The 143,414-nt window shown below is 43.2% G+C and overlaps 4 protein-coding genes across 12 annotated transcripts; 2 read left to right on the top strand and 2 right to left on the bottom strand.

Moving 5' to 3' along the window:
* The first annotated feature begins 12,157 nt into the window (after window positions 1–12,157).
* FTH1 (ferritin heavy chain 1) lies at window positions 12,158–16,533 on the top strand. Its single transcript, XM_048486318.1, has 4 exons — window positions 12,158–12,433; window positions 14,577–14,723; window positions 15,587–15,712; window positions 16,225–16,533. The coding sequence occupies exons 1-4, from the start codon at window positions 12,323–12,325 to the stop codon at window positions 16,387–16,389; spliced, it is 549 nt and encodes a 182-aa protein (XP_048342275.1). The 5' UTR covers window positions 12,158–12,322; the 3' UTR covers window positions 16,390–16,533.
* A 4,386-nt stretch (window positions 16,534–20,919) lies between these two features.
* Window positions 20,920–49,203, bottom strand: LOC125427419 (bestrophin-1-like). The gene is made up of 10 exons (XM_048486783.1): window positions 49,118–49,203; window positions 45,228–45,387; window positions 42,321–42,415; window positions 40,999–41,232; window positions 30,067–30,221; window positions 28,074–28,151; window positions 26,553–26,705; window positions 25,816–25,896; window positions 24,911–25,062; window positions 20,920–22,677 (listed from the first exon to the last, which is right to left on the bottom strand). The coding sequence occupies exons 2-10, from the start codon at window positions 45,377–45,379 to the stop codon at window positions 21,489–21,491; spliced, it is 2,289 nt and encodes a 762-aa protein (XP_048342740.1). The 5' UTR covers window positions 45,380–45,387; window positions 49,118–49,203; the 3' UTR covers window positions 20,920–21,488.
* A 31,405-nt stretch (window positions 49,204–80,608) lies between these two features.
* Window positions 80,609–122,585, top strand: RAB3IL1 (RAB3A interacting protein like 1). 9 transcript variants are annotated; one of them, XM_048485486.1, is made up of 12 exons: window positions 80,610–80,859; window positions 94,295–94,532; window positions 100,451–100,546; window positions 102,286–102,363; window positions 107,014–107,229; window positions 108,656–108,730; window positions 112,656–112,784; window positions 112,912–113,024; window positions 117,115–117,138; window positions 117,604–117,703; window positions 118,538–118,604; window positions 120,503–122,585. In XM_048485486.1, exons 1-12 carry the CDS (start codon window positions 80,852–80,854, stop codon window positions 120,583–120,585), a joined length of 1,227 nt encoding a protein of 408 aa, XP_048341443.1. In that variant the 5' UTR covers window positions 80,610–80,851; the 3' UTR covers window positions 120,586–122,585. The 9 variants fall into 9 exon arrangements, 8 of the variants coding, with proteins under 8 accessions (XP_048341442.1, XP_048341447.1, XP_048341443.1 ...); XM_048485484.1 differs by having other exon boundaries at window positions 108,605–108,730; XR_007243575.1 differs by lacking the exons at window positions 118,538–118,604; window positions 120,503–122,585 and adding an exon at window positions 109,837–109,853 and having other exon boundaries at window positions 80,609–80,859; window positions 108,605–108,730.
* A 3,740-nt stretch (window positions 122,586–126,325) lies between these two features.
* LOC125426778 (thyroid peroxidase-like) lies at window positions 126,326–140,867 on the bottom strand. The gene is made up of 14 exons (XM_048485493.1): window positions 140,757–140,867; window positions 140,536–140,668; window positions 139,303–139,432; window positions 138,974–139,180; window positions 138,493–138,853; window positions 137,693–137,853; window positions 134,717–134,975; window positions 133,763–133,933; window positions 133,410–133,647; window positions 131,116–131,327; window positions 129,713–129,877; window positions 128,315–128,446; window positions 127,314–127,410; window positions 126,326–126,806 (listed from the first exon to the last, which is right to left on the bottom strand). Exons 1-14 carry the CDS (start codon window positions 140,824–140,826, stop codon window positions 126,722–126,724), a joined length of 2,421 nt encoding a protein of 806 aa, XP_048341450.1. The 5' UTR covers window positions 140,827–140,867; the 3' UTR covers window positions 126,326–126,721.
* Window positions 140,868–143,414: the final 2,547 nt, after the last annotated feature.

Raw genomic sequence — 143,414 nt, 5'->3', positions numbered from 1 at the left:
GTAGTTACACAACATACCATTAATAACACATAAATCACACCCTCCTCACCTCAAGATTCCGGATGAGTTAGTGACAAACACAAATAAGCATACATTCTGGTAAATACAAATACTCTAGCTGAAATTCTTAATATGCCCTGTTTTAAAAAAGCTGGGCCCAGCATAGCAACTTCATTTTTAAAAAACGCTACAGGAAACTCTTGTGGGCTATTCCAATGTCTTGAAGTTTTCTTTGAGCTTATGTGTATATCAAAACCAATGTGAGTTGTAGGCTTAAGGAGCCATTGTCCATGTGGTGGGGAGTACTGTCAAGTGGCAGGTGGTTTATGGTGACCCCATAAAATTGTCAACATAAGAGATTAACAGAGGCGGTTCTCTGTTGCCTGCCTCTTCATAATGACCCTGGTGTTTCTTGGTGGTCTCCCATCCAAATGTTGACTAGGGCCAGCCCTGTGTAGCTTCTGAGATCTGATGGAATTAGGCTAACCTGGATTAGCCAAGTCAGGGCTAATGCCCAAACAGTGGCTGTTTTAAATAACAAGATCAATTGTGTTTGTTCAGAAATATTAAATAAATCAAGAAAAGATATGATAAATGACTAATTCAGTATTCATAGAACAAAGAGACAAGCAGACAGACAGACATAGGTATACTTGAACAACCACTTCCTCTCAAAGCCCCATTATGCATAGAAGGCTTACCTCGGGGCTCTTCACTGTGCAGTGGACTTGAAGTGGGGTCTCCACTGGCGTAATGCCCATTGGGCAAGGTGGGCAGCTGCCCAGGGCATCACCTTGTGGGGGGCATCAAAATGCTGGGTTCGTTTTTGGGTATTTTAGTGGTTTTCCATTTTTGCCCTGCGAGGGGTGCAGTTTTCCTTTTTGGTTAGAGAGGGCACCAAAATTTCTGTGTATCATCAGGAAGATTGTCCCATTCTACCCCCCAAGTTGATGATGAGGGTTTGGTTCAGGGAGTCCAAAGTTGTTGGACTCCCCAAGGTGCCCCTATCCCCATTGCTCCAAATGGTTTCTAATAGGAGAGATAGCTGCTACAGCTCTTGAGGGTCCATAACTTTGGCCCCCCTGAACCAGATCAGACCAAACTTAGGGGGGGGAAATCATTAGGGCAGTCCTCTGATGAGACTCCTGAAAGTTTGAGACTGTGCTATTAGAAATGTTTCATTAGCCCACAGCCTGTAACTCTCTATTGAATAACCCAGTGCAGAAGTAACTTCATCAGAGAATAAGTTTCTTTGGGTAATTTCTAGGATGTTCCTGCAAGGGGTGCATTTTTGGATGTACTAGCACCTGAAAATTTCAGGGGTATCATCTGGGAGATGATGGCACTCTGCAAAGTTTAGTTTCAGAATGGTTCAGAGTTAGTAAAGCATATTCCCTCAAGGGGTAGCCCCCAACTCCTTAGCAAAGAATGGGAATGGTGCTAACCCCTTTGAGGGTCCATAACTTTGGACCTCCTAAATGAAACTGCACCAAAATTGAGAGGCCAAAATTAAGGCGACAGTTTCTAGATGATACCGTGGTACCCCCCAATCTTTGGTGCTGATACATCCAAAAAATACATTCCGTGCAGTGAACGTTCAAGAGCCTAGTCTAAGAATCTTTGTTCGTGCATTGAGTTTTCACTGCATTGCATGTCCATGAGGGGCTGCAATTTAGGGGGGGGGACACTCTGGAAGACACACCCTTAAAAGAGCTTTCAGGTTCTGATTGTGGGATCGCTGCCCTGATGATACCCCCCAGGTTTGGTGCAGTTTGGTTCAGGGGTTATGGACCCTCAAAACTGTAGCCCCCATCTCCTATTAGCTCCCATTGGAAACAATGGGGGATAGGGGCACCCCCTTTGGGAGTCCATAACTTTGGACTCCTTGAACCAAACTCACCAAACTTGGGGAGTAGCATAATGACAGTCTCCTGATGATATGCTGAAATTATGGTGCTGATATGTCTAAAATACTTCATGGTGGCACCCAAATGTCCTGGTGCAAAAAAATTTAATTTACCTGGTAGAGTGGCCTTGAGGAGTATTCATCTCCAGTTTTGCCTAGGGCTGGGCAGCTTCTGCCCAGGGCTGCCTCATTACACCCTTGGGGGTCTCCTTGTGTTTCTCTGTTTATACACAAAGAGGCAGCACACAACCTGTAGCACAGTTAGTCTGCTGAACTCTGCTGGCTCTCAGTTCCTGGTTCTCTTAACTCCACCCATCAAATCAACCTTAAAAGCACTGATCTCTCCCTTTCCACTCCCCGCACACACTCTCTCTCTGCTGCAGCCATGGTAGGGAAGAGAGAGGCTTGTTTTAAAATAAAGGCTGGTTTGAAATCAAGTTTTCAAAAGCCCTCCCAATCATCAGGGAGGGTGGAAATAGAGAGGGGATGATGGGGTGGAGCCAAAAAGGTACCCTGCTTGTACCAATCCCTTGGAAAAGCCCTCTCTGTTATTATTACATTTTGATATATGCATTTAGAGAAGTAGGAAGGACCCAGCATCATGGGAAAGGGTGGGAAAGAGAGGAAAAGCATGGACGGCGGGTGAAGTTAGGTAGGCTGGCTGTGGGCAGAGAGAAGATGTTGGGGCAAAGCTGTGTTCACTGGCAAATCTGCTCTGGCGGTGAAGCAAATTAAAGTCATGCTAAAAGTGGTCTTGCTTGCGATGGAGAGAATGGAAAGTGAAAGCGATGCTCCAGAAAATATGTCCATACAAGAAATCTTGCTGTTGACGGACATACACCCCCATTGTGTCACAGGCACGCTGTGCATAATTGGCCAAAAATTCACACACATTTTCCTTCTTGCATTGCCTCCTGGTGTAATAAGAGACGCAGAATGGAGATGATCAGTTTTAATACACCTTCACTTCAAAAAGGTTATGTAGCACTTCCAAGTATGCCCTACTGCTTTTTGTTTTCTCAACTTTTTTCACTCCTGGTCCTCACTGCCAAATAGCTTCCTTCTGGCAGCAGTTACCTCATAAGGCTGCAGTTCTTGGCTGCAAAGTCTGCTGTCCAATAGAGTTGCCAGCTGGTCAGAGAAAAATGTCCTGTTCCTACAACAGAAGTTTAATATACAGAAACGGGCAACTTAAGCTTTCCATAGCATGGAGGTAAATAACATCACTTGGTTATTTGCAGCAGATCAAACTGATAGTAAAGGGACAGAAAGAGGAACCAGTTTAACAGTTGGCAAACGTAGGTGTGTTTAATACCATTTTAGTCTCTTCACACCTCTTTCAAGGGGTTCCTCCTCCCTGTACCATCTTTTCCTCTCCATCAGCTCCTGAACTGAGCCTTTCCTCACGTATCATTCACTCCGCAGCATTCCATCATCTCCCTAGCAACCAGAACTTCTTAGTAGCCTTCCTCACCTTATCTATATCCTTTTCAACAAAAATAACTAAGTAGAATGGTAATTTCATCCGCCACGTGCTAGACTGTCTTTGCTTTAGAACATTCTGTTTGGGTTCTCGTGCCTACCTAGTTCTGTTAGATAAGCACTAACACCCAAGCGGAATGTTCTAAAACAAAGACAGTCTAGCATTGGTGGATGAAATTACAATCCTACTTAGTTCTTTTTGCTGAAAAAGGTATAGCCGTTCCCCCATAAAGTTCACTACATTAGCTTCTCGCCATTTACTCCACTTCTTGTGGATCACTACTTCATGCACTACATAAAAGGCTGAGGTACACCAAGTTGTTGTACGCATCAACATGTTGTATGAACCAGTAGGTGAAGACTAAAAGCTAACTCCAGTGGCGTAGGTGCCACAGGGACATGTGGGGACATGTACCCTGGTGCCACGGGGCCTTGTGGGGACATGTGCCAATTAGTCAAATGGGGGGGCAGACTATGCCACTGAGCCTGGGAGCAGGAAGTAGCGCAGCCATGGTTGGAGCACCCCAGTGCTTTTTTTGAAAGCTGAGAGAGACCTTGGCTTAAAAAAAGAAAAGCGCTGAGGCTGCAGGCTGGTGGCTGGAGCGCCCCTCCCTCTCTGAGAGGCAGGGGAGCTCCAGTCTTGGCACTTTTTTTTAAAGCCAAGAGAGACCTCGGCTTTAAAAAAAGTGCCAAGGGAGGGAGGCAGGGAGGGGCTTTCCCCTGGCCAGGAGTCTGGCTGGGCTGCAGCCCACCCCCAGCAACTCCCCAGCCAGTCCCTGGGCCAGGGAGAGAAGCAGGGAGGGGATTTCCCCTGGCTGGGAGTCTGGCTGGGCTGCAACCTGCCCCCAGCAGCTCCGGGAGGGAGGCAAGAAGGGACTTTCCTGGGGCCGGGAGTCTGGCTGGGCTGCTGCCGTGCCAAGGAGGTAAGTGTGGCATGGGGGCCCATGAAGGGGGGGGGCGGAGAACTTGGAGTCCGCCCCGTGCTCCATTTTCACCAGCTACGTCTCTGGCTAACTCTCAAGCAGAAAATCAAATCTGACATTTTGTTCTATCCAGAATAAGTTGGGGGAATAGCAGGAAACACAGGAATAGCAAGGAAATGTATATTTGGAGACTCACAGTCAAAGAAGACGTAGAAGGTGTGGGATTCCACAGGTGTCTGCCCATGTGTTGGTGGAAGAGGGGAGGGTTTTTTTACCCAAACAAAATCAGTGACAGAAGACAAACACCTTCTACTTCCCTCTCCTTATCTTGTGGTGCTCAGCTGTTTTTTAAAATTATTTTTTTCAAACTTGATTTTGCACTTGATTATAGAAAAGGAATCATGTACAAGATATAAAAAGAATCTGAGGAAGTGCTTAGATAGATGTTGACTATTTTTCTGATTTGTGTATGAAATGAAATCATGTCATGTTTCATGGAAATCTGATATTTTAGCTTTACTTTTGACTACTCTAAGTTGATGTGCAAGTTTTTCTACCACTGCTATTTGTCACAGTTCAGAATACCAAGAATGTAATGTTAAAAGTTCTGCAGTTTCCTAACATTTTACAATTATCCTTCAGGCTGCCATCAACATAAACACTATTAAACCCTTGGGTGCCCCTTTTCCATTTTGTTTCCATTGGATTGTTTACAGAGCCAATGCTGGATAGATGATTTGATGTGTAATGTTTGCCATTTCTAGAAATATTTTTCCCCAAACTGTGACACTACAGAGAATGACCACAACATATAACTCTTTCTGGTTGCAGTTTCTCCAACATATTATATTATTTGTATTATTTATTCTTGCAAGATGCACTGGAGTAATATACCATTGGTGTAGAAGTTTTAAAGAATTCTCCCAGAGGACTGTTGATGGAGTTTTTCTTGTCTGAGTCATCTAGAATTTATTCCATACATTTTGTCTGATTTTTATCTCAGTATCATCTTCCCATAACGTTTTCAGTCCATTTGACATATTTATGTCTATTACAATTAAATGACAAACAAAATCAATGAGAGGATACAGAGTCCTCCCCTTTCCTCTCCTTATCTTCTGGTGCTCAGCTGTTTGAAGGATTCTTCTCCCAACCTGGCTCCAGTATTGGAAGTGAGCCACTCTGGCAGAAAAATGCTTAAAGCAGGGTTTCTCAATGGTTCATTTTAATAAACAGAGCAATCATATTTATTTTAAAAATGGCCTCTCACAAAACCACAGGAAGTAGCAGATATTGCCTTACTAGCCTACCTTTCTACTCCCTCTCTCTGCACATCTCTCTCTACAGCCCCCTCCTCAGTTATTCAGGAAGACTCTTCCTCTCTCTGTGCTTCTTGGGATCCAGCTGGGATCAGAGATCTGTCCTGTCCTCCAGACCTGAAGCTGTCACCTTCCTGTTACTTGCCTGCATATTTGTCTTCCAAGCTGAGGGGAGGGCATCATGGCTGGTATTCTGGCCAGTTTAATTTGAAAGTGCTGCTGTCTTGCAGAAGTAGAGATCCTCCCTGAGTTATACAGGCCACCCAATGAAGTCAGCATGGATGCCATGGTGAGTGTAGCACCTTGGCCTGATTACCTCTCCCCTGGGGAGACAGTGTCCAAGCCATGTACCCTGGGGGAGGGGACTGGCTCAGGTGCCTGAGAGTCTGAGAACCAGTGGCATAAAATTACAGAGTGCAAGAGACAGAGAGGGACCAGGATTTAGTTCCCCCTGCCTGACACTTCTTTTTTCTTTAAACAATATCCCACTCCCACCGCATTTTACACAAGAATGAATGGAACACAAGAACATTTAAAAAATCCACGCTGGATCAGATCAATGATACATCTAGTCTCTCCAGTTCCTCTGCAGGTCCAATGGAAGAAGAGTTTTGATTTATACCCCACCTTTCTCTCCTGTAAGAAGACTCAAGATGGCTTACAAGTTTCTTTCCCTTCATCTCCTCACTACAGGCACCTTGTAAGGTTGATGGGGCTGAGAGAGTTCTGAAGAACTGTGACTAGCCCAAGGTCACTCAGCAGGAAACACATCTGGTTCACCAGATAAAAGTCTGCCGTTCATGTGGAGGAGAGAGGAATCAAACCTGGTTCTCCAGATTAGAATCCACCTACTCTTAACCACTACACCAGCAGGGCATAGAGGCCGAGGTTTTCTTCTGATGCTGCCTCCTGGCACTGGGATTCAGAAGTTGATTGCCTGATCAAGAAGGTTCCTTTTAGTCATCATGGCTAGTATCTACGGATAGAGGTCTCCTCCATGAATCTGTCTAATCTTCTTTCAAAGCTACCTGTGCCTGTAGCCATCATTACTTTCTCTGGCAGCAAATTCCATATTTTAATGTGTAAAGGGGTATTTCCTTTTGTCCATCCTGAATCTACTGCCCATCGGCTTCATTGGATGCCCTCAAGCTCTAGAATGTTGAGAGAGGAAATAAAAGTTTTCTTTGTTAACTTTCTCTACCCCAAGTATACTTCTACAAACTATAATGTCCGCCTTAATTATCTCTTTTCTAACTTAAAAACTCCCAGACTCTTCAGCCTTTTCCTCTTTTGTACTTTTTTCAGCTCTGCAACATTTTGAGATATGGCGACCAGAACTATAGGCAGTATTCCAAATGAAGCCACACCTCGTGTCAAGAATGCTTGACATGTGAATAAATATGTATGCATCTCTCAGCCACAGCTAATTTGTCCCTTACTTAAGTGAGAGGTCAGCCTTGCCAGCAGCATCCCTGCTTCTGAGCAGCAGAAATGCCCCACTTGATCATCAAGTAAATAAGGGTTTTGGAAACAATGGACCTACGTCTAACAAATGACACAATATCTTCGTCATCTCTGAAAGGCTTGGAACTATATATAGACTTCTGCTTTTAGCAGAAGCCAGCAAAAACATCTCCATTCCCCATAACAAATAGGGTCACTAGCAAGTGTCACCTTTCCTAATCTTGGTATGTCAATGTTGCAAATTCTTACTGGCACACAATAAGACATGTTGCATGTTGCAAATTCTTACTGGCACACAGTTCTGCGTCATATAAGATGAATCACTAACCACAGAAGATAGTTAGTGTTGGGGTTCCACTCCCAATTGACCTCTAACTGCTTAATACATAAGCCCCAGCAGACTTGGGACTCTACTATGATTTGTCTTAACAACAAAGTCCAGCTTATGCTGTTCTAACTCCTAAGTGCTCTGTAAGAAGATCTTATAGAGACGTTTTTCAGTTTGTTTTCCTTCATTGTTTCCAGTGCTACCTTTACAGTGCCTCACGTCATACTGCAGTCTTACATTTGAAAGAAGCAACTCCCATGTTTGCCGGCTGGTGCTTCTTGGCTGATGAATGACATCAGTTTTAGAACTAGGTGCTAGAGAAAAACAACAATTATGCGCAATATGTACAGCTACCCTCCAAATAAACACATAATGGGCTCAGATCCATAAGGCGTTTTGCTTTAAGCCCTTCAATATTAGCTAAAATGCAGTTACTCATCCTAGAGATTTCAGCCAAAGATTCACTGGAATCATATGAAATTTTGCATCTCACCTCAACAGTTGCTTTGAACTCTCTCATTCAAGATCGCCCTGGACTCCAAAACATTTTTGCTTACCTCTTCCTGCCAAACAAAAGTAGTGGCAAAAGACCTCAAAGATTAGAGAACAGAAAAGAAGAGGTCAAGGGGCAATTGCTGTAATAGCCATGCAGGATCACACCAAAGGTCCCATATGTGGAAATCCTGTTTCACCACAATGGCAACCAGCTTATATGGCTATCAAATGGGATTAAGTATATTCCTGGGTAAGAGATCTAGCAAAAACTGTTAGCCAGGAAAACTAACTAGGTGTCAGATCCCCAAAAACAGAAACAACTTCATGTACAGAGGTTTATTCATGATCGGGAGGACAGCTTGGAAAAGCCGGCTTTTCCCACGCAGTAGACAGTAATATGTTTCCATCTTACCCCCCACATGAGAACAGTGCTGAGAAAATATGCAGACAATGAGATAGCAAGAACTGTACCCGCTGAGCATGGCCTTGACCAGCACCTGGTGGTACTAGTACTAGGCAGCCCAACCCCCACCCACACTAAAGCACAAAGCAGCCCAAAAAGCACCCCTTCTACCAGGCATCCCGACACTAGGACCCCGAGGGCTGGATTCTTTTGAATACCTGTTGCAAGGCAGCCAAGGAAAGGAACTGCGATTCAAGGTTTGCTTGTGAATTTCTGCAATGCATCTGTTCAGTCACCATAGGAAACAGGAGGCTGAACTAGATGGACCTTTGCTCCAGTCAAACAGGACTTTTAAAAATCTTATCTTCAATCAGTCTAGAATGTATGAAGTAACCGATTAGATCATCACACTGAAATACTAATAGCTCACTCGTAATGCCAGTGCTGGTGTGATGCTGACAAAATTGCCCAGTATCCTGTGTTCTCCCAGCAGTCGGTGTCCTCACCCACAACAAAACAAGGGAAATAACAGTGGATCCATAGAACACTCTGCTTTATGACAGGCTGTGGCATGCCCATTAGGATGGTAGTGGTGGTGGTGGTATTAAATCTCCTCTTGTAAATACATAATATTTTGATAATCAGATACACAGGGAAGGACACGTGACCACTCTAACCAGATCATCCAGTGCTCTCCACAACTCAGGTCCTGGGTGGGGATTATTATGCCCTGAACAGCAGCTTCTTGCAAGGCAAAAGGGGATAACAGCAAAGGAACATACATCAGAACATTCACAAAAGACCTTCCTGTTATTCCTCACACTTTCCCTCAGTAGTAGGATGCACCCTCCCACCGAACCCAATTACAGGACCTCAGTACTACATTAAACCCCAGCCAGGATGCTCAGAGTTTGAATGTTAGGGCATGCTGCATGGGGCTCCATCTCCCAGCCTCCTGACAAGCATAGTTAAATCATGCAATGTTGCACTTTAGTTGTAGGAAAAGCATTAATAAAAGCCTCCAGGAATGACCCTGAAACGTTCCCCATGACGCTGGTATGGGCATTTGCAACACAGGCCTGCCACAGGAACTAGCTTCCAAGTTTGGCTGCTGTGCAACCACACAACAGCCGAATGCTGAGGTAAGTGGATCAATGCCAGTTTCCGTGCCACTTAATATGGTGCAGTGGGCAGAGATGTCAGCGTAGGGCTTCCACCACATCCAATGTGGTTTCAGCCCCGACTCTGGATTGCACAGTAAAATGATTAGAGGGTTGGAGCACCTTCCAGGTGAAGAAAGGCTGAAGAGACTTTTCAGTTTCAAAAACAGATGACTAAGAGGGAACTTGATAGAATTTTATACAATTATGCACAGGGTAAAAAGAGTTGACAAAGGCCATTTACGCACTTGTGATCTCCTTTGCATTGAGTGTACGTTCCCTTCAGTTTTGATTCTTGGTTACACACATGTTTCCTCTCTTGGGAACTCACTGAGATCTCAGATCAGAGAATCCCTGAGGTTTTCAAAACAAAGTTTGAGTATTTCTGCCCTTGCACAGGTAAAGCTTTCTTTGGGTTTTCTCTTTCCTCCCTGCCTTTTCCCATCCAAACAACAGCAGTTTCTCCTACTCTTCAGGTCACCATTTCAAAATGACCAGAAAGACTTTATTTTTAAAAAATTTAATGCTGAAATTCTATTGCTTGAAATTGATATGAAATTAACACATGGTCTAGCAAAGTAAGGCTAGTTAGATCAAAGATCGCAAAAAAAAAAAAGGCAACAGGCAACCTCTCAAAATGGAGATTGCACGGAAAGAACAAGGAAGTGCTGTGTGGGCATAATGGTAGATCGGCTTGGCTAGGGACTCTTCCCAAGGGGAAATCCCTATGTAAACAAAAAATTGTGGGCAAACAGTGAAGCAAACAGCAACAGGGTAAGTACTGTGTGCATAAATGGCTAAAGATAACTCTCCCCAAATAGAACAACTGGAGGGCAACCAATGAAGCTGGTTAGCATTAGATAAAAGGAAATACTTATTTACACAAGGAATTATTCAAATCTGCCAGATGATGTAGTGATGGCTGCTGGTACTGATGGCTTTAAAAGAGGATTAGACAGATTCATGGTGAAGAGGTCTATCAGTGGCTACTAACTGTGTTGATTGAAAAGAACCTCCATGTTCAGAGGCAGTAAACCTCTGAATACATATGCCAGGAGGTGACATCAGGGGAAGGCCTTGGCCTCTATGTCCTGTTGTTGGACTTCCAGAGGAACTGGTTGGCCACTGTGTGCAAAAGGATGCTAGACTAAATGGGCTCGTCTTATAAGTCTGATGGTGATGACAGCACTGCAGAGGAATGCTCAAGGGTGTTCCTCCTATGCAGGTGCCTGCTTGGCCAATGATTAAGGCACATTTAGGGTGTGGGAATTGTGGGTTCAAGGTCAACTTCTCTCATGTTTTGCTGGTGACTTTTCTATGTTGTGACGTGGGGGCATGGTGTCAAGTCAGGACTGCATTGGTGGATGCTGGTTGGCTGAATGCATTTGTGCCACTCGGAGGGATGTCACTGCCCACCGCTCCATGAATGTTGCCAGAGTTGCTAGGGATCCTTGCATGCTTGCTATGGGTCAGTGCTGGGCAAGGGAGCTAATGTTATCCCACACTCCACACAGAATGTCCATAGAAAACCAACCAGGAGCACTGCTACTAGAAAGCCAACACAATGCAGTGCTTATGAAGAGTGGACTCTAATCTGGAGAATTGGGTTTAATTTCCCAGTACTCCACATGAAGCCTGCTGGATGACTTTGGGCAAGTCACAGTTCTCTCATAACTATCTCAGTCCCACCTACTTCACAAGATGTCTGTTATGAGGAAAGAAACAGAAGGAGTTTATAAAGAGTTATAGTTGAGAAAAGGTGGGTATAAATCCAAACTCATCTTGTTCAGGCAGCTGGTCACCAGTGCCTCAGAGTTGATGTCATCAACTGGAGTAACTCTACAAAGGTTCACACTGTAAAGCAGGGTGCCTAAGGCTATCATGTAAATTTATGGCAGAAGCTTTAGTAGCTCAATCTCTTAAACAATCTTGTTCACAGAGGCATAGGTCCCATGTTATTCAATAAGGCTTACTTCCAGGTAAATGTGCACAGGCTGTATAAGCAACAGATTGCACTGGCTCATCAGGCTGAAGGGAAAATATAGCTGTGTATGCCAGCATTTTTTCACTCTCTAGGCAGCAGTTTCTACTTGAGTCACTTGTAACATAGAATTACTTGATGCAGCACTCTGATCTCTTAATTATGCAGGGTTGTTTGGAGCCTAACTTTAGCCAGTGTAGGAGTATGCAAGCTTTTGAAATCAAAAGTTGGCCAATGTGAACAAAACTGAAAAGTCCTAGCTTTTTTTTTACATCCTTTTCCAAAGCCTCTTGACATCTTTTCAAACGGAATGTCCATTTTAGATTTTCTCATCGTTCAGAAGGCGTGTGCTTGTTATATAGTCAATGGGAAGAAACGCGCTCTTTCTCTACTGTCAAAACAGAAACGCCAGAATTTCCTCATCTTCGAAAATCGCTTCTCCTATGTCCAGAGGCTTTCCTGTGCTTGCAATACAAATGACACGCCAGCCTTAACCCCTTCAGTTCCAGCCTTCCCCAACGCTGACTGAAGCACCTCAGCTCTAGAAAAGCAGCCGAGTCATACTCACTACGTACTACCCCTTTGCGAGGGGCGGGGCCAACCCCCCTTCTTCCGCAGCCTTTCGCCTGCCGATTCCAAGGTCCGGCGCGATAGTGGGCGTGGTTTCTCGTTGCTGGTTATGACGTAACCTCGAACTATATACAGGCGGCACGTAATGCTCCCGCCTTTAGAACGACCAGCGAGACCGAGCTTGGAGGTTCCTGCTTCAACAGTGATTGGACGGAACTCCCCCTTCTCGGCTCCGCCGCCTCCGCCCGATAGCCCCGCCGCCGCCGCCACCACCCTCACTGCCACGCTGCCATGGCTTCCTCTCCTTCCCAGGTGCGCCAGAACTACCATCAGGACTGCGAAGCGGCCATCAACCGGCAGATCAACTTGGAGCTTTACGCTTCCTACGTGTACCTCAGCATGGTGAGCGCCTACTCCCGACTCGGGAGGGCGGGAGGGGTGGCGCGGGTCTTTGCAGTGGCGCTGCTGGAGAAAGACGTGTAATCGCAGGCAGAGCCGCCGCCGCCGCAGCTTCCTCCGTTGTTTATGTGCCTGCCTGCTTCCTTGGCGTGTCCTTGAGGCCTGCTTACTGTGGGCGGCGCCTGCCTTCTGGATTTGCTCCCTGCAGGCGTGAAGGGAAAAAGCAGTCCCCAGGTGCCAGGATCGGGGTAAACACACGCGCTTTTTAAATCCCTTCGGGCTTTTCCTGGTTCTTGTCCCAGAGTAGCTTCCTCTTCTTTACCGCTGCCGGGGTTAGCTGAGTTATCCATAGGGGAGAAAAAGAATGGCGACAAAAGGAGCCTCGCTGGATCGACACAGGCGGTCACCGAAACCTGCATTTCCTTGCGATGGCTGCCTCAGCAATGAAGGAGGGCTGTCGGCCGGTTTTTAGGGTCGCCCTTTACCAATCCTGAATCTCGGAATAGGGAGACGCGGGGCTTAATGTGCTCCCCCTTCAAATACTGACTGCCCCTTTGGCCCCTCTGCAACTTGGAGCCTCTGCTGAGCCGCTGCGCCACAGACGAAGATCTCTCCTTAGCGGGTCCCCGCGCCTTGTGATGTAACCAACGGGCTCCCATGAAACTGCCATGGCGCGTGGGAGGTTTGGGCCACCACGAGCCAGAATGCCGTTCAAATTTGTGAAATAAGCTGAATTTGGGTGCAAAGTCTCCAGAGCTGGTCTCTGGTAAAGTGTAACTGCGCTTCCATTGACCTTGGCTCTGAGATAATACTTTTGTCTACGCTGGCATTACTAAAGTCTTTTGGTTGGAGAGTCAGAAGTCTTGATGAAATAGATCTTTTTAATTTGTCTTGTTTGGAGCCAGTCAATAATTTTGGGGTGGGGTTGGACTATAGGCAGCTGGCGTTGTCCATAGACTTATCAGCTTGGAGCGAAGGGTGTGAGGGCAGGCACCTTCTGGCTCTTTCAAGAATGTGGAAAAGGTTGCTGAAAATCTTTCACCTGTGTACAGATATTTCTTGGAGCCTGCAGCCAGGGTGTTTTGTGAGATTAATGTTTAACATACATTTTTTCCAAAGCGAAGCACCAAACTGCTCATTGCAGTAGTATCAACTTATTTAAGGCGGTAGTCTGAATTTCTGTTAAAAATGGTGATTCTGAGTGTTAGTCCACATTGAATGGCCTTTTTTAGAACTCAGCCCATTTACTTAAAATATGCATGGTTAAAATTTACACTAGGGTTTGAGAGCTGGTTGTGTGCCTTTAGATGCCTTTCAAATCTGTTCTGGAGCATTGATTTCTATATCCTGGGTCCCTTCCGCACACGCAGAATAATGCGTTTTCAAACCACTTTCACAACTGTTTGCAAGTGGATTTTGCCATTCCGCACAGCTTCAAAGAGCACTGAAAGCAGTTTAAAAGTGCATTATTCTGCATGTGCGGAATGAGCCCTGGATTTGAAGGAAGGTGCTTATACAACAAGCTATAAAAAACCCTGAATTTCATAGCTGCAAAACAAATTATATTATTGAAACTGCTAGGGGGGATTTTGCTGCCAGTGACCTCTGGTTCCTAAGGAATTAATTTCCCACATCATGTTAACCTTGGCTACTGTCTCCAACTTTTTTCTTAACTTCACAAAGCTTAAAGTGTGCACTACCTGGGACTGAGCTAGAATGGAGAAATTACTGTGTAGTGTTGGTGATAGTTTAATGGTTAAATGGGGGGAAGTATGTCTCAGATACTCAAACCTCATTGCCATTATGACTCTTCAAACCAGATTTTATAATCCCAGTGTTGTCTTCTCATACTAGCAAATGTGTTACTGAAATTCCCAAGCCAACGTGACCTGTGTGTAAATGTCACCTTTTAAAAAAACAAAACCCAACTGCATTGCTGTGAGGTCTGGGGGAAGTGGATTGTAGTGAAGTATCTGTACTGTATTGTGAACCTGAGTACAGCCAGGCTTGATAAAGATCAGTTAGTCAAATCTGTAGCTGCAAGCATCTGTTTATACATTTCATGATAAATTTAGGAACAGTCAGCTGAGTGCTAATGGCTAAAATAAAGACTCCTGTAATTCAAGAATTTGGATTTTTCCCTCAGTCCTACTACTTTGACCGTGATGATGTGGCTCTGAAGAACTTTGCCAAATACTTCTTACACCAGTCCCATGAGGAGCGCGAGCATGCAGAGAAACTTATGAAACTGCAGAACCAGAGGGGTGGTCGCATTTTCCTACAGGACATCAAGGTCAGTTATATTAGAGAAACTGAAGAGTTAAGGTTATAGAGTGCAGCTGTATTCTGGGTGGGACCTGCTGTGTGTGTGGTTTTGTTTTACAGTTGTATGCTGCCTTTCCTCCTAATGTGATTTATGGTTGTACCTCTTGTATATATGAACTTCTATGTTGGGAGAAGTGGGTCTTGCTAGAGCCTCCCTTGTCATAAAGTAGTCATATGCATACAAGGACCTCTTATAATATGAAGAACATTCACACTCGCCACACCTATGGTATAGTTGAGCAGCAACCATGTGCCTTAACCTCAAGGCAGTGGCTTTCACACTGTGATCTGGGAGGTGAGGTCTTTTCTCCAATGACAGCAGTGTGGGTCACAAGTTCCAGCCACTGCCGCTCTAGAACTGTGCACAATGAAAAGTGTTTGAGATAGACCTTGTTTGCACAGTGCCACTGTGAGACCCAGTGGGCTTGTGTGTGTGTGGTAGAAGTGTGTGTGGTAGAAGTGTTCCTAAACCACCTTGTCCTACCTTGAAAGGGTTTCCTTAAAGTAGAGAGCTCAGAAATCATGAGGCTGGGTTGGTCTCTGAGTGCAAAATACTAGGGTTTCCAGAATTGTGGTGCAATTAAAATGCAATTTGAGAATCTAGTTGTCATGGAAACTAGCTTGTACTGATTCAATAGTGACTTTGCGTATAAACTGAGACACTTGCCTTGACCTCATTGTTTCCTATGTGATACTAAGCAAGTGTCTTAGATCTGATTAAAAAAATTGAATACCTTAGAGTGTAGAGGTCTTTTGTGACGGGTGTACTGTGGTGTCGGGAATATCTTCTTGAATCTCCAGGGTGAAAATTGGTATTTTTGCTTTTGTTAGAAACCAGATCGTGATGATTGGGAGAGTGGGCTGACTGCAATGGAATGTGCTTTGCACTTGGAGAAGAATGTGAACCAGTCTCTGTTGGAACTGCATAAACTGGCAACTGACAAAAATGATCCTCATGTAAGTTGCAACTAATGAGAATGCTATGCTCAGATAGAAATCAGTAGAACAGACGGACTGCTTTGCACCATGTTCCATCCAAATACTAACCAGGTTTAATCCTCCTTAGCTTCCAAGATCTGACAAGATTGGGCTACCCAGTTGTCAGGGTAACTAGTTCAAACAGCAGGATGCATTTTTATTGCTGCAGAACTTGGACCACCTCATTATATAGCTCTACAGCATGACTTACCTGTAGGCCTGGAGGTCAATGATAATATCCTTGCACTTCCTTAACTGCTCCCATTAATGAAGTTTGTAAAGCCTTAGAAACCATATTTGGTGGTGGTGGTGGTGGGGGGGTGTTGAGGAAGGAAGGGGAATACAACGGAGTTGAAATCACAGACTAATGATGTCACAGTGTCTTTTTGTGTCATATTCTTGCATGGGACCCAGAGGGCTGCTTGGTTTTCTGTGGAGCTGGATGTGTGTGCTTCTGTTTAACCTATACCATTCTTTTTTTTTTCTTGTAGTTATGTGATTTCATTGAAACACACTATCTGGATGAGCAGGTCAAATCTATCAAGGAGCTGGGTGATCATGTGACCAATCTGCGCAAGATGGGGGCACCAAAATCTGGAATGGCAGAGTACTTGTTTGACAAGCACACCTTGGGAGAAAGTGACAATGAGAACTAGAGGCCTGCCATTTATGCCTCACTGGAACTGGAGCTTTTTGTTTGACCATGCATGTTTCCTTGGTTTATCCCTAACACTTTCCATGACTGTAAAAAAAATCAAAATTTTGTTGTATCTAATGCCCAATAAACTGACTTGGTTCCAGTTGGTTTCAGATGTGCTGTTATGTGTAGGGAATTTACAAGCCAGTGAAGCATATCAAGAGCAGTAAAGTATTTCTGCTAAAGTTACTACAGCTTGTAGGTCTCCATTGCTCTGCAGTAACTGAGCTGGGGGCATGGTCTAGTGCAGGGGTCTGCAACCTGCGGCTCTGAAGCCGCATGCAGCTCTTTCAGTCTTCTACTGCAGCTCTGCGTGGCTTGGAGGTTGGAGGGTAGTGTGGGGGTGTCCCTCCTGCCCTCCAGATCAGTTCTGAAAGGAAAGGTGAGTGGAGGGGCCGAACCAGAGGCGGCTCCGTGCATGAGGGCACCATTTTTTGCGTCTCCTCCACTCACCTCTCCTTCCAGCGCTGCTCTGGAGGGACATGACCATGCTGCCCTCTGACCCCTGGAGGTTGGAGGGTAGTGTGGGCATGTCCCTCCAGAGCAGCCACCACCCCCCTCTGCCATCCCCGTAGCCGGCCTTTCCCCTCTGCCCCATGGAACAGGTGGCTGCCTGTTCCGTTGGGCAGAGGGGGTTTTCCTGCCTGGCACTGCTGTCTCCCACAGCGCAAGAGGCAGCGGCACCGGGCAGGCCATGGGCACCATCCCCTCTGCCCCATGGAGCAGGCGGGCAGAGGGGGTTTCCCTGCCCGGCGTCTCCACCTCCCAGCGCTGGAAGGAAAGGTGAGGGAGGGGCTGAACCAGAGGCTGTCCGGCTTTGTAGATGATCGGGGCCGTGGAAAACGGGTCCAAATGGCTCTTTGGGTGGTAAAGACCCCTGGTCTAGTGCAGTGATGGTGAACCTATGGCACGGGTGCCAGAGGTGGCACTCAGAGCCCTTTCTGTGGGCACGCACAAACAGAGTGCCCTCCCCCCCCCACATCTAGGCTGGCCTGGGCTGCTGGGCTCAATTATTAGCATTAAACTTAAGACCTAGTTTTGGGGAAGCAGTGTAGGTAACCCTGTTAAGCGCTGTTAAGCCCCACTGATTTTCATGCAAAGAACAAAAGCACAATCCTTTACCTGGGAGTAAGCTCGGTTGCTAGCAATGGGGCTTGCTTCTGAGTAAACCCTCCTAGGGTCGTGATTCACCCATTGGAAGAGATGCACGGTTGATTCAAAGCCACTGACTCCACCAAGCTTACTCCTGAGTAACGCACCCCTCGGAGCCAACTGTTTTTTCTAAACTAAAACCTCAGTATTCGGGTTTAATTGCCGTGTTGGCACTTTGCAATAAATAAGTGGGTTTTGGGTTGCAATTTGGGCACTTGGTCTCAAAAAGGTTCGCCATCACTGGTCTAGTGCATACTCAACAGTTCCCCCCACTTTTTGCCACTTGCAGGGAGCAAGGAGTTGGTAAAGCTACATTTTGAACTTTCTATGTTCAGGCTTGTTCATTGCAAATGCACAGAACTGTGTTTTCCTCATTGAGTGAAATGCTCAGATGCCATCCTAACTCAATGAACCTGCTATAATAGGATTTGTTCTTTAAGTTATCGCAGGATGTAGGTAAATTTGCTCTGTAACAGGGCTCCAAGATTCTTCTTGCTGGAATAGCTGGAGTTGGTTACACTTCTAGAATTTTTTTTTTTAAAAAAACAGCTACATATATGCATGAAGTTGTCAGATCATTGGCTTATTAAAGTGTACTCAGGTGGGCCATGGCTTTCCAGAATCTCAGTTCAAGGTCTCCCACATCTATTACTACCAGATCATCTCAACTGGAGTTGCTGGCAATGAACCTGAGACCTTCTGTCAGGAAAACACTCCACTAGGGAGCTGGATGGCTCCCCATGGTAAACATGGCTTGTCATTAGTGTTTTGATACAGTTCCTATCATGTTGCTTTAGACTGGCAATCTAAGCTTGTGCAGAGCTGAATCTCTTCTGAGGTTACTGTAGAAATCAGTGTACTAATGACTTCTACATCTTTCCAATTACATGCCAGTTTTGATGACATTTCATGCAAAGTTTTGCTAATCTTTAACATATTTTGTGTACATCCTGAGGTAATTAAGCATGTAGGTGTCAGCAATGTTAAGCACCCACATGGCTGCCAGTTCAGTTAGAAGTCACGCTTTGGGAACCCCAACACTATAACTTACTAGGAATATACAAGCATCCTATGATCTTGTAAAACATGCCAATGTTATTACTTCAGCACATCTTGACTTTTTCTAAAGAGTCCTGCAATGTGGTTGGATAATTGCCTGATGGCATAGCTGCTAATTAATTGTACAATCATTTGTTAGATGTTTGCGATAGACTGAAATCTGCTAAAAATAAGACCTGCAGCACACTTTGGCCCCTTCTGCACATGCAGAATAATGCACTCTGAATCCACTTTCACAATTATTTGCCAGTGGATTTTGCTATTCTGCACAGTAATATCTAGCTACAAAGTGGATTGAAAGTGCATTTTTTGCATGTGTGGAAAGGGCCTGATTCTTACAGTGAACAGAAGAGCTAGAAAAGAAGTTTTTCCTCTAAAATCATGTGAAATCTCTGATTGTGAGGAATGTATACAGTCTTGTGTCATGCTTGTAAACCAGTTTCATGGATGGAAATCCTACCATCAATTGTAGTCAAAATAGTAAGTTATGCATATAGTGGAGTTATTTAGTGCTAATCTTATTCTAATCTAAAAAAATGCAGATTATTTTTATGAAGGGAATTTCCTCCTTGTTATGTAGACATCTAGCCAGGTGGCAACAGAGAAGTGAGAATAGCCACAGTTCTCATATGATATCATGTGAGGTTTCCAGTATGAAAAAGCAAGTGTTTGGTTACAGATGTTGTCCCCAAATTGTAACAGTACTTTTCATATCCATTTCAATGTAATTTTGGCGTCAAAAACTTTTCCGGGGCAGGTATAGTTTACTGAGTCTTATCAGTTGCTCAAGCTATTATGGCAAGTATAAGTAGCCCATTTGATTTTATTTGGTAAAACAGGGTGGTGTCATTGTTTTTGCTGATACTATTTCTGTAATTAGGAAGTGAAACATTTTTCTCATGGGTGGTTTCATTTGTCATCTGCTTTTTAGGAGTGGATTACTGTTTAATGTGCATGAGAACCTAAAAAAGTATGACATGATTTTCTTTTTTAATCACTTAGTGGAGGGTTAGAAATACAATATCTGCTGTTCTAGTGTAAGAAAGCTGTTCAGATCTTTTGTGCTATGCAGTGCAATCCTATGCAGAGTTACTCTAGTAGTCCAACCCCATTGAAATGAATGGGTTTTGTCTGGAATAATTCTCCTTAGATTGTTCTGATAGCTCACCCAAACTGTAAACTCTTGTTGTTTTGGAGATTATTAACCTCTGAGTTTTCATTTATTTAACTTAATTTATGCCCTGCCATTATCCCCAAAGGGTACTAAAAGTGGCTTCCATTGTTCTGCTGTGTACTCTGTTTATTTTCTAAAGGCAGTTACACTTGTAGAGCAGAGTTTCTCAAACATTTATTTACTTCATCTGTATCACCTTTCTTCCCAATGGGATCTCAAAGCAGTTTCATCAGTCTCTTCTCCATTTTATTCACACCTAGAGCTCAGGGTTTTTTTCCCCTTCATATTACAATTGGAGGCATGCTTCACTCTTAAACTTCAGAAGAGGTTGAGAAAAATACGCTTGTAAGCTCCTAGGGCAGTGGTGGCGAACCTTTGGCACTCCAGATGTTATGGACTACAATTCCCATCAGCCCCTGCCAGCATGACCAATTGGTCATGCTGGCAGGGGCTGATGGGAATTGTAGTCCATAACATCTGGAGTGCCAAAGGTTTGCCACCACGGTCCTAGGGCAACGGACAGGCATCCTTGCTGCAGGACAGCCCAGTCAAAGTTGCCTGCTATAGTTCTGCCCTCCTGTTACCCAGTAAGCCTTTTAGCTGAGGGATTAGAGTGCTTTTGGGAGCAATAATGTGTCTGTGATCCCTCCCCATATTTTGGCAGCAGATAGGAATTAATACTACGTGGGTCATCCTGGCTCTGCTGGGCAGCGAATGGTGAACTAACCCAACCTGCTGGCGTTTTTGAGGCACATTTCATCTAGTCCTGGAGCACATGGCATGGGAATTGTTGCCATAGAGCCTCTGTACTGTAGATATTTAAGACTGATGTGCCTTTGAAATGGATAAAACTTCCACAAGCATGTTACCATAATTTGTAAACTGATTCAGGCAAGTCTTTTCCAATTAGAGCCAGCATGGTATAGTGCAGGTGCACTCTAATCTGGAGAACCGGGTTTGATTCACTGCTCTGCCACTTGAGCTGTGGAGGCCTATCTGGTGAACCAGATTAGCTTGTGCACTCCAACACATGCCAGCTGGGTGACCTTGGGCTAGTCACGGTTCTTTGGAGCTCTCTCAGCCCCACCCACCTCACAGGGTGTTTGTTGGGGGGGGGGAAGGAGATTGTACACCCCTTTGAGTCTACTTACAGGAGAGAAAGGAGGGATATAAATCCAAACTCTTCTTCAATGTGTGATAGTCTTCTGTAATCATTGTATGGGAGTTGCCCAGTATTGCTACAAAGAAATCGGCTCTCCAGATTGGTATATATCCAATGAATTTTACCTGCTGATTGCCCTAGTACAAGTGCTCACCAAGTAAATGTTACAAGTGGGAAAGGAATCACTGATTGTAGCATTAGTCATGTAAAACTGACACTTAATCTACAGCTGAAACTGGTTCCAGTGTTAGTGACATGATTCCATTCTTTGGGGCTTTCAAGCAGTCCAACAAACAAGTCTTAACTGCTTACTGGCATGGCAGCTATTTTCCTAGTTTGTAACAGACACATCAGACACTCAACCTAAGGGGCTAAAGTTCTCAATTGTTCTTCAGCTCCCAGTACCTGGTTCTGGTGCCTTTTTGACACAATTTATTAAAAGGCTGATCACCAATGAAACTTGGTTAAAGAACAATGACACCATCCTAAAGAACCTGTAAGGCCATTCCATTTAGTTGTCTTTGTCTATCTTCCCTTCATCAGCTGTGTTTTCGTTGGTTTCCATGATCACCTCCATTAATCCCACAAGGTCTCCCTCTGCTAGAGAGATGCCAGAGTCATTGGGGGAGGAGCTGGCTACCTTTCTCTGATCTTTAGTGAGATGAGCATTGGTGCCTCCACTTCCTATGTCTTTTGCATGCCCAGAAACCATTGCAGGATCTTGCTCAGGAACTCCAGGAGTGTCATCTGAGTTAGGTTCCATGGCAGCTTTTGCTTTGTTCATATGGGATCTCTCAAGCACTGGAGATGTCAAAGGTGTGAATGAAAAAAAGGTAGGGCCATTGCTGCTAGGGGTCCTGGTGCTATCAATATGAAGGGAGGTAGGGTGATCTGGGTTTGGAGTTGTTGTGTTATCTCGAGTCAGCCATGGATGATGGTATGCTTTTAGACTGTTCTTGCTGTTAGCTTGCCATTCAGGGTCTGGGGACTCAGGAAAGAAATGAAAACTGGGACTTCCTGAGTCCCCTGAGGATAGGGCACCTGGGCTTCCAAGAGGAACAACATCCTTGAATTTATGGCTTGTGGGTATTTCCTCCTTTTCTACCGTCACTGTTAGTGAGTCTGGTATGTGGCTTTTTTCTGCTGGCCATGCAGAGGTTTCTTTAGGTCCTGAACCAAGAGAGGACTGACTTCTATCCTTATCACTAGCCTTACAAGGGGACTGGCTGGCAGAGTTGTCCTTCAAAGAACAGGCAACAATACTGGAGAGGGCAGGAGGCTTTTTGCGGCCTAGACGTCTGGATGGGAAGATCATTGGAATGGAGCTGATAGGTGTTTGGGGAGCACTGTAGAAACCAGGCCTCTCATAGAACGGAGTAGACATGAAGGCATCAAATTCTCTTAGTTTGCTATCTTCATTTTCCCATTGATTCTGTGAGTTGAAACCTGGATGAAACCTTTGTGGATTAATGCTAGTAGGGCTCCCAGATTTCCCATCTGGATATGCATAATAAGGGGAAGGAGGCATATTTTCATTCCTCCGACTCATCAGGTTCATTCTTGATGATGCTCTGGTGAAACTGGGGGATTGGACACTCAAAAAGCGGCTTATGTGCCCCAGCAATGGTGTGGAGTGGTTTGCTTCCTCGTTCTCTTTAATCTTTTCCAGGGGTTGGAATTCCATCTCCTCTTTCTGCATGCTGGAAAAGAGAGAAAGGCAGTTACAACAAATGAGTGAGGAGAAGACTCATAGCTGATATGTCTATAGAACAAAGAAATTTTATTCCATTTTTATTCCACCCTCTATGAAACTTAGATCAGCATGCCTTCTACTCCCCTCTTTTATCCTCAAAATCAACCTTTAAAGTAGACTGATAATTTCCCAGATAGCTTCACTGGAATATAAGTGCAGCAAAACTGGATTAGACGAGCAGTCTAGTTCAGCATCTTGCTTCACCCAAGAGCAAACCAGATGTTCTGGAAGGCCTACAACCAAGATAACTTCTTTCAGTGCCCACACTGAGGGGGCCAACCATTCTGCTTTTCCTCCCCATTTAGCACCACAATTTACCACAGATAATGAAAAACTAGCCTAATTATTCAGTGAAAAAATGCTTACTTACTACAGATACCACCCCACACACACATAGCGAGGCTCCTTTGCACATGGGCTCTCCTTTCTCAGCCCCTCTCCTCCCTGCACACACTCAGACAAACTTCCTTAACTTTTCAAAAGACTTCTTTCTCAGATTCCCCCCTCTCCCCATGCACACAGACAAGCTCCCCTAATTTTGCAAATGGGTTCTCCTTTCTCAGATCTGCCACCCCCTGCCGACACACACAGTTTCCCCTGACTTTGCAAACAGGCTCTTCTGGCACAGCTTGATAGAGTTTGTCCCGTGTTCCTAGGCAGGAAGTTCTTCAAAATTCACAACAGGGACCTAGTCCTGCTAGGGAGAAGCACACTGTGGTGGGGAGGAGGGGAGCATGCCTTCCTCCTGCACTTTCTCCCCCTTGCAAGGCTTGTCACTGTCAGGGAGAAGCACACCATGGGGAGAGGAAGGGAGTATGACTTCCTACATCAAGGGCTGCTGGGAAGTGTAGTCCTTGCCCCTCCAGAAAGAACTGGAATCTGGCTCCTCCCTGATGGCTGAAAACTATGCTTCCCAGGAGCTCTAGCTTTTTCTAATTTGTCATCAGGAACACGCTGCTCAATTATATAGCAAAATTCCAAAAAAACCTCTATAAAGGTATTGCAGTAGTGTTTATTCTTCTTGCAGTTCTTTCCAAAAATTCCCAATGTGGAATTTCCCCCTTTCACTGCTGCCGCCAACATTTTCATTGAACCATGCCCCACAATCTCAAGATCTGTTTCCGAGTCAGTCATTGCTAGAACTGACCTCATAGTACAGAGAGGCAGTGCATTGCTATCTGCCACTTCATTGTTAGCTAAGTGTTTATAGCAGACCTTTCTGTCTATTTCCATGTCCCACATCAAGAAAAGCTGAATTCTGTGACAAGTCTCTTTAGACATGATTTAAGAGTTCAAGAGTGACAGGGGGTAGAAAATGTTGACAGAGAGAAATTTTTCTCTCTTTCTCACAATACTAGAACCAGGGGGCATACATTGAAAATGCTGGGGGGAAGAATTAGGACTAATAAAAGGAAACACTTCTTCACGCAACGTGTGATTGGTGTTTGGAATATGCTGCCACAGGAGGTGGTTATGGCCACTAACCTGGATAGCTTTAAAAGGGGCTTGGACAGATTTATGGAGGAGAAGTCAATCTATGGCTACCAATCTTGATCCTCCTTGATCTCAGATTGCAAATGCCTTAAAAGACCAGGTGCTCAGGAGCAGCAGCAGCAGAAGGCCATTGCTTTCACATCCTGCACGTGAGCTCCCAAAGGCACCTGGTGGGCCACTGCGAGTAGCAGAATGCTGGACTAGATGGACTCTGGTCTGATCCAGCAGGCTAGTTCTTATGTCCTTAAGAGATACCTCATGGACTACACAATTGTGTGTACAGATACCACTTATTTGGCAGCAAGTGCCTTGATTACCAAAGCAATTATACTAATTTTATTGTCTACAGACCATTTAGGGATCATTTGAGTGCTGAAGAGAAGGGTGGGGCTTGGTACCACAAACAATTTAGCCATGAGATTTGGATGACTAAGGTTATATAAGAAGCCATAATAACAGCTTCATAGTAAATCAAAACAACAAAAACATGGGGAGATGAAGCTCAGCAAAAAATGTCTGCACTTCAGAGAATGGAAATTTTTATAAACTGCTAAAGCCTTGCGGAACTTTAAATATAAAGAATGTATATTGTGGGATGGATGTTCATTGGGAAAACTTATTTAATCAGATGCTTAAATCAGATACTTTGTTAGATTGCCAGTGTTATTTTAGGCAACTTCACTTGCCTGATGTCAAAGGTTGAACCGAGAAAAGATGGCCGCTTATATTCTGCAGTTGCTGCTGTGTAGGGTGGCTGTGGGTCTGATTCATTCCAGTATGGATCTTTCTGCAGAGCAGGCAAATCTTGGTGCATTTCATCCACAGCCATAAGAGAGACCTGTCATGAGAGGATATGTATGTCAGACACAATGGGATAAAAACTGCAATTATATTTTCCTGTTCTGCCCTTATGTTTCTATATTGGATAGAAACAGAAGTTTCTAGTAACTGGGGAAGTGTTGCAGTGGAAGTGTTGCAGTCCACAATTTAAACATTGAAAGTAATGCTGTTTCAGGGTGGGAGAGAATCCACCCCCAAACAGCATCACTTTCAATGTTGTTTTAACTGGGGACCCCAGATTCTCCCTTAAACACCATTGAAAGTGATGCTGTTTTTTTTGGTGGGGGGGGGGGATTCCAGCATCACAGTGGCTGCCCATGCCCCCCCCCCCGCAAAACTCAGATTCTGCACTGGACTCCATTTTCCCTAGCTATGCCTCTGCCTGGAGGGGAGGGCAGAAGGGTCTGCTGGCTGCTGGCTGGGAGCCCAGCTGGTGGGGGGGCAGGTGAGTCTGCCGCCCCTGGCCCCGGAGAGCTGCTTTTATAAGCACTGAGGCCGGGGGCAGGGCATGGGGAGGTGTGGCCATGCCCCCAGGGGATGGTGGGGGTGTGGCCCCGCCCCCAAACCTGTCCCATAAAAAATCTATACCTACGTCACTGATCCCAGCTTAAGTTTGTTATTTCATACTATACTCTGCTCATGGCACCAGATGAACAGTGGAGGGCTGCCACAGTTTTTGATGGTTCTAAGTGGATGGTGATGCTACCTAGGAAGTGTAAGAAAGATCTTCTGGTAAAGGCCTCCAACTCACTTGCAGATTCCTATCAATGAGCCAGTTGGTTTCAAAGTCATCATCATCTTCCCCAAATGGATTGATGAGCTGTTCAGCTACCTGTAAAATTATTGGAAAAGATCATAGATATAGCAGTGCAATCCTATGCAGTTACTCTAGTAGTCCAACCCCATTGAAATGAATGGGTTTAGACTGGAACAATTCTCCTTAGATTGTACTGATAGCTCACCCAAACTGTAAATTCTTGTTGTTCTGGAGGTTATTAACCACTTATAACCCACTTATTTATGGCAAAGTGCCAACGTGGCAATTTAACCTGAATAACCCCCTTGAGCAGGGGCCAGCTTGCTGTAGCCTCCAGCAAGTCCCACATGTGCCGCTCTGCGCCTCTCTAGCATCTCCGCTGCCTCTCCCCAGGCAGCAGCCACTTGGAGCACAGGCACCAGGACCGCCAGCTGAGTCCTCCCTGCTCGCTGAGGTGCATGCAGATCAAGTCCAGCGGCCCAAGCCAGCCTAGATGTGGGGGGGGGGCGATTTCCCCCCCGCACATGATGAACTCTCTGTGCGCGTGCCCACAGAGAGGGCTCTGAGTGCCACCTCTGGCACCCGTGCCATAGGTTCGCCACTACTGAGCTATACATATTGCTTGAAATGAACATAATAATTTAATTTTGGTGACTCAAAAACCCATTTCCCATGATCTGCATGAGTGAACAGAAATTCCTGGTGATTAACATTCATTCTGTCAGACAGACCTTTAGCCATCCAGCATAGAAGAAAAACTGTAGGAAGGTGAAGATGGGAACAAAAAGGTCAGTCTCATGGCCAGGATATGCCTTTGTTGGGTCCAGAAACTGCCGGCCAATCAGACAAGCCAAGAAGAAGCTGTAAACAGCCACAGTTACCACCTGGGAGAAAGAAGCATTGTTAGGGCCTTTCAAGACACTGCTGTTTTCTTGGAATGGAAAGAACCATACAGCAATACTGGAATCACAGATTACATTTGATCCCCTTTCCTCTGAAGGTTCAGTCAGATTCTTTGTTACTGGACTGCACACTTTATACAGTTAAAAACAAACAAAATCCTGCTGAGCTTTCTTTCTGTTATGAGAAGATGGAGATATTGTTTGAGCTAGTTAATACAAGTAAAACACTGAGGCCTGCTTCATGCCTGCAATGAGTGCAACAGGGGCAATGAATTACCAGAATGGGAGAATGAATTGCAACAGTTCACTCTGCAGGGGGAATGTTAAAAATGTCCATCAAACAAGAAAAACAGCACAGTAAGCAACATATTTTCTTCTTCCTGTGCTAGTTCTAGGAAGTTTTTTTTAATGCAAAGGAGTAGTTGGGGCTGAACCTCATCACTTCCATTCTGCTACCTAATTTTCCTGCATGTGCAAACCAGACTTAAAGCAGAGGTCACTTGCAGCACAATCTAGACATCCTGGGAGAGTTGCAGCAGCTGGGGATGGTGTGCCAATGGCAGAGCCGCGCTGCCTCCAAAGGGGCTCCAGGCAGCACAGGAAGGGTGGAAATTCAAAATCCTTCATGCTACCCACCAGAGAAACAGATTTGTCACTGTTTTGGGTGGTGTAAGTCTGATGGCCACACTGGGGGATGTTCCCGGCACAAAAATCCAGTGGAAGCCAATTAAAATTAACTCCTGATTCTTTGGTATTTTAAAAAAGTTCTTTGGTATTTTTAAAAAGTTCTTTGGTATTTTTAAAAAGTTCTGCATGTGTTTTACTCCCTCTAGTGGTCCATTTGATATAGCAGAGGATTAAATAGTTAAATGAAATTTCCCTTCTGATTTAAGCAGCCGTTTTTTATTCTTGATAAAATCAGGTGTGATATTGAATTGGCCACTAGAGGGAGAAAAATACATTTGGGAACACCCCCTCCCCCAAATGAAACAGGAATTTGGAGAGGAGGAAAAAATGAATGCAGAAAAGCCATATGTCAGGTAAATTGTAACAGGTGTATTTATGTGATTAAAAATGGATTCTGTGGGGAGGTTATATTAGGAATGAGTGGATTTATGCATGAAAGAATAATGAGGAACATGTAGGCAGGGTATACATTTTTAGATATCATGTTTGTCACAAAAATGAATAGAAGATAAAGTACTTTAAGCCAGCATCCCACTGAATTCCAGTGGGTGACAACTATACAGTGCTCTCTAGATTACAGTTTTTATTCATTTCCTCCCATTGTTCTAAAAATACTGAAATAATTCTGGTTGCAGTGATAGAGGGGTTTATCAAGGTCCTCACCTGAGTATACACCAGAGGAATGCTGATCCAGTCATACCCGTAGAGTCGCCCACATTGACTGCGTAAAGTGTTCATTTCCTGGCAGAAAAAAAAGAAGAATTATAGACTGAAAAGACTACAGGGTCTCTATCACTGTTTATGAGAATACCTACTTTTACCTCTCTGGGTTCCTTCATTCATTATTTTAGCCTCAGTCTTACTGTACTTGTGTTACTGGTGTTGTCTTTTTTCAGTTCCGTTATTACTTTCAGTATTTCTTGAATAGTAATAGGTTGATTCAGTATATCCCTATATTACAATGTGAACTTCTTGGTATGTATTCCTTTTATATACTCCTCCATTCCATCCTCTGTTGTAAAATCTTTTCTGTATAATTCAAAAATGAGCATACTATTCCTGTATCTCCTTTTCTACATGTGAATTTAAATCTCCCTTCGAATTGGACTTCTTTCAGTTGCTTTTCTAAGATAATGTGCCAATATGCCATTGTTTGCATGTTAACAATGTCTTTGTTTTTAAAATCTTAGTTTCTTCTATATTTCTTCAGTTTCAGGCAGATCTAATTAGCCCTTTATTGCTTAATCTCAATTAGAGTTGCTCTGTGAAGGCATTTGTTTATGCTATTCCTTCAACACTTGCCCATGTGCCATGGAGAGAAACACATCTTGCTATGACATGCCTCTGAATATGCCAGCCATAGATAAGGGCAAAGGTTTACTGATTGTCCAGATCATTGCAGCTGTACAGCTAATTCTAAAAAATTCTCCTATGTCCTTTTTATGTTTCTTTAATTTTTGTTGTAAAAAATTATCGATTGCCACCTTCCCCTTCTGCTTCTGTTTTGTTGCCAAGTTACTACTACTGGATTGTGATCGCCAACAGTTTTTGGTTGTATATTATTACTCTCTAGACTGATAATGAAGGTTTTGGCTACCCAGCACATATCTATCCTTAAATGTTATTGATGTCTATTAGAAAAAAAAGATATAATCTCTAATATTTGGATTTTTAATCCTCAATGCATCTTCTAATTGAAACATTTCCATATAAGTTCCCTTTTGGGGAAGTATACCTTTTTTTGAGTTTTTGGATCTGTCTTTTTGGGGGTGGGGATGGGGGGAGGGAAATTACCCCATTCATGGTACCAAAGATCATTATTCTTGAAAATCTAGTATGAATTTTAAAAGTTTTCATTAAAAATTTTTTCTTGCATGATTTGGGGCATAAATCATAGTTAATGTCTACAGATCTTGCTTTCTCGGGGCCTGATTTTCAGCATGACATATGTTTCTTCTGAATCTCTTAATTCCTTCCTAACATTTATATGTAAGTTGTTTTATATAAACCACAACTCCTTTCTTTTTATTGTTTGCTGATTCCACATAGACTTTGCCCAATTCTTATTTAAAATATGTCCTTGTTTTTTTTTCTTTATATAAGTTTCTTGAATACATAGTACATGTGCACTTTGCTTTTTTAATTGTTAAAATATTCTTATTTGCTTGGAGGGGGAATTTAGGTTGTTTGTATTATCAATTCAATCTTCATTTTGTCCATTTCACTGGAGTGCTGCAGCTTGGTCTAATTTGTCTTTTTTATCTGATGCTCCTTTGTTTTTCCTTCCTCTTTTTGATCTCAGTGAATTCTCTTTTGATTTAGGTAGAGATTTTCTATCAAGTTCTTTTACAGATTCTTTGAACATGTCCTCAGCTGATAATTGTTCTGCAAGTTGTTTTTTTGCTCTGCTGTCATGATTATTCTTTTACTCTTAGGTAATGCAACATCTAAGGTGAACAGAATTCTTCAGAGATACCTTTTTTTTGCTTTGTAGAAATCAAAATCTTTCCTTTTCTCAACAGACTGGTAGTCAAGATATAATCTACTTAGAGTTGGAAGAACAACATCAATTACTTTGCCTTTTCAGCAGTCTGCTTCATACTAAATTACCACCCTATCTAGTCCTTGGATAAGTTGAAGCATATTTTGTACTCACGTTCAAGATGCCTTGTAGCAGCACGCTGTCACGGATCCGGCCATCGTTGCGTGCCTTCACTGCCAGATTTGAGAACCACACACAGGGGATCCAGAATTTGTTATGGAGTGAGGTCAGGCTGTCATATTTTTTGTGCTCTTCTGGAGTCATCAGCCCTATACATATGGTGGTGAAAAGAAAGGCAATTCTATCCTCCCAATTATTATTTTTTTGGCAGAAAATTATAAATTTAGTAGGCCCCAAAACAATTTGTTTGAACCTTAAAATAATAGTGTTTGAATTCTGCATGTGAAATTCCTGGGTTTGTAACCTATCCATGACAAGCAGAGACTGAATTTTATTATTCAAAACAATATGAGGGGAACACAGAGGTCATCTGATGCATTTGATAAGATATGTGGGGAGGGGATCATGAAAACGTCCCTGAAAGAAGGGTGGAATAAACACACAGGCACTTAATATGTTTTCTTGTAAAAGAAAAGTCTGGACAGAGTGTGGGTAGGTGGCTGCAGCACAAGTAAAGAGCATGGGCACCTCTATAGGAGGCCTGTGTATTACTTAGAACGAAACAAATGTGTTTACTCTGCATTATGTGGAATGCTATCACCCACATAAATTATGCAGACTTAAATATCATTTTTGCTGTTTTTTCCATCATGACCTCTGATGTTGATGTCTATGCCAGGGACAAGGAATAGGCTGCCAACTGAAGGTCCACTTAAACTTAAAGTCCACACCCACACATTGGGCAAAACTGTTCACACTGTAGTGAAAACTGTGTTCAGTGTATGGGAAAAGCTCCTAACATAAGAACATAAGAACAAGCCAGCTGGATCAGACCAAAGTCCATCTAGTCCAGCTCTCTGCTACTCGCAGTGGCCCACCAGGTGCCTTTGGGAGCTCACATGCAGGATGTGAACGCAATGGCCTTCTGCGGCTGTTGCTCCCGATCACCTGGTCTGTTAAGGCATTTGCAATCTCAGATCAAAGAGGATCAAGATTGGTAGCCATAAATCGACTTCTCCTCCATAAATCTGTCCAAGCCCTTTTTAAAGCTATCCATGTTAGTGGCCAGCCCCACCTCCTGATGCAGCATATTCCAAACACCAAATCACACGATTGCGTGAAGAAGTGTTTTTACTTTTATTAGTCCTAATTCTTCCCCCCAGCATTTTCAATGGATGCCCCCTGGTTCTAGTATTGAGAGAAAAAGAGAAAAATTTCTCTCTGTCAACATTTTCTACCCCATGCATAATTTTATAGACTTCAATCGCATATCCCCTCAGCGCCTTCTCTCCAAACTAAAGAGTCCCAAACGCTGCAGCCTCTCCCCATCGGGAAGGCGTGCTCCAGTCCCTCAATCATCCTTGTTGCCCCTTCTCTCTGCACTTTTTTCTATCTCCTCAATATCCTTTTGAGATGCGGCGACCAGAACTGGACACAGTACTCCCAAGTCACCGGTCGCACCACTGCTTTATATAAGGGCATGACAATCTTTTGCAGTTTTTATTCTCAACTCCTTTCCTAATGATCCCCAGCATAGAGTTTGCCTTTTTCACAGCTGCCATGCACTGAGCTTTGACATTCCCATGGAACTATCAACTAAGACGCCCTAAATCCCTTTCACTGGTCTGTGACTGATAAGCACTGACCCCCTGTGAAGCCGTGTATGTGAAGTTTGGATTTTTTTTTGCCCCTATGTGCATCACTTTACATTTTGCTACATTGAACTGCATTTGCCATTTCTGGAGCCCACTCACCCTAATTTATCAAGGTCCGCTTGGAGCTCTTCCAGCAATCCTTTTGTGGTTCTCACCTGCACGCTTCACATAATTTGGTATCGGCATCTGCAGAACTTGGCCACCATGCTACCTGTACCCCTACTCTGTGTCATTTTATGAGATAGGTTTAAAGAGCACTGGTCCCAAAAGCCGGATCCTTGGGGACACCCACTCCCGACATCTCTCCTTTGTGAGAACTTCCCATTTACACCCACTCTTTGTTTCCTAGGTTTCTCAACCAGTTTTTTAATCCCATAGGAGGACTTCCCCTCTTATTCCCTTCTTCATTACTGAGTTTTTTCTCAACAGTCTCTGGTGAGGAACTTTTGTCAAAAGCCCTTTGGAAATCCAAGTAGAACAATGTCCACCGGTTCCACCCCTGTCCCACATGCCTGTTTACACCCTCAAAGAACTCTAGTAGAGGTTTGTAAGACAGGATTTGCTCTCTTGCAAAAAGCCATGCTGGGACTCTTTCTCAGCAGGTCTTGCTTTTCTTCTACATGTTTTATAATTTTATCTTTACTGATAGATTCTACTAATTTACCAGGAACAGATGTCAACCTGACTTGGCCTGTAATTTCCGGGTCCCCCCTAGATCCTTTCTTAAAGATTGGTGTGACATTGGCCATCTTCCAGTCTTCAGGGATGGAGCCTGATTTCAGGGATAAGTTGCATATTAAAGTGAGAAGATCAGCAATTTCATGCTTGAGCTCTTTAAGAACTCTTGGGTGAATGCCATCTGGGCCAGGGGATTTGGTAACATTTAGTTTATCAATGGCTGCCAGAACTTCTTCCTTGTCTACCACTGTCTTTGCTAGTTCCTCGGATTCGCCTCCTAAGAAGCTTGGTTCAGGTGCAGGAATGTTCCTCACCTCCCTTGGGTGAAGACAGATGCAAAGAATTCATTCAGCTTCTCTGCAATCTCCCTGCCATCTTTTAGCACACCCTTTTTTACTACTTTTACACCCTTTTTAACTACTTTTTTACCTCCTACTTTTCTACAAAACTTCAGATCCGTGAAACAAACCCTACGGGAGAAAAATAATTTCATTGTTCTGTGGTTTAATATTTTTTGCAAGTTAGTCCAACCTTATTGCACATGAGAGAATTCACACTGAACAGAAACCTTTCAAGTGTTATGAATGTGGGAAAACATTTTCATCAGTCTAGAAACCTTAGACCACATGCAAACATTCATGTTAGGGAGAATCAATGTATTTGCTCGAAATATGGGATATATTTTGGAAGTTCTATGGAACTGAAAAGACTATGAAAAGTTCCATACTGGGAACTCCTATTAATGCTTAGCATACTAAGGAGTTTCTCTGATGGCTCAAATATCATTGCACATGAGAGAACGCTATGTTTGAAAATATTGTAAATAAAATTTGGCCCAGTTTCAAACTCTAACCTGCACTGTGAAGCATTTACTGATGTTTAAAGAGGCTGGCTTTAAAGAACAAAAACAAAGGAAATATGTTGGATTGTGGTAGCTTTAATAAGGGAATAGGATTGAAGTCTGTTGAGGTGTATTGCATACTCTGTGTTGGGAAATTCCTGGAGACTTGATGGAATAGCCTGTGGAAGATAGAGATTGGGAACGGGCTTTTGTGGGGTGCAATTCCTTATAGTCTACCCACCAAAGCAGCCATTTTCTCCAGGAAAACGAATGTCTGCAGTCTCGGGATCAGTTATACCAGGAGACCTCCAGGCCCCTCCAGGAAGTTGGCAACCCTGTTTATTTATGTATCACATTCCTTCTACTACACTGTTTTCTGCCACTGCAACCCATGTAAAGTTTCAGCTGCCTATTTCCATACATTAAGCCTCTATTAAAGAGACAGAACATTTTTCTCCAAGCCAGTTCACAACCCATTACTGAAATGTCTCTCTGACAAGTAGGAATTCTCCTGGATTCTTTTTCCACCAGACTTCTGAGATTTTGCTAGGCATTGTCTAGACACAGTGAAGCTTAGCTTTGCTACCATATGTACTAGAAATTTATTTAAAAGGAAAAGAGTTTCTTGGGCAGCAGACTTATGTGACTAAAGCTAAATTCTGTATATACAAACAGTTGCACATAAGCTACTCCTCAATCAGAATCAGCTATAATAGTAATCATGCCTGAATGTGTATTTTTGGCACAGTGTTTGATGACAGGGGTAGGGCATGCAGTCTACTCAGAGGCAATTTTAGCCCCACACTTACCCACCCTAGTCCATGTCCCTTGTACATCACAGCACAGAGTTACTGCTACCAACAAATACTCTTTGATTGTGCTTTTGTAAAAAGTCTTGGCATCACATAAAGTCATTCTTATCTCAAAGGCTGTCCAACCCCAAAGCAATAACAGATTTGTGGAAGACAGTTAACGTTGCTTTATTAATGAGATTCAGTGATAAAGCACATGGCTCTGAGAAGTTTCCAAGGTCAACCCTAGAATGCCTCAAAGGGATCTGCAGTCAAAAGAGACAGATGCTTATATGTGTCCTTCTGTGGAGTAAATAGCAGCTTTGTGTGTTGGGGGGGAGGGGATGATGATTGGAAAATGACATGAGGGATGTGAGGAAAAGCCCTCCACCCTACAATTCATCATAAAATTTCAATGGGCCTTTCCCCACTTACCGTAAGCCCCGCGCTACTTGAGGAGAGTAGCGCGGGGTTCCTCCTCCCTCCCCACGGCAGGGGCGGCCACAGCGCAGCCGCCCCGACACTGCCGCTGTTGCGCCCCCTTAGCGCGCGGCATTCCAGGCGCTCTTCTGAACGGCGCCTTTTGACGACCCCGCACAGAGCGCGGGGTCGTGGGGATGCCTGGGCGCGCGCCTGGGATGCCGCGCGCTGAGAGCAGCGCGCGGCATAGGGGGGATGGAAGGGAGTGGGGAAAGGCCCAATAACTGGGGCTAAAAAAGGTTTAATTTTGGTGAAAGACAGGAGACAAGTCTTTTGTCTCCCAAGCACAGAGCACAAAATATTTACTATCTAACAACTGAGCTCAAATGGCACACCTAAGAACACAGCCTGGAAAGGTATACACTGGTTTCAGAGGGTAGCTTTTTTATTCTGCAGTAGAACAGCTAGATTCGAGTCCAGTAGCACCTTGGAGATCAACAAGATTTTGGGGGTATGATCTTTCGAGACTCAAAGCTCTCTTTGTCAGATACAAATGCTGGAATGTGTCTCTTCCTTTTGGGTCAAGAAGAAAGGTATGACCAAAGATAGGGGATGGGGTCCCCAAAGAGAGATTATAAATTGTACACACCAAAGAACTGTCCCTCCTTCTCTCCTTGCCTCCTAAAAGGCGCATCAACTTGTCATGCCATGAAAAGCTAGCCTTTACACCAGGACTTCATCTTGAATATGTGATGAGGGACAATGAGGAGGAGCCCCCAAACGGGTGAACAGAGGTTCTGGAAGAATGTTAAATGGCTGTAACATCAAGAGCTAATGGCCTATCCTAGCAACAACACTGTTAAGGTATGTCTGGAGTTAGGGTTAGAAGACTCTGTTTCATCTTTTCTTTATAAGACAGCACACTGTGACATTTATTTATTGATTTTTATTGGTTTTATTGAATTCTTATCATCTGAATGCTTGATCGCTATGCACAGACCACACCTGCTTCAGTCACACTTTCCAAAGAGCAGTAAAAAGGAAGGTCCAAGGATCAATATGTCATTACCAAAGTGCAAATTTGTGCAGATGGGATAGATTATCCTAGCTTTAGATAGTATGAGAAAAACTGGAAATGAAGCAAATACTAGGAGCCTTCAAATGACAGTGTGGTAAAGATTGCTAGAAGTATTAATCTTTCTAGCAAGAGATACTTTTCAGAAATTAGCTCATTGCTGTGGCTAATGCCCAGAGAGAAGCCAGGAACCTTTCTGGAAAAAGAGGGGAAGACCTGCAATGGCCATGGCCAGGGAACTCTCTGAGCTCCTGGAACTTGATGGATTGAGGGTTGCAAGTCCATTTCCTCACAACGGGGAAGGTTAAAGTCCTGTGCCACAGTGCTCATATGATTCACTCTCTCCCCTCTCATCATTGCTGCTATTTATCTCTTAAAGACCAGAAAAAAATCTGTCCACCGATCTCCCAAGAGCTATGTTTAATTGGACCCTCAGCAGTGGCGTAACTAGGCAAACTGGAGCCCTGGGCAAAACCTGAGTTTGATGCCCCCCCCAGGCGCGTGCCCAATGCAATGTGCACCCCCCCCGTAGCTACACCCAGTGGCGTATCCAGGCAAATGAGTTTGGCGCCCCCCAGGGGCAGCCACCCTTCCCCACTGTGACCAAGCAATGATTTTTTACACCAGGTTGTTTCAAAGTCACCATCACATTATAGAACATGCCCCAACTCACAAATCTGAGCACAGCAATAAGCCATGCCACAACAGCAGAAATAATTTTTGAAAACATTTTCAAAATGCTTTCAAAATGTTTTATTACTGCTATGAAAACATTTTATGGTGTTGTATCCAGTCCCCCCAATTGGGGGAAACAGCATCACTTTCAATGTTTCAAAGAAGAATCTGGGCTCCCTAAACAAGTGATGCTGGAATCTACCCCCAAACAGCATCATTTTTTTTAAGCGTTGTTTAAACTGAGGCTGATTTCTCCTTTTTTAAATCCACCTTAAAGGGAGAATCCGGGGTTCCCAGTTTAAACAACATTGACAGTGATGCTATTTTTGGGGTTGATTCTTACACAGAAACTGTAATCAACCACTTTCAATGTTTAAACTGGAGGACCTGAGATGCTCCCTTTAAATCCATCTCAAAGGCGGGGGGAAATTTGGGAGGTGCCTGCTGTCATGGGTGCAACTGTTAAGCTAGCAGCACCAAACTTTCAGGGTATCTTTAGGAGACTTCTCCTAGTAATTACCACCCAGGTTTGGTGAAGTTTGAGTTCAGGGAGTCCAAAGTGCCATGGACCCCTCAAAGGGTGTAGCCCCCCATCTTCTGTTAGCTCCCATTGGAAACAATGGATGATGTGGCACCCCCTTTGGGAGTCCATAGCTTTGGACCCCCTGGACCAAACTTCACAAAACCTGGGTGGTATCAGTAAAAGATTCTCCTGATGATACCTCCCAGGTTTGGTGAAGTTTGGTTCTGGGGGTCCAAAGTTATCGACCCTCAAAGGTGTAGCCTCATCTCCTATTGGCTCCCATTGGAAACAATGGGGGATGGGACACCCCCTTTGGGAGCCCATAACTTTGGACTCCCAGAATCAAACCTCACCAAACCTGGGTGATAGCATCAGGAGTGTCTCCTGAAACATCCCTGAAAGTTTGGTGCTGCTAGCCTAACAACTGAGCCCTCTGCAGGCCAAAAATGGAAAAACACTGAAAATACAAAAAATCCCACAAACGAACCTGCAGTTTTGCGCCCCCCCACAGGGCTGCGCCCAGGGCAACTGCCCACTTTGCCCAATGGGAGGAACGCCTCTGACCCTCAGCATCAAGTTTGGGAAAGGACCTTTTACTTGAAGGACCTTTTTACTGCTGTCAGTTATCAAAACTGGGCTAGAAGGCCCAGTGGTCTTATTTTACAGGAGTCTTGATGCCCTGTGCCTAAATCTCTGTGCTGGTATTTTTGTCTTTAAGCTCATTGCAAGTATGTAAGCAGTTGGTATCACAAATGTTTGAACTGTACCACTAGGCATCCTTGTTAACTGTGTCTGACAATCTGGAGTTCAGTTAAGCTTGAAATCAGATGAAACAGCTTCACTGTCATTTCAAAAGTATGTGGGCTAAGGCAATAGCCGGGGGTCAGGATTTTACAGAGGCAGGCTGTTAGCCCGGTTAATAAATGTTTACTCAGAAGTAAGTTCATCTGAGTTTAAAAGGGCTTAATTTCCTGGCAAGTCTGCTTAGGTTGACAGTTTCAAGAGATCTTTAATAAATGGGTTACTGCCAATGTAATTACTCAGATGGAGCAAAACAGCATTAATAAGTGCCCATCTTTTTGGTTTAGGATGACTAACTATTTCCGAGAGACATATGAAGGGCCTACCTCATATAATTATAGAGATCTCCATGGAAACCTAATTACTCTATGAACCACCATACATTGAAAAGGCTTTACAAACATGAACAAGGCATATGGAGTTATCTAAAACCCCTAAACTTCTGCTGATGATCTGTTCCTCTCCATTAGGTTTTGTTTACACTGCAAACTGACTTTTTGTCTATCTGTTGTGCTTTATTCACCTGAAGAAAAGCAGAATGCATGAATTATGAATAGTTCAGTCAGATTGTTAGTATTTTGGGGCTTCATGCGTCTTATCAAGTGAGTTCTATGCACTGCTTTTTATGGTGCCATGTAATTCTGTTTGTGCTATGATAGTCTAAGAATGAAGGCCAATATGGTGTAGTGTTTAAAAGTGGAGTACTCTAATTCCCTCTCCTCCACATGAAGCCTGCTGGGTGACCTTGGGCCAGTCACAGTTCTCACAGAACTCTCTCTGCCCATGCAAAGGCAAGCTGCAAATGCAAGCAATGGCAAACCTCCTCTGAATCTCTCTTGGGGTCCTTATGGGGTCAGCTGTGACTTGATAGCAAAATCACACATCACACAGTCAAAAATGGACCATGCCTTTTGTTTATTCCAGACAATTAAGGTAGAACATAGACTCACTGCTTTGTAGATGTATACCATGACTATTTGTAGTAAATAGGTTTTGCATTAACAAGAAAAGTACATGTGCATGCCCTTGAGAGAGCAAACCCTCTCTCAAACTATTTTAACCTTTCTTAAAAATGATTGTTCATCTCCCAGCCTCAGCCACTCCTGTTCAACTTGATGGTTTGAACTAGACCCCAGAGGGAAGAAAGCAAAAGCAGATTTCCTGTTCAATAGTTAGCTACTTGGTCCTCTTTGTTGTTGAACATCCCCCCCGTTGAATAACTTCAATTAATTTTGGATTGCTGTCATTATAATGGTATTGAATTTGACTACAGAATTGCTAGTGCTTGTGATTGGTTGCTGTCTGGCAAAGATTTGCTAGTTTTCAGCTGTTGCTTTTTACCACAGAGCCACCCATCATAGGAGATTCCTTTTTTTTTTCAAAATTAAGTTTGACAGACTTTACAGAAAAAAAAATGAATTATGCCCAAAGTAGAATACAAAATGGCCACTAGATAGAGTTACTGTATTAGAAAGGATACTGGAATAAGGTATTTTGTACTTTTCTCATTTGTTGTCCTCACAATTGTATTTTTAGAAGAACTGAGGTGGATTTTTAGTAATGTGGAATTTATACAAACTTTGGGGGGATATCTGCTTGTTAAAGCCACACAATAGGTAACCTTTTTTGAAATGCTATTGGTTTACTGAGAATAGCACAGAGTTTAACTAGGAGGTTCAAAGATTCTGAGGTGGGATTGGAGATACTGAAGCCAGATATGGACAAGAGCCGGTTGGTCTTGGCTTCCTGTTCCTGTCCTGCAAGCCAACAGGAAGAAATGGTCAGTGCTCATGGTATCCCTCCCAATCCTCCACTGACAAGCCAGGTTGGAAAATAGCAGTGACTTGGTGAAGCTGTGCAAATTTGAGTTACAAAGGAGAGGTGGCTGCATTACTCACCCAGGAACCAGGATCCGTGCAGTGAATTCTGCCCTACCATTGTATAGCAGAAGGTGGAGCTGTGGATTCACATTCCAGTATGGGAGCACTTGCCTAATAAATGCCTTAAGTGTTTAACAACAGAAAGGCAACTCTCCACCACAGGCTGTAACATCTCTTGGTGTCCATATATTGCCCTCTATTTCATATGATGCAGTAGGGCTACGTGGAAGTACTTGTGCTGCACAACTATGGGTAGCCAGGAATGGGTCCCTGCAACATGCATCTGAAAGGCAACTAGAATTAAGTAGCATTGCTCTTTGCCTGGCTTTTCCACTATCAGCTTCTCAGCGTTATCGTTTTCCTAAAAGTCGACACAGCAGGCTAGTCGCATCTTGTTGGATAAAGAATTCTGCTTCATCTAGGACAGCGCAACTCAGTGTTTCCATTATGGTGTTTTTACTCTTTTGGACAAGTCTGAGAATTATTTTGCCAGCTGCCTCTTTTGCAGCATCTGCGTTTTAGAAGAGGCGAATACTGGTGGATCGCAAAGGGTATGAGTAATCCAGTATGTATCTCCCAAATAAATGCATAAGCTTCTGACCCACCAAATAAGTGCACCTTGCTCATTAGGGTTTGAATAAACATCCCATTTTATTTTCCTGCCTACAAAAAGTTGTGTGTTGTGAAACATCACATGGGGCCACCATAAGCTTCATATGTGAAAGATCTGAGGTTCAGACCTTGCTATTTCCAGTCAACGAACAGAAGGTGTTGGGAAAGACTCACGTCTGTCTAAAGACCTTGAAAACTGCTTCTGGGAAGATAAGAGAACACTGAACTACCAGACTATTAACTGTGGGCTTCCATCTTTTTTCAGCCTATTTCTACTGTATATTTTTAGCCTAAGGACTGTTTTACAGGTACCATTTTAGGCTGCTGAATTTGTGTTACCTTTTTATGGCATGTTTTAATACTGATAATTTGCTGCTGTTAGTTTTTATGATTTCACTGTATTGATTGTACTTTGTGAGCAGTGTCGGTCAAGTGTCTAAGGAAGCATAATATAGATTTTCTAAATAAAAAAGTTGAGAAATGCTATTAGGCAGCTTCCTTCCTTTATAATGGTTGGCTGGCCACCAAGCATGGCTGGTGAGCTGCACTTCATTTGATAGGTTTCAAGAGTGGACACAGCTATCACCAGCGTAGGTAGCTGAATCCTTAGACTTCATAGACACCCCCACCCAAATATCTTGGCCTCTCAATAAGCTTTGAAGATTCCTCAACTCATTGGTGACACTTAGGAGTATGTCTATTTCAAATATGTTTTGTCCTAGCTATTCACCACTTGGGTAGCCAGCTCCAGGTTGAAAAATACCTAGAGATTTTGGGGGTGGAACATGAGGAGGGCAGGGTTTGGGGAGAGGAGGGACTTCACTAGGGCATAATACTATACAGTCCACCTCCCAAAGTGACCATTTTCTCCTGATGAACTGATCTCTGTTACCCAGAAATCAATTGTAATGGCAGAAGATCTCCAGCTAAGACTTAGAGATTGGCAGCCCCATTCATCACTGTTGTGGCTCATACCTGCTGTCACAACATGTTCTATGCTTGGAAATCTCTTGAACACAGCGGTGCTGACAGAGCGCAAGATCAGCACACTCAGCAGATTGATGTAGCGTACCAAGGTGCGCCGCAAGAGGCGGCCATACTCATCCTTCCCTTCCACATTACTTGAGATCAGGTTCATAATTCGGTCAGGCCAAGGGATGCTCTCATATTGTCCCCACCAGCGAGACACCACCAAGGTAACATAAAAGCCTAGGGTGGAAATTGCATGTTAGTCTTAACAAGGTTGAAAAGTATATAATTGTCTCTCTTACACATGCATACACTTTCTTAAATTATTTATTTTGAGTGTATTTCTCTGCTGCCCCTCTAGCTCAAAGCTATTCAGGGCAGCTAATACAATGTAACATCCTAACAATTAAAATAACCAATCCCAATCCCTAAAACAACCCAAACTCAGCAAATTAAAACAACTAACAGAAGTGTAAAGTAATAAACTCATCTCAACCACAGAGAACGCACGCACTCACACACACAAACCTAGCCACAACAAGATTTACACAAAAGGTTAGTAAAATACACATTAAGGCCTCAGATTAAGAGGGACCTCTATACATAATTTTTTAAAAACTAAATTTCAATGTCAATAAATACCCTCTTTTTTGATAATGTTATGAGGCATTTTAAACTGGCCATAACTTTGGGCTTCATCGTGCCTTAATCCAGCCTTGAAAACACCAGAGAAATAACAAAAAATTCATATGTGATTAATTATTTTTAAATAATGAAGTTAGGAAAGGCATAATGTGGGTGATACAGTTGGGTCAAGATAGCGTTTTATGAAAGTTTGTGTTCCCTTGGAACATTTTTTGTGACATAAGGTTACCCTTTAATTTGATGTGAGACAGGACCTTAGATTAGTGTTTTAGTTGGTATTTTTATTTATTTGTGTAAAATATTTATATTCCATCTTTCAAAAGCAAGATCTTCAGGACAACAGTATGAAAAGATCATATAAAACTAAGTTAATAATGAAGCTAGTATTGTAGCCAAATAAGCAGCACACTTAAATAGGAAGGGCCTTTGTACCACAAATGTAGCAACGCCTTCCAGAATAAAAAATTTGCAGTCTGCCATCTAAAGGCCAACAGAGATGTGACAGAACAAACCTTCCAAGTACAGAAATTCCATTCTTTTGATGCTACTACAGAGAGGACCCTGCCATGTACATTTACCCATTGCAGCTCGATTGATAGGGAAACATGCACTGGAGCCTTCATGGAAGATTTTAAAAGAACACATAAATTTTCATACAGTTTCACATTTTCATCATTCCTTACCTAGCACAAAAGATACCGGGATTAGTTCAGCATAGTTATTGCAGTATAGAGCCAGTTTCTCAAACATCTGCCTTTGGCTCTCACTCAGAATAAACCTGGAATAAAAGGGAGATATTCCCAGTTTCTAAACTGTAAGAAAGATTTCTCAATGATTTCTCAGTGATCTTCTCAATGACCAAAAATACTGGACGCTTGGCTGCCTACAAGGGTCATTCTGCAAAGTCAGGTGTGTGTTTTTGCCCATTTATTCTATTTGTTGTGTACGGTCTGCATGTCTTCTCTAAGGCTCCTTCTGCACATGCAGAATAATGCACTTTCAATCCACTTTCACAATTGTTTGTAAGTGGATTTTGTTATTTCGCACAGTAAAATCCAGCTGCAAAGTGGATTGAAAGTGGATTGAAAGTGCATTATTCTACATGGGCAGAAGGGACCTTAGATATAGCATTTTTTGTTGTTATGGATCACTCATTTTCTGGGCACAGATTGTTTGTGGATGGCATATAAACTGAGCTCTTACTTGCCTGTGCTGTTTGCCATTTTGATTTTTTAAAAGATGTGTTGGGTTCTGTTTGCTGCTATACAAGTCCCATGTAAGATTGCGCATATAGTTTCTTTTAAAAGCAAGGAAGTGCTCACCCCAACAATGCGTACAATTTTGCAGACATTTTGTCTTCATTTTTAAGGTTTTAAAAAGCTATTTGGATGATGAGTTTCCTTTATTTTACTTCTTGTGTGTATGTGTGTGTAGGGATTCTAGGATAATTCATATGTAAAGACTATTGCTGAGGAAAGAGAAGGAACTGTTCTAGTTCTTCTAAAATACATTGGGCTAGACCCAAAGTACTTGTGAGATAGCTTCCACTCATCATAATTCCAGAGGTGTAGCTACCTTAGGAAAATTACAGAGCAGTCAGGTAGCATATTAAAGGCTAACAATGTTCATTTCACCAAAAGCCTTTGTGAATCAAATCTCACTGCCTCACATACACAGAATTGTATAGATTTACATTATTTATAGTGCCCCCTTCTCACTGAAATTTAAGGCGGATTGCAGATTTTTTTTAAAAAATGGAATCTTACAGAATAAGACATCCAACAGACAATGCAATGGATTAGAATTACAGAATGAGAAGACAATGCAACCCAAAAGCTGCCTAGGTTAAGCATAGTGAAATTACAAAGGCAGAATGACATCTGAAGACTTGGTTAAAAACTTAGTGGGGGGTGTTACAAAGTAGAATATCCAGTCAAAGGAAAAATAAGTGCACCTGAAGCAGGCGTGAGGGATGCCCATCGGACAACAACAGAGTTGAATAAACATCAAATTTGATGCAGGATGAAATGAGATAGTGAAGCAAATGAACAAGTGTAAGGGGCAGGATAGCTATTGGCATCTATAGTAAATTAGTCATCCAAATACACTTTTAAGACAGGGAGTCAATGGGCCTTTCCCCACTTACCTTAAGCCCCGCGCTACTCTCCTCAAGTAGCGCGGGGTCCCCCGGCACTCCCCATTACAGGGGCGGCGACAGAGCAGCCGCCCCGACGCTGCCGCTGTCGCACGCCCTCAGCGCTCGGCATCCCAGAGCGCGGGGTCGTGGGGACGCCCGGGCGCGCGCCACAAATAGGGGGGATTGTGGTGAGTGGGGAAACGCCCCTAGAATCCTCCCAGTAGTTATACTCAAGTTAGTATTTTGCACCATCAGCTAAGTCAGTGAGTTCTGAAACTATGTTGTTAGCTTTACAGCATACTGTTTTAATGTTTCTAAAATTTGCTAGCATCTGTGCAAGCTGGAAAGTAAGTCTTTGAATTTTTACTACTTGCTTTTCTTTGACATTTTGTCTACTGAAATGTTCTAAAATTGACAATGATTGCTTTTTGGGAAAACTTCCTATACCTTTAGATACTAAAAATAGGTAGAGGACTTATACCGTCAGATGGGCTCACAAGTTTCCTTACTGTTGGGGTTCTTTGGAATAGATGAGCTGTTGCAGGCTCCCTCTCCCATTGAAATTGAATTTATTTACAGAGGAATAAGGGACAGAGCATAGTTGCTAAGCAGGCCAGCCAGAGGGTGGTCACCTAGGAAAGCCTGGGTTCAAGTGTGCACAAATATGAGTGTGCACACACACACTTACACACAAAATCCAGATCTTTATACTGAGCCACCTAGGGCCAATGTCTCTTGCAGGGCAACTAGATATGCCTGGATTCAGGGCTGCTAGCTGGATAATTTCTCCCTCCCACAGCTTTACTTGGGTTGCCACCAGGCCTGGAGAACAATGTCCAGTTCCTTTAATGAAGACTTAATGTGTGGAAATAGGCAGCTAAAGTTTTTCATGGCATGGAGGAAAATAAACAGTTTCTCATTTAGCCTCTGTTTTTCTCCAGATCTAGTTGCAAACCTAACCTTTACTTGTTCTTGCTTTCTGAACTGAAAACTTAGGGAAAATGGGGTTTGCATGTTTATTTAAAAACACATGTATGCTTTAAAAAGAAAAGAAAAACCACCAGGCATACTAAGACATCAACACATCATGATTGTTTAACTATTAATTTCCTGTGATTCAGGCAACTATATTGCTTATTGATGTCCATGTGGGGGAGGGGGAAGCACAAATATTAGTGGGAAACATTTTTGAAGAGGCTTTTACTATCTCTTGTTGCCCAGAGATGCCATTCTTGAAAATAGGTACATTTAGTCAGAGAAGGGGGTAGAAGTACAACTCTCCTGCTCGCCTTCAACAGTAAACCTTAGCCTTCATCTATTATATTTGGGTGGGGTATTCAGCTGTTATCACTGAACAGTCACTTGTGGAAAGATGGTGTGCAAAATGTGATAGGACTTTAATGATTATACAGAAAGGCCTTAAAAATAGATGCCAGGCTGAGGAGATGCTCACCTGTAGACAATGCTGATGCCGAAGTAGAAAGAGATAAAGATTAAGAATTCGCAATAGAGGAGTTTGTAGATGCTCCCTTTCCATCGGAGCAGGAGCTGTGAGAAGGTCCCTAGGTGAGCATCAGCTACACGGTAGGTGTATGTCACTGTCATCACAAGTCCTGCTAGAAACAAACAGCATGATAAGGATCGAGTTGCTCTTAAGGAGACAGGGGACCTGTATAGAGCAGAACTAGAGCCAGACCTTGGTAGCTTGTGGAACAAAAGAACTCAGAAGAAACTATAGAAGTACTATTCAGGAAAAAAAAAACAGTTTAAAAAGACCCCAGGAGGCTTCCATACTATGGACACAAACACAGTCTGCTCCAGAAAATGAAGAAAATCCAGATTATAAATGCACAGATAAACAACTTCTGAGCATTGACAAATGAACTCTTGAACAGTAACACTTTAGTATGTTTTGCACTACTTCAGAATTCCAAATCTGCTATTATTGTGGATAGAACACAGAACAAACACATGAGAAGAGTATAGCCAGGGAAGAGGATTTCAGAATAATTTTGGAGACAAATGTAATAACAGGCAAGATTGGAATTGGGAGAAGGAAAGTTCAAAGCACAGCAAGAAGAAGGAATGGGAGGGGGGGGGGGGCGGGTGAGATGCCATAAATGTAATTTGTTAAATATTGTAACTCTGGTTTGGGCTGCTGCCCAGGAGATATTTGAAACATTAAAAAGAACATGAAAGCAGTGCTGATCCTCAGAAGGGCCTTGTCTCCATGTTACACAAAATCATCAACAATTGTGTTCTTATACAGTGTGACTGGGAGGGGTGATGCCACAGGGAGGAGGAGTAAGGCACAGCAGGAGATGAGAGACTTTCTACCTTCTCTATGCTTTATGATGCAGGGAATACTCCCCTAAGAATGGAATGTCCCAGGAGCAAGCATTGTGGCTGAAACACAATAGAACACCGGGGCATGTTTCGGATCATGTAGGTTTAATAATGTCTGTATAAGGTGAATTTCCTGGCTCAGTCATGTAACTGCCTGGGGTTGCTCAACATGATACATAGTCCTCACAATATCCTGATTTTTTGCACTGTGTTTCTGTCTGTGTGTTTGCTAAAGGAAGCTTATTCCAATGCATACATTCCTTGTTTAGCTGCTTCTATATTGCTACTTCTTATCTCCCCATTCCTGCTATTCTCACTCTCTGGCCCTTTCCTCACTTACCTTAAGCCCCGCGCTACTCTCCTCAAGTAGCGTGGGCTCCCGGGGCACTCCCCACTACAGGGGCGCCAACAACGCAGCCGCCCCGACGCTGCCACTCTTGTGCCCCCTCAGCGTGCGGCATCCCTGGCGCTCCTCAAAATGGGCGCCTTTTGATGACCGCACGGGGTTGTGGGGATGCTGCGCGCTGAGAGTAGCCCGCAGCAAAGGGCAGCAAAGGTAAGTGGGGAAACGCCCTCTGTTTTTTAAATCTCTACTCTCGGTTGACTCTGTATGCTGCCCTATTTTTTCCTTTTCTCTTCTCTAGCTGGTGGACTGTGTTGGGGGAAAGGGTAGTTGCAGGGTTACATGAGATTGGGTTCCTATGTACAAAACAACCTAAATTTTTATAGGAAAGTGTAAATAAAACACCCCACTGCTACCCCCTGCCCTCAAATTGCCTAATGAACACTGAGCAGCAGAATGTTGACGCAGCTGAATTAAGAAAATAACTAACAAGTGTGGGGAGGGGAAACTTATGTTTCCCTGGAGGGAGAGATACTTGCTGTGAGGTGGACATACCCAGATCGCAATTCACGTTCGTCTCTGCCAGCTCTGTCTAGAATGCTTCAAAAAGCTCTAATGGTTTAAAAGAGCAGGGGGATTGAAGGAAAAGTGTTTCTCCCAGCCAGATTGAATCACCACCTGCAATAACTCTTTTAAACTGTTTTGGAGCTATGGTTGCCTGGTCATTCCCTCTTCTCCTTGGCCATAGGTGGGGGATGGGAAGGTAGGGTTGCCAGATCCAAGTTGGGAAACTCCTGGAGGTTTGGAGATGGAGCTTGGGAAAACAGGGACCTCAGTGGCGGTACAATGCCATAGAGTCCACCCTCCAAACAGCCACTTGCTCCAAGGGAACTAATCTCTGTGGTCTGAGATATGCTGTAATTTCAGGGTATTCCCTGGTGGCTGGCATCCCTAGCTGGAACCCCTAATAATTTACTGGGTTGGAATGGGAGATAAAATCAGCCCCCACTTCCATACAGCAAAGGGAGGGAGAGGTCAAAACCACACCCTCCTCCTTCTCTAAAAGCTCAAAGCACTTTCCTGCTCACCTATTGCTGGGCAGTTGCACTACAGAGTGAGGCTGCTGAGGTTCAGATCAAGCTGAGCTGAAAACGACTTATCTAACCCTGGGGTTCAGAAGTATTGCATGAAAGAATGTCTTAATCATTTATTTCCCCTCCACACGACACATCCACACACACACACACTCACAGAGGGACTGTCTGTGGGCCCCAACTTGTCCAGTGTTAAGACAGAAGGCAATGAAATTAACAGTGGTGGTAGAGCCTGGAGGAGGCTTGTGTTTGCGTGCAAATAAAAGTTAACCTGTTTAATAACCTGCCAGGGCAGGACACTTCTTTTTTCATCACACACATTATACCTGTCAGTTTCTATATACCGACAAACTGTGACAAAGGCTGAACTGGGGAACTGTGGGTTAACTCTTCCTCAGCAGTGCAACAGATATTAGAAATGCACACATGCACACCACGTGAAGGCATCATTAAGTTCTTTATCATGGAAACAACTTTTGTTTTTGTTTTGTTTTTGTTTTTTCACAGCACCTGTTTTCACTGCACCTGTTTTCACAGCAATATTTTTCTTATTTATTTTATGTTTCCCTTCCCTTTAAGGCTTCCAACATTTAAAATCAACTGAAATGCAGAATACATCTTTACCAAACATGGAAAACTATTCAGTCCTATGTAAATAATACCTATCATTTCTTTTACATTTTCTTGTTCCTTTCCATGCTCCCTAATTTAAGGTGGATTCCTGGTGGTCTCACTCATTTAAGGGAGAAACTGAATGTCTAACATTTCCAAGTCCTGCCTGAAAATGTTTGTTGTTGCCACAGAGGAATTCTAAAATCAGGAGAGATATACATTTTGGAGTTTCCTCTGTTGAATGGAATCAATTGGCATTGGGGGATCTTGGAATCAAATATATTTTTTTATTGTATGATACCAGCATGCTTTGATATAAAAGAAAATCTATGTGGAATACTAGGACTTAACAAACAAAAACATTCACTTATCTTATGTAGGCTAGCCACCTGTACACCTAAACAGCTGAATGGCAGGTGTTAGGCATAGCATTGCTGTAAAACAACCTATTAATCTGAGAAATAAATCAATTTCACAAGACAGCATTCTAGCAAAGTTCAAATGGCTCCCTGTCACTCAGATGTTAAGTCACACAACCCTACTCTGATTAATGCTGGCAAATATAATGGGCACTGACCAAACCTATAAACTCTTATAAAGGAAGCTAATCTTAATGTAGTATATAATGTAAAAAAAGAGATGTATATCCAAATTCATTTAACGTGTGTCCAAGAGTCTCCTTCCAGCTGATGTCATGTAACTTTCTGGGTATATAAGACAACTTAAATGCATACCTGCCTCATGACATGGAATTCTGAAGAGACTTTCCATTATGAACATTATTTTTTAAAGTTATGCTTCCTGAGATTGTTGAATATTGGTAATTGGTAGCTACCAGACTGAAAAAAGATACTTAGACACAAAAGGCAGAAACACAAATGTCTAATCTAGAAAGAAACACATGATTCCTCACACATGATTCCTCAGCAGCGCTAGACTAGTACTTACGGAAGAAGGCTCCGGGGTTAGCAGAGACTGGCCTGGCATGAGTCCTGATTGGGGTTTGGGTCTGCACACTCCACACCCAACCTTCTGCCACCTCTGTGGCCTGTGAGGAAATGAACCTGACAGTGACACGGGGCTCTCAGAAGCCTGAAAACCACTGGGGAGTTGCAACCGGTCACTTGATTCCTTAATCTCATTCCCATTACAAAAGAAACTCTGTTGTCTTTTGCTCTGTTCTCTCTTAATCTTCCAAGTAAGCCTTGTGTGTTTAGAGAGGCAGTGGGGGGAGGGGAAGCAGGGGTGGACCCTCAGCTGTTGCTGCTGCTTACTCCTGGCACAGCAGTGGTGGTTGCAAGAAGAAAGGCATTTCTCCTGCTAATTCTTTCCTGTTTGGATCTATGCTTAATGTCACGGTTTTTCGGAAGGCCCAGGGATTAAGTGTAGCTGGAATTTTCCACCAGGTCTCTGAGGAGTGTGTCATGCAAGCCTGAACACAACCCACACAGGGCTTCCTTGGCTCAAACTATTCCATGGCATGAGTTGGGATGTTGTGGCCTCTGGTTCCTGGACTTGCACAACAAACGCAGTATGGACCTCCAGTCAGCATCAACGGTCCTACTCCGTGCCCCATTTTCTGAAGGAAGTGGGCAGCAACCAGAAGAAAATGACTTTGAATGATAGATGTCTCATGGTGAGCCTGTCCATAAGATATTAGTGGCAAGAGACAAGCAGAGGTGGTTTACTGTTTCATTCCTCCACATAGCAACCCATGTCGTCTTTGGTTGTCTCCCATCCAAGTACTAACTGTGGCAGACCCTGCTTTGCTCCCAAGGCTAAGCTGGGCTATTCAGGATGCTGTGGACAGCAACCTGAGCCAGGGCTTTTTTTTAGTGATGGTGTTTCAGCTGTGGCTGGCCCCTAGTCTTTTAATGTCTTTATTTGCCAAAACATTTTGTTGACCATGTGATTGCCTGTGTTGTTTAACTGTTTGATTTTACTGATTGTTGTTGAATGGTTCTTCTGTGCTTTTATGCTTCTGTTTTGTTTTTAGGTGCTGAACACATGAAGTTGCCTCATGGTGAAGCAGACCACTGATCTCTCAGTGTCAGTATTGTCTACTGAGACAAGACAGTAGCTTTCCAAGATCTTAGGCAGAGTTCTTCCATATCACCTACTGCCTTATCCTTTTAACTTGGTGGAGCTGGAGCCTGGAGATGGGACCTGGGATCTTTTGTGTGCAAACCAGTACTCTACCTCTGAATCATGATCCCTCTCTATCTACTGACTTTGCATTGATTTTATTAGTACTACTGATTTTACTGGGTTTCATCATGCGTGTTTGTGTTTTATTTTGTTCTTATTGGAAGCTGCTGCAAGAAGCTCTTCTTTTGGCAGAGTGGGTATACCAAATAAATTAGTAAACAAACAAGTATTCAGACCATATTCACACATGCATGTTTATCACTCAGTGCAGCATCTCATTACTTAAATACTCATCACTTGAATGCTTGCAACTGAACAAGTGACCTAATCCACTGACTGAGAAACTGACTGAGAGTCACTGTAATATGTCTTCTAAGCTATGATGACAGTCAGTCATATCAGCTCAGACTGACAGCAGCTTTACAAGGTTTCAGAGATCTTTTACCTTACCAAATTCCTGACTGTTTTCACTGGAGATGCCAGGAATTGAAATTGGTTATCTTTTGCATGTCAAGCAGATGCTTTACCACTGAGTCACAGTTTCTCCAATAATCTATGTCAGGAGTGGCCAAATTTGCTTAACCTAAGAGCCACATGGAATAAACTTCAGACATTTGAGACCCACAAGATATGAACAAATATTGCACATGTTTTTATTGTTACATGCACATTTTGTTACAAACCCTTATATAATATACATGTATGATAATTATTCATGCATAAAATTTTTATTAACATTCAATGAGTGCCAAAAATAAAAAAGGAAGTCCACAGTATTTCTACTAGAAGGCTAATGTACATCTCCTCTCCATCTACAAATGGTTGTCAGGCCATTTCAGTCTTCAAGGCCTATTTCCTTTAACACTGCAGGATAATTTCCAATCTAGGTGGCTTAAATCAGTCATTTGTTCTCTGCATAAGATGGCTATTTTAGAGCTGGGACCTGCATGGGCTAAATCATTTGTCAAGCAAAGAATTTTTGATATTGAGCGTCAATCTGATATAGTGGCATTTTCAGAGTATCTATCTCCTGATCACCTAAAATACTACCAGAAGTAATAACCAGTAACTATCTCTAATTTACATATTTGTCTCCATGTTTTGACTGCATGCTTAGACCCTTAGACAAAGAAGTATCATTTAAAATATCTGTTTTTACCCCCTTTTGTTTCTTTGGGTGGGGGGAAGACTCACAAACATGGAGCACAAACATGTGAAGGGAAAGGCATGGAATGAGGTGTACAGTGATTTATAGGAAGTTCTGGTACGTATTACGAGAAAGGTAAGTCATGAAGGCAAACCACCATTGTGGCAAACCACCAGTGTTCACTGTCCTGTTTTGCCAGACCTGAAAATGATCTTGTAGACCTTTAGTAGATTCTGTGGTGTACTGGGCCATTGTCTGGTGTTCCATCACTATCTGGCCAAACTGTTATTCTATTATTTATTTCATTAAAACATTAGCCAAATTTCTACCTTGTGGAACTCAAGGTGGTTTACAATGTAACTAAAACAACAATAATAAAAATGCATAAAATATCACAATTTAATAGTGTGCCTTCAAGTACACTGTTCCACAATGCGGGAGCCACAATGGACAAGGGGGAGGTAAAAGTAGTTGTTGGTTTTGCCCATTTCAGCATGGTACCTACAGAAGGCCCTGAACAGATGAATGAAGCTTTCATGGTATATTATATTATAGCCAATAGTTTGAACTAAGCCTGGCAATTAATGGACAGCTAATGGAGTGGATGCAGAATGGAAGTAATATGCCTTCTCCATCTAGCTCTACACAATAAGCAAGCTGTAGCATTCTGCACCAACTGAAGTCTCTTAGTTGACTTCAAGGGGAGATCTATGTAGAGTGCATTGCAGTAGTGTAGTCTCAATGTTATTGTTTTGGAACCAGGTGGCTAGTTGTCAAGGTAGGAAGCCATCTTGTAGGCTAGACTACATTAGAAGAATGCATTTTTTCAGCTTCATTAACTTGCTTCGCCAATAAAATTGGGTCCGGTGCAACATCAAGGCGGTTAAGAGCAATGGTCAGTGAAACGTCATCAGAAGTGGGGAGCACAATGTCTTTCAAGAACTCCATTTTCTCATCCAACATTACCCTTTGTCTAGTGAGTTAGGACTCCTACTACAACACTGGGAGACTTGAGTAAGGATATATAGAACTGGGTATCATCCATAAATTGGTAACAAGCCACCACAAAGCTATGAATGATTTCTCCTGATGACTTTATACAGAGATTGAAGAGCATGGGGGATCAAATTGTGTCTGGTAGAACTCCAAAGGTTAGGTCCACAATGATGATAACTGGTTTCCAGTAGTAACCCTCTGAGCAACCCTCCTGACAAATTGGTCATGGCATTGATGTTGAAGTTACTTAAGATTACTAGTTTTGGGTTTCCACCTACATGTCTGAGACCAGATTGGTCAGCTCAGGAAAAGGAATTATTGGACTTCAGGGTTGACCCCCCACCCCCCCACCCCCGAATCCCTACCCTGTTCTGGTCACTAACCTTCAGGAACACATATTCAGAATCATAAGACTGCTAGATGAGGCACCTTGACAGATGGATGGAATTCCAATAGACCACCATGACCCCACCTTCCCATCCTCCTAATCTAACATTCCTCTGTACAGAGAAGCATTGGCAACAAAGCTGGGTCAGATTTAAATCCCCAGCCAGGTCTCCATTTTCCCAGCCAGGTCTCCATCATACATGACAGATTAATGTGCCCCTTCAGGATAAAATTTTGAATGGTAGTTATTGATATCTGCATATATGTAAACAATTATTTCCATTCTACATTAAGTCACCCAACTTTTTTTCTACTCCATGATCATTTATCAGAATGTGAAAAACAGAAATGTTCAGGAGGGCTTTTTGTTGTTGTAAAGGGACTGGAATTATAGCATAATGGAACAAGACAAGAGTTGCTCTATAAGGGAAAAAGTAATAGTCTATTGCAATGTTTTATGTATATATCATCCTCTCTTTACTACCCTGTCTTCTGCCTTGTTCACACCTGTTCTTTCTTTTTGTTTGTATTGCTGTCCAATGATATAACCCTAGTCCAACTGCACTATGAATTGATGTTCTTTGATTGTTTTATATTCTGAGACCTTAAATCTCAGCAAGAAAGGTAAGTTATAAATGAAATAAATAATATCATAAAATAAAACACAGTTATTGAATGAGTGGGTTTCACAAAGGCTGGCTACCACTGTTTCAGAAGAGCAGTCTGAACACATAAGCATCCCACACTTTGGGTTGCATCAAGCTGATGTACCATTAGGGGGCTCCAAAGCATGTACTAAGATGTTTCTAACAAACAACTGTATATTTTCACTTTCATTGTGGCATAACGCTAGGACAGTATGAGGCTAGCTTGGCTAATACAAGCATTTTCTGGATGACCAGTGTACACCAGTTTGAGCTCAAAAGGAGAGGGGTGTGGCTGTATAACAATATAATTGTATTTATTTACAATATTATATATTAATTTCATTATTGATATTCATTCTTGATAATCAATATTATTGATTAACTTCTGCTTTTAATATTTTCTGTGGAATGCCTTCTATTTTTTGTTCTTTCCTCCCTGAAGGCTGTAGGGGATACTATCAACACCTCTGCCTACTAAAGTTAGCAAAACATTTCACGCAAGATGCAGCCAAAGGGACCCAAAGATCATGACTTGGACAATCGCCCCCTCAGTCTTTGCTTTTGAACATCTAGTGGGATTAGGAGTTTTGAAAGCATGCACATTGCACTGGGTTATTTTGCTTGGACACAATGAAAGGTATTCTATAGCTTTTTTTAAAAAAAAAAACATTTGCTAAGGATCATTGTGGCAACCTGCAGCTTTCAGGCTAGCTTTTCCCCTGGTGGGGTGATGGATGGGATGAAAAGAGGTGAGGAGAAACCACACCTTCCCTCTTTCCCTTGCTCTAATGGACTTTCAGCTTTGGAAAGATGCTTCAAAAATATATATATTTGTGTGAGAAAGATGGTACCTTCAGGTAGAACAATCTCGTCCAAAAGCCAGAATGCTCACAGAATGCTCCCCCACCATGTATAATAGTCTTTATGGAAACTGGAATAATACCTGAACATCTGGCTGCTACTAGGGTCTTGGCTGGAGAACCAGGTTTGAATCTCCATTTTGTCATAGAAGCTCACTGACTGACCTTAAGTCAGTCACATTCTCTGTCAGCCTAATGTGTCGAGTGGTGGTGTGAAGGCGTGCATGCGTAGATGCCGTGGAAATGCCGGTAAAATTAGTACGTCAAATTGAATTAAAAGCCGTCGGCGTCGGCCGATGGAAATTAAGTGCATTAAAATTACGTGCGTTGGCGTCGTAAAATCGTCGTCGATGGCCGTCGTCATCATTTGGTTTATTTACCACTCTCTCCATGAACCTACCGCACAGAGTTCTTGCTGAGAGGATAAAATGGTGGCTGAAAGTACACTGTGGTTTCCCAACGGAAAGAAAAGCAGAGTACAAACAGAGATTATTTGATGTGCTATCTTTCCTCATGTAGAGAATGGAGGAAGCCTCCAAAATATAATTTCCCCATCTGAATGATGAAGTGGCACAGTTCTAGGAGACTATTTTCCATTGGATGCCTTCCATTTTTTGCTGCTTCTTCACATAATACTGGGGGAGAAATGATCACATGATAGTTCTCAACACACTTTATTGCCGCGATGTGATTTTCTTCAGAAGCTTCATGGACTCCCTGCTGTGCAAAGGGGTTCAGCAAACAAGCATCTCCTTGAATTGAGGCAGCTGTCCTTTCCTGGTTTCATTTCTCTGGATATACAAAGACAGAGGGCTGAGGAGATAGGAATCCTTCCTTATAAATTCCTGCTCTGCCATGAGATTCACTGGGTAGCCTTGGGGAAAATACCTTACAACCAGTTTCAAAGCTATAAATTCCAGAGGGGCAGCCATGTTAGCTTTTTGCAGCAAAACCAACAAAGAATCTGTTTTTTTGTGGCATAATTGCTGGCTATTAGAGCTTACTTCATCAGATCCACAAATAATTATCCTCAATTGGGACATACACAGACATATGCTGAAAAAATGCTGAGTTCTATGTGGTCACCACGTGAAAGACCATATTTTTGGATTTCTCCCACGAGATATCTTTCTGCAGCCAGCCAGTAGTAGGCAATAAAGCTGGACCACACTGCAACAATCTTTGGATTCTCAATATCAATATTTCACATATGTGATATTACAATAGCATGCAGAACAGAAAATCATTTATGCCTGCTCCTTCAGGCCTGTTTTGACTGCCACACCCCTCCTTGATATAACCATGCCTTCACTACCCTACTTGTTCAGGGCATGGTGGGAATTTCCTTCATCCTCACAACGCAGATTGGGCAAGGGGGGGCTCTGTAAAGAGGGGATGGAGGGATTGCATCATTTCCTTTTGGATTAAGGGACAACTTGTCATCATGAATAAACCAAGCATGGCATCTCTGTGAGCAGGGGAAACATGGTCAGGAGAGGGTGTCGATGTATACTTGCAAGGTTTTTCTGTCGATCAAACTGAATAAACCCCCAAAGGACATTTCCCACTTTCATCCTATGCCCTTTACCAATGGGGAGCAATAGTATCACAGAGAATCCTTCAGGGACTCCCCTCAATCAATCCAGAGGCTTGATGGTTGCTCAAGCCAATGGGATGATATTTCATTCCATGGAGGGCAGGCACTCTGTGGGCCAGTGGCAGGCTGAAGGCAGGAATTTCACAAGGGATATGCAGTGGTGTTCTTTGCTGTTTCCATTTCACTAGTGAAAATCTCTAACACAGATTCCAGCTAAACATTAGGAAGAACTTCCTGACAATAAGGGCTGTTTGACAGTGGAATACAATGCCTTGGATAGTGGAATCTCCTTCTTTAGATGTTTTTAAACAGAGGCTGGACTGCCATCTGTCAAGGGTGCTTTGATTGCATATCCCTGCATGGACTTGATGGCTAGTGTGCTCTCTTCCAACTCTATGATTTTGTGATTCTATTATCTCTAAGTTCTTGTTATAGCTCAGCCTCATCTAGGTGGGGATCCCTGGGAGAAAGACTCAGATGGAGAGGTGGGGGCAGTTTTGGTTCCAGATCCCCAGGCACCGCCTGTAAATGCAGGGCCTGACCAATCATTAGTCCCTGTAGGACCAGGTCCAGAGGTTCAGGCAGAGCATGCAGGCGGGGATCCACAGCCAGGTCCAAGCTCTGAAATTCTCCAGCCAGGGCCTAGCTCTGAGACTATTCAGCCTCTTCACAATGAGGCAGAAGGGACCCTGCCAGTCCCCCGCCACCGCCCCGGTCGGGACTAGGGAATGGGAGGTTGGCTATAAACGAGAGATTGTGGTTCAGTTTGCAGGTTTCCAATGTCCCTAACCTTGTGTATTCATTAAACAACTGCCCCCTCTGAATCATTGTCTCTGGACTGTCGGTTCTTGAGGACCAGTCTATGACAGTTCTCTAAAGGCTTGAGGTTGGGCTTTGGGCAGTGGTGGGATTCAAATAATTTAACAACCAGTTCCAGTATTTCCAATGGGAGCTAATGGGGGCTACATCTTTGAGGGTCCATAACTTTGGACCCCCTGAGCCAAATCTCACCAAACCTGGGTGGTATCAGAAGGAGAGTCTCCTAAAGATACCCTGAAATGTTTGTGCTGCTAGCCTAAAAACTGCGCCCCCTGCAGGCCAAAAACTGAAAAACACTAAAAATACAAAAAACAAAACTCAGATTTTGCACCGGACAACATTTTCCCTAGCTATGCCTCTGTTGAGCAGCCCATTGAATGAGGTGCAAGTGTAGGGTGGATTGTTCAGTCTGGCCTTCCCAGGGTTGGAGAGCAGGGGAAATGCATTGCTTGGGGCTAATCAGGCTTATGCAGGCGATGTAGGGGAGTGGCCATTCACTTGAGAACAGAATCCCCTCATGGGACACATCCTTATCTCTGAGGTGTGGCCTGCTATTGAATGCTGCCTCTCCCCCATGCCAGCCACCACCAGGCATGTAGATGTAGTTTTTCAAGGGTTGCCATGAAATACAGGCAAGGTTTGGGGAAGATATCTCTGGGAAACACATGGTTAATCAGTTCTGCTTCACAGCCTCCAGTTGTAAAAAATATTGTCCCAGCACCCCATGCTCACAGGCACATTCTTTTTGCTTCTGAGGTTTGCCGTTCTATTGAAAGTTTTTCCACAGTGGTCATGAGATATGGCTAAGGCGGGAAAGGCCAGGTTAACCTGTTCTGCCCCAATTCTCCTGTTTTAAAAACAGGTTTTTCCAGCACCCTGTGCCCACTGGTACCTTTATCTCAATTATTAACTGTCCAAAGACGTTTGGACTGTTACTGAATGCTGCCCTTCAGTTTCTGGTAACCATCCTGGGAAGGCAAGTGGGAGTTGCTTGATGGGAGATCTTTTGGGGGCCATTGAGCTTCATGAAAGGAAGTGTGCCACTGTGGTTTAATGCCAAGTTAAGAACAGGGAGATCAGGGTCTCCAGACTGCTGCATAGTGTGTGGGTTAACCATGCATTGACCATGCTGTCTAACCTATCTCACAGCATTGTTTGGAAATGGGAAAAGCATTCTCCCCACCCACATTTGCCACCCTGACTCCCATATAAATATGATTAAGAAGAAAACTGCAGCATCATGGAAAGCATGGAGCTGGGCAGGGAGGGGGGAGAAGTCTGCTGGCATTAGCACCACTTAGGAAACGCGGTCTCACGGTCTAGAATTCCACACTTGGATGAGGAGAATTTCAAAAGCTTTGCTAAGATAACAGGTAGCACCTACTCAGTGTTTCATGGGTTGCCACATACCATGAGCAGTTTGCATGTTCAGGCCATGGGTGCTTTTGTTTCAGTGTCCCACAACTTGTTTATTTGGGATCAGGCCAATGGTGCTTTTGTTTCAGTGTCCCACAACTTGTTTATTTGGGATCTAGTAATTCTCAGGGCACTGCACACAGTTCTCTCCTCCTCCATTGTACCCTCCCAACAACCAAGTCAGGTGAGCTAAGCTCAGAGACAGAGTTATCAGTGCAAGATCATCAAGTGACATTCATGGCACTGAGGGCTTTGAACCTGCATCCCCCAGATCCTGGGCTGATGTTCCAGCAACTATGAAAATGCAAAACCTGGCGGGGTTGTGCTGGTTATTAGCCAGTCTGGTCACATAACAGTACTTGTCCCTGTGATTTCTGCTAAGGGGCATTAGGCCAGGAGATGTGGAAGTTAAGGATACCAGGTAGGCAGGTGTCTACAACAAACAGCTGAAGCTTTGTCCTGGTGACAAGGACCAGGGATGTCACATGAAGTTTCAGAGTGACCTTTGGCAGTTCCTTTAGGTGACCTTGCTTATTCAGCAACAGACCATAACACCACTGGGTGCCCTTATGATCAAAAGCACCCTCCATTCTACCAGCCTATCCTGGGATGTCAAACCCTCCACCTTACAATGGCTGTTTTCTTCAGCGAACTCTTTTCAGGAAGTGCTCATACTCCAGGCTGCCCACCAGGTAATCTGTTGCGTGTGCTGAAAGTGTGGTGGGAATAATTAGTGCCAATCACTAATTTACCCACTCTTGCCAAATTGCCCCCCCCCCCCACCAACTGAGAGGTACCTACCAGAGGGGAGGAAAGGTGACTCCAGCACAGTGATGGATTGTGCGGAGCAACCAGCCTGTCCCCTGGTGCAGCTGTTCTCCAGGGTGGCTTGTTTAACAGGAAGAAAAAAGGGAAGACAATTTTGGGTGTGAGTATGGGGATGGTGTCACAACAGTACCTCTTGCGTGACCTTCCTCCTCCTCTGCCAAGCCCTCCTGGCTACCATAGACCCCTCCTCCTCCATCTCCTCCAGGGATGAATCTGGCTCTGCTCTCCTTGCGATGGCTGTGTGTGTGTGAGGGCATTCTCATTATCTGGGCATTTGGTAATACTTAAAGAAGTTGATAGCATGGAACAATGGTAATCCCTGGCCTACAGAAAAATGGAGGGTCGATGCACAAGGTGGGCAGCAGGTATGTGCTGGAAGCCACCTGTTATAAGTGCAGATTTCCTCACCAGTACACTGCGCCCACTTCCTTCCTCAATCTTTGCCATGACCTCCCCCAGCAACTGTGCTTTGCCCCACTCCTTCGTTGAGTCTAGATTTGAGTCTAGTAGTACTTTAGAGAACAAGATTTTCAGGGTATGAACTTTTGAAAGCTCAAAACTTGAAAATCTTGTTGGTCTCTAGTGCTGCTGGACTCTAATCTAGTGCATTCCTAAACAAAGTTGCACCCTTCTTAACCTGTTTACTTCAATGGATTTAAGAAGGGGTAATTGTCTTTAGGATGGCACTGTAGTACTGTGTGGCAAGCTGGTTTTAATTGGTGCTACTAAATGAGCGGTCTGAATACTTAAATCCCCCTCCCCCTCTCTTCATGACCCTGATCTAAACTGCGCTGAGTACAGAAATGGTTTGCCTTTTTACAGATCTGTGATTGTATGTGTGTGTTACATCTGTTTTTAACAATGTCGTTCTAAGCAGAGTTACATCCTTCTAAGCTCATTGACTTCAATGAATTTAGAATGGCAGCACTCCACTTAGGATTGCCCCGTTCATGTGTTTCCAAGCCAGGCACTGTCATCATTGGAATGACTTTTCCTTTGGGTTTTCTTCAACCACAACAAAAGCCTTTGGAGGGATTCTCACAAAAGTCTCCTCTCTTACAGCAAGTGAAGGATCGCTCAATTGGCTCCCTATGTTAGCTCCCATGAGAATACGGCATAGGAGCCATGTTTGTTCACAACACTAAATAATGAACTGGAATCTTACAGAACTTTAAACACTGACTAGTGGTTGGTCTTTTAAATCTTTTTTCTTTTGTAACATAAATTTTAGTGATTCACAAACAACTGTTAAAATAAAAACCAGGCTAGTCTTTCGGGTGCCCTGAGTGGTGGCACCTTGTGCATTGCCTGCTATCCTATACTGCATGAGTCCCCGACATGGTGCCTGCTGACACTTTTCCTGGTGCCCATCATGTATTTTTGGAAACTGAACAGGTCCAGGTGGAATCTTTGCTAAGAAAGGCATCTAACTGACCATTGGATATTTGATAGGATGTACAAACTATTTTTAAAAATGCTGCTTTGGCAGCAATTGCTGCCACAGCACAAGGATCTTTACTTTGTGACTGAAGGTAAGCTGCAGCAGCAGCCATTTTGTGACTGGGTTCACCTCCTGCAGTGGCCATTTTGTGGTAGCCCTCTCCCTTCCACAATCCCTGCAGTGCCTCAACAATTATGCCCAACAACTGGACCTTTCTCCTTTTCCAATACCTGCTGGTGCCCAGTGTTTTTGGTGGGGCAGGAGCATTGCTATGTATTTGGGTGCCTTTGCAGTGATGAGGGCAAAAGTGTTATTTGTGAAGTGAATAGTGCTGCTAATGTCGGGTGTTGGGTCAGAATGTGAGGGACTGGGCTTGTTTGCTAATAAGGAGCGAGGAGTAGATGGTGATCCTTGGGGAGGGGAGACATGGCAGCCATACCTGGAGGTGATAAGAGGAATGACTGTGGGAGGGGGTGCGATATAGACTCACTCATGCCTCCTGTCCTCCAAGTGAGGTCAACATGCCGCTTCCCACAGCTGGAGCAGCTGGGAGAAATGTGGAGGGAGGGCACTTTTGCGGGGGACCCCTGTCAAGCCTCCCTTGCATCCAAGAAGGTTATCTTGAGCCTCTTCAGTTTGGAGCGGCATTGTTCAGCCACCCTTCTGGAGATGCTCAGCCACCCTCACATAGAAGCTATGGTTCTCTATATGGGTACTGCTCATAAGATGCGGAGCATACCCCCATCGGTAGATGAATGTCAGCATTCAGTCAGTCTCTGGCCTCTGCCGGAAAGCTCACCTGGGACCCATGGCTCCTGAAAGCAAACTGGAGTACTGTGCATCAGATCATAAGTGAGGCTCAGCCAATCAATTCATACCAACACAAAAAACTTTCAAAATTTGGGTGTCCAGAGGATGCCCCAACATTCCATGGAATGTAGCCATTTCACCAGACAGTGACAGACAGGGCACAAAGCACATGTCCAACAGAGCACATCATCAGTATTGCAGCTTGTACAGAAAAGAGGATTGGGAATTGGGAAAGCGAGCTACAGGGTAGATCCTGTTGTATCAGATGATCTGGGCCCCACCATTTCTGCTCGCCTTCCTTCCAGCCAAAGAATGGAAACAGTGGGCAAACAAATCTTTTTGTGTTTACCATTATTTAAATATTTATTTATTATCGTACAATATTAATATATCAATAGAAAATATGTCTTTTATTGTCTTATTGCATTTCAAAACATATTTTTGTATTTTAAACCATGATTTTGTGTTCAAAATGGCAGACTGGCCATTTTTCTCGCCCTCTCACTTCCGCCAGCTGTTGTATTTATCAACAGGCTGGGAAGGGATGTCTGTAGGATCCAAGGGGAGGTGCGGAAGCATTCATGTGCAATTGGAGACCTGTGGAAATGAGGAGAGATTGGCATCATCTGGACAGAGCTATGGCACAAAGAAGAAAAGGGACACCCCCCCTCTCATATATTACTTGCCAAGGGAAAATCCAAAAAAATCCTCAAAATGAATTACGAATGCTGGCCTACAGTAGGACCATCAGATCAAGCAGTGTTTCTGCAGAGTCTTGTCAGAGACTTCCCCCTCCTGGTAGAAAGCACCAACATTAATGGAAGGGGATTTCTCCTGTTGCAATTGGATAAGCACTTGCACTTGGACGAGGGAATGGGCTTGGCTGTCCCCTTGCATTGCCTTTCATAACCATGTGGCCACCTTCAAGTCCAAAACTGAACTCCAGAGATCCTGGAAGCTCCTCATGCTCCCAGCTGATTATGGTTTTGGAACTGGGAGGTGGCACTACACATAGTTTGCATACTTCTGTTGTCACCCACACTGCTTGGGCTGGCAAAATATCATGAGCCTTTTTTCCCAAGCGGGAGGGAATGTCCAATCACATCCAATGAAAATGCACATTCCCCCCAAAAGCTGGCTGAGCTGGCCTTCTTTCCATATGCTTATCCTATGTGTGGCACTTCATGCGTATGACGAAATAGAACTTAATCAACAGAAGCTTATATATCACAAGTACAGTGCGATTATTTATTTATTTATTTATTTATATATTCGGTTTATAAACCGCCCTCCCCCTAAGGGCTCAGGGCGGTGAACAACATAAGTAGAGCACAATATAATAAATCAAGTTAAAATTCAATAAGTTACATAGTACAGGCTCTAAAAAATAAAATATAAACCTTTCCCATTAAAAAGCAGCATTAAAATTAACATTAGTACGTGATGGCATCCACTATTAACTCCTCAACCCCAAGGGGTGGTAGGATTCAATGATGTTATCAGAGGGAGAACGAAGAGGAGGGAGAGGAGGTTATCAAACGTTTCCGAGCTCATTGTCTTCAAAAGAAATGTGTAGCTCTGCTTGGTCAGCTATCTGAATCAGTTAGTCATTAAGGGATCACAAGACTTGAGTTGAAAAGTGGCTGAGAAATGGTCACTCTGTGTTAGGCACATGGACTCAAAAGCCTGTCCAAGGCAAAGGCTTGGTGAGTTAGCTTTGGAAATGTTTGCCAAATGTGAAGTTCAAACTCAAACCTAATTTTCATGTAGATCTTATGAAGCTGTCTGAGTATATCTTATTCAGTTCCATTTATATGTTTTATGAGAATAAATAGGAAAAATACAGCTACATCTTTGCCTAAACCAGCTCTCGGATGGCATAGCACAAATCATGTTAATATAAAGGAGCCCATCAGAAAACACTTGTAAGTCATACAAGATATACAATTACTTCCATTGTTCCTGCCCACCAACAGACCGAAAGGGCCAACCACTGTTCTTGGTTAATCAGGTAAGTGAAAGAATTTTACCTGATAAGAAAATATTTACTTGGTTAATTGTAGCTTCTAGTGAAGCCTCATGATCTGTACAGAAAGATGGCAAAATCCAAGCTAACTTTGAGTCTGGCACTATGGCAAAAACCAAGAAGACTATCACGTCAAGCCAGGGATGATGTAATTTAGACTGGAGACAGTCTCCCCACCCTGAACACTGAAGATAGTGTGAGAAAAGCATTGCTGTTCAAGATATGGATACAATCATCTCACTATTGCTGGTGTTTATGGAGTTTCAAAAACATGCAAACCCTGTTTGACCAGAGATAAATGGAATGCACATGTGCACTAGTAGTAAAGGTACCTCCAACAAATTACTTTCAGCTCTCTGGAAAACAGTCCTGCTTCTCTAGCCCCAAACTCACTATTTCTCTCCTCCTCTTTTCATGGTTCTATCTGCACAAACAGATAGAACCAAGGTCAACCTGACTTTGTGATTTTCTATCTTCCCCCTCCCTAGTTTTAGCCAGTCCCTTTCTCTGTAGCTTTTTTGTAGTGAAAGTAAATTATTTCATCCTGACTATGATATCATATAATACTGTATTCCTTCCCTTGTACCCCTCTTTGAAACTGGAGATCTGTCGATTCAGAGATCCCTTGAGGATTCTCAGTAAAAACATTCAAGCCAGTTGTGCAAACATTCCACACAGCTGGATGAGGGGAACGTGTGGGTGGTAGGAGCTTGTGTGTCCTTGTTTTTGTTCTCCTTTTTTTGGCAGTCATTGCCCTCTGTGAGTTTTTAAATTTGGGGAGACAGCTTGCATCTCCCAATACCAAAAAGGGGCTGTGCAGTTCCAGAATCCACAAAACACTGCTGCATTCCTTGAGCATGAAGTCTCAGTATGAAAGGGTAATGGCTGTCATATGTCAGGAAAAAAACAACACAGCAAGTTCTGAAGGCCAAGCTCTGACTGGCTTCAGATCAGCAGCTGGTGTGTCAAGCAATACTTCCTGGCTCAGTGCAGGGTCTCTGGTTGTCTTCTCCAGCAAGTAAGTTGGATGGCTCATGGCATGTTACAGAGGGATCGGAGTAAGCACATTCTATAAACACTGGCTGCAGGCTCCAGTGCATGATATTTCAGAGCTGAAATCTGGAAAACAACAAGGAACAACTCGGAAGGTGCCAAGATTCTGTTTTCCATCAGCTGTTTCCACGCCTTGCTTGGGTATGTGTGTGCCTGCACAGCCTCCAAAAGCTGAACTGCACAGTCACAGTAATAATGCCCTGATTCCAGGCTATTGAAATGGGCAAAATAACCAGGAATCAGAGCATTATCACCGTAACTCATATCAGGAGTGTGGTCTCTTTAAGGTGTTCTGTACAGCTGTGGTTGGAGCTTATATGGACAAATTATATTTTGTAGTTTGTTTCTAAGCAGCTACAACACCTGTTATTAGATTCCTCAGTTTGCTCTGTGAAAGGAGAATAATATCTTGTATTGTTTTGTTGGAACTGATGGAGGAACTATATGTTATCTGTGTGTAATTCTTTAAGCTAAATTGGTGCTGATCCTTGTTTTTCCTAGTACTGGTGTACTTCTCCCCAGTGGTGGGATCCAAAAATTTTAGTAACAGGTTCCCATGTTGGTGGGATTCAAACTGTGGCATAGCACCAATGGGGCTGGGCGGGGCACGACAGGGGTGTGGCCGGGCATTCCAGGGGCGGGGCATTCCTCGGCGGGGCTGTGGCAAGGACGCAGCCGTTGCGCTGGTCCTTGGGTGGGAAACGAATGCACGCAGGCGCAGGCTGCCACGCACGCCGGTGCACCTCCTGTTAGACTGCTTCAAGTTCTGCGAGCTACTGCTGAGAGGAGGGGCGTAACTAAGGCAAAAATCACGTGGCAAAATCACCAATTAGTAACCCCCTCTCGGCACACACAAATAATTAGTAACCTACTCTTGGGAACCTGTGAGAACCTGCTGGATCCCACCTCTGCTTCCGCCCCTTTTTTAACATGGTGGATACACAGCCTTCAGGTGGAGCCTGGAAATCTCCTGGAACTGCAGCTGATCTCCAGATAACAGTTCTCTTGGAAAAAATGGCTGCTTTGAAGAGAGGCATTATATCTCATTGAGGTCCTCCACCACCACCACAGGCACCACCTCCAAACCCCTAGGAATTTCCAGATCCAGAGTTGGCAACCCTAGCCCTGATTCAGGTCAAGATCACGTGGGGAAGAATAAGTCAGCGCTGCACAGTTCAGTAATCAGAACCAGCTGCTCACTTTTCTGCTGTTATTGGCACTTCTACCCTTGTCTTTTCCTCTTGAAAGTACTAATAGTGTGAGGAGAGGAATGTTTTGATTAGTAGGAACACTGTGGAACTGGAACAGTTAAATTCCCTTTCCCTTCACACATGCTGTAGTATGCACCCGAAAGTCCTCCAGCTGTCATTTTAATAATATTTATTTGTGAAAGTGTACATTATAAAATCCAAGCTGAGTAGGGGATTTCAAGATGTTTTCAAGTAGGGCCCATGTAATTTGAATCAGTTATATGTAGCATAGATATGCCATGGGGGAACATTAAAAAGTATGCAGGCTGAAAAGGTCTGGTCTAGAATTCTATCACTGTATTCTCAATAATGCACAGAAAGGTTCTGAAAGTCACTGCAGGTAACACCTGCGAGAGAGGCAGTTGGAATGGCTTGGGTTCCTCTCCTCAGAGGGGTATTGCTTTGGAACATCCTGACAACTCTCAGATTCAGGAACACAGCCTCGCCTAGGCCAGGCCATGGTGAGTCCACAAATGGGATCTCAACCCATCTCTTTCTACTCATTCTACGACTCTGGCGCTGAGCCTGTGGCCAGATGGTTCAATTACTCTGTTCCATATTTTCCCCAAAGCAAATGTAATCCACCCACTTTATTTACCCTTGGCTCTTAGTCCTTCTCTTATGATCACGTTCATTGTTAATATCATAAGCACATGGGGATGTAGAGAAGGGGAAAAGCTGAACCTCTTGGTTTTTTGCCATTCAGCTATTCTATCCTTCGGTCTTTCAGTTTTCAACACAACAAACACTTCCTTCAAGGAACTCAAAGTCAAGTACATGGTTCTCTCCTCCATTTTATTCTCACCACAACTCTGTGAAGTAACGGCACAGAGTTTCTGACAGGGAAAAAACAGATCGCAATCCAAATGCAAACCAAAGTTACACTTCAGTTAACATTTGCATTTTGCTCTCAGGAGTGAGATGCCACTCAGATTATCTGTAAATCAGCAATGGCCAGGGCAGTATTGTGCAATCTTTTCCAGAGTGCTGCAAGTCACTGAATACCAGTTCTATTCTTTGGGTTTCCCACCAAATTCACTTAGAACTTAGATGTCATTATTTTCATATTGTGTCCATTCTATATCCTTTATCCATGTAATTGGATTTGGTTATCCCTAATGTGTTTTGAAGCTGCAAAACAGTACATTCTCTATCCCTCTCTTTGCTATCTTTTTCCACACTCCTAAGGTCCAGGATCCTCCACTGACTGCTAAGTCTTGGGAGTTAATTATTACATAGGAGTAATAAGTTACAGTGTCACTTTCTGTGGTGATGATTCATTTCCCTTCTTCTCTGCTGTTCCTTGAAGGTAGTTTGGAGTTCTGGACAACAATCCACTCAGGTTGATCTGTTGTGAGGCAGCAGGCTTGGATGTGTGCAGATGATGCAGATGCATATCTAAATTCTTATCAGCATCATGATGCTCATCTTTGCCCCACTGAACCTGGATGCCACCCTTGATGCAGATGGAGAGGTGAATCTCCCTTCAGTGCTGCTTACTGCTTACTGTTGCACAAATAAAATTGATTGAAGCCATGATGACTGTTTTGGGATTTTCAACAAGCAGGCTAATGCTTTCTGTTTGACTACCCTTTTCACAAGGAACTTATGTGCCTGGTGAACTCCCCGCCTCCATTTTATTTTCACAATAATCATATGAGGTAAGTTAGGCTGAAAGAGTGGCCGCTCCAAGATCAAGAGGTGGAGGCAGTGGGGAAAAGGAATGCTGAATGCTTGAGGGGCTGTTTCCTCCTCACCCCCCAGGCTCTGATTGAGGGTAAAATGGATGTCAGAAAGGACCCTCCAGCCTGCCTCCCCAGCAGAGGGGTGAAAAGTGGAAGGACTGGCTCTCCATGGAGGCTCACTCACCAGAGTGACAGTTGTTTGACTTGACTTTTCACCTTGCAGGCCACCTCATTTGGGACGCTGACAGTTGATCTTCTGCCCAGCCAACCAGCCAGCTGACATGCTGGTACAGTGGCTGCTTTCCTACTCAGCTTGGCAGCTCATCCACTCTCCACTACTGCCACATCTGGCTCACTCACTGACACAACTGCTTGAGCAAAGCAGAGTAGAGTGGGGTAGCTGTGACAGTCTGGCAGACGGCTGCAGGGTGGTGCCCCCTCCCTAGCAGAGGATATGTCAAGTTGTCCCTGAGATGCTGTGTGCCTAAGCCCACCACAATTTGCAAACTATTCAAGGCCAGGACCACCATTCTAGTTATGCTGCTGCAATGGGGTTGCCATCAGTGGTGGGATTCAGCAGGTTCACACCACTTCGGCAGAACCGGTTGTTAAAATGGTGCTTGTAAACAACCAGTTGTTAAATTATTTGAATCCCATCACCAGAACCGGTTGTTAAATTATTTGAATCCCACCACTGGTTGCCATGCTTCAGGCAGTAGCCAGAGATCTCCAGGGATTACAAACAATCTCCAGGTTACAGAGATCAGTTCACTTAAAGAAAATGGCTGCTGCTGCTTTGGAAGGTGGAGACTCAACACATTCTCCACACTGAAACCCCTTCCTTCCCCAGCCCCACCCTGCTGAGGCTCCATCCCCAAAATCTCCAGTTATTTCTTAGCTTGGAGTTGGCAGCCCCTATCGATGAAGCATCATTTACATCAATGTATTAGACAAATTCCACATGTATGGAAAAAATTCTGCTTCTTGCTGTAACCAACAATTTCATCTCTTTTTCTGGGAATTAATTACACAAATAAAATAAAATGAGGAACATTGATCTACCTCCCACTGAAACTCAGTTGCAAGTGAGATCTCACACTCAAATACAATATCTTCTGTTTTAAAGGCAGCAATGAGATTTGGGTTTGGTATCATCTACAAAAGGGAAATCAAATCTAGAAACAAGAAAAGTTATGGTTTTATGCCAAAACAGATTGTATAGCTTAACACACACACACCACATGCACACACACACACCTTCCAACAGATTAGCCATGTTAGCCTTTTAGAAGCCACTTCTTTTTGTTGTTAAGTTAGGACTATAGCACACTTCTTCAGATGCAAGAAGAGTGCCCTCACTTAGTAGATAAATCAGCCCAGCAGTATAGAGAAAACAAATTGTTAAAAGCAGAGTGGAGAGGCCAGGGGATTCAAAAGACAACCCACATAATTTCTGTGTGAACAAGTATATAAAAGGTAAACACAGGGACCACAACAGCAACAACATGATCTTACTAGTCTTGTTGTGCTAATTTATCTATTTTTATTCCACTCCAAGGAGTTCAGGCTGGCATACATAATTCTCTCTCCATTCGTCCTCACAACAAACGTTTGAGGTGGGCTCAGCTTGGCAGAGAGAGGATCTTTAGGATAAGATCATTCAGAGAGCTTCATGCCTAACTGGGTATTTGAACTGAGGTTTCCCAGTCTTGCTCTGACACTCTAACCCTATACCAATATGTACTGGGCAAAAAAAAAAATCCTTCCTTTTGTTTCAAATCTATTAGAGTACAGTTAAACTGTATCCAGCATTTTCATGAATTCTTTTAAAGTTCTTTTATGTATTATACTTATAATCCCATCCTTATTCCATCCTGAACGTAAAGATGGCTTCTACAGGATTTCAAGTATGTAGCCACAGGCTAGATCTGAACAAGCTTTGCTTCAGTAAGACTTTTGTACTGTGTACCATAACTGTACTATTTCCTGGTAAACAACAGTGCCTTTCAGATAAACTGTGAAGAACTCTGTGAGACTGAAACAAATGCCTACTGAATTCTGAATGTTTCCATTTTTATGTCCCATTCATAGTATTTATTATTTCACCAAGAGGCTGATTTATTTGTTCTAGGTGGACAGGATAGCAGGAGGGCATTGCTAACTGGTAATGGCATATATCAGATTGGAAAATAAGCTGGTAAGCAAGCTATTAGATCCTGTAATGATATTGTCTAAGTGGATAAGGGGACATAGCTGGCATATGAATTTATTGCAGGGTCTCATCCCTGGGTTTTTATTATTGGTATACTCAAAATCTGGCAATTTAGCAGAGTGCTCAGAGGCTATCATGTAAAGCAAGTGTACTAGGAACAAAATTACTCAGAGACTTTTTTCTATTCAAACAAATATACTTCATTTTATGTAGGAACTCCTTTTTTCTGATAGGACAGAATAGATACAGGCCTTTTGCACATGAGTCAGTTATAACGTATCTTGCCATCATATGCTATATTTTTTCATTTGAATTCCACATTTTCCCCCCTCTGATTGGTTCTGGAAAAGTTTTTCATTTTTCTGCTGTTGTTTTTCTGAATATTTTAACTATGATGAGTTTTTAGATCTATTTCAATTCAGCTTCTCAAGTGTGTAATCATGCTTAAATGGTCTTTATTTTCAAACACCTGGCCCTTATACATGTCCCATATGCCCAACCTCCCCTTCAACTATTTTCTTCTTCCCCTTATTCACTGTTTTCAAAAGGATCTTATTTTCCCCCCCTCTTTGTCATATTGACAATGTAACATTGAGGCAGAGACACAAAGAAGTAGGGTCAATTGGATCAGCTTTGTCAATTTCCTGTAGAACCTGAGATGTTAATGTTCAGGCAGAGATACAAACTGGGATGGTCAACTGAATTGGCTTTGTCAATTTTACATAGAACTTAGGATAACATTCAGGCAGAGATACAAAGAAACATGGTTGATTGGATCAGCATTGTCAATTTCATATTGATCTACCGATGTAACATTAGAGCAGAGAATGATTTTGAAACTCGTGGCAATTGCATCAGTGATACAATGCTGAGATGCTGGGGGTTATTGAAAGAAAGTACTAGGAGTAATCACTGCATATATTTGGAGAATTATGCAATAATGATACTGCAGATAAATTTGGCCAAAAAATTAGTACTTTGTGTTGGGGGAAGGGGCTATGTGTTTCGGTTCCTTCAGGTAACTGATCTGGGCATCTGGATATCATTTGTAATTCCAGGAGATCTTCAGGCCCCACCTAGAGGTTGGCAGCTTTAGGTTTACATAAACCTTCACAAGCAATCTCCCATCCAGGCTTGACAACTTCCTTAGACTGACCAGATAGTTTCAGCATTTGAGCCTTATCTTGCGGCTACAGACCATTTCTCAAAGTCATGACACAGTTTATGCTCTTCTTCCATGTAGAAAGAAAACTAAGTATTCCAGTCACATCTGCAGTCTGGTTGCATCACCATTGCTCTACCTTTTTCTTGCAGACTTCCTATGTTTCTATAAAGCCTCAACTGTTGAGAGTGTTTCAAATCATGACCAACTAAACTTTATCTATTCTTGTGAAGATTGCTGCCCTCAGCCCAAGCTTTCAGCCCTGTGCATTATCCAGATTCCAGTCTTCCTCCTTCTTAAGCCAAAGGGAATCCAGTCTTCAAGCTGTCTCAAATCTTAGAAGCTGAGAGAAGATCCTCTATGTTCCAGTAGGAACATGAAATATATTCAAGGAACGTGTGTGTGTGTGTGTATGTGGGGGGGGGGGGAGCCAATTTTAACCCTTCACCATATGCTATTGCAATTAATGGCCTCTTCCAGCTGTGCAGTTTTAACTGCTCCGGCTTTTACAAACTGTTTCCATAATAAAAGGCCTTTCCCTTCAAATTTTGCCCATCGAAAAATGCCTTCCTTTAGCTAATACTCCTTCTGCTATACTGTCATCAGATGGTTCTCCTGCTTGCAGAAGATTTGCTTATTATGTTAAAGGGATGTGCTTTTGGTATATCTGGGCCGAAAAAAATGCCCTAAAATTCCCTTAAAATATTTTTGATAACTTCTAGCCAAATACACAATAGACAATCTCCAATGCTATCTGGCTTTCTGATCCCTGCACAAAAAATATATTGGATTTGAAACAACAACAGCAAACAACAACAACAAGCGTATCGCAAGACGCCTTGCTGGGCATTAATGCAGGTAACATTGACAGCTACAACGGAAAAAATGAAGAAAAAATTCCTCATCTTCCTGGGATTCTGTGGTGTGACATTGGTTGTGGTGGGGTTGCAAAAGTGGCCCCCCATGCTTAAAATGGTTCTGCTGAGCTTCTGTAGATTGTCTTTTTTTCCTGCAAATAGATCCCACAAGAAAAAAAACCCTGCTGGGATTTTCTGGTTTGGCATTGATTCTTTCGGGCTTCCAATAGTGCCCTCCGCCCCCGCATTTAAGATGGATTTCATGGGTTGCTGTGGATTGCTCTTGGTTCTGCTGGACTTGAAAAAGTGCTCTCCATGCTTGTGTTGGTTCTTGCCACTGGAAGCATTGACCTGTAGTTGCTGCAGACATGACTCTTTGCTTTTGCTCTGGAGAGAGAGAAAAAAGGCTGTTGTGGGTTTTCTGAGCTGTGTGGCTGTGGTCTGCTAGTTTTTGCTCCTAATGTTTCACCTGCATCTATGGCTGATATCTTCAGAGGTATGTCACAGTAAGATGTGCTTTTCTCAGTGGCACATCTTATCGTAGCATACCTGAAGATGCCAGCCATAGATGCAGGCAAAATGTTAGCAGCAAAAACTACTAGACCATGGCCACACAGTCCAGAAAACCCAGAATAGATTGTTAGTTCTGGTCATGAAAGCCTACATCAATACAAACAAACAAAAGACTCTCCCCCACCCCCATTAGAAACAATGGAGAATGAATGGGGGCCCATAGAATTGAACCCCCTGCCCAATCTGCTTGAAACTTTTGGGTTCTTCTGTGGACAAGCAGCTTGAAAATTTGGTGCCTCTAGCTTAAAAAACAACATTTCCCAAACACCCAAATAACTTCTTCATAGGTAACAATGGAGCAGTATAAATTTCGATTCCTGAATAAAACCTGAATCCAGTACTGGTATTGAAATTTAGGATATTGGGAATACAGTTTTTTTTTACTCCAATATACCCAAATCTGAAAAATACCATTTTTTATGCATACCACCAGTTCCATAGCTTTGAGTTTTTGCTGAAAAGTTCCAGGGGTTGTTATTATTATTATAGTTACTGAAGAGAGTCTCCATCTACAGAGGCAGCTGCAGGGGAAGGTCTCAGCTTCTACTCTTTGTTTGGCTTTCCAGGACAATTGGTTGACTGCTGTATGCAAGAGTATGCTGGACTAGTTGGTGATCACGAAAGCTCTTATATTTGTATGCTAGTTCAGGGTGCAACACTGACTAAATTGTACATTATATTTTAAAGTGACTTCACGGCATTAACTTCTTCCATTTCCCTGGAGCAAGTTCACCTCATCACCACCATAGCTACCATTTGAACCATTCTTATCAGCACAGAATTAAAGTAAGATGGGTTCAAAGATTTTTGCAAGGCACTGGAAGATAACCCAGACTGACATATTTTTAATATTAATTTTTATTAAAATTTTGAAGATATAAAGAACACATTATATACACATACCAAATACAATACACGCATAATGAGCTCACAAAGTAAATACAAACAGAGCATTCAAGCTAAACTTCCTATGTCCTCTTAGTAATATTATACATCTGCCTTTCTTATCCTCTATCTTAATTTACAGGATGATTTAAACTTAATATTCCATAGTAACAGTATGTACTCTGTCAAGTTAATATACCTTGTCCAATACTCCCAATTCTGTTTATATGTTTCATGTAGCAAATTATGTATTTGATGTGCCGTTCTATCCATTGTATAAAAATAATGTACTTTAAGTTTCCACTCTTCTACCTGAGGCATTTTGTCCGATTTCCACTTCTGTGCTAATACTACCTTTGCTGCTGTTATCATGTGATACAAAATATGCATATGTGGTGTTAATTTCTGATTCTGAGCCCTTCGGGGGAGGGCGGTCTATAAACCCAATAAATAATAATAATAATAATAATTCTTAGATAGTGCAGGCCCCAACAAATAAGTGATCGGATGAATGGGAAAATTACATCCTGTCACTGTCACTATTTCCTTGTGAATCATTTTCCAGTACTCAAACACCTTGTCACAAGACCACCACACATGATGAAACATGCCTATTTCTTTTTCTTTTTCACACTTTCAGCATAGTGGAGAATTAGATTTATCTATTTTAGATAAAATAAGAGGAGTAGTGTAACGTAAGCGGGTTATATTCTGCTCTATAGGAAGGATTCCCGTCAGGTGTTTTAGGAACCTTCCTAATAATTAGCTTGATTTTCTTCGCTGCCACCAAAATATATGTTACTATAGCCCACACAAACTGATGAAACGGTCACCACTCTTTTTGGGAACACAGGCACAGACAAAAAAATAGAGACTGGAACGGATCTAACTGGACAAAAACTTAAAACGTTTATTTCTGGCTTCAAAGAGGCTTCTCAGGTAACTTGAGAGGATTTACGCTTGTTGGTTTCAGAATTTAATGATTTGAGCTTAGCGGTTGCAGAGATGTTAATGGCACTTCATTTAAGTTTTAAAACATTACTAGACACTCGCAGGTGTCTTTTTAGTAAAATTTTTCTTCAGAAAAAGATGTTTCAGAAAAAGATGTTTCTTTAGAGGGTTTCATACACTCTCTGTTGACAGACTCTCCTAGTCCACTATACTTCCTAATCCACTGGAAACAAAACACCCAGTCTATAGCCCTGTGGGATTCTGGCATAACAGAAGCTCCACTCCTCCTGCAATCCCAAATTTGGCCTCTCTGCCATGGTAGGGACTGGGCCTCCCTCCTAAGACTGGTGTTAACTGTGGAAGGACAGACTTTTAGACTTGTCAGAGGTTTTCCCTCTCCTCCAGACTCTCCTCCAGACTCAGGGTTTCAGATGTCTTAATAGCTTCCTCAGCTATTAACAAACAACATCAGTGAGAGATCTTGGCGGAATCTCCTCACTCTGCCACAAAATGTACCCGAAGGCACAAAAGCTCACAGACAGAGCCAAAAAGACCAAAAAGAACCCCTCAGCACTCTCGCTGACTCTATTTATAGTACCTGCATTTTTTTCTCTGGCCAATCAGGGCTGGCCAGGGCTTAACTCTTTCAGGGCAGACTCCACCCTGTAAACTGAATGCAGGATAAGTGCATTCGTCACAAGTAGTATATCCTCTATAACACATTTTCAAGTTATACTCCCAGATGTTAGTGTTCGGAGTATCTTTATAGATACTTCTCCAATACCTGCTCCACTGGTCTAGTGTTATCGGATCCACATTAGTTTTGGCCCAATCTATCATACAATTTTTTATTGCTTCTTTCTCCGTTTTCTGTTCCAACAGCATTTTATATAATTTGCTGAATATTTTTGCGGTGTTCATTGCCATCATCATATCAAAATCACTCCACATTGATGATACTCCTCACATCCCATATCTGACTTCATGTTGTTCAAAAACTGCAAATAAGTGTACCATTGACAGGTGTAACCATTGAATATTATCTTCTCTCTAGTTTTCAAGCATGTTTGTCCTTGTGCTCTACTAATAAATCCTGATGATTTGGCCAATTTTTCCCTTCATTCTTGTCTTTTATTTGCAACGCCTCCATTCTTGAGATCCAGAGTGGCGTTTTAATACAAAAAAATCCTTCTATATCTCTGCCATATCTGAAACAACACTTTCCTTGTGTAATTATACTGGACCAGAACCAATGCTTTTGTCTTTTAAACAAGTTCATATGTCACACCTTGCCAGTTCTTCATGTGGAATGTGTGCATGACTGCCCAACATGTGCAGCAATTAGAAACACTGCTGAAGCCTGGATGTAACTGGAATTTAAAAATCACTTCAGTCTAAGTCCATTCGTTTCAGTGGACTCAGACTGGAAAAATTCTGCTTAGGACCACACTATTGGCAAGTTCTCCAGTCAATTTTTACACATTTTGTAACAGATTGAGTGGGGGACAATGTAACCTGTTGGTGCATCTGATGATTCCAGAATGACATCTGATGGCAGTTCCAGAGAGTCTACAAAATTCCCCACAACAACACACCTTACTGTTTATTTACAGAGGCTTCTGTTCTTTTGCACATATTTAAAGAACTCTGTTATCACTGTGAGTAGATGATCTTGACTTGTCCTAAATGCAAAAAGTCTCTATAAATATGGGAAGTCAGTGGCTGTTTTGAATTCCATTTTGGAGGCCAGAATGGCAGTTCTGGACTGGAACCTGAAAAGAAACATTGTTACACTCCAGATATAAAGCTCCTATTGTGCTGAACTAATTTGGGAGTGGCACTTTGGCATTCCACCCATTTCTAGTAGAAACCGGGAGAGACTATGGCTGAGTGGTAGAGCATCTGCAAAGCATGAAAAAAGGTTCAGTCTCCAGAATCTCCAGTTAAATACAGTGGGCAGTAGGTTATGTGAAAGGCCTCCACCTGAAACCCTGGAGGGCCACTGCCAGTCTGAGGAGACCCCATTGACCTTGATGGACTGATGGTCTGATTCAGTATGAAGGCAGCTTCATGTGTTCATTTGCATTCATGTTTTCAAACTGACACGTGAGTTAGGCATACATATGCCTATTACTGTCTCTGATTCCCATAATTTTCCAGACATTTGACATGGAAAGATCATGGAAACTGGAAGAATATAATGCTTCTAATGTGTTTATGTGCCTGACTTTTATATACATTTTGACATATGGTGTTGTTTACATGCTTCTGCATATACTGAATTCCTAGATTTACCAACATGTGGAGTAATACTAACACCCCTGTTTATACTGTTTCCTTGACTAATCAGCCTTCAGTGGTTTGAACGGTCATTGCACAATTCCTAAGGTACACTCAGTGGAGGAAAGACCTTATTTGGAGTGGTTTGGTTCCAAAAATTACAATTCAAGAAGGCTGTTGACAAATCGGAAAAGATTGCAGGCAGAGCTACAAGGATAATAAAAGGTTTAAAAGCCAAATCATATGAACAAACATTACACAAACTTTGTATATTTTGCTGGCTAAAAAAAGTTCAAGGGGAAGTAGGTCGACAGTTTCAAAATGTCTGTAAGGATGCCAAGAGGGAAACTGTTGATAAAACAAAAAACAAAACAATGCTTCTAATTCAGAGAAGTGTGTGGGATGGATCTATAAACTAAGTGAGGTATTCTCCCCCCCCCCCTTCCCCTGGTAGCATTCTCTAAACTGCATTTTGAAATCCTAGAAGAAAACAATTTGGAGAAGAAACAGCCCCTTTGCGCTCACATGAAGCCACCTGCAGAAGGGCTCTCTGTTTTGCAGTCACTGTGTTTTACACAAGGAAACAAATTGGGGTCCTGTCCTATACATATATACTAATTGGGCAGCATGTTCTCCTAAACTCCTTTGGATTTCCTTCTGAGTACAGATATCCTGACCTAGATTGACTATCAGTCTCTGATTCTATGAATGGTTATTTGGGAATAAGATCCACTGAACTCAGTGGGATTTACTTCTAAGTGAACAAGCACAATATTTTGCTACCCTTACCTTCCCCAAGCATATGGCAGGGAAGTGATCTTCCATATCTTCACACCCAAGGCACACTGAGCTGCAATAATGTATCAGGAAATCATGTGATATGAGAGTCTTATAATAAAAAGAGTGAGAGACTGGCATCAAGCTTCAGAACTATGGGCAGCAGACCAAAGGAGCAGAGGGACAGGAAACACAAGCTAATATCTAGGTGTACCATAATGAGGAATGAGCCATGGGTGATAGCCATGGAAGATCCATCACTGAGTGACCTCACCTCACTGTGCTGCTGCTCTTGTCTGCATGAATACAAAGAGGCCTTGCTCTCTAAACAGTAGGTCCCTCTAAGAGGCATCAGACATGGCAGCTCTTCAAGCGCCTGTGATCCTTTACTCACTTAGAGGTCCTGTCCATGAATTGAGGACAAAAGCTTTCTGGGTAAAACATTGAACTACATGACAAGCTGGGGTCCCACTAACTGTAACGTTATCGTGAGCGTGGCTGGAACTTGGGGTTTTACAATAATTAGTGTAGCATGCAAGAAAGAATGAAACATACAGAATTCTGCCAATCCCCTCACATCTAGCCATACTTCAACATTTTGATACCTGGAACGATGCAATGAAATCACTCCCTCCCCCCCTTTTTTTGAAAAAATGACAGCAAAAGATGGAAGATGAAAACCAGATAATGGCGTATACTTCTGATTGTGAAATTACTGCTGGATGCCTCAGTGAAGTTAGTCTGATTTTTTTTAAGGAAATGTATCTTGAGATAATTTACTTTTGGGATGCAATTCTGATTTTTATATTAATGCAACCAATACAGCCAATAGGGTTGTAGGAGATTTTGGGGAATGCTCCATTTAATTGTTACATAGACTTGATAAAGACTTTGATAATATTGTGCAGGTATTTGCTACATTTAATAAAGCATTAATTTGCTCAGCCAATTCAGGAATTGCCCTACTTCTAAACAGTAAAAAAAACAGAGATACTGGAAAAGACTGCAAAATTTCTTCTGTGAGTGATTGCTGCACATACTTAAGAACAACAGAAGAGAAGTTGATCTTGTTTTTAATATCCATTTATTTCTATTTTATCGTTATTTTTATGCCTAATAAAGGTTATGTGTATTGTATTTTAGTCATTTAAAACTTTCAAAAGTTATTTGCAAGCTTTTTAAATTTTTCTGCATCAACTCTACATTTTAATTCTTCTGCATCAATAGGCATTCATAACATTTCAAAATAATTACATAAAAATTAAATGAAGAGGTTAGATGGTCCATGCTAGAGAGAACATGTGGCTTACAAAGAAATCCAGTCCACAGCTATTCCAGACTAAATGCCCCTAGATTTCAACAATCTTAGATGGGAATAATTCTGCAAAGGATTCCACTATTAGGGTGCAATCCTATGCACACTTATCTGGGACTAAGCCCCACTGAAGTTTATCTGATTTATTTCTGAGTGTCCATGTTATGGTTACACTGTTAGTTTGCAATCTACTTCATAGTAAGTCCCATTAAATGTGGAACAGTTTATTTCTGAGTGATCATGCATATAATTATGCTGTTTTGTTTTTAAATTTTCATTCAGAGATAAAAATTTTATTTTACTGCTATGTAGAATTGCCAACAAGCTTGCAGAAAAATGTCCTATTCCTTTAATATAGGCTTAATTGGATATTATTTACTTCCATGCCAAGCAAATCTTGCCCATTTCTGCACATGATACCTCTGTTAATGAGACAGGTTATTTTTCTCTGGGTCAGTTGGCAACCCTAACTATTAATCTCTGGCTTTATTTCAGTCCTCCCTATATGGTGGATAGACTAGCCTTGCTTTGTATATACAACCTATAAAACATTATGAATTTAACAAGTGAGAAACCTAAGATTTACTATCTACTCAATTGTGCCTAGAACTTGTCCTGCAGGAGTTATTTCATATATTTTCATATATTTTCATTATCTGCAAGAAGCCATTGGAATCAGCACGGAGCTAAAATGTGGAAGGAAAGAGAAACTGTCCACTGCATTACAAGCCTGATGTTTTCATCTAATGATAGCTTTCCAGCTCAACATCTGGACAAAATATCAGTATCTTGCCTTAAATTACCTTCAACATCTTAAAATGCTGAATATAGTCTATAGCTTATGTAGCATACACTCCACTGCTTCCCCTCTCTACTTGCTCCTCTTTATTTTCAGTTTTCCAGGGCAACAGAGGCCTCTTGGTGTTGATACCGGGCAGGAAAGGAAAATAGGCTTTGTAGTAAAGGCTTGCTGAAAGAAATGCATCAGCAGTGTTTGTGCTGTAACAGCAAAACCAACACATCCGGCTTAATTCCTGAATGGCAGCTACAAAAGTCTGCTTCAGCAGGGAACAAACAGGAGACCAGCAGCTTCTGTTGCCCCAAAATAAACACAATTCCTATTTACATTTATTGTAATGAGGGTTTGCAAAGATACACCAACATCAAATGCTTCTACTTCCATTAGGTTCCCGACCTTTATACAACCGCGACATTTTCTCCAGGCTTCTTTGCAATCCTAGGCTGATTCCGCATGGGCCAAAAACAGCAGTGTGAAAATGGTATGAAAATGGTGTAAAAGGGTTTAAAATGGTGTAAAAGGGTTTATACTGTTTTCACACCATTTTCACACCGCTGTTTTTGGCCCATGCGGAATCAGCCCTAGATATAATTCAGAATGGGTTTTTGAAGACTGCTTCTGTTCAATATTAAATTAATGTTTGCCTACTTGGGAGTAAATCCCATTTATTTACGTGGAGCTTCCTTCTCAGTAAACATGCATAGGGTCGAATTGTTCACCCCCATTCTTGAAGGTTAGACCTAACACCTAAAACATTTATTTGACAAGCCCTGGATGAAACTCCATGTATATCAAAAGCCAATCCAATGGTTTAATAGGGTTTCAGCTGCACAGAAGCAGAAAATAAGAATGGGGAGGAAAACAGAGGTTCCAAATTCATTCTTATTATATGGTCTGCTTCAACATTCCAAAAATAATAGAGAAATGCTTTCTTTTCCAGAGGAAATTGCAAGCATAGAGAATAGTTCTGTGCTTCAAGTTTGAACCCAGCCCAGAGAAACTATGCCTGGGCCCTGCAGTGTAATGGATTATCCTCCGGTTCAGATCCCCAGTCATAAAGGTAAAAGGTCAGTCAGTCATTGTCTTTCAGTCTGAACTACTTAGGAGGGCCTTTGTAAGATTCAAATGCAGACAAGATATCCAGGTATGTCTTCCTTGGGTAAAGGGCGGGAAAGGAATGTACTGGATATCTGATTCTGACTCCTACTGACTAGAGTGCCGCATCTGTTCCTCGAGTTTCTCCAGCCTCGGTTGCACAAGGTGACATGGGCACCGAGCACCCTGAAGGAGAACTAGAGGATGCACGGTCGGAGCGTGCGCGGGCACAGAAGAACGGGCCTGGCTGAGAAGGCGAGATGCGCCGCCCAGCATCTCCGAGGCCGCAGAAACCACCACTCCCCGCCTCCGCCGCCCCCCGCGGGCGCAAAATTGAAGTGAATGGGACGTCACGTGACTCCTGGCCGAACCGGGTGTGCACGTGCATCCTTGAGACGGGGGGGGGGGGGGTTGGAGGAGGAGAGGCTTCCGAGAGGTCACGTGATTCCCCCGGCTCTTTCCCCTCCAGCTGCGGAGGGGGGGATGAGCAGCTGGCCGGGAGCCTTCCCAGAGACGGCCGCAGCGGAGCCGGGGAGGAAAGGAGCAGCGAGGTGGGCTGTCGCTTTCAAACCCTGCCTGTGGGAGACCGATGGCTGAACCGTCCTCTCTTTAAGGGCTTGCCCGGGTCTCTCTGGGCTACATCCTTGGAACCGCAGCGGAGCCAGTATGTGGGGGTAGGTCGTTCTCGGGAATGAAGTTCCCTCCGGGTGTGTGTGTGTGTGTGTGTGTGTGTGTGTGACTGTGACTTTCCTGTCTTTTGTCCTTTTTCGCTTTTGCGGGGAAATCTTCTTCTCTTGTAGTTCGATCCTGTGCACAGTTGCCTGCTCGGTTCCGTTTAACTTTAGCGAGCGCTGCTGCTGCCCATAAGTGCGCCTGGGAATGCCGCAGAGCAATGACAGCGGAGTTGCAGACGCCCGGGCTGGCTGACTGGCGTGACGTCCCTGCTTTCCCCCGGGCCTGAGATCTTTCCTTCGCATGCCTTGTCTCTTCTGTCCCTGTCCACCCGCCGCCTTTACCTCACGCCGCAGCCTAATCCACAAACTTTCTCCGGAGCTTCTGATGCTGCTGGACAAATTTTGGGGAGAGGAAGGACTCAGCACAAGGTTGAAAAAAACGAACTGCTGTGGAAGTGTTTGCCTTCTAGTAGCAGGATGCCATTAGCAAGTCAGTATTAACAGTCTGGTTTACCAGGAGACCTCCCAACAACCCTGTGAGGTGGGCTGCTCCTATTATCCCCAATTTCTAGAGGTGACCATGTAGCAGAGAAAAAATGTGCATCCAAGTAGGTCTTTGTCTGAATTGTAGCGTGAGCAGCTGTTCATTTGGGGACTCCAAGGAAAGGATGGGAAACATTAACTTAAACTACAGTGAGCTGCAGCTGTATTAAGCATTGAGAGAAAATCATCATAAGAACAGTAACAGAAAAATGTGGAGAAATTCTTGGTATCCATTCCAAGAAGCTTGCACTCTGATTCTCAACAGTGGGGAGGAGGGAGAAAATTGAGAGATGGGAAATGCAAGGATCCCAGTGCATGAGTAGAGACAAAATGTGTTTGTTGTATGTACTTGGGTTTCATTTCAGCTGTGGATGAGGTGTGAGGGGGTTATGACTCATTGGTAAAGCATCTGGTTTGCATGCAGCAGTCTCTGGATTCAGTCCCCAACATCTTGAGTTAAGATCAAGAAATAGGTGACACAAGTGATTTCATCCTGAGATGCTGGAGAGCTACCACGGGTCAGAGTGAACAATAGTGACCTCAGGAGACCCATGTCTGACTTGGTCTAAGTCCGCTTCCTGAATATATGTCCCTGAGAACTAGGAGACTGACCTCATCTTCAGCATTCCTATGATCTGCTGTGGCATGTGTACTTTTCTTAAAGGGCTGACAGTCATCTGTCAGGCAACAATGAATGTGGAGAAAGCTTAAGGATGACAAATGTATGATTGCGTGAACTTTGATTGCGAAGAGCCCACTTCAGAAATAAATTTGCTAGTTCTGAACCAGCTATGAATAAAGATGTGAATGTCTAAGAGGAAAAAACAAACCCAGTGTCTTTTTCTGTAATTTTTTTTCTGAGCCCCTACCCAATTTTTCCCATAGAAATCTCAGGGATTACTGAAAAAACCCTATAGTAACATATTTTCTCTGTTAGAGAGGATTTTTACTCCTTAAAATATGTATTATAAAGGTTTGTATGTAAAACAGTTTGCAGCATTAGAAAAAGAAATAATTGTTTCTGTATATATTGTAGATACAATAACCAAACCCTTAAAAATAAGTTGTACAATTATATGTGACTAATTCTGTGCAGTTATTTGCTGCAGTGTGTATGAAAATGATATGGTGCTGTGGTGATAACACACTTGCGAATTTGATTTTATAAAGTTTAAATCAAACTTTAATTTGATTTGAATACCTCCCAACAACCCTGCAGGGGTTCCAGCAGGGGCATACTGCCCACGGGGACATATGTCCCTGGGCAACCGCTGTTTGGTCACGTGGGGGGCGGAAGATCATCCCCCACACCCCTCCTACTTCTTCCAGGGTCCATGCACTAACTCAGCCCCAACCCCTCACCTGGCTGTGCCCTCTCTGTACCTGCCACCACTAAGAGCAGCAGCAGCACTGAGAGCCCGAGCGAGGCCTCCCACAGCCCATGGCCACCTCTGAGAGCAAAGTGCAGGCCGCACCTGGTGTCACAAGGGGCAGGGCTGCAGCCTCGGCACAGGTGCAGGGGTCCTCCACCACCCTGGCCTGCTCTTGCCACCTGTGCCGGGGCCACGCGCCTGCCTCCGCCTGCTGCAGTTGGTGCTGCGGGCTCAGGCTCTCCGTTCCCAGGTGGAGCCACTGGCTCTGGGAACCCCAAACCCCTCAAGGAATGGGAGGCAGGAAACCCCCTGCTTCTCCGGTGTCCCCAGAGGTTGGCTCCTGTGTGTTGAGGCCGCTTTTCTGGTGAAGCCTCCAGGTGGCTGCGATGCTCAGCCAGGCCAGGAAAGGGGTAGCAAGTCATGTCCCTGCCGCCACCTCCTCTCCAATGGAAAGAACAGTGGGGGTGGCTCTCGGGAGGTCTCAGTGGGGGCCGCCCCTTCCTGAGTACTACCCGCCCCCCTTTGGCCAAGTGGGCAAGAAGGGGAAGTGGCCTGGGGAAGTGGAACAGAATGCCTGGGAAGTGGCGCTTCAGAGCAGCCTACCCAGGGGCTGGAGGGTGGGCTTCTAAAAGATAGCAGGAGGGGTGGCACCACCCAGGCAGTGACCGGGCCAAAGCGCCTTTCCGGGGGTGGGGGATATTTTCTTTTGTGTCTAGATTAAGGATTCTTTTTCTTATTTATCTGAAATTTGGGAAGAAAGCTTCTATGGGTAATGTATACAATTAGAAAAGGCAGCAGGGTGGGGGGTTACCTTGCATCACTGTGTTTTCAGTTCAAACCAATGGGAAAGACTACTGATTTGATTAACCTGAATGTGTCATTGTACACTTAAAGAATCAAACAAAATTGCTGACAGGCAAAAATCAATCTGATCTTAAATAATTTCTATATATGTCACTGGGAAGCATTCTACTAAAACACTTTTGCTATTGTAATACATTCTCTATTCAGAGGGCTTCAGTTAATGTTGAGAACTTCATATAAGAAAGGTGATAATTCTGCCTCAGCAAATAACTGTCTCTGCAGGTAAATGAGAAAAAGGAGAGCTGCTCTGTTGATTTCATCAGATGCTCCAGGTGTGAATGCTAGCAAAATGGTGAGGATAGGTTTGTTTTTTTGAATCACTGTGAATGTTTCTTTCCTTGACCCCACATTGCTGATGTGAATTCAAGGGTGATTTCTGGGGAAATGATGAGACTGAAGCATTATTTGTTCTGTGGATTCCTCACAGAATTCTGCTGAAAGAGACCCACAGGCATTTCATACAGGAAACAGCCCTGTCAAATTGACTCCACAGGAAATCGACAGGGCCTGCTGGTAAAAGTGCAGACCCTGCACATTTTTCTTCTTTTGTGGCAGAATGTAATTTTTTAAAAGAAAGAAAGAAAATCTGGCTAACACATCCCTTTGCAAAGAACTGTTATGTTTCCTTCTGGTTTCTTTAACTAGATCTGGACAACCTGGAGTCCGTAGACTAACAACACAAAAATGCAAACCTGCATATTCTCCCTGAGTACTATTTCACTGAAAAAGTTAATGTAAAACCCCAAAGTCTAAAAACCTTTTTTGTTTTCATTTTGATCATGACTTTTTTTTTCCAGTTGGTAATTATTTGTTGCTTCAAGCAGTTTCCCGGTGAGCTCTATATTGAGGAAGGTTTGGAGAATATATGGGTGCTGGTGGCAGATAATTGATTTTTTTTCTGGATGCAGAACATATGGAAAGTTTTCAGCTTCCCAGGGCAGAAACAGCATGTGACAAATTAGAGGAGAGTTCTCACATCAATGGAAAAGCTTCTGAACATTGCCACCACTGCACGGCATGTGTTTTTGCACCATCATATATTTTATTGGTGCTCTACTCTTCCAGAGGATAAGGGAATCTTTGAAGAAGACTAAAGGAGCAGGAGGGCAGAATATGAGGAACATCATGGCTGCCAGCTGCAAAATTTCCAAGATGTACCCCCCCCCCCTTTCTGTATAAGTTTGAACATGGCTGGAGGCATGAGCCCTTGGGCAGAAGAGAAATGACTCTTGGGCTATAGCTCGTGCCCTGTGGCATTGAATTGTCTTCCTCATGGATTCAAGACTGGTTGGCACTGTAGTTGGCAACTTTCAATTTATTTTATTTAAATTATATACCTTTCCATTTTGTTTAATTAATTTTGTATGTCTCTTTAGGGTTGCTCTAGAAAGAAAAGAAGAAATGAATATGCTAAGTAAGGGAAGGTAGAAAAGCAGGGAGGGAAAAGAAGAAGGATTGAAAGAAGAGAGGGAAAGAAGGGAAAATGCATTTCTGAAGGCAAGGCAGCATTTCTTCACATTATCACTAAGACTGCTCCTAGTTGCGTAAAGAGGTTCTATCTCACTGTGGAAGTTGCACTTTTGTGTTTACCGTGCAAATAGTTCTCATGAACAAGTGACTAGAAATAAAGCTAAATGTAAATAATACAATTCTTAGTGGTAGGTTGTTTTTTTGTAACTCTTGAGGAACATCTCAGATTTTACCCCTTAACTTGAAAGAGGCAGCCAGTGACCTTGTGTTCTACTTTTGCCACATTGGTTAGACAGATCTGCTGCCAAGAAAAGTCCATCCTCTGCATATTTGCAATGCAACTCCTGATTTCCATTTGTGAGAATGGAAATATGCATATACTAAAGGCAGTGAATTTCCTGTAAGGGGAAACTTTCCACATGAGCTATCCATTTCCAAGCTCTAGCAAGTGATTGGTACCTGGCAGTGCAGTCAAGGAAGCTGCAGCGGAGTGCGGCCTTCTTAATCTAGGTTAAGGAGGTTGTTGTTCAGCTATTCTGATTTCTTTTTGAATAAGTGATCCTGCTGGTTTTGTTTTTGTACCTTGGTAAGCTATAAGGGGCTTGTTTCAGGGCCAAATCAAGCTTTAAGGGGTTTTTTTTGCCTCTTTTGGATCATTTATTACCTTGCCTGAAGTCTCTTAGACATGATGTATAGAATGCGGAGTGGCAGCCAGTCTTGGCAACTTGAGCCCTGAATTAGGAGTTGACTCACAAAGGGTTCTCTGCCACAGGGACAGAAAGCAGAAATCTGATTTTCTCACTTTGGTTCTGTACTTACCAAGTGGCATGACAAACACAAAGAACAGTCATAAAATATTAAACAAAGAAAGGTTATAAAATATTAAAAGCCTGATTTGAAATATGTCTATAGGCCATTTACCTGTAGTCTGCCAACCTTGCCAGATATTATGTAAATGTTAGGTTGCTGGAACTGAAAGACTGCAAAACTTTAAGTGAAGCTACTCCTTGGTTTAATTTCCAATCTCTGGCTTAAGTGTTATTAAAATATGTTAGCCTGTCAATATGGGCAAAACTTTCAGCTCTGTCAGTCATAGTTCAGAAGATCCTAATTGTTGATCAGGGTTAGATCTAGTGGAAGACTGATGTCAGTAGAGAAATACCTGGGCAGAAGAATCTGTATCATTTGTCCCAAAGAATCTGTATCATTTGTCCCTTTCTGCACGGGTGGTAAAGAGTGCCCCAGGGACGCTAAAAACAGCGTCCCTGGGGAGGGGTTTGCACGGCCCCAAGTGGTGTGAAGATGCTGCTTCCAAACCTTGCTCCCTGAGCAAGGTTTTTTGGAAGCAGTGTCTTCCAACCACTGCTGGGTGAACGGTAGCGGCTGGAAGGCACCATTTCCCCCACACCGTCCCTGAACACTTACCTCGTCTCCTGGCTTCCGGCTCGTCACAGAGGCCAGGGGACACGCCCCCCTGGTCTGCGACTCCAGAGCCATTGCTCCAGCCTGTGTGTGGGGGGGTGTCCCCTGGCCTCTGTGACGAGCTGTAATCCAGGAGATGAGGTAAGCGTTCAGCGCCGGTGCAGCCTGTGCTAAGGTTGCGCTGCCGCCTTCCACCCTCCCGGGACCGTCAATGCAAACGGTCCCAGGGGGTGTGTATTGGCATTGTTTAGTTTTGCAAACTGAGATGCAGTTAAGTTTCCTGAATTTCCTATTGAAACACAGTTTCCTAATAATGTTCTGATCTGTACCAAAGTCTTTCTTTACTCAGTTCAGACTGGGTGTTGAACTATGCTCCTGGACAGATTCATTCATAGCACCGCATAAGGTTTGGGATTCCTTATCCCCAATTATGCTTGAGCTGATCATTTACTGTATGTTTTCCTCCCTTATGAATAGATGTGTTTGTTAGCTTCCAGTTCTGTTTTAGTATACCTCTGTTAATCAAAGGTGGAAGAGAGGCATTCTTTTTATAATGCCTTGGGTCATCTCAATTGATACTTCTGCCCGTCATCACAGGTATTCAAGCAATCAAGAGATGAATGGGAAGTTATAATGTGCAAGGTGTATTTGATGCTACCCAACCAAAGAACCACTGCTTTTCTTGTTTAGAAGACAATGGTGGTTCTTTGTCCTGGTTCTCAGAAAGTGTGCCTGGAGTGGATCACTTCATGGCACCTGACTGAATATGCCTCCATACCAACAGGGTGAAGGGGAGATTCCATTCACGTGGAAAACTGGCATGTCATGAAAAAAGATTCTAGCCTTTTCCCACTTATGCAAAGTTTCTATGTAATTATTTTTGAGGAGGGGGAGTATAAAGAAACTCAGTTTTGTGTGCTCCCACCTGCAGCGTACAACCTCAGTGAGAAATGGGTCTTTGAATTCAGCTCCAAATGCTGTTGCAATGCAATCAAGTTGTGTCTAGATTCGTACCATCTTTACCTCTGATCAAAAACACTGCTTTCCAAATATCCAACTTCTATTTATTTTTGGATTAGTCTTACTCAGTGTTATTAGTTTTGCACATCCTGGCAAACTTGATGTTTATTTCTTGGTCATTCTCCCCTGATCTTCTTTCTTTAGCTGTGTTTTCAACAGTTTCCAATTTTATTTAATTTGCAGAGAGAGACAGAGCACAAATGGGCTTATTGGCAGTGGTCAGCTAGTTTTGCTTTTAAGGTTGAGTTAGCCAAAGGTGAGAGCAACATAGAAAGCTGTTATATCAAAATGCTCGCTGGAGATGAAACATAGGTTGGGATGGGAGGAAGAGAAGAGAAAGTCTATTAGTTTGAGGAACTTGTCACTCCAGTTGTTATTAGAAAGTACTTAATGTCCTTATATGGAGATTTCTCACAGTTTCTACTATTTAATTTGTCAAATGGGCTTTACAAAAAAAGTCAACAAATTCCAAAATGGTGTACTTGTATGTCTGTTATAGCAAATGCATTTGGGAGTCATGCGGCATGTTAAAAACTAATATTTTTTTATTCTACTATAGGCTTATAGGAGCTAGTTTAGTCCACAGAAGCCTAAACTGAAATACAAATGGTTAGTTTTTAAGGCCTAGGATAGGAGGATATTTTATTTATTTTATTGAATTTCTAAACCGCCCTCCCCCTAGGGGCTCAGGGCGGTGGACAACAGTAATAAAAACAGCTGAAAAACATAACACAAAACAACTAATTAGCAATAAAAAACCCAGGAACCATATAGATGGTGTTTCATCCCCCCCCCCCCCCCAGCCTTTATGCCCATGGGAAGCCAGATGAAATGTCAGTGATGTATTTAACCAGGCTGGCCAGATGGTGTTGCTAAAAGATGGTCCTCCTTAGCTTTCACCCAGACTAAGGTTGCCCCTTCACACAAAGCGGCTTCCCACTGACTCAAACCATTGGTCTATCAAGGTCACTGTTGTCTGCTCTGATTGGCATTGGCCCTTCAAGGCCTCAGGTGGAGTTTTTCAAGTCACCTGCTACCTGTTCCTTTGAGCTGGATATTCCAGGGATTACACCTTAGACTGTGGCCCTTTCCGCACGTGCCAATAACGACGGCCTGGGGACGGCAAAAACGCCGTCCCCAGGGAGCCGTTCGCACAGGCGGCGCTGCCAAATCGCAGCAGCGCCGACCTGGCTCCCTTCCCCCTCCCTCAGGGCGGCCTCAGGCAACCTCCAAAAACCTCCCTCCTGGAGGGAGGTTTTTGGAATACAGCGCATTCCTGGCGGCGCGGTGCGAATGGCACCGCCAGGAATGGGCTATTGTCCCCGTCCTTCCCCACTCACCTTGTCGCCGTCGTCGCCCTGCTGGCCTCCGAAGGCCCTCCCTCGCTGTCCTCCGACCCCTGGAGGTCGGAGGGCAGCGATGAAGCGAAGTCTCTGAGGAGGCCAGTAAGGCCTGCAGGCGATATGGGGCGAGGGACAGGGGAAGAATTAGGCGAAGCGACGGCGCTCTGCGGTGCCGTCGTCCCAGCCGGTTCTGGGACCGTCCATGCGGAAGGGGCCTGACTGCATTCAAAGCAGCTGCTCTGTCAGCGAGCCACAGCCCTTCCATCTCTGCAAAAGAATCCAAGTATGTGAGAATCTTACAGTGCACTCATAAAGAGTTACAACCTTTGTGGCCTCAGAGTGTTGATGTATCACGTGAAATCTCCACTCAAAAGGTGGCCTTTGACCTGCTACTGCTTCCTCTCAGCCTCAGCATCCCCCCCCCCCCCCCGCACACACATACAAACTGGGAGCAATCTAAGACCACAGAAGCACAATTTGTAGATATGTTCCTTTTTTCCTGATTCTATTCACCTTTGCTAGATGTTGTAATGATTCCTCAATATATTTGTTTAGCTATAATCCACTTTTTGCAGAGACTCAAGGCAGGTTACAGAATAAATAGTATTCCTGCAGCATAAGGCATCCAGTGAACAATGCTACAGATCAGAATTAAAGCACCATCTAAGCAGCAAAGTGCTTAAGGCAAGGTATTCTGCAGATAATATAGTAAATAAAGTTACAAAGGTGGAAGACAATGCAGAAACAGCAGGATAATATTTAAAATAAATATTACTATAGACTACAATCCTACTCCATATAAAGGTGACCTACTGGACTGTCCCATTCTACTACAGTTCTAATCCCTTCATAAAAATAAGAATAATAAACGGTAATGCTGTGTACGTTTCATATGAGTTTGGAAGCCTTCCTGACTTCAGGCTTTGAAGGTGACAATCAAATATCTTGAATTAAACCCAGTTGCAGATCACTAACCAGTGGAGTGACTGCAGAATGGTTTGACCCTATAGCCCGGGGAATCAACATACTACCTCTGTTAATGTTTGGCATCTAACATATTGGGCTGCAGGCTGCAGGTTGCCTACTAAAGAGTGTTCTTAACATAGTCTAGTATTGAATCTTTATTAAGTGGGGGGTGGGTAGGTGGGTGGGTGTGCCCACTAGCTTCTTGTGGTTAATGATGCTGGTGATGTGTCCCATTAACTGTGATGAAGATGGAAGTAGGAATTTGCTCTGGAAAAGGGAGAGGGCTGCAGGAAAAGAAAGCATGATTCTGCTCTATTGGCCCTGTTATATGTGATTGTGTGCCAAAGTGCTGATGTGTAGGGTTAACATACATCTGTATGTTAGATGTAATGTTCACTTTTTCACTTTTACTAATAGACTCCAAGCTACAAAGTAATTTTTAGTGTGATTTGGTCATCTTCCATCTAGTCACTTCTCATATACTTTGGCTGCCTTGGTGCTGTTTTACCTGGAATGGAAATGGGATTTGTAAAGCAACAATTATATATCATAAACTTATTCCCCCCCCCCCCCCCGCCCCAAACTGGTTCTTTGTTGACTTTCTTTTCTAGCTGATTACTCTTCTTCCTGTTAAATGACAATTATATCTACAAGTTCATATCTCCCACTTCTGCTTCATGTCTTCTCAGACTTAACATCTGCTTCAGTGAATTGAACTTCTTAAAAAGACTTTAGGCCATTAAAGCTAAGCCATATAGATACTCTGCTGCTTGCTGTTTGTGTGTGTGTAGCATGTACAGAAGTGTGTGTGTATATATCACACTTCAGATGTACACACACAGTATTGGTTTTATGTGCTTGCTACTGTGTAGTCCGCACCATGCCTCTTTGGTCCATCTACTGTCCGAGGCTGAAAGTGCAGCCTGAGCTTTCCTATAGGTAGCTAATGAATGGCTTGCTTCAAGTTGGTAACACAGCAGCTTACTGTCCATCTGGTTCTCTGGATCTCAACCATCCCCTCTTCTTGCTCTTCAGTTCTCTTTCCTGTGGGATTTTTCCTCTCCCCCCTGCTGCTGACTATTTTCTTTGCAATAAGTGTATTTCTGTTAATTATTCATGCAACCCTTTTAACAAATAAAGAGCTTTACAGCCTTGCTCACAGTTGCCTGAACATGAATCATGTGAAAGAGACCAGGGTTATGTCTCTTCTGTACTTGGAAATCTGAGGCTGAGAGAGGTTGCCATCCAAGACAGAATCTCAGTTTAGATCTCTCTAGCCAAGTTCAGCATTCCATCCCGGCCTCTTTGGTTCATTGCTCATTTTTCTTTTTCCTTATTTAGACAAAAGATTGTTATTGTTATCTATGCACAAAATACACACCCAGAATGGGACAAGTGTATTCTTTGGGAATTGATAGAAGCAAGGCCAGCTTTTGCATGTCCAAACTCTGCTACCCCCACTTGAAATTTACTTTGGTATTTTGACAGCCTTTTATCTGCCTCTCAAAAGCCAGGCAAAGGACATGTGTTAAACATCTGTTTCTCTCCTTCCCCATATCTATATACCACATGGTCTTCTTCTTTTTTAAAAAAGTAGGATTCGGGTTTGCTGTTTATCAACTCATGTAATTTTTAGAGTTATGTGGGGCTTCCCTGTCTTTTGTGCTTTCTCAACCATATTTTTTCGGTATATTTGTTTTCCCCTTCCATCCAGTCTTTTCTTTCCATGACTCTGCTGAAGCTGTCAAGCCAGGTTCTCAAAAATAGGGGGCTGGGGTGGTAAACCTTCTCCTGGAGTTGCACCACAGACTGCAGGTGTGCATCATGTGTCTGAATGTTCCCCCACACGGGAAAATGGCATATCAAGGAGAAGGCAAGGTGACAACCCTTGCCATTCAAGTTTTCTGTGTGGAGGGGTATATTTTTGTATGGAGCAGCATTCAGACATATAGACCCCTGCAAGTGGTGGTACAATTCCAGACAAAGCTGTATCCTCCCCTCTGCTTTTGTGCTAACTTGGGCTGACTTTTCAGTGATTATGTTATAGTTGAGGCATTAAAGGGCTTTGCTTTACTGTGAGGAGAGAACAGCAATTCTTCCCAGTTTTGGGATGTGAAACACTAGCTAGTTTTGCCTGTGGATGTCTGAAACATTTTTTCCATGGACTCCTTGTGATCTTCGGGCCCCATCCTGCTGGAATAATTTCATGCAGCCCAGTCCAATGCATATTTACTCAACAAGAGCAAAAAGGCTTTATTATAAATATGCAGAGAAGTATATCTGAAGCCCAAGCTGTCCTGTTTGCTAGGCAGCTGAGATATTAATCCCAGGCAATGGACTACTAAGGCCCCAAACACACACATGCAGAATAATGCACTTTCAGTTGACTTTCAGCGCACTTTGCAGTTGTGCAGAATAGCAAAATCCACTTGCAAACAATTGTGAAAGTGGATTGAAAGTGCATTATTCTGCATGTGCGGAAGGGGCCTTTCAGTTTGCAGCTGCTGATTCTTGGACACAACTTATGAAATGAGAAATAATACTGGGTTGGTACTGACAGCCAGTCCTGAGAGAGACCATGTACATCTAGCAAAACTGTGACTGTTGGGTGCACATGTATTTTGTTTATGTATGCTATGTAGGGTAAAATTCAGACTGAAATGGAATTTGACTTTTTCATTTTGATGGAGTGATTTCTTCTGTACCCTTGGAAGTTAATTTCTGAGTAATGAGTGTGAGACAAATCAAATGGAGTGGGACATGGTACTAGTATGGCAGTGGTATAGCGCCGATGGGGCAGGGAGGGGTGTGCGGCGCCACAGATGGAGCAGTGGTGGAGGCGTGGCCAGGCCATTGCGGGGGCGTTCTGAGGCGGGGCGGGAAACGCTGCGGCAGGGGCATAGGGCGCGCACGCACCCCAGGCACAGTTTCCCCTCGCTCTGCCTCTGTACTTTGGGAACAGTCTCGTAGGGCATGGTTGGAGGAGAGGCTTATTTCCCAGGGCTTGGTTGAAAGACACATGATCCAGTAATCTTGCTGAAGCTACACAGATCTGTCTATGATCAATGCCTGTTGTGAAGCCACCTAGTGGTGCTGCTGGGGAAGAATAGTCGTACAATATTCTGTTTTTCAAGGGCCTCTCTTTTTGTTATTAAAATATCTCATGTATAGCAGGAAAGTTTTAATGTTAGTCTAATCTGTACAACTCCTATGCACTGTCCCTTTCTTTGAGGAAGTATATTCCTAAAACCTCTAAATTCAGGGATCAGTTAAAAATGGGTTATGTGTTCAGAAACTAGGATTGCCAACCTCCATGTTGGGCCTGGAGATCTTCCAGAATTACAACTGATATCCAGGCTACAGAGAGTCTTACAGAACTCAGCTTCGAAAATCCAAAGTACCTCGGGGAAAAATGGCTGCTTTGGAGGGGATACTCTGTGTTATTACACACTGCTGAAGCTCCTTCCCTTCTCAAAAGCCATACTTCATCTACAGATCTCTTGGAATTTCTCAACCTGAAGTTGGCAGCCCTATCAGAAACCTATCATGAGGCCAGAGGGTTTTTTTTGGCAACAAATCCATTATGAAATATCAAAGATTTTTAGTGGTAAGATGGAAATGAAGCCTGAAATGTACTTGCTAGTAATTTTAGATGCAAATAAATATAAGAGATATTCTGACCTGTTCAGATACTTATCTACTGCTGAAAGAATAATTTGGGCCAAGAACGGGAAAACTTCAAATATTCCAATGGTGCAAGAATGGCAAGTTAAAATCATGGGAGTCTGTAAGATTGGCTAAACTGACAGGTTATATTTTATGCACATTTGACATGGCCTTCTAATTAGAGTGGAAAGAATGGTAGATTATATTGTACAAGATTACAAGAATGATAACATTGTAGTTGGCTGCGTAATGTTATAAATGTAATGCTATTAATAGATAGTTATATATAAGATCAAAGAAAATTGGTGAAGGTAACTGGAAGTAGAGTTTAATATTAATTTTATTGACTTTTTCTTAATAGTAATATTGGATAGTGGTATCGTCATGAATATATATCACTTTATTATATTCCAGCTGTATGAAAAGCTTATTAATAAAGGACTGATTTTGCAATAAATAAACAAATAAATAAAAATAAAGAGAGAAATCTATCCTGCTGGTTCATTAAGCAAAAGAACTTCTTTGACCTGGACAACTTTCTGTTTCTAACCTGTCTTCTTTCCCTGTTGGGTACACACTTGCAGTGTGCCTCGCTACAGTCCTTAACTATCTCTGAAGTAATCTTGGAAAATCTGGTGTTTAAAGTTGCTGTGAGATGAAATCATAGTACCAATACTATGGGTGTCGAATGCAACTCAGAGTGGAGAAAATGAGAAGATATTTCCATATTCTCCTTATAAATTCAGATCTAACAGTTTTCTTCTACAGCCAGGCCCGGTTTGAGGAGGTCCAAAAGCAGCCGGTAGTGGGACAGTGGAAGCCACTTGCCTCAGTCATTAGAGAACAGGAGCTGCAGCATCCAGAGCCTCCTGCCAAGGACTGTGGCAGTGGTGATGGCAACCAGTCCGTGGCTCAACTCAATGTCTCCCGCTTGCGCAGTTCCTCTGTGGAGATCCGTGAGAAGGGGTCAGAGTTCCTGAAAGAGGAGCTTCACAGAGCTCAGAAGGTAAGTTTTCGCAAAGAATGATGGCAAAATTATGAGCAGTCATTTGTTGTTGTTGTTGTTGTTGCTGCTGCTGCTGCTATCATTATCATCATCATCATCATCATCATCATCATCATTATTATTATTATTATTATTATTATTATTATTATTATTATTATTATTATTATTATTATTATTATTATTATATAGTGAACCTCCCACCCCCAAAGGACTCTGGGCGGTGTACAACAAACAACTTAAACAATAATACACAATAATTAATTAAAATTCATAACTTAAAACTCTATAGAACATAGCAGCATTACATATCCAGTAAATAATGATGATGGTGGTGGCACCTGATCCCAAGGCCAGGAGGGGACAGGTGTTATTTACTCACATACCTAAGGCTGTGTGAATCTATGTGAGCTTCTTATCAATGGCTCACCAGTAAATATTTTGACTGTTCCTTAAGGAATTCCTCTGAGAGATCACTGACTTTTTTCCCCTGCCTGATTTGCTCTTCAGTTTTTGAATACTGCATTGATTTTTCTCTTTTAAGGTCATTACGGAGTGCAGAAGAAACCAGAAACCTAGGCGTTTTCCCCACAGACAAAATTTTCTGGGATAGACCTGGGATCATATATACCAGGGTGTTTTTATCCCGGTTTCTCCCTTCGCATGGCTGCCCATCAGCGCGTTCAGGCTGGGAGGAAGAACTGCAGTGAATTATGCACGAGCCCCTGGTTTATTGTCATTTTCCACATGAACGTTTACTTCATTTACATAGTTTGCATATGTTTACGTAGATTCCGTTTTTCCAATGTTCTGATTGGCTGCAGCTAAGGGGTGGGGAGAGCAGGCGGCGAAGCGGAAAAATAAACCGGCCTGTCTCTTGCAGTATTTACGTGGGAACAGATCGGCACAGGCTTTTTCAAAAGAACTGCCAATTTTATCGTTTTTTGAAAGCCGTGGGATAAGGCAAATCTCGTGGGGTGGGCCTGAGTGAGACTCAGAAGCCATGCGGAAGTCATGGCCAAACCGGGATGGTTCACTTCCTTAACACAGGATATATTGGCTGTGGGGAAAACGCCCTAGTGTAGTTTAGATAAAGGCCACACAAACCATGTATTTAAATATCCCTTTTCAAACATATTATTGCATAACATTTTATGTGTTTATAAGCATTCTGTGAGCTGTTTTTTCCCCTGTAGGTGCATTTTACTTTTCAAATAATTGGTGATGTGTTTTTATACTTATGACAAATGTGTATTGCTAATCTTTCTGCCTGAACATTCCTTTAATTATCTTATTGTTTCTTGTTAAAAAGGAATGGTTTTATATCACAAGACCCATTCTCATGTGTCTGATGCATAACAAAGGATTAGATACATTTATATTCCCTCAGTATTTGTTATAATGGTGATGTCACATTAAGATGAAACCTTCACATTCAGAGGAAGAACATTTCTGATTTTCAGATCTTTGGAATATATACGTATTTGTTTCTGGATGAAATTCAAAGTGCTAGTTTTTAAATTGAAGGTTCTAAATGACTTAGTATTGGGGTACCTGAAGGACCACTTTTTTCTATACATCCCAGCATGCCAGTTAAGCAACCCAGCTTCTTAAGCACCGCCCTCTGTATTCCTACCTTCAGAGGTGAGGTGGGTGGGAACTGAAGGTGGGGCATTTTCAGAGGTGGCTTCCCAGCTTGTCCTGCAGCTACTTTACTATATTTTTTTAACTTTAATCTTTACCCAGATTTTTATGGGAAGGGTACCATTTTTTAGCTGTAAATTTTGTGGCCTACTTGTATTCTATATTAATAAAATTTTAAATTCCGTAATGTTCTCTTTATGCTGGCAAGTTTTTGGCTTCTAGTCTGACACTCTAACCAGTACGTCCAATGGGCAAAAATATACGTTGGCAAGAGAATTTACCCAAAACTGTAGTTTTCAGGGTACAACAGAACTCCCTAAGGTAGGGGTCTGCAACCTGTGGCTCTGGAGCAGCATGCGGCTCTTTCAGCCTTATACTGTGGCTCCGCGTGGCCTGTAGGTTGGAGGGTAGTGTGGGCATGTCCCTCCAGAGCAGTGCTGGAAGGAAAGGTTGAGTGGAGGAGCCGAACCAGAGGCAGCTCCATGCGTGAGGGTGCCGCTTTTCGCGTCCCCTCTAAGCTTGGAGATCCGGAGCCGCCGGAACCACGTTCCGGCCGAGCTCAGTGAGTTTCGGGAAATTTTCGGGCATGCTTTCCCGACCCCAGGCTTCCAGAAACTCGCTCTCTTCGAAACCCATGGTTTCGGAGGTGCTGCTGCTCTGCCTCCGAGCCTGGTAAAAAAAAGAAAACAAACCCTCCCTACGGTGGCCGGAAAGGATCGCAAAAAGAAAAAAAACACCCTCCCTCCGCTGGCGCCACACTCCCACATCAAAAGAACCTCAAACTTCCCCCCTCCGAACTTCCCCCCAGTCCAAGGACCCTAGCAGAGCCAGCGTGATCCTTCCCAGGTGCTGGGAGGGAAAAAAAACCTTCATGCACGCACTAACCCCTCGTAGTTTCTGCTGCTGGCCGGCACGAGCAAGTTAAACACACACACAAACACACGGGAGGCTTTCCCTCCCTCCCTGCTTCTCAATCCACCTTAAAAAAACCTTCATGCACGCACTCACCGCTCCTTGTACTGCTGCTGGCCGGCACGAGCAAGTTAAACACACACACAAACACACGGGAGGCTTTCCCTCCCTCCCTGCTTCTCGATCCACCTTAAAAAAAACTTCATGCATGCACTCACCCCTCGTAGTTTCTGCTGCTGGCCGGCACGAGCAAATTAAACACACACACAAACACAAACACACACACGGGAGGCTTTCCCTCCCTCCCTGCTTCTCGATCCACCTTAAAAAAAACTTCATGCACGCACTCACCGCTCCTTGTACTGCTGCTGGCGGCATGAGCAAGTTAAACACACACACAAACACACGGGAGGCTTTCCCTCCCTCCCTGCTTCTCGATCCACCTTAAAAAAAACTTCATGCACGCACTCACCGCTCCTTGTACTGCTGCTGGCCGGCAAGAGCAAGTCAAATAAGCACACACATACACACAGAGCAGGGAGCGTTTCCATTCCTGCTTCCCAGTCCACCTAAAAGAATACCCATGCAGTCAACCGCTGGAGCCAGTTTGTTTAGTTGAATAGCTTCTAAACAAATTGCTTAGGAGCTTTAAAAAAAAAAAAGCTTGAAGGTGTCTTTTTAATATAATAGGATTAAACCGGTAGTAAAAATAAATTACAGCATTGCAAAAATGTATTTACCATATAAGCTTTCACTATTTGCATTGTATACTGATTTTACAAAGTGGAAGGGGGGAATACACATACACATATGCAAGCAATTGCATACTATACTAGCAGTGTGATTTTTTTCACTTGGTCACCCCAAACTCACCACCACATCACAGCACAAGTCCTTAGACACGTGTCTGCACAAAACAACCACACATACCACGCTTCATGGCCCCACAGTGGCACAAAAACATGGTCAAAAAGCATAGATCCTCACGGATCCACCTGTTTTTTTTCACTTGGCCACCCCCAAACTCACCACCACATCACAGCACAAGTCCTTAGACACGTGTCTGCACAAAACAACCACACATACCACGCTTCGTGGCCCCACAGTGGCACAAAAACATGGTCAAAAAGCATAGATCCTCACGGATCCGCCTGTTTTTTTCACTTGGCCACCCCAAACTCACCACCACATCACAGCACAAGTCCTTAGACACGTGTCTGCACAAAACAACCACACATACCACGCTTCGTGGCCCTACAGTGGCACAAAAACTGGTCAAAAAGCATAGATCCTCATGGATCCTAATCCTAACTTTGGCCCCCCTCAACCAAACTTGGGGGTTATGATAAGCAAAGTGTCCTGAAGATACCCTGAAATTTTGGTGTCACTAGCTTAAAAAATTTTTTTTGTGGACCCTCCATGTGCAAGAGCACCGAAACACACCAAAAATTTTTTAATGCTAGTGACACCAAAATTTCAGGGTACCTCCAGGAGACTCTCCTGATGATATTCCCCAAGTTTGGTGAAGTTTGGTTCAGGGGGCCCCACATTATGGACTCCCAAAGGGGTACTCCTTCCCCCATTGTTTCCAAAACTTAAAAGTTACAACCCATGCCCTTGTTTCTAATAAATGTTGCCCTATCAGGATAGTCTCTTTATGATACTCTGAAATTTTGGTGCGGATAGGTCAAAAAATGAGCCCCCTTCAGGCACCCCCAGAAATTTCCCATTGAGAGACATGGAGCAAATTCACAGAGAAACTAAGAATCTTGGGCACATTTCTGGGGGTGCCTGCAGGAGGCTCATTTTTGACCTATCTACACCAACATTTCAGGGTATCATAGAGAGACTGTCCTGATGACACCCCCCAAGTTTGGTGAAGTTTGGTTCAGGGGGCCCCACATTATGGACTCCCAAAGGGGTACTCCTTCCCCCAATGTTTCCAATGGGAGCTAAGCAGATGGGGGCTACCCCTTTTGAGGGTCCATAACTTTGGCCACCCTCAACCAAACTTCACCAAACCTGGGGTGTGTCATCAGGATAGTCTCTTTATCCAAATCCAAAACCTTTATTAGGCATAAAACCGGTGCCAAGAATTTCAAATACAATAAAAAGATCATTATTGCTCAACTTGCAGTACACAGAGTAAAAATATAGCAACAGCTTCAGAGATTTCAACATTAGAGTTATTTAGAAGTTTATGCCATTTTTATTTATTTTATCAGAAAGGAGCATGTAAATCTCTGTTGGTAATACAGTTCTCAAATCAGTTCTGATGTTGTTGTATTTTTTGAACAATGAAGCAGAATATGAGAAAGTGTATCGAAGTTGTATCAGGACAAAATGCGACAGCAACGCTCATTTTACAATGGAATACCAGGAGAAGCTGAACACCTTGAAGATGTACTGACGGAAAAAGAGTTAAGCACCTTGCTCTAGTCATGACCCATCTGCAATTGTAATTAATAAGTTGTTGCAGGTATATAGCAGGGCTAGATTTCAGAGGGATAATCCCAAAGAATATTGGAGAGCAAGAGCTTTGCGCTTTGCTCAGGAGAAATTGGTACTCTTGATCAAATAATCTAGTCTTTAAGTGATGGTAAATCTCCGGAGCGGTGAGCATTTGTAGGGCCTCCCAAGAGAAGCCCAAGGAAAAGATCTTTTTTTCAATGTGTAGCCACCATTTCGAAAGCTGAAGCTCTCTCATTTCTAACTGGGACAAACTGTTAGGGTCAGTGCAGAAACAAAGAGGCAGCCAAAACTTAAAAGTTACAACCCATGCCCTTGTTTCTAATAAATGTTGCCCTATCAGGATAATCTCTTTATGATACTCTGAAATTTTGGTGCGGATAGGTCAAAAAATGAGCCCCCTTCAGGCACCCCCAGAAATTTCCCATTGAGAGACATGGAGCAAATTCACAGAGAAACTAAGAATCTTGGGCACATTTCTGGGGGTGCCTGCAGGAGGCTCATTTTTGACCTATCTACACCAACATTTCAGGGTATCATAGAGAGACTGTCCTGATGACACCCCCCAAATTTGGTGAAGTTTGGATTATGGGGGCCAAAGTTATGGACTCCCAAAGGGGGTGCCCCTAACCTCCATTGTTTCCAATGAGAGCTAATAGAAAATAGTGGCTACACCTTTGGGAGTCCATAACTTTGGCCCCCCTGAACCAAACTGCACCAAACTTGGGGGGCATCATCAGGAGAGTATCCAGATGATACCCTGAAATGTTGGTGTAGATAGGTCAAAAAATGAGCCTCCTGCAGGCACCCCCAGAAATGTGCCCAAGATTCTTAGTTTCTCTGTGAATTTGCTCCATGCCTGCAGTTCTAGTTTCTCATGTGTTTCTCTTCTGCAGGAGCTGAAGCTGAAAGATGAAGAATGTGAAAGGCTTTCCAAAGTGAGAGAACAGCTGGAGCAAGAACTGGAAGAGTTAACAGCAAGTTTGTTTGAGGTATTGCCCGATACTTAAAATGAGATCAATTCCTGGACTCCAAGGGGATCTTCCTGCTCTTGCAGAACCAAATCGAAACACAATACGTGTATGCAGATACATGTACATGCACCAGTACAGCTCACGTCTCATTCTTCAGCTGTGCTGGAACAATTTTTATAAATAGCCAAATTGCTTGTGCAAGTCATGCTGCGCTGCTTTAGACTGCAGTTGAGCTACATGTTTGGGTACTCAGACAATAAATTCCTAGCAGGGAGAAAACCAGTTTGTTAGGGAGAAAAGTTCTGACCTAGCCTCCTTCTTGACATAATAATTTTCTATGTTCAGACAGTTGTTATACTGGGGGACACTGAAATGAACGATTACCCTCATCTGAAAGACAGAGAATCAAGGGGCCACAAAACCAGCAATTCTCCTGATTTCACAGCTCGGGGCTGACTGCAGATCTGCTGAAGGCCCATTTTCCACAGAAGCCGTTGTGTCCACTGCGCCTTCCCTTATATATACAGAGCTCAAATGCATATTTCTCTAGCATTGTTCAGTATTCGGTGATCCTCAGTTTTTATGAGAGTGGCTATACATTAGCCTTCTCCGGGTGATGATAATGCTAAATCCCTGCAGCCATCCCATGAAATGGTTCCATAGTTCCTTAAAGATAGACCCCTGATAACCTTGAGAACAGGACACTAGAGGTGAGAAAACAGGGCACTATTTCACCTCCCAGTCTGATGTATAGTAAAATTCTCCTCATCCTTTGGAAAGGTGATACTCTGTGATAGTTTAAAGCATTGTAGTTTGTCATAGTTTAAAGTGGTCTTCAACTGCCACACAGTTGCACATCAGTGAAAATTTTCAATTTTTAAAGTGTTGGGTAGCCCAATCCACTCCATAGCAGCCAGGGATGGTGCAGTGAAGGCAGTGCTGCACCACCTCCAAAGGGGCTTTGGGCAGCATGGAAAAGAGGGAAATTTTAAAGCCGTCCTGCCATTTGAATAGCCCCATAGAATAAACATACTTATGCCACAATTATTGGTGGCGTAGGTCTGCGGCTGTGGAGGGGGACATTCCCAATCTGGAAGACAGGTGGAATCTGACTAAAAAATCGGCTTCACCCCATGGAATGTTCCCGGCCGCCCCCCCTGCCCCCGGCACCAGTGTGCGCTTGGATGCTGGCACATCTCCCAGGTGACAGATACTTCTGGGAGCAGCTGCTGTGGAGCTGTGCAATGTCTGCATACCAGCGTCTTTGCTTTTGCTGCTGGCATAGATGCCCTTTATTCACTGGCAAGGTGGGCAAAGGTGCTGGCATGGCCCTCCACTGCTCTCATTGGACAATCACCCCATCTGGATTGGGCCCTTAGACTTAACCAAAATTATGTGTGTTTTTTTTTTAAATAGCTGTCTGTAACTTTTGCCCTGACTTGGATATCCAAGGCTAGTATGATCTCATTGAATATCAGAAGCTAATCAGAGTTGGCCCTGGTCAGTATTTGGATGGGTGACTTCCAAGGAATACCAGGATCACAACACAGATGCAGAGGCCAGCAATGGCAAAACACTTCTGAGCATCGCTTGCCTTGAAAACTCTGTGGGGTTGCCAAGTGTCTGCTGCAACTTGATATAAAAAAAAAGACAGTTACTTTTTGTAGTATGATTCAGGCACTCAGAGTGGTTCGCTGTGTTGAATATTTGTGTTTTTACTGGTTTATTCTTCCTATTTCTTGCCCTGTTTGTTACAGGAGGCACATAAGATGGTTCGGGAAGCAAATACCAAACAGGCAGCATCAGAGAAACAGCTGAGGGAGGCACGAGGGAAAGTAAGTTCTGTCAATTCACTTATTTGATATGAGACTTAAATTAGCTACATATGGTACCCTTTTAAAAAAACAACACCCTCTTAAATTTTATAAATATGGTATTCAGCATAGCAATTATATATGCTTCTATAAAAATATGTTACACTCCCTACAAGGAGTTCAAGGCAGTATATATTGTTCTATCCACCTCCATTTTATCCTCAGAACAATCCTAGGCTTGGCTGAAAAAGAATAACTGGTCCAAGGTCATCCACTGAATTTTACAGCAGGTTAGGATCTGAACCTGTCTCCCAGATGCCAGTTCTCACTCTAACTATTAACCACACTGACTCTTTAGCGGATTCATATCATGAAAATAGAATGACGCCAGCATTTGTTTGTTTAAAAAGGTAACAATAATCGGCTTCACCCCACCCCATTTGCTGACCCATGGCCATTGCTTTCACATCCTGCATGTGAGCTCCCAAAGGCATCTGGTGGGCCACTGTGAGTAGCAGAGTGCTGGACTAGATGGACTGTGGTCTGATCCAGCAGGCTCTTTCTTATGTTCTTATGGGGAGACATCAGATTATGGCATTTGCTAGGCATACTTTGTTTATGGAGTTGTTTTCCACTGTTTTTCCCAGTTATCTATATGTTACCCCCAGCAAGCTTAGATACTTATTTTACTGATCCAGAAGGATGAAAGCCGAGTTAACCTGGAGCCAGCTACCTGAAACTGACTTCTTCTGGGACTGGACTCAGGTTATGAATACAGCTTTGACTGCAATACTGTAGCTTATCACTGTGCCACAGGACTGTCTGGGATTAGGAAATCTCTCTCTCTCTTTTTGAGGCTTTGTGGAAAAGTATGAAGTTACTGAGTAGGTGAATGTTTCATTAAATCATTGTTCCAGATAGCTTTTTAGGAAATAAGGACTCTAATAAGTGCAAGTTAATTTAAAAAGGAAACCTTGATTCTAATTGAAATTCACGCAAGGCAAATTCATGTAAGGCAGAGAAGTGGTAAGGTATAACTTTTTTGTGTGGTTTGCCAAAGTGGAGATCACTGGAGAATGCTGTGGGTAGAGCTGCAGGATTGCTGTCTCACATTGTTCTTCATATAGGCCCATAGGCCCATAAAACAAGTGAACATGATAGTAAGGGTCTTGTTCAACCTGTCTGTGAAGTGGGACATTGAGGAGTATATTACTGGTAACTAGGTGTTACTCGTTCCAGCAATAAAAACCAGCTTATCCAGCATCTCTGGTATACCCCAAACACAGAGGAAACTCCTAAAGAAATTTGAAAGAAATGCAGATAGTTGTTGAGAAATGTAGGCGAAAAATATCATTGTAACGAGGTTGCAGCACCATCTATTGGCAGGGTGAAAGCAAAGCACTTGAAAATATTCTCTCTCTTGATACAGCTGGATTCTTGAGTGGAAAGTAGAACCTTGGTAATTGCCGCCTTTGGTTTACACCGGTTTTGGAGTTCGTCGGTTGCTTCTGGCCATTTTTCTTCCTCAGTTTCTGCTGGGCACCTCGGTGTTCGCCTATGCTGTTTGTGCAAATTTACGCTTTTTGCATCAATTTGCTACGCTGTTTGCGTAGTGCATATGCAAACAGCGTAGCCTTGGTTTACGCCGGTTTCGCAGTTCACCTAGTGCTGCTGGATGGATTACCGGCAATTACCGAGGTTCCACTGTATGCAGTTGCTCATCCAACCAATAAATGAGAAATACTGAATTCCTGGTCCTGGGATTCTGACATTTTAGCTCTTCCAGCTCTGACTGTTGCAGAAGGAAAGAGGGGGGGGGGGGGGGGGGGGGAGAAGCAAAGATGAGATGGCCACATTTTTAAGTGATGCAACCAGAAATGCATGGATACCCTCCCCCTCAAAAAAATTTCTGCTAGTATTACTGACATGTTATTGCTTGTCTCAGATTTCTTGTGATGGCTCTGCTGTGTAATATCCCCACAGAAGTTCACATTAAAACTGACAAACTTGGGTACCACCTCTAACCTTGGGCCATATCAACTTTCCCCACTAGTGGAGACCTTTACCCATCCTTGACTCTTACTTAGTCAGCCGGTACTAGTGAAGATCAAGTGATTTCCATAACACTGCAACTTGCATTGTTTTTCAGTCTTTGTGTAGGGATGCCTAGACACTGCTGTAAGAAATTTCGCAAGCCTTATATAAATTCTTTGTTCCTTCTCTCAGAATTCTGTAGGTGCTTCACCCAGGCAGAAACCTCCATATTGACTATATGTTTCCAACATGAGTGAAAATTGGAGTCAGCTTGGGCTTTTAGAGAGCAATCCTAAGCTGGTCTACTCAGAAATAAATTTCATCTTTGTTCCCAGGAAAGGTTCTTAGGATTGCAGCCTTAGAGATTTACCTGGCTGCAACACTGTGACATTTTGTAGGCAATAGGCTACTTTGGTTAGGCTTAAAGGTGCTGCTTTCTGCCTCTGCAGACAGACAGGGGTGACCCTGAAGAAGGCAGCACCTCATTTCAGTATGTTCTGCCCCGGAAGCTTGCTTTATGTAAGCATTGAGGCCAGGAAACTTGAGGGGAGGGGAGGAGGGACAGAGTTGAAAATTCTGACCAAGTTTCCTCTGAGTTAAAAGCAACTGTTTAATCTCTTGGGAACAGAAGAGAGGTATCAAATCTAGTACCAAAAAGAATTGAATCCTGCAACCTACACGAATAAAGCATATTTGCATCATTTTCAATAAATTATTTTGTCTTTTCTGGTAGTGAAGTGGAAAAAAGAGCTATGTGGGACAGATTACTGACAACCTCAGGAAATGTTTTATCACCATAAACTACATCATGAATTATTTAGTTAGCAGATACAGTAGTACAGTTTGCATATTTAGGGAAATGAAATATAAATCCTTTGCTTCATAGTTCAGAACTAATGTGGTGAAGTGATTAGAGTGTTGGACTTGGATCTGAGAAACTCAGGTTTGGTCACCTTTTTGCTGTGGAAGCTTGCTGAAAGACCTTGGGCCAGTCATACACTCTCAGCTTTACCTATCTCTGAAAATAAAAGAAGAGGGATGCAAGCCATTGGGTCTCCACTTGAGAGAATATGTGGGTATAAATGCAGTAAATAATTTCTGAAAGAAAAGCTACAAATAAACACACTAATGCTGAGAGAGAGCTTGCGATGAAAAAACACACCAAGACAGTGACTAATCAGCTCCACACAAACACAGGATGACTATAGACAATATACAATCAAAGGGAACAAAGGCCAGGCTACTTCTATTCATATGCCCTCACCTATTGACCTTGCTATCTTCATTGTTACTCACATACTACATACTTCATTGTTACTCACTTGTCAGGCTACTTCTATTCAGATGCCCTCACCTATTGACCTTGCTATCTTCATTGTTACTCACAGGTATATATACTCCACTTGCTTTCCTTTCCTACTATCAGATTCTTTGAAGATGCCAGCCACAGATGCAGGCGAAACATCAGGAGAGAATGCTTCTTGAACACAGCCATACAGCCCAGAAACCACACAACACCTCAAAAAACACATCCTTTGCTGCCTTAGAATATGTCTCTCAGCCATCTGAGAGGCAGGAAAAGGACAAAAATTTAAAATACAGAACATAAGTTTAATAAGTGTGCATTTGGACAAAAACACAAAGTCACACTAGAACTAGCATTCCATCTGGATATTCATTTGGATCAAAACTTTATAATGCTGGAAATCCTAAACTCTTTAATAATATCAAACACATTTCACATATTAATTGTTACTGACATTATTCACATGTAAACAATAAACACCTTGAAAATGTTGTATATGCTTACAGTATACATATCTATGTATCTGTTTCTCGAGTACAGCCTCTATCTACAGATATCTAAATCTGCAAATCAGATTTACACTTGTACTAAACACATTTTTCTTCTTAAGTTTACAAAAAAATCTGAAATCATTAAAAAAATACACTGGAGGTTTAAATTCCCTCCAAAGCAAGGTTTAAATCCCCCCCCCCCCAACTTCAGCAGCTGTTTTGGAACTCCAGAGCCATGGTGGGCTCAGCAACAGTAAAGCTACCTGGGAGCTGCAGCAGCTACAGGAAAGCCCAGGAGCTGCGTTCGGCCTGGCAAGAAACAGGGTGGGGAGGAGGTGGAGATGGGATTCCTTCTATGAATCTAATGGGCCCATACTTGCCATTATCTAATGTTGTAGACCTTTGCATAAAAATGTTCATGGGGTAAATTTTGAGTGAGTAAAAGCACTTTGCCCTTTCCAAAAGAAAATATTTTATAGCATTTCTGTTAACATTCCCCTAAATTTTCCATTTTTTTCTGTTCTGAAATTGAAAAGAAGTCATTGGAAAAGGGGAACCTTCCCCCCTGCCCCCACATTTTTGTCTGGGCCTTTACATCTGAACAACAGGGGAGCTAAAAGGTCTTGAAATACAAGTGGTATGCAATACCCCTCTAGAATCTTCAGAAATTAATGGAACTTTGTGATCTTGAGTGAACCATTGGATGTTCTCCGGGATGAGACAGCAACCAGATGCTACCTGGATTTCCTTCAGAGCATCATCTGCCTTTGCAGGAATTTGTCCTCTCCTGACTGAAAGCGTGGTGTTGTGACTCCTAATCCTTTCCATTTTGACACCCAGATTGACATGCTGCAGGCAGAAGTGACAGCCTTGAAGACTCTGGTGATAACATCCACCCCTTCCTCTCCAAATCGAGAGCTGCATCCCCAGCTCCAAAGCCCCTCGAAAACAGCCTTCAGGAAAGGGCATGGGCGCAACAAAAGCACCAGCAGTGCTGTTGTCACACCTACAAACCAGAGCTTACCCTCAGAACCAGTCGGTAGTGAGTTCAAAGAGGTGGGTCCAGTTTATTTGCCAGCATAATAAATTGAAGACTTAAGAAGCGGGCGAGGTATAGGTCTGCTACTAATCCTGGAGAAAAATGGAGAAAAACAATGACACACTAGGCATGGGATGCTTACCTCAGGACTCTTCTCTGTTCACTGGGTTTGCAATGGGTTCTCCTTGTGTTTCTCCGTTTACATGTAAGAAGGCACTCCCTCCTGGATGTAGTTTTTCTGCTGAAAACTCTCCCAGCTTGATTCTCTTAACTCTTCCCATCAAACTGTTCTTAAAGGCACTTATTCTTATAGGCACAGATCTCACTACACTTGGTTGTCAAGATTGCTGGCTTAGTCTTTAAACTATACTTCTATTGATATTACCATTCCAAAAATAATCCTCCTCCTCACCCCAGCAAAAGAAAGAGCAAAACAGTTTCCTGGACAACATGCTGCTAAAGAAGGAGACATTGTCCCATAGCTGATATTCTCCCTGCCCACTGTTGCTGCTGCTGCCATCATGGGAGCTCAGAGAGGCTTGTTATTTCCAAGCACTCTCTGTTATTACTACATCGATATTTCAGTATACCAATAGAATGCAGAGGTTGGTGTGTTTTGGTTAAGCCTTTGTTAGTGAGCTTCTTTTCTTTCACTTAAAGGAGCTGGCAACATGGAAATGGCAGCAAGGGGAAAAGGTGTGGATGGTAGTGGGAGGGAGTAGGAAGGCTGGCTGTGTGTGGGAGGAGGATGTTTGGGGTAAAACTGTGCTCACTGGCAAATCGGCCCACTCTGGCAGCAAAGCAAAATTAAAGTCATCGTAGAAATGGTCTTGCCACAGAGAGAAAGAAAAGTGAAAACAGGGCTTGAAGAAATACAAGAAATCTAACAAGAAATCATGCTAGGATGTAGTTCACCTAATGATTTTCACTACCACGTCATAAAAAAGTTCTATTACTATTTCCTCAAATTAAGCCTCTGTTAAAGGGACAGGACAGTTTTTACCTGTTTTGTTGGCAACCTTAACGAGGCACAGCTTATTGTATATTTTAGACAGGGGTGATAAGCTCAGGGTTCAGAAGGAGAGGTCGTATGAATCCTGTGCTCCATTAAAGCAAGTGACTAAGTAACTCATTTGCACTGATTGTGTGAATCTGCCAAGTCTCAATAATGTAAGGCTGCTAGGAGTGTTGTTGGGGCTCTTTTAATCCAAGCATAGGTCACCTCTGAAATATCTCCTTCAGTGTTGTGGCCACCTGGTGTTCATTGGGAGGCACTCAGCACCTTTACAAACAAGGTCTTTCTCTCTCTCATACCATTTTGCTTTCTCTCTTTGTCTTCCTCTCTCTCTTTTCCCTGTCTGCCCATCTGCCTGGCTATCCCATTCCTCAAAGTCTGGGGTGCCCACTCTCCTCTCCTTGCTTCTTTGTATCGTCCCTGCGAAGGCTCTCCACATCACCTATGAGCCAGACTGGCAGTCCTTGGCAACAGACTCTTCCTTCTCTTCTCCCTCACGGCAGGTAATCTCTCTCAACTTGGGAGCAGCACTAGGGTGACCCCATGCCCAGCAGGACTGGTCTTTTGTGATTGTAGGGGGGGAATGATTACTTTTGCAGGTACATATTGTTAGGTATCATAAAAACTACACTTACTGAAAATTCTTCTTCTTTGAATATAAAAGATTGAGGCCTGGTTCTGCTTCACAGTGGTGGATTCCGCACAGCACAAATATAACGTCTTTAGGATATTATAAGAATTGTTTTGGGGAAGAACTTTGCACAGCTTTCTTCCCAAAATGAGTTAACTCAAGCAGGCAGGAAATGCTTTATTTCTTTGGCTCAAACCTCTTACTTTCGCTTCTGCTACTCACGCTCGCCATTTTGTGTGCTGCAGCAGATACTCTGTGGAGTTTCTCTGCAGAGGTTTCCTCTGCTCATCTGTTTGCTATTTCATTCTAAGAAATAGATGAATAAAGTTTGTTTTGCCCAGTGATCCTGTGCTTGTGTCACTTCTTGTTTGTTTTGAGGGGGATGTCTGCTGAGCTACGGCAACACAAATAAGTGCATATCGCCTTTTCTCTAGTCGTAATGCTGCAGCTTCACAGAAATCCCCTTGAAAACAAAGTAAACAAAGTAAAAACATGTCCACATAGGGAGAACAAATTTTATTCATCTACTTTTTACAGTGAAATAGCAAACAAATGAGCTGCAAGCAGAAGAAATCTTCTTGGAGCATCTTCATGGAGAATCTTCTGCAGCACACAAAATGGCTGGCGCCACTGTGAAACTGACAAGAGCTCCCTGCAGCAGGTGTGGGAAAAGATCCATTTTGGCTGATAATCCTTGTGTTGTCCTACACAATCCTTGTGTTGTCCTGTTTTGGGGTTTTGTGGGAACACAAAATGCCAAAATGGATCTTTTTATAACATCCTAAAGATGTTATATTTATACTGTGTGGGATCCACCATTGTGCCACCCTGAATGGGAACAAGGAACTGATGTTGGGGAGAGGCAATAAAGTTTGGGCACAACAGCCTCCCAGCCTTTTTTGGCTCCTTCCCCCTCCCCCATACTAACACCCATCTTTTTTGTTTCTTTATTTGTTTTTCCATATTGTGGCTCTGAAGTTGTCTCCTGGCATCAGGTGAGCAGTCTCTGTAGCATAGTGCTTCCATACTGTTAGTTCAGACTTTTATCTGGGCAGCTTCATTCACTTCCTATATTCTTCTCATGTCTGTTTTTTCATAATTAGATATGGGCTTTAATGATAATGGTAAAGACAAGCAAAAGTCCTTCAAATTTGTAGTTGTGGAATCGTGTCTGGTCCTTGAAGATCCACCCAGTTGCAGCTCCTGCTTCTCAGCAGTATGACTCATATTTGAGGCATTTTGGGGTTTCCTAAGACTGAAGCGCATGCTGGGAATAGTTGGAGCAGTAGGATGTTGGGAAAGAAAGAAACTAAAGTATTTTTCTGGATTTTGGAAGTGAAGTTGAGTTCTCAAAAGGCATCTCTTGCCCATAAAATTCACAGTTCTGCTGCTGAAGACCTAAGATGCTTTGGAACTAGAAAGTGAATGCGAGTGGGGGTGGAATCAGGTGCCTTGGGTGGCAGGCAGGAAGGGGGTGGCAGCAAGAGGTGGGGGAGGCACATTTGCCTAGAAGAGATGGCCCTGTCTGCAGCACACACCTTCTGATCCCCCCGTTAGGCTGCTGCTAGGAGGTGGGGGGAGGCTCAGTTGCCCAACAGAGGTGAATTCCGCATGGGCCAAAAACAGTGTAAACCCTTTTATACCGTTGTAAATCATTTTACACAATTTTCATACCACTGTTTTTGGCCTATGCAGAATCCGCCAGAGAGTGCTTGTTCTGCAGCAGGCATGCCCCCTTCCCCCAATTAGGCTGCTGCTAGAATTTGGGCAGGGAAAGGGAGAGAAAGACCCTGGGCCGTGGATGGGAGTCACAGCCCTTGTTAAGGAAGAAACTGTTGCTGTTAGTTGAGTGAGGCTATGGTCAGTAAAGAGAAGGGGGAGCTAAAGGTTGTGTTAAAAGATGTCAAGTTCTATGCAGTGGGAGACATAGATCTCCAAGTAACCCTCCTTCTCCTGACCAAGGCAGCCTCTGCTCTTCCACCTGCAGGACTTTCCAATTCCTTGCCTTCCCATCCTACCCTTTCAAAAACCACGCAGTGACAGTGGCTGTGATAGGCTTGCAGGGGGAGGCTTAGGTTCTAAACCAGGGGTCTGCAACCTGCAGCTCTCCAGATGTTCATAGACTACAAATCCCCTCAGCCCCAATGGGATTTGTAGTCCATGAACATCTGGTGAGCTGCAGGTTGCAGACCCCTGTTCTAAACACTCACAGGGGAAGAAGGCAGGTGGTGGTGAATGGTTTAGAATTCCCGGTGCACCCTTCTTTCCCACACCCTGCCTCGGGCTCTGCTTAGGTGCTTCAAGCTGCCTATAGTCGAATGGAGCAGAGGGTGATCTCTTCTCTTCCACACACCCCTACCACTTTATAACTTGGAGTTGTGTTATGTTTGGCTTTGGCAAAGGCCATGAGTAGACCTTCATCTGATAGGTTTGGCCATCTCCAAAAAGTCTGTTTTTACACCTTGGGAAAGGTGGGGACCAAGAACAGAGGGCCTGTTCATGTGCATTATGTGCCGTCAAGTCGCTTCTGACTTATGAATCAATGACCTCCAAAACGTCCTCTTGCAAACTGAGGGGCTTGGTTTCCTATATTGAGTCAGTAGTGGATCTTTCTCTTTTCCAACTGACTTCAATGTTTCCACCATTATAGTCTTTTCAAGTGAGTCTTTTCCAGTGACTAAAGTACAGTAGCTTCAGTTCAGTTATTTTAGCTTCTGGTTGCATAATTGCCAGATAAAGCATTTTATCAGGCCGTCAAGGAATGTGAGGTGCATTTGGTGCTTCTTATGTGTGCTGTATTTTAAAAATGCCCAGGAAAAGGCTAGGCTGAAAGACTTTCTCCTTGGCTTTGGTTTTTATGTGTGCAGAGGGGTTGAGGGAATATTTAAATATGATAGTTAGATAAAATAATATAAAAGTATAATTATTCATTAACAGTTTATAGAGGTCAACAAAATTTATTTTGTCAAAAGAGTTGTTGATTATTATATGTATGTATCATTTTGTACTTTTGCCCCCTTTCAAAAAAATGTAGATCTGATCTGTTGGGCCAAAAACCCAGCAGATCATATATTATTTATCTTTAATTTGTCTCCCTCCCCTGGATTTTGATGATCCTTGTTTGCTAGAGTGAGAATTGGATTCTCTCTGGTGTAGCAGGATGGCAGCTAAGCTCACAGTGGATTAATGTAATTTTTCTGAAATATCAGTGGGATTTACTCACTTTGTGGCTGTCACTGGTCTCTTTCTCATTATGAGTTCATTCTGAACGTAAGCAATAGAGAGGAATTAATGTTCCATGCATCTAGTGGCATGTAGAGTTCCAAAACTGTGGACTTTTCACAGGCTTATGGCTAAGTATGCCCTTGTTGAAAGATGCCCTCTTGCTGTTCTGTGGCACGGCCCTCACTTCTTTGTGTGGTTACTGCTTATGGAGTTCACTCTGTGGTTCACATGCCACACTTAGTCTGCTTGTTCACATCGTAAGTTGCACAATGAATAGCATCTATTCTGAGGTACATTCTTGGTTCTTGTGTGCTAATAACTTGTTGCTTTAGGACTCAGTGGTTCTCAACCTTCCTAATGCTGCGACCCTTTAATACAGTTCCTCATGTTGTGGTGACCCCCAACCCTAACATTTATCCATTTTACAGACGGAGAACATTGATGCAGAGAGTCTAAGGCGACCCCTGTGAAATGGTCATTCGACCCCCAAGGGGGTCCTGACCCCCAGGTTGAGAACCACTGCTTTAGATGTTGTCTTCTGCCCTCCATTCCATGCATCTCTGTCACTGCAGGTGGATTCCATCTTGTTTGCAGAATTCCAGGCTTGGAAGGAATCTCCATCTTTGGATAAATCATGTCCGTTTCTTGAGAGGATATATCAGGAAGACGTGGGGCCTTGTCTGGACTTCACCAAACACGAGGCAAGTTCAAAAAGACATTTGCTGACATTTTTTCTTCTCCACTAGGGTTACTTCTAACAACAGTTCCCTGTTTTACCACTTCACCTTGCTGATTTGAATATCTGGCCTTTTGTTTCATTTGCTGCAGCTGTCAGGGTTGGTTCAGGCAGCTGTGGAGCAGAATACACTCACCATTGAACCAGCGGCTACCCAGGCTCTCCCTGTGGTGAAGGTGTCAGCCATTGAGTGTGGTGGACCAAAGTAAGGAACTCTTTCAGGTGTCTCTGTTCCTCATCTGGCTTCCTTCACTACTGTACCAATAGTTTCTTTTATGAGTCAGATCCTTCTGCTTAGATGCTTATGGAATTCAGCTCTTTTTTATTTATTTAAATTCTAGCTTTCAGTCCATACCAGGATCCTTTCAACTTAAATTGACTTCTACTAAAACTGTAATAATGAAATTGCACAACATGGTAGTTAAAATAGTGGTAAATCAGTACTGACATAAACTGAACACATCTTCTCACCTAAAGATTTTTCAAAGTAAATTTTCACGAATCTTCTAAAAGTCAGTAGTGAACATACTTTGAAAGCTTCACTAGGGAGAAAATTCCAGAGGATGGTGCCACCAGGAAAAGAAGCTCTGTTCTTTGTAACCATTTGCATAGCTTTAGAAGGTGTAACCTTGGCGTCCAGTTCTATAAGCTAATCTACATGCACTGATAACTTGTATGGGGGAAGACATTCCTTCTGCCTCAGGCCTTTGTTCACCAGACAGACTCTGTATGGAAGCCAGCTGCATTGAATGTAACTGCAGTTAAGGAAACATGTGTACAAATCTGCTTCTTCCCTCTCACAGGAACTCTGATTCTGGCTACCCTGACAGATAAATGCAGTTGTATGGACATAGAATCCTGGTTAGTGTGGGGAGGAAGTTAATTTTGGTTCATCTAGTCAGATATAGAATTTAGATGCAATTCCCCGAGTGAGAAGAGAAGAACAAGGGGGTAGATGCCTGGGTTTATGCACACTTTTCCCCAGCCATGCTTACATGTAATATCTGAAAGCAGCCACTTGTTGTGTCTTTGTCATGCAGGAATGCTCTTTTCCCTGTTCTCTAGTCATTCCTTCCCAGGCATCCTCTTCTAGCTGCGGCTGTGGCTGCTCAGTGTGTTCCTTCATTCTTTGTTCCAAATCTGACTTGCAGTCTTGCACAAACAGTGAGAGACATAAATTAAAGACTGTAAGTTTTCAAGAGCTTCAAGACAATTTTTTGCGAGTTTCCAAACATTGTGTTTTTGGGCTTATAGATTCTTGTCAATTGTGTGTTAGTGTGCCTTGGAATCCCACACCCCATTTATAGATGATATAATAAAGGGATTGTCAGGCCCTTCTTAGAGAACTTCTCATGTTAGACTTAGATTATTTACACTATTTCATCATTCCTTTTCCCACTCTGTAATATCTAGGACTTTTAAATGAAGTTTTGTTATGGAGGAAAACAAATTACTTTTTTCCAAATAAATGACTCCCTTCCCACTTCCTGTTCCTTAGTCCTGCATCCCTGTGGTGCCGAAATCCTGCTAAAGGCAATATTGAGAGTGGGATTTTTCCTCTTTCTTTCCTGGTTTGATAATCCAACAAACTGATTTCTTCAAGAAATGAGGCTTAGCATGAAATTGGCTGCCTCTTTCTGTACTTTTCTTCAATTTCCAAAGAAATCTGAGCCACCTTGAACTGTGTGGCATGCCAGATGTCCACGGGGCTGGAGAAGTGTTGACAGTCAGAGCAAGCAATACTGAGCTGAATAGATTTGATTCTATATAAAACATCAGCATTTATTGGGGTGGGAAGATATGGCAGTGGGAGGAGTCTTGGTGCAAGAAGATACACAGGGAGCCATAATAGTACTTACATGTATAATCTCCATCCATTCCTCAAAATGTGGGTGGAGAGGCTCTGTTAAGTGGCTCCAGCCTTGGTATGATGCAATAAGATCACAACAATACCTGACCTGTTGCATGAAGAACAGGTTGACCTGGTTTGTTTGACTGAAACCTGGCTGGATGACTCTGATGTGATTACTCTGACACGGCTCGCACCAGCTGGGTATAAAGTCTTTCAACAACCTCAAACTGGAGGATGGGGGGAAGGGTGGAAATAGCATTTCTTTTCCATGAGACTTTTCCCATCATTAGGTACCGTGTGCAGACAGAAGCTAGTAGCTCTGATTGTATGTACCTTGTGTTGGCACCAGGGACTGATTAGGGATAGTGCAGGTGTACCGTCCACCTAGCTTATTGGCAGGATATTTGCCTGAGCTGACAGAGATTATGTTGATTTTGGAGTTGAGGATCCCCAGGGATGATTGTGCTTGGGGATTTCAGGATCCATGTTGGCTGCCTTGTCAGGACAAACTCAGGACTTCATGGCCAGCATGACATCTGTGGGTCTGTCTCAGATTGTAATGGGCCCAACACATGAAAAAGAACATACTCTGAACCTTTTTTCTTCATCAAGTGGCTTACTTGTGATCTGATTAGGGGGCCAGAGGTTTGGCTGTTGTTGTGGTTAGATCACTGGGCCTTTCCCCACTTAACTTAAGCCCCACGCTGCTCTCTGAAAGTAGCGTGGGGTCCCCCGGCACTCCCCACGACAGGGGTGTGTAACAGTGCAGCCGCCCCAACACTGCCGCTGTCGCTGTAAGCCCTCAATCCCTGGTGCTCTTTTGGGCAAGCGCCTTGTGATGACCCAGCGCCAGAGTGCTTGAAGTGGGTAGAGATTTTCCAGTAGCGCACCAGGGATGCCGCGCGCTAAGAGCAGTGCGCAGCATAGGGGGGAATTAAGGTAAGTGGGGAAAGGCCCACTATCTTTTGAAGGCAAGGCTGCAGGAGCAGTGGCCAGTTCAAATGATCTGCCCTTGGAGATTAGTGGATCCTGTTGTTTTCTAGGCAGCCCTGTGGGATTTTGAGAACCTTCCTGGTAACTCTGTGGAGGCTCTTGTAGCTGCATTGAATGATGGGCTTTTCTGTGTGATCAGCCACAAAGAGTCTCCACTGGAGTTGCAGAATCAACTGGGCGGAATTTAACTTGAGTGCTGCAAGGCTCTATTCTTTTATGAGGCTGCTAAATAAGATTTTCCAAAACTTTGGGGTTGGGTGTCACCAATGTGTAGATGACATCTAGTTCTACATTTCATTTTCCAAGCTTCCAGTCTGTCTTGGTTCTGAACCAGGGCTTTGAGTTTGTGGTCAGGTGGCTACAGCAGAACCAACTGAAGCTGAATCCAGACAAGACAGAGTTAATGGTGGTGGGAAGGCTGATATTCAAGAGGGAGTGAATGGAGTGACATCGGCTTTTTCAGAGTAGGTTAAGAGTTTAAAGATGCTCATGGACCATGCCTTTCTGTTTGAAAATCAGATTAGCATGGTGGCCAGCAGCTCCTTCTGTCAGCTGCATCTGATTCACCAACTCATTACCTTGACTTAGTCTTGCCACAGCAATCCATGTTTCTGTAACCTCACAGTTTGCAACATGCCTCAAAGACAACCTGGAAACTAAAGCTGATCTAGAATGTGGCGGTCTGACTATGGTCAGGGACTAGCTGCCGGGAACATGTTGAAACAGCTACACTGGTTGCTAATCTGTTTCTGAGTTCATTTCAAGGTGCTAGTGTGACCTCCAAAGTCCTTCAGGATCTGAGACCCTCATATTTGAAGGACTGTCTCTTTCCATTAGCCCCTGTGTACCAAATGTGGTCATCAGACTGCCATCTGATGGTTCTTCCACTACTTAGGATGGATGGCCAATCTGGCATCAACTGGAACTGGGGCCTTTTCCATTGTGTCTCCAGCTCTGTGGAGTGGACTCCCTGAAGAGGTGAAGCCCCCCGCTCTCCCCAGAGATTTGTTTGCCAAGGCTTTTGAGAGAGTGTGAATTAGCAGGCATCTTTTAAGAGTGATGAGGGAGAGATTTGAGGTTTTTATTTTATTTTTATTTTTGCGTTAGAACTGAAAATGTTTTAACTGTTATTGTAAGCCACCTTGAGCCATGAGGAAAGGACTTGATATAAACATTTTAATTAGTAAATAAATATCTATTCATAAGTCTGAATTGATACTGTCCCTTCCTCACTGGCAGGACCTTAACTTGAAGTTGGACTGATATGTATTTCCTGTTTCTGAGCAATATTCACAAGGCAGGCCCATAACAGCAAGCCTTTGGATTTTTTTCTCTCCCTCTCCCCATATACTCTTTGCTGTTTTCATGCATGACAACCTCATGTTATGAATAAGTTTTATATTTTTATCCTGATTTTGGCTCCTCCACCCTTTTTTGTCTCTTCTTACAGTGGGTTCCGGTCCCAAATTGTAACGTAAGTGATTTTTTTAAAAAAAGAAATGATTAATGGATGTTTGCTCAACTAATAAGTTACTAACACCTAGTTTCCTTTGCTTTCAGAGCTCCTTAATCAAAGCTAATGCTTTACTGGTGTTTTCCAGTATCATGCCTTGACACAGGAAACTGTTCATAAATAGCCTGGAAAGCCTTCCTGTCATTTAATAACTTTTCTTCTTGGGGAGAGGAACTATTATTCTAATGTTGCAAAGAATAATTGAAAAAGATGATGCCAGAATAGAGTATATCTGGGCAGTATCTCTCAAAATGTATGGTACATGTTCACAAATCCTCAAAAATGAAGTACAAAAACTCTTTACTGCAATGTTAAGGCCTCTGCTTCTGGTTTGGCTTGTAGCAGCTTGCCTAGCTGACTGTGATCTTATTTTAAAGTAGACCCTTTACTGAACTGTTTTTTTTTTCCTTACCTCCTCCTTTACAGGAAGTGTGCTCTGAGTGGCCTCTCTCGGGCATGCAGACATCGCATCAAATTGGGGGACTCTGGGAATTATTACTACATTTCTCCTTCCTGCAGGGCCAGGGTAAGTCTCAGTCCAGAGACCACCTGAATAGGGGAAAGGGTGCCACCAAAGCTGGATTTCTGCATAAACTAAGCAAGCTACAGATTATGGGAGCACTCTAAGTATGATTTTTAAATGATTAAATTGCCATTTTAAGTAATGCTATGGGACCTCCTGAACTTGATGTAGCCTAGAGCCTCAGCATATCTTAACCTGGCCTTCGGTACCAGTCTCCGAGTGAAGCAATCTAATCTTCAGTGTGGCATGCCTGGCTTTCTAATATTTTAATCAGAGCGTGGTGACCTGGTGCTGTTTCTCAGGCACTCTTATGTACTGTTTCAAAAATCAACAAAGGGCACTGGTCCATTGAAGACTAATGAGCTTGCCGTGGCATGAACATCTGAAGGCAAGTATGCACTTCACTGGATTCATTAAGCCGGTAATGGTCATAAAAGCATTATGACCATTATCTTTCACTAAAACATTTGGTACCCATTCGTACCCATTGACTTATGGCTGTGTAAAACACAGTTTAGAGCATGCTGAGTGCATAAAAGACAGCCACTTTCTGAAGACAAAGCCCTGAAGTACTGTACTACATTTATATGTCATCATTCTTTAATCACGGAACTCAAAAGTCCTGTACAAAAATTCCCAGGTGACCTCACAACTAAGCACTGATCAGCTGTGAGCTTTTTGGAGTCAGTAAAGTCACTGCCCAGTCATACCCTGGGAACTCTTAAGAGTTAAGACTCCTATTGTCCTCCTCTGCTGCCATTGTAAAGCAAGCCTACGTAAGAGAGTGATGGGTAAAATGGAGCCAGTTAAGTTTTAGAATATTTTTCTTTCCTCCAGATTACAGCAGTTTGCAACTTCTTCACCTACGTTCGCTATATCCAACAGGGACTGGTAAGACAGGATGGTAAGTAACCATTTCTCTCCCATTCCGCCTCTTCAGCTGTAGAGGCCTAGCTGTTCATTGCTGTTTGGGCAATTCAGCTAGCCTATTTCCTGTAATAGGATCAGCTGAACTGACCCTGATCTTGACTCTTCCTCCCTGACAGTGGAATAACTTTTTCCCTTTGGAAATAATTTCTGGAAGAGAGATTACAATGGGTGATATTCTGGTTTTATTTGAATGAACAGCTGTGGGTTGGGGGGAACAACACATTGTGCATTAGGGGCGGGGTGGGTTTAGTTGAAATATTAGAAAAGCAAGTGAATGTTGGCTGGTTAGAAGTCTGGGTTGGACTACATTGTTTCAATTTGGGTCTGGAGTCAAAGTCCTGGCTGGAGTTAAAGTCCTGGCTGGAGTCAAAGTCCTGGGCAGCAACAGAGTTGCACGGCAACAGGATCTGCTAGGCAGGGTTCAGGAATCAGGACCTAGGTTCACAGCCCAAAGTCAAGTCCACAGTCAGTCAGTGTAGTCCAGAGGCAATGTCCAAAAGCAAGGCCAGGGTCTCAGGCAACAAGATTGAGAGGGTTGGCAACACAAATGGTGGGCTAATTAGCAAGGTTGCAGAGAAGTTGATCCCTCACAGCAGGCTTATATAGGGAGTTTTTCTGCAGGTGATGCTGGCCCCAGTATTGCTTATCTCATAAGCCTGAATCAGCTGCTCTACTCACAAGGTCCAATATCCTGCCAATACTCATAATCTCTCCTAGTTTTTCGTTAGCGAAGGGGAGGTTGAGAGCTGTGAGGCACCCACTTCTATACTTGGTTTAGGCCTCGGGCCCAGATGTTTGTTTTTTGTGCTTCTGGGGTCATAGAAGAGAATGTGGTGGGTATGACAGCCGGCAGGTCCCTGCTGGGGCACCCTAACTTGAGGGTCCTGCTGGGCTAGCAAAGGGTGCCTTCAGGGAGGCACTAGGGAACCCACCTTGCAGGGAGCATCAGTCATGGTGGAACTTGAGGGCAGGTTCTCCTTCTCTGATGTGGAGTCATCCTCTTACATTACCCCAGGTGGGTCCATAACATTGGGCCATTTGCAGCCAAGAACATATATTGGACCAAAAATGCATCTGGAGGTTCCACTATACAAATCAGTCCAAGAACCGGTGTGGTGTAAGAGAAAGAAAATAAAGAAATGTGAAGAGAAGATAGACATCTGTTTGGTCAGTGCGTGAGGCTATGACAGGGAAGACCTTGGTTCAAACCCAACCCTCCCACTCAGCTCCAAGAAGCTCACTGGGTAAACTTGGATGTGTCACTCTCTCAGCTTAACTTGCATTACAGCAGAGCCTGTTCCTACAAATAGTTTTTGGCTTCCATTGCAAAAGCTGCACATATGTTGCAGACTGGTCAAATGATAAGGAGCTATGTTCCTGGATCATTTTGGGTGTGACTAGGGGGGACCAAAGAGGTCTGGATCATGCCATAAAATCTGGCATAATTTGGGACCCATTTTTCAGTGCCCTTTAAATGCGGCCATGGGGGAGAGAAGGAAAAAACCCAGAAAAATAGCAATAAGGTATTTTTTGGGGGGGAGAAGGGTGTTCAGCTTTACTGAATACCCCCCCTTCCCAAGTATGATTGTCTTACATTAGCTTGTTGAGCATTTGTCTGTTCCAGAAAGGAGGCAGGATTGTCAGTTTGCAGCTTTCCAGAGTTGTGCAGCAGGAGAGGATTTGACAAAAAAAAATCCTGCTTCCCATGTTAATGGAGTGCACTAGTGGGAGAAGACTAGCTGAAGGACTTGTCTGCCATGTAGCTCTTCATTGTCAAAAAACCCTGCATCCCAAGATGACATTTGTAGGGTGGGATGCAGAACAAGCTGTTTAGCCTTCTTATTTGCTTCCCCTTTTGCCTTTGTTTTGCAGCGGAACTGATGTACTGGGAAATCATGCGTCTTAGGAAAGAAATGTCCCTTGCCAAGCTGGGGTTCTATTCCAGTGAGATGTAGCTTGGCACTGCCAATCATAAAGGGTATTGCCATGCAGACAGACAGACTGCTTGGTAGCATCTCCATTAGGAATGGAAGCTGGCAGATGCAACCAGAAGACCAAAGGAACACCCATCTTCCCTGTGAAATCATTTGCTGCTTTCTGAGTACACCTTCAAAATGCAGACTGGTCCAGCAACTCCTACATCTTTAGCACAATTACATAAGCTTACCCATGGAATTATTTTTCTGTGCATTCTACAGCCAGCTTATATCTACTATTCTTGAACTATTTGCTTCAGTACTGTAAGAGCCATACACTGAACTAGGTTCTTGTTGGTCCTGCACGTTGCTTGGAGTTGCAAATGTGACAAGAAAAAAATAAGAGAAAGAAAGAAGTTTGAGCTATAAGGCCCAGCTTGTTGCTCCAGCTGGTTCTAGAGGTAGGGGTGATCTCCAAATGGTAGCACCACACAATGACATTGCTTGATAGTCACCTAGTGCGTGTTCTTCCAGTATTTTGCAGACCTCTGTCTTCTGAGAAGCCTGCAAGATTCAGGCTGGAGAAGCAAAGTCACAAAGAATGCTTTTGATTTTGTTTATAACTCAGGGTTTGTCTTTTTGGTTGTATAACTGATCCCATACTTGACCCTGTAAATGCAGGCATGTACTCTTGGCCAAACTTCTGACTGGAGCCTCAGTCATGATGTAAGAATGAGGAAGCTGCATAACAATTGGTGTCCCACAACTCTGGAAAGGTCACAGCCTGAGGCTGTGGATGTTTTTTTCCACTGACCCAGTGGAGAGACTTGGCTGCCATGCTGGTTCTCCATGGAGCAGTTCCCATTTACTAACATCATCATGTGTTTCACTGATTCCTTCACTGTACTTTGTTACCATCTAAACATCAGCTGGAGATTCTCTTCTACTATGTTACTGTGGAATATTGTGTAAGACACTTTGCTCAGATTTCCCATCAGATGGCTGTATTTTGTGCTCTATTAATGTTAAAGGTAAAATGAATTCAGATCATAACAAATTGAGTTCATCTTGACTTTCACTCTAGAATTTTTGGGGAGATTATGTGTGTGTGGGCATCAATTCTGTTCTTCTTTAAGGAATGTGAATGTGATACTGTTTAATTTTAATTTTATAAACAGGAAATAGACTTAATTTTGAATTTGAAAACCTCAGAGAAGAGGTGGAAGCCTTGTTAAATGCTAGCGAAGTGGAAAGTCTCTCCTAGTTTTTGATCAGGATGCTAAACCACTTGATTAGAGGGCACGTGATTTTTAAGGGCAGCATTGCTGGCATCCTCTTCTCTCTGCATCCTGAAGGCCTTCCCCCTTATCTTCAGATTCATCAGGGTTGGTCAATGGTTTATTAATTGGAGAAAATACTCAGCACACGTTCAAATGCACTCATTTTCTCACATTCCATGGATGATCTCAGACATTAGGAATGAAGATTCAAGGCTAAATGCTGGCATTGATCATGCCCAAGAATATTGCTGCACTGATCTCCACAACTTTCAATGAAATGAATGTTTGGTTGCCTGGAATTAAATCATCTCAACTGCTATAATGTGTAGTTGCATCATCTCAGATTCTGTTGGCCATAAAGATTCGGCTGGTAGTAAAGTGCTTTGAATACAGCACTGCTGCCCCATCACATCTGCCTGGTTCCATGTAACTTCTGGAACTCTCTGTTCTTCTCGCTGGTAGATTAGCATTGTATGAGCTTCAGGAAGAAATAATTGTCCATCTTTAGTACTATATTGGGACTGTGTGCAATGGAGAAGGCTGCTTGGCTTTATGGACAGAAATGACTTTTGGGATACGCTTTCCCTGGTACTGCAGGTAAGTGAATACTCTGTTTTGGGGTCCCTAATACACAGTGGTCCTGACAGTTGTACCAGGACTTGCTGTCATCTTGATAGTTTCTAGTAGCATATGCATGCTAAGGATTATAGTACAAATTATGTATGTATTCATTTACAAAATAAAAGTTCTCCCCAAGGACATATCTGGGAGAAAATATTACTGGAACTATGCTTCCAAGAGAACAGACTACAACAACACTTGTCCCTTCCTGCTCTGGGCAAGTTTTGCTTTCAGCAAAAGGACAAGGGGCACTTGAATGGATCCTTTTTGCCTCACTCAATCCCTGTGCAGCTCTAGTTCCAATCTTTTTGCCTGCAGGCATGGCAAAGGGCTAGACAGATTGTTGTCCATCAAAACAGGTTTAATCCCTGAACTGCAAGCAAAAGGAGCTTGCGGAAATGATTCTACTCTTCTCCGGAAGCCCCCTGTACACCCCCCCCCCCCTCAAAAGTCAGTAGCAATGGCTGGGAGAGCTTTGCACACTGGGTTGCTTCCCAAATGAAATGTTTGTCCATGGTAGTGTGACTTGCCCTTCCCTCTTCCTCCTGCTACAGCCCAAAACTCTTCCACAAATGCTGTTCTGGGAACAGGAAGCCCCACTGAAGCAGCCTGAGGAATTTCAGGGCAGGGAATGCAGGAGCAGGGAACTGGCAAAAATCACCCCTTTGCATACATGGATCCTTTTGATAGGATCCAGCCCACTGACTTCTCAGTATGGGCTAACATCCAAGCAAGTATTCATAGGATTGTAATACCTACACCAATCCAGACAGCTGAGGTCTGTGTCTTCATAAATTAGCAGTGTAGGAGGCAGATGCACCCCCTGCCCCAACACCATCATGCAGGTTTCAGTGGTTTTAAAATAATTATAACACAGTTGCGTGTGCACCTGCCCATATGATCGTTTTATGTTGGGCTCAAATTAGTACAGTGGAACCTTGGTTTTCATTGCCTTCGGTTTTCATAGGTTTCAGTTTTCATCAATTTTTTTCAGCGAAAAATTTGTCTCGGTTTTCAATGATTTGCCTCGGTTTTCACTGATTTGCAGTAAGGTGGAGGGGTTTGTGGAGAAAAATCACCCGGACAAAGCTGTTGCAGGCCATGTCTGCAACTTGTTTAATGACAATGTCTTGCCCCATTTCAGACAAATCTTAAAGAGGCATCAGAAACAGCCCTCTTTGGACAGCTTCCTCGTGCGACATTGGTCCACTGGCTCTGAAGCTGGTCCTAGTGTTATTGTTTGTTACTGTTTTCAGCATTAAACACTATGTTTATTCACCAAAAATGTGTTTTTGGTCTGTTTTTTTTGGAGTACCTAGAATGGATTAATTGGATTTATATTGATTCCTATGGAAAAGTTTGCCTTGGTTTTCATCGGTTTCAGTTTTCATCGATTCTTTTCGGACGGATTACCAACGAAAACTGAGGTTCCACTGTACTTATGTTGGGCTCCTGCAGTACTTGCCTTGAAACCTTCTGACTTTCTCTACTGTGATGCCTTCAGGTTGGCAGAGGAAGTGACTCATTCATGGTGCCCCATAACATCCATATGCGGGAAGAAACCAAAGGAGGCTTTTTGGTGGAGATAGGCTCTCCCTATTGAATTAGCCAGCCTACCTAGAGTGTAGTTACTTTTTAATAGCAACCTTTGTGGACTGGGGCAATATCCAATGGCAGGGATATGGAATCTCTTTAACCTACGATTCTAGCGATTACTCCAGGGGTGATAAGGTTAATGTTTAGGTTCCTAATGAAGAAGAAAAACAGCTGTGAGGGTCCTTGGCTTTGATCTCAGTCCAGTGAGTCAAATGCTGTAAAACAATACAGTTTTTTTTTGGGGGGGGGGACCTCAAAACATCCTTCCTTTTCTGCAAGACACACTCCTGCTATCCTTTGCAGGCGAATGAGAAGTATTTTCTTAGCTGACGGGGCAATTGTTGAGCAGTTCTCTTGGAGGCATTGCTATCTCCTCTTGTGCTCTTATTTTAATAAAATATGCTGATCTCTATTTAATAAATAGACTCCAGTACTAAGAGTTAGGCTGGTTTTTACTGCCTATAGACTGTCTTATTCCTTTTCAAGCCTGCATGTATTACAGCTGTAAAATAAATGGCACATTTTCAAAGCAGATTTTTTTGTTTTTGTTTTCTTCCATACAAGGATCAGTTTTTGAGAAGAGGGAGGGTGAAGTTAGCTTCCTGTAGGGCTGGAGCACATCAAGATTGAACCCCAGTACACAGGGCACTTGGAATTGCAGGGGTGGTAGTGCCCGGATTATCTCTCAGCTGGGGCTTGATTTAATTAAGCAGTAATTAACTACTGACAGAGCTGTGCTAAATTCAGCCAGTGGAATCAAACACATGCATGTCAAGAGTTGGCAAGCCAAGAGATCCTTTTATCTTTCTTAGTTCAGTGCAAGAGAAATTGTGAAGGGGAAAAATAGAACACAGGAAAGGGCTCGTAGAATAGTCAGATCTCAAAAGCTAAGAGGTTGTTACTTGGATGAGAAACCAAATCTTCTTTGACTGTCACTGCTCAAAAATATCCCTCCAGTTTCTTTTCTAGCCCAGGAAGGCCTCACATACATGCTTATCCTTTAAACTTCATATTTGCTGTTCCAAGGAAGCAAGCAAGCAAGTGGGAGCTCATTTTAACAATAAAAGGCTTAGTAGGGCTGACAGCCAGCAGCTGTAGTCTTCTTTCGGAGCTGAGAAACAGCAAGCTCAAACTGAGCAGCAGCAATAAGCATCTGCTGGAGTCTAGGCAACATGGTTGAGGTTCATATCAGGAGTACACAAGTTCCATGACTAGCTTTAGCAGAATTCTTATAATTTTGCAGGAGTTTATAACAGTTCAGGAAGCCTCCATTTGGGGAACAGATTCATTTTGGGTCAGAAGAGATTTATCCCAGAGATGAATTGAGAGCTGTAGCAAAAGCTGCTGGCTCAGATGGTTGATGGGGTTAAAAATTGGTGCCTCAGCAATGCCTGCGTAAGACTGCTCAAAGGGGTAGGCACAGAGGGAAAGGAAGACACCTCCCACTTTGAAAAGTGATCAGGTGTTGGGTTTCCAATGCCTTAACAATAAGTTTAATGGAGATACACAGATTTGGAACAGGGTTCAGGGTGGTTGGCCTATTGGATGTTATGGAGAAGCACAGGCTCAATATCACGACTCAGTGTTTAGGCTGAGTACTCGCCATACTTTGAATGCTGTATATCTTTATCACATTCTGTCATATACTGGCACACAAAATCTTGCAAAAGAATTATAATAAATATTGTCATGCTGTGATTTTTGGAATGACGACTTTTAAAGGCTTTGTAAAGTTTGTCATACAACTAACTGAAGGGCCGGGAAGATTTTGTTTTCCCCACTGTGTCTCATGCCAGTTGTTTCTACCTCAGAAAGGGTTAAAAAGGGAGTGTTTATACTTCACCTAGGGCCCACCAGTGTCTTAATGTGGCCCTGGTCACAGGGATGGCAAAGGTATAGCTGGATATTTCAGCTGCTCTCTTCAGTTCAAACTTGAAACCTGCAAAGGTTAGCTTTTTAAAAAACAAACAAAGCACTACCCAAAAGTTTATTGCATGAATGTATGTACAGCCCACTTACTCCTGAAGTCCAAATTACATGTGTGTTGCAAAAGGGTCGATATATGTACATTTGGAGTAGTTTGGTTTTCATATATTAGACGTCTGATCTTTGCACATATTTTTCACATTTTCATATGAATGGGCTTGAAAGTGGCACACACAAATTAACTTCTAATAGCTGGGGTACTGCCATTGTTCATATGAATAACCATAGCAGACTACAAGGTTCCACTGCTGCTGTACGTTCCTCCTTTGGAGTGAAAAGCCAGGTGGAAAGTTTCCTTTGTGTATGGTAAGTCAGATACCAAATTTATTTAATTTAACAGGATACATCACTTGGAGAAGAAACCCTAATTTTGTCTAGGTCTATGGAAACATTAATATAAGAGCTGCTCCACTGGGTGGAAGCTAGTGTTCAATGCAGTTCACACAGTGACCACCTAGTTGCTCTGAAGCATAAACAATGCCGCTAAGGCCTTCGCCTGCTGGTTTCCCCCTCAGTCAGCATACACAGATTTATTGGCTCTAAACATAGGCATTTCCTTTAATGGGACCCATTCAATGGGACCCATTATTGTGGCAAGATTTTGTTTTGAGCCACAAAATGAAGTCATACATGGAGAGCCACTGAGTCTAGGATTCCTGAGAAGTCTGGACTGAAGGACAATGTGGTTCAAGTTAACTTGTGCCAGGCTTCTGGGCTTCCCTTGAAGAGCCTTGAGGACTGCTGGAAATGGACACTTTCTTCTTGCTCCGGAACCATCTAGGAAACAAATTGCAAGTCATCCTTGCTGAAGGGGCACAGTGGGAATGGCTGCTCAAGTAGAACAGGTGCTGGAAGTTTTATGTATGTTTACTCATAAATAAGCCCCTGCAAATACTCATAAATAAGCCCCTGTAAATTCAAATGGACCTTCTTCAGTTGGTACTGGCTTTCAGACCATAATGTGATCATTGTGATTTTAAGCAGAGTGACTGGACAGCAGTTCTTAGGCACCAGCAGTATTACTTGATTTGTACATGGAAGCAGTTTTGAACCATTCTGAGAAAGTGTTGACAAAAGTCTGGATAATCTGTTCTTCCTTTTCTCATGCCTCTGAATTTCATCGCAAGGTGGGAGAATAAGAATAAAGCCCTTGCATGAAATCCAAGAGTGCAGGGCCAGGAAGTGCAAATGCTGGGGTGAAATCCATTTATTTCCAAAGGAAAGGAGCAGGAGATGTGAAAAAAGTAAGAGAGAAGACCTTATTGCCTGTTAAGTCAAGCATACCTTCTGTGAAATGCCACAACCACAGTGATGAGAGAGACTGCTCCGGCAACACCAGCTACTGCCACAGCCACTATAATGGCAATAGAACCTTGAGCCTCTAGAACAGGAAACAGAGAATTTAGTGTGTGGATCCCACATACTTTGCACAGGTCCAGATTGTGGCAAGTCTGGCAAAAAGACAGATGCCTGGAAAACCAGCCCTCCCCCCACCCCCACAAGTGCTATTGTATTGCTAGAATGATAGGAGTTCAGGAAAGGTAGGGGAGTGTTTGATTGTGAAAGGAATCAGGACAAAACCATTAGTTGTATAAAGTGTCCAACGGCAACTTTTGGGCTTGTTTGTCTTTGTGTTCGCCACAAAGAGAAAGGATTGTGTGGCCCACGATAGCAAGAGTGGTTTTTCTAGACCAGTTCTACATAACATGTCAGCATGAAATGGCCCCACGTCTGTTATATGTGGGCCCTGTTAAAATAGACATCTTGATTTTTTAACAGGATTTGCAGATTGGCTTCCAATTCTGTGATGTTTTATGAATGCATAAAGCAACCCTAATACTGGGTCTGGCCACAACTAAATAGGATACAGTTGCAGCAAGATAGCCTTTACAAATGTTCCCTTGAAAAAGGTCAGGGAACTGCCACCAGTGAGGCTCTTATTTATTATGGTTAGTATATTGCTGTCTGTGAGATGATAACATTGCATGTTCTGCTACAAAGGACAAGTTGGAAGAAGAGACACTGGAATGAGGTACTCACCCACTTTGTGCATCTATTGAAGTGGCCACTGGCTCACAAAAGCTTATGATGCAATAAATTAGTTAGCCTTTAAAGATGACGTGGACTGAGTGTTATTTTGTCATTCACTGAGACTCCTAGATTCCTTCTAACAGGTACCCCTCAAGAGGAGAGGGGAGAAATTAGGTCATTGCTAACTCTTCAACCCACCAACTGCAAAACTGCCAATTTGCATTCCCCCCAAGCCCACTTGACCTTAGACCTACTGATGCAAGTGGTGCCATCTGGAGACAGAGTCAGGGAACCTTCACAGGAACACTTGAAGCTCCCTGGTGTGTTCACACAAATCAGCAAGGAGGGACATGGATTCATCTGGGTGGGCTCACATTCGTCGATGTCTAAATGACATTGCAGATGGCAGAGAGAAAGAAAAGAACTCTTAGAGCATCACCCACCAATGAAAAGAAAACCTACAATAATGTGGTGGTGGTGGTGGTGGTGGTGGTGGTGGTGAGAAGCCTTCATGGTTTCCTAAGTGACATAACATCTCTACCACCCATTTTAAAATTGTTACCAATGCAAATAACTATGATTTAGCGGAAAGTCAGAACACCCAAAGCAAAGGCCATGAAGCAACTGAATAATATTAAGACATATATAAACAACCTCAAGGTACCTAATCAAACAGCAAAATCAACAGAGGTGACTCTACTGGATTTCTTAATGCCCTGACTTCAGCCTTAATGGTTTATGCCCAGTGATAGGATTCAAATAATTTAACAACCAGTTCCGGTGGTGGGCTTCAAACAATTTAACAGCTGGTTGTTTACAAGCACCATTTTAACAACTGGTTCTGCCGAAGTGGTGCAAATCTGCTGAATCCCACCACTGTTTATGCCCTATTCCTCCATCCCAGTTGGAGAGAAGGCAGCATGGGTCATACATGTGCTGGGGACAGGACAAAGTCCTGAGGGTTACCAAAATGTGGGGCAGGAGAGAAATGAATAAGGCAGATTTGTCCCCAAATAATCGTTTTACGTGGGAACAGTGCTGAACAGTGCTGAAGGCAGTAAAGGCAGTGTGGTTTAGAGTGAGAATGTAAACGCAGCCTAGAATTGAGGACTGTCCTAAAGAATTGGAGCCTCTTGGGAGCCTATGGAATGGGCTGAGAATGACACAGAGTAGTATGCAATTTTCTGCTGCTCAGGGTTTGCAGTGCAATTGGAGAAAAGTGAAACAAGCACTAGGTTCAGAACACATGCACATGTTTCTCAAGAGTATCTCACAATCCCGGTAAATTCAGTTCTATTTCAGTGAGTGACAATTGTTATAATCAATGAAACAAGCCAGATACTATGCATGCATGCCGAAGGCACAATTCCATTCGCTTAAAACATTATTAGACATGTGTCAACACTCTGGGAAAGTTCTTTCATAAAATATTAAAACATAACAAATGCCCTTAAAATATAATGAACACATGAATTACAAGTAAGGTGTGGAGAACAGAGCACAGTGAAGCATTAACAGGGCATAGATAGGACCATTAGTAAAAACACAGCAAAAATAAGACAAGAAGTGAGAAAGGTTCAAAACGTTTTTAGACATATGCCACAGATTGTCCCCAGTGCTATCTTAGTTACTATTTCTACAGTAGGTCTCACCTTGACAAAAGGGCAAGATGGTGCTCCATTCTCCTTTCTCAGTATTGCAGGCAACAGAGGAAGGGCCCTCCAGAGTGTAACCTTGCTGGCATTCAAAGAACACTAGTGATTTGCACCTTACAAAGTAGGCACCTTTGACCTTTGGGACTGGACCGCATGGTGTATCTGTGGCAATCAGAGAATACAACAAAATGCTTTAACAGGATATGGATAATTTTTAAAGACTGTATTTCTCTGATGTATCATGTGGGTTTCACACGTTATATTTTTCAAAACAAAAGGGGAATGTTAAGTAAAATATATAAACATGATGGGAAGGCAGTGTGATTGCTCTGAGACAAGTAGATGAAGCAGAACCTAAAATAGGTGCCTCTCTCTATTTGTGAACAATAGTAAAAGTTGTAGGGGTGCATTAGCGAACCTAGTAGAGCTTCAGAAAGTGCACAGGAATGCCTGCGCCATCTGTCTCCTCCTGGGCTCACACGTATGCACATCATGAGATCTCCCAGACACCCAGGTCACAAGATGCCTGAATGTGGATTCGACCCAGACAGGAACGTTTCTCCCTGCACGTACACAGCCCTTCACTGAGTCATGAGTTGCGCAACTTTCTCCCGCTCTCCCACCTTCCCCAAACCCTTAATAAAGGTGCCAGGGACCCCAGCTCGGCAGACTGGTCAGATAGGTCAGACTAGCCAGACTTGCCACTGGCCTCTCTCCACCAGCTTCTTGATATTGCTGCGTCTCGTCTCATTCATTGCATCGCCGTATTGACTTCAAAAAGTTTTTTTTAAGATTGCTATCTACCAAAACAGAATAACAGACTCTTTGCATAAGCCTTAAAACTGCTGAAAACTGGCTGTTCTCTCCAGTTCATAAACTGGCATTTCAGGTTCCAGGGCAACCTCAGGGGATGCCCTGGTTAGCTACTTGCTGAACATCAGGACCCAACAGAAGGCCCACTCTAACTGGAAATATGAGATCCGTCTCCCATTTCCCAACGGGAAATGTGTCTGTTAGCTCTGGAGAAAGCAGAGCTTAAGAGAATTTTGAACTTTGCTTCTGCTTCAGGAGGTCTTCTACCAATGGTGGCTTGACCCAGAAGGCCCCAAAACATCGCAGGCATCTCCTGATGGAAAGAGCGCTGTGGAGAATGGAACCCTGGCTCCTTCACACTCTGCTAGCACCCATGGAGCTAAAAAGAATGCAAGAGAGTTGTGCTCCACTCCGTCCTGTATAGCTGCAGTTAGATGAATGAGATAGGGAAACCATACTGGAGGGAAGAGAAAGCTTGCTATGATTTGTGTGTGTGTGTGTGTGCGGGGGGACTGATCTGTGAAGTAAAGACCCCTCCTGGGCACCCATTGTCCATAAAACCTGCAGCCAGCCATGCCAGATTCTACCTGTTGGATCTTCTCTCCATGCTGTCAGGTCCACTCTTGAAATCTGAGGGTTTTTGCAGGATACATAGTCATCCAGAACGTGACTGCTTGAAAAGACATCTGCAGGGAGGTGGCTGAGGTGTGTGTTCTGGCAGAGAATCTGGAACAAGGTTACCTTTGCCAGCTCTTCTCTTTGGCGAGGAGTGAATACACCTTCATTCTCCCACCAGAATCTGCAAAACCAAGGCCATACTGGGAAGCAAGAACCCATGCATCAGTACATAATAATGCAGCCAATTCATCTATCTCAAGAGAGTTTAAGTGAGACATGACGGCTACAAATGAAGTCAATAAATGTATCAGACTCATGGTAGTTTTGTACACTATCAGCTTAGCACTGCTGCACTAAAGCAGAATCAAAAGAAGAAGAAGAAGAGTTTGGATTTGTATCCCCCTGTCTTTCCTGTAGAAGACTTAGAGGGGCTTACAATCTCCTTGCCCTTCCCCCCTCACAACAAACACCCTATGAGGTGGGTGGGGCTGAGAGAGCTCCGAAAAGCTGTGACTAGCCCAAGGTCACCCAGCTGGCGTGTGTGGGAGTGCACAGGCTAATCTGAATTCCCCAGATAAGCCTCCACAGCTCAGGCGGCAGAGCAGGGAATCAAACCCGGTTCCTCCAGATTAGAATGCACCTGCTCTTAACCACTACGCCACTGCTGCTCCCTTAAGTCCCTTAAGGAAGTCCCTTAAGGAAGGGACTTCCCCATACTTTGGCAGTGGGAAGCTTAATGAGAAGTTGAGGCTTACATGACTTTTTTTTATGTGGCTGGCCAGGATTTGTTAGCAAACCAGAGAAGTACTAGCAATTGCATGCATGTGCACTGCATCTCTGAATTCTTTCAAAATCGCCACGCAGATGCTGCCTACATGTTGAAAATCGTTTCACCAAAAGAAGCACAAAATGCTAATATACAAACAGCAATCCTGTTGTGCAGTGTGGACTACCAGAAACAAGCCAGGGAGAAAAACTGCATCAAAACTTCACTGTGGCTTGTATTGCGTGATGCAGAACTAGATCACCATTTAATTCCTAAACCTCCAAGGACAATTCTATCCACTTCTGCTTTCTGCTTCCTAAGCATTGATCTCCTCTATGAAACTGTACATGGGTCAACACACACAAAAATCTCTATTCATAGAAAACTAGATATCAGGCATAAGGTTCTACTTTAGCTTTCCACCTGATAGGCTAGTTTTCTGTTGGGAGGTTGTTATTGTTTTTAAAGGAAGGAACATGCAGTCAGGTAATGCTCTCCTACTTTCTGAAGTAGTCCTGACACAGGTTATCACCTCAGAGAGAACACAGTCTGCATATTTTCACATTCATGCTTTGCTTTCCTCACCCCTTCCTTCCCTCTCTGTACTGCATTTCCACTGACAGTTTTAGATTGAAAGCTGGGAACTTTTTTGAGAGCATGAAATACTTTGAAGCCCCATGTACAAAAGCAATGTCTATTATTTCTCTGAAAGATAAAGAATGTGTTTAATACATGTCAGCATGCTCTGCCCCACTGGTCCAAATGTGAGTCATACTTCAATAACCCACTGAGACTACACTAGATAAGCCATATTTTTTGAAGTTAGTGTTAATTACCCATTTAAACATAATATTAATTTATTCAAAATAAACATCATCGCTAGTTATGTTGCTACACAGCTTGAGAGTTCCCACTTCACACATAAGTCTGCACTGACACTGCACACATAAGTCTCAAGCAACCCTGACTTGTGTGATGACTAAAGGTAATTAAGCGATCTTGAAAATGTGAACCTTTGAATATTATGAGGAGACTCTTATTGGAGCAATCCTCGCTAAGCCCTTGAAAGGCTTGAAAAATTGTTATCCCACTTATGGCTTTTGAAGTGACCTCCTAGACTAAGCAGCCCTAGACTAAGGATGCTTTCAGATATTAAAAATTCCCAGTGCTGGCTCCACTAGAAAGGAAAAATAATATGTACACTAGACTAGTTCCCTTTTCTGTGCGTCCAGAAATGCTCACACATCTTTAGCAGGTTTTCTTCTACTCCATGGTAACAGGGTGTTTTTAAGTAACAGGCTTGTTTCTCCAGTGGGGGTTTTCTGGGGGGGGGTATACTTTAATTCAATGTATTTAGTCATGAAGGATGATACACTCTTGCTGTCCTCTGCCATGATGGCACATATTTTAAAACAACCGGTATTGTGTTGCAAAGAGATAAATGGTATTTGAACATCACAAGGGAAGTTACTTGACAGTGGCTGTGCTTTCCCTTACCGGTCCCCATCTCGTAGGGCCTGGAACTGCCTTCCCAGTAAGCAAGCAAGAAGTTCTCCAACTCGAGCACCAGGGAGGAGAGGTTCTGCTATTGCACCAATCCAGATATCAATGTTTTCAGGTGTCCCATACAGGTTGAGTAGTTTGTGAGCCAGGTAGCTGCTGTTGAGGATATGCTGTAAGTCAGAGAAAGTGTGAGCCTCTGGAAGACCACAGAATCTCCTCCAGGAGTTGTAACCTGCAGGTAGCACCAGAAGATGGCATTTGAATCTCATATCATAATTCTAAGGGGAGGTGTCCATGCTGTCATTGATATCATCACCTCTTAGGTGCCTCTGAGTAGTATCACATACCTAAGAGTCCGTGGTCTCGGCCTCTTTGCAGGTTCAGTGCAGCTAGGTCAAGGGACAGGGCCTTCTTGGGATGAAACAGCTTCTCAGTCAACTCCTCTGGCATCATCTGAGTGGGTGTTTGGAGCTTTGCACAGCTGAATATTTCTCCCCTCAGGATAGGATCAATCCCTCCTAAAGTTGAAAATAAAATTGGGAACTTCAAACCCAGTTAAAATGAAGCTGCATACATCTTCATTATGACAAAGCTCTGTAATGTACAGCAAGTATGGCTTTTCAATTTTTACACAGAACAGTAAACTCAGATGAACATATTTTTATTTTCCCCATTGTTATATTGCATTTATCAGCCTTCACACAGTTGTTTTGCTGTATTGATTATATCAGTCTGTGTTGCCCAGATTGTCCTAGTAAATTAAATCTGAGCAAATTAATGGCTCACACAAGCAGCACATATTCTCCACATTTTTAAATGTCATTACAGTAGAAATAACTCTTTCTTGGCATTCTCCAAGGAGCCCTGAGTCTTTTATGGCTGTAATTCAGGACTTAGTTTCCTGCCATCCTGAACGTCATATACGCACTGGCTTCTTAGTTCACTGTACTTCATCTCCTTAACATCATCAACAAGACAACAGCCTGGGGGTGCTACCTGGCTAAAAGGTTAGATTTTAAGGTATTTCAGTAGATAATTCAGAAACTCTTTGTTGTTTTTGATGCAATAGACAAAAAAGCTATTTTTCTGGAATTCATACATTTGGGAAATTGTTGTATTGCACCACAGTTTCTAGGTAACTGACTGTTCACTAGTGATTGGTCACTGGAGCACAACTAGGGTGGATTCTTATAAGCCTTGGTATGCAGGGATTGTTGTGTGTTTGATGTTAACTAGGGAACTCGTTCGATGTTAACTAGGGGATTATGTCTTCCCCCACCCCTCAGAGGTGCTTATTCTACCTTCTTCAATGATCCTCCATGGGGAGAAGAAGGACTGATGAAGAGAAATGCTGGGGTGATGAGGATTCTCCTCATAGTTTTCATCCAGACGAGAAAGGAAAGGATTGATGGTGACATGAGCAAAACGAAAAGCAGCTGTGGCAAAGACATTGGAGATGCTTGGGTCAACAGACTCATTGTAACTAGAGTATGGAGGCAGGTAGGCCTTGGTGGCTTTTGGGCCAAGAATCTTTGGGATATAATCCCTCCAGTTTATAATCTGCATTTAAAAAAAACAGAAAGAGGAAAATACATGTCTTAACATCACTTTATGTCCTGTGAAATTTCTGTCTTTAATCTAGCAAATGCCTTAATAATAAAGAAATATAGGAGGAAATGGGAGAGAGTTTTCATGAAAAGGAGGAGGGAAAGATGCTTTGCTGGGTAAATTAGGATGAACATTTGCCAAGTGATGATGTACCACAAATATGCATGTCACAATTTCTAAACTGGTTGCTTATACCCTGCTAAACACTATGGAGAATTTATCATCTACTATGTACAGGGCCACCCTGGCATGCCCATGCTAACCTGATCTCATCAAATCTGAGAAGCTAAGCAGACTTGGCCCTGGTTAGTACTTAGACGGAAAACCATGAAGGAACACCAGGATCACTATGCAGAAGGCAGTAGCAAACTCTCTGTTAGTTTCTTGCCTTGAAAGCCCTACTGGGTTGCCATGAGTCAGCTGTGATTTACTAGCACTTTACACACACCCATATGTGCAGGGTCAAGAAAGAATCTGTGAATAATTCATAGACTTTTATAACATCAAGGCCCATGGCTTTGGGGATTCTAGCTTCCATCAATTTTTAGAAATTGTTATACATTAAATATCTATATTTGCATTCAGAAATACTTAGTTGTTAAATGAATAATAATTTCCTTAAATTATTCCTTTGTTGCATTTATGCCTCTATCTCCTCCTCTTCCTCACCCTGGTTCTCTGTTTTTATCTATCTTCCTGTAAGGATTATTTTTCACAGTATATCAAGAATTCTGCACAATTCCTCATCTTTCTCCCCCTAATCTACCTGTCACATGCTTTCCCTGCCTCCCAGGCACTATTTTATAATGGTACACCACTGGTGGACTAATTAGTTAGTTGGCTGTTGTGTTCCAATAAACATAGTTCTCAACCACTACAGTCTCCAGAACTAATCATTTCCTTTCCTAAAGGCATAACTTGACCAGGGTTTAATCCAGCCTTAGGATTCCAGTCAGTGAGGTGTAAAGTAACTTTGGTTAACTGACATATCCCACACTCTTTGATCATGAGTGACAATTCTTGGTGCAAGTAGGGAGAAATGAGGTACATGCTCAGTAACAAATGTCTTTGTGCCCATTTTTCCTGGTGGGAATATCATGTGACATCTCAGTGCAGCCTTTGAGCCTGTCATATTTGGTGAAATTGCATTTCTCCTAACATTATCTTGCCAATATTTCTGTCATCTCTCACATTAAGCACCTACTATAGAAGGGATCATTTCAATCCCAGGAGGCAACTCAATTTTTGCAAGCATTTCCACTCCCTTGCCAGATGCAATTTGACCTAGACATTAGCTTGGGTTTCTTGCATATCTTCACAAGAGGCCTCCTGTGTTTAGAGCTGCTTTTATATCAACATATCTTTGTGTGTTAACATGAGTGATTGTTTCTAGTGTTAACAGCTCTTATGTGATAACAACAGTGAGAGTTCAATGCAAATCCCAACTGTCTTCACTATTCAGGTCATTCTAGATGACACGTTTAGTGTTGCCAGTTTCTAGATGGAGTTCTGCTGAAATTACACCTGATACCCAGAATAGAGATCAGTTCCATTGGAGGAAATTTCAGCTTTGGAAGGCATAGTCGATAGCCCGCCCTTCCCAAACTCCACCTTCCCCAGGCAATGCCCCCTAATCTCCAAAGTGAAATTGGTAGCCTTACTCACATGAAGTGTGCAACACTGCTTCTCAAAACACCAGGGGTCTGTTTAGCTTTTCCTCCCCATACATCAGTTGAATCAGAACTAACTCTTGCCTTACATCATAGCATTTGAGTGTTTCCCCATTCCTGTTCTACTTCATAGGCTGGCAGAAAGAACATCAGTGACCAGATAGGGATACCAACTTCAAGTTGGGAAATTCCTGGAGATTTGGGGGTGGAACCTGGGGAGGGCAGAGTATAATACCAAAGTGTCGACCCTCCATAGCAACTGTTTCTTGAAGGGGAACTGATCTCTGTATTCTGGATGTCAATTGTAATTCCTGGAGAATTCCAAACCCCACCAGGACACTGGCAACTCTCCACTTGCAAGCTTCGTTACAACCACTTGACATCAGCCCCTCCCAGTAGCTAATCAACAGGCCAACATACCAGATGCTATTTGACAGTAATACAACTTTTGATTTTTATTGCTTACTTTAAGCATGTGAATGAAAAGGCAGGATACAAATTGAATAAATAAATACATATTAATGTTATAGCTTACTAACTGAGTAAACATGGCTGCAAGGGACCAAACTCATTGATGACATGTTGTGTCGTGTATGGCTGCCAATTGCTTGGAGAAAAAAATGTCCTATCACATTAACAGAGGCTTAATTACATGTTATTTACCAGACACTGTTGTTCAACTGCATGCCATGAAAAGGTTCACCTGCCCATTTCCACATATTAAATCCCTATTAAAGAGACAGGGAATTTTTCTCCAGGCCTTTCCTTAAGTAACTGACGTTTAGAACCATGGTCCCCAATTTTGTTGAGCCTGTGAACACTTTTGAAACTTTCAGAATAGCAGTGGGCACTTCCACAAAACAGCACGTGGAAGCATGTGGTGTACCGTGGCATGGAAGGGTACCACACTGGAGATCAGTTCTTTAGCATCAGGCATATGACCTTCTGTGAAAGGCCACTAGTGCAAGTGTGAGGCCATGCTATGCTTAATGCTCTGACCTGGAGGTATGCACCAATGATTTTTCGTGTCTCCTGATACAGGATCTCCCCACTCCACTGCGGGTTGATCTGGTGGAGAGCATCAGCGATTCTGTTGCTTTCCCGCAGAAACACTGTGTGCAGGACTTGCATTCCTAAATGTTCGTTGGACCGCGAATCTCCTGGAAAGAGACTTAATTTTAACGTACAAAGCAAAAAAAAGGGGGGGGAGGGGAGGGGGGGAAATACTGCCTGCTGCTTGGCAGCTTTAAGCAGGACCAAACCTATGCTTCTCAATTTTATCATTTTCCCCAACAGTAACTACTGGTATTCTGAAGATCCTCCACTAGGGCTCCGTAATGGGCAAAGCAGAATCCATTCTGGGGAAAGAAGCAGTTCTGGCCAGTAGCTGGTGCTGTTGTACTTAAGAAAGGTAAAAGTTGTACTTATGAAAGTAAAGGTAATCCTACCTGTGTTTACTGCATCAAACATGCAAGCTTCCTACACCCATTTTGCACATAATAACTACAGATCCATGGACAATAAAAGGCCTGCCCCAGTGCTACTGCGTCTTGCACAGCTTAGGAGGCAGAGGCAAAAGAGAAGTTGCCAGCACTTTTTATAATTGTATTGAACAGGTAAATTGGTAGGTGAGCTTGTCAAGCAGGGCTGAGAAACATTGAACCAGTCAAAATCCCCTCTTCTCCACAACCATGGAAGGACCAAGAGGCTTGTTTTTCTTCTCATCTAGTCACCCTATAATGAGTAGCAAGTAGGTGGATGTGTCAAAAACAACAGCAAAAGAGGTACCTCTCGCTTACCTGCTATGAAGCAGGGTATGTCAGACACATTGGCCAGACAGGTGTTCCGTGTCAAGGCACAAGGGTTTGGGAATTTCCTCTCGGCGAAAGGCAAAAGAGGGAGGCCATCATCAGAGTATTCCTGGTTGACAGCCAGGAGACCCAGTTCCTGGGAGAGATTGCGGAGTTTGCTGGCTAGTGAGGTTGTACTACCATATATCATGCTGCCATCCACAAAGGAGGTGAGGCTGTTCAGTTGCTTTCGAGGCTGCAGCTGTCCCACAAGGAAGCTGGATTCACCACTGCCACAAGCTGGGGAGGAGCGAATAAAGGGCAGGCACTCCATTGCCCCCTCGCTCAGACGCAAGTCACCGGCTGGGATCTGGTTCAAGGGAAGCACAGTGGTGAATGCCCTGTTGCCTATCAGTGTGAAGAGGTACTATGAAACAGGCTGAATGTGATAGCTTCTGCTCTTTTGCTCTGTATTGCCTTGTTTTGTTACCTGGATAGGGAAACATGGATTTCGGTTAATGCAAGCCTGGGAACAATCTTTTCCATCCATAAAAGAGACTGTGCTAGCACTCTGGGGTGTAAGATCCATGTCATGATCAATCCACTGGCCCCATTCCACCAGCATGTGTGTATAGGAACTGTCCAGAGAGATGTTCTCATTTTGAGTATGCAAGATTTCATGGGATACCTGGCGTACCTTCAGGTACAGAAATAAGAGATAAAAGGGCAGAGTTTTCATGTTTTCTGTTTTTTAAAAATATGTTTCCTTTTCATTTAAACCCATCAGTCTGACTGACAGGAGAATCCATGTTCACCTACCAAAGGTAAAGAGAAGCCTTTATAGACCTTTGATTTATTCCACCCTTTTGGTACAGAGAACCCATCTTCATAGTCTGCAGGGAGCCAACGGGCATAGGCTGTGTTTGCTGCTCCCCAAAGAGGGTTTTTCCTGCAAGGAAGCGGGAACATAATCTCATTATTCAAATCACAGAAAATGGGAAGACGGAAAATTAATTTGCATAAATAGAAGATATTATAAAACGGTTGGTTGACTGTCCCACTGGAAAGTAAGAAAGCATGTGTATGTTTTCATCCTCTAAACCTTGATAATTACATCTAATATTTTTTTACTGTACCTGAACTTGGTTTCAGTGAACTGTACTACCTCCCATTGAGCAAGTATATACTCACTCAGTAACAGCAACCACAACAACAATAAGTGAATTCTGCCATGGCTTTCTGGTTGTCTCATTCTTTTTTCCTGTGTACGTAGGCATATATGTGGTTCCTATTTAGGGAAGGTTGGTCTGTGTATCCTAAAAGGGGCACTTTTACATTTTTTGTTTGTTTGTTTTGCTGTTTGAATGTTTTCCTCAGGGCCATACCTCATGCTTTGGGATCTAGTATGAAACTGCTGAATCATCTGGAAAGATCTGTTGCACACATCCAAGCTTGCACACATCCAAGCTTTTAACAAACTCATGATCAGTTCAGTACCTCTTGGCTGTACTGATATTTCTCAATCTTCCCCACTCTATTTTTAATCTTCTCTGGGATTGTTTTAGGGACCTAAAACAATGTTATGTTATGGGTCTCTTTGGCCTCTCCTTCTTGAGTGGGACGGGGGGGGGGGGGGGGCTGAATGTCAGTTTTGCATTTTGATATGGGAAGGCAGTTCTAAATCACAGGAGAAAGGAGACTGAATTTTTGGAGCTAGATGGTAAAAAAGAGTGAGGGGCAGGACCTGCTATTACCGATTTATGAGTATAAGTATCTGCTGACCTGCTTGCTTCCCTGCCCAGTACTTGTGACTCTTCAGTACTCTCTTTTCAGATAACATTATATATAAAGTGCTCTAGCATATAATAACTACTCATGGAAAATGGGGTGTGTGAAACAGCTTCTATGCCTCAGTTACCACTCTGCATATCCACTAGATTAGTTGCAAGGCCAGTGCTATTGAACATGCATGCATTTCTCCCCATGGTAATAAATTGGTCCATCATTTTTACTCAGTTACAAGTCTAATCTGTAGATTTCAGCCAGATTTACCTGTTATTGCAGGTTCCATCTATGGATCTGTACTTATCAGCTAAACAGGAGTTTGAGCACTTGATGGGCCGGAGCTGGGCAGCACAGCCGGTCATTTTTGCCAGGGTGGAGAGATCATGACCACTTAGGAGCCCTTGCAGAAGAAAATGGAGAAAGGAGCTACTCTGGAGGGCCATGAGTGGGCCCTTGAGGCATTGTTGGGAAAATAATAGAGCACATACCTGTTACGTTGTGGTTCCGTTTCTCCTGAGTGTAAACAAGTTGCCGAATGAGCTCCACTGCAGTGTCCATCAACTCGGCAGCCTGAACAGCTGCATTGGTCTCAGCCTCTGGGTGCTTAAACAGGCTCAGCAAGTCACTGGCACTCAGTGATCCTTTGGCCAGTGCTGCTTTCCCTCTGTGAGCACAGAATCAAAGATTGAACAGAAAACTCCATGGTCTGACTCTGGGTCACAGGCTCAATGGAGTGGATGAGTAAGCTGACAGTATGACTAAATGAGGGCATGGAAGTCTTCTGGCCCCTTCAAGACTAACAAACTGTATTCCAGTATTAAGTTTCATCAGTCAGCCCTCACTTTGCATTGGAAAGTGAAGAGGGCAACAAAGATGAAGATGACAAAGAAGATGAAGGAGGAGTAGCAGTTTGGATTTATACCCCATTTTTCTCTCCTATAAGAAGTTTCATAGCAGCTTACAAACCCCTTCCCTTCCTTTCTCCACAGAAGATACCTTGGGAAGTAGGTGGGATAGAGTTCAAAGAGAATTGTGACTAGTCCAACGTCACCCACTAGGCTTCATGTGAAGGAGCAGGGAAACAAATCCAGTTCACCAGGTAAGAGTCTGCCGTTCATGTATAGGAGTGGGAAATAGAACCTGGTTCTCCAGATTAGAGTCTGCCACTCTTAACCACTATATAACACTGGTTCTGACTTGCTGGAATAAATTTTAAGGGGCTACTGTTCAATTTTGCTGTATCATAAGAACATAAGAACTAGCCTGCTGGATCAGACCAGTGGCCCACCAGGTGCCTTTGGGAGCTCACGTGCAGGATGTGAGAGCAATGGCCTTCTGCTGCTGCTGCTCCCGAGCACCTGGTCTGCTAAGGCATTTGCAATCTGAGATCAAGGAGGATCAAGATTGGTAGCCATAGATCGACTTCTCCTCCATAAATCTGTCCAAGCCCTTTTTAAAGCTATCCAGGTTAGTGGCCATCACCACCTCCTGTGGCAGCATATTCCAAACACCAATCACACGTTGCGTGAAGAAGTGTTTCCTTTTATTAGTCCTAATTCTTTTCCCCAGCATTTTCAATGAATGCCCCCTGACACAGACTGACACAGCTACTCCTCTGGAGTTCTTAGACAGGGGCATGGGTGAGGAATAGAAAAAGAACTAGTTCACAGTTGCTTCAAACCTGGGACATACCTGCTTCTAGAGCGGTAGTAAGCCCAAGAGACTAGTTGCTTTGCCCGTTCCAGGGCCTCCTTCACCAGTGAGCTTTCAGAGCGATGGTCATTTTCTGTGGCTGGGTAAAAAAAACCAGTTGTCAACATAAAGAAAAGAAACACGGGAATCCATGTCCTAATTTTCAGGGTTATCAACCATCTAAACCTGAAGATTAGCTGCCATAAGCATCTGAAGAAAGTATAAGATATTTGGATTTGGATAAAGATTAACACATTCTGGCACCTGTTGATGTCTCTTGGTGTGGTTGGATGCCAGAACAACCACTGCCACAGCCTAAGAAAGTGGTTTTCAAGCTGTGTTGCAGTAAACAGAGGGTTTCCCTGGAAGATTATCAGGGATTCATCAGTCAAAGTACAAGCTACACATGAAGGCCATGCAATATCTTAAGGCCAGCCAAAATAACACAAGAAATAAGCAAGCTTCTGTAACAGTAGATAAGCTTTCCTGAAAGCTGGTCTTTTCCATTTCTGTTCCTTGGATCTGATCACTCACTGAACAGGGAGCATTTGATGTGTTCCAGGGGATACTCTTCAAAGTCAAAAAGGTGCTGGGTGATCCATCTTGATTCTTCCCAGGGTTTTTGAAATGTAAAAGATAGTTATTTTTGGTCCCCATTCAGATCTTCGCCATGCAAGGAGGGAGGTGGGTTTAGTCCCAACCCTGCATTGTTTTATCAAACATGACCCACACCCACACTGTTAATAGCCTTGGGAAAAGGCTATCTGTCAGGAATGGAATGAGAAAACAAATGGCCCTGAAGCAAGCCAAGTTGAGGTGGTGCTGCAATTACATTTTCCTTTTTCAGATAACTGAGATCTGATCATAGATCATCCAGCATCTAGCTTGATCCTCATTTCATACAGGATTGCAGTGAGGCCCAATAAGGTTGCTGATTGTCAGGCTTAGACATGGAGTGTGCCCTAGAACATTACTCAGAACCCTCTGTAATGTTCCATGGCAGACAAACAGAGGTTTTTGTGTAGCACGTGGAAATAGTTCTTTGAAAGTGGAAAGTTGGGGGGGGGGGCATGGCAGAAGCTTAGCTCCAAGGGGACAGGGGGAGGAGCAACACACAGGGCATGCACCCCGTGGGGGCGTGGTGAGGGCATTCAAGTGGTGGGGTGGGGGCGTTCCAGGATGGGGGTGTTCCAGGATGGGGCATTCCAGGGAGGGGGCAGAGGATGCACTGGTGCACCGGGCGCTTTCCCCCCTTGCTATGCCTCTGGGGCAGGGTGCTGGAGAACTCTCATGTCTCCTCTTAAATTATTTCATCCTGGAATCTCCAGTATATAATATAATACATAGAAGTGTCCCAATAGCGGCTATAGGAACATAACTGTGCCACTCCTCTGGGTTGTTTTCTACTAAGATGCTTCCGCATCGTGGGCACATCAGGCTGATTTTTCATTATC

Source organism: Sphaerodactylus townsendi, linkage group LG02 (assembly GCF_021028975.2).
Source record: "Sphaerodactylus townsendi isolate TG3544 linkage group LG02, MPM_Stown_v2.3, whole genome shotgun sequence".
Classification (NCBI taxonomy): Eukaryota; Metazoa; Chordata; class Lepidosauria; order Squamata; family Sphaerodactylidae; genus Sphaerodactylus; species Sphaerodactylus townsendi.
The sequence above is the reverse complement of the archived record's forward strand: the minus strand, read 5'-3'. Positions and strand labels throughout refer to the sequence as shown.

What these genes read in the sequence shown, in the direction of transcription:
- LOC125426778 (XM_048485493.1), bottom strand. Translation starts at nt 140,826, where the DNA reads ATGGACACTGCAGTGGAGCTCATTCGGCAACTTGTTTACACTCAGGAG. An exon ending in ATGGAGAGAAGATCCAACAG is followed by an intron (nt 129,878 to 131,115) that starts GTAGAATCTGGC and finishes TGATTGCCACAG; the next exon opens with ATACACCATGCGGTCCAGTC. An exon ending in GTTGTGGCATTTCACAGAAG is followed by an intron (nt 126,807 to 127,313) that starts GTATGCTTGACT and finishes TTTGTTTCCTAG; the next exon opens with ATGGTTCCGGAGCAAGAAGA.
- RAB3IL1 (XM_048485484.1), top strand. An exon ending in AGCTTCACAGAGCTCAGAAG is followed by an intron (nt 94,533 to 100,450) that starts GTAAGTTTTCGC and finishes TCTCTTCTGCAG; the next exon opens with GAGCTGAAGCTGAAAGATGA. An exon ending in ATTGAGTGTGGTGGACCAAA is followed by an intron (nt 113,025 to 117,114) that starts GTAAGGAACTCT and finishes CTCTTCTTACAG; the next exon opens with TGGGTTCCGGTCCCAAATTG.
- LOC125427419 (XM_048486783.1), bottom strand. Translation starts at nt 45,379, where the DNA reads ATGACAGTGACATACACCTACCGTGTAGCTGATGCTCACCTAGGGACC. An exon ending in TGCTACAAGGCATCTTGAAC is followed by an intron (nt 28,152 to 30,066) that starts GTGAGTACAAAA and finishes TTTTTCTGCCAG; the next exon opens with GAAATGAACACTTTACGCAG. An exon ending in TCATTGATAGGAATCTGCAA is followed by an intron (nt 25,063 to 25,815) that starts GTGAGTTGGAGG and finishes CTCTCATGACAG; the next exon opens with GTCTCTCTTATGGCTGTGGA.
- FTH1 (XM_048486318.1), top strand. Translation starts at nt 12,323, where the DNA reads ATGGCTTCCTCTCCTTCCCAGGTGCGCCAGAACTACCATCAGGACTGC. An exon ending in TTTTCCTACAGGACATCAAG is followed by an intron (nt 14,724 to 15,586) that starts GTCAGTTATATT and finishes TGCTTTTGTTAG; the next exon opens with AAACCAGATCGTGATGATTG. An exon ending in CTGACAAAAATGATCCTCAT is followed by an intron (nt 15,713 to 16,224) that starts GTAAGTTGCAAC and finishes TTTTTCTTGTAG; the next exon opens with TTATGTGATTTCATTGAAAC.